At 34.1% G+C, this 144,179-nt stretch overlaps 1 pseudogene; it reads right to left on the minus strand.

The window, feature by feature from the left end:
* Positions 1 to 10,995: 10,995 nt before the first annotated feature.
* Positions 10,996 to 101,519, minus strand: LOC109677926 (tubby-related protein 3-like; annotated as a pseudogene).
* Between the last annotated feature and the right edge of the window lie 42,660 nt (positions 101,520 to 144,179).

Here is a 144,179-nt window from a genome sequence, read left to right on the forward strand (position 1 = left end):
ATATGAGGCAGAACATACAATTTTTGGTCTTCTTAGCCTGGCTAACGTCGCACAGAATGATGTTGCATTTTTAGATTTTTTGAGGAATATCTATTTTTTTAAAATTATTCATTTATTCACATGTACATACATTGTTTGGGTCATTTCTCCCCACGCCTCCCTCCCCCACACTCTTCCCTCTCCTGCCCTCAGTTCCAGGCAGGTCCTGTTCTTCCTTTATCACTAATTTTGCTGAAGAAAGGACACAAGCCTAATAAGAAAGACAAAGCATTTTTGCTAGTTGAGTTGCTAGCATTGCTTTCATGTACATATGTGTTATGACCCATGTTAGTTCATGTCTAACTGATCTTTACACTGGTTACTGATCCCCTTCTCATGATAACCTCTGTGAATTTAAGGTTTCTGTATTAGCTCCTCTGGAGAGGGGACATGAAATGCTTTCATATTTTGGGTTTTCTACCTATTCCTATATCTCCCGTATGTGCTCTCCCCTTGTCATGTGATCCAAGTCCAACCACATGGCTGCATTTGCCCTAGATCTAAAGTCCACATGTGAGGGAGAACATATGATTTTTGGTCTTCTGAGCCTGGCTGACCTCACTCAGAATGATGTTCTCTAGTTCCATCCATTTACCTGCAAATGATAAGACTTCATTTTTCTTCATGACTAAAATTCCATTGTGTGAGGAATATCTATTCTGATTTTGATAGTAGCTTCACAAATTTACATTTCCACCAACAGTGCATAAGGATTACTTTTCCCTGAATACTTACCAGTTTTTATTATTTGTCTTCTTGATGATAATCATTATGAATGGGGGGAAATGGATTCTAAATTCAGTGTTGATTTACATTTCCTTTATGGCTAACATTGCTGAGTAATTTCTTCAGGTATTTAATGGATGTTTGTATTTCTCATATTAAGAGCTATGTGTTGAAATCATTTTCACAATTATTAACTAGAATATTTACCTTAAAATCTTTGCTTTTTTAAAACTAATTATATAGTTTGAACATTAGTCCATTTTCAGATACATATCTAGCAAATATTTTCTCCTGTTCTGCAGGAGTCTCTTCATACTGGTGATTGTTTGCTGCATAAAAGCTTTTTAACATTTATCTCAGTTTTTCTTTTGTCTGTTCTGGTATCAAACCACAATCCTCTTGATCTCTGTCTCTTGAGCTAGGATTATAGATGTGAGCCACCAGCACTTGGCTGGACAGCTATATGAAAGACAACATGTATGCATATGTTTTAAAAAGTTCTTGCCATTTTCTTTTAGTGCTCCCAATGTTGCATATCTCACATTAAAATATTTGATTGATTTAGGATTAATTTTTCATAATGGAAGAAACAATCCAGTTTCAGACTGCTATGTATAGATGTCCAGTTTTCCCAGCACCTTGTGTTCAAGAGGCTGTTTTTTCTCCAATGTACATTTTTGCATCTTCATCATATTGCTGTAGATTCTTAGAATTATGTATGGAATCTCTGTTCTACTTCATCAGTTTTCAAATGTGTTTTTGTGTCTGAACCATGTTGTGTTTTGCTACTAAAGTTCTGTATTATGATTGGATGTGAAGTACTATACCTTCAGAACTGCTCTTGTTATCTGTGATCGAGTTGGCTATGCAGTGTCTGAATATATAAGTATAAGGTGCTTTTAACTGAAGTTTAATGATCTTTCTGTGAGGTTTGTCAATTGAATTTTGATGAGAATTATACTAGTTCTGTAGATCATTTTCACAATATGTAGTTTTCCATTCCATGAACATGGGAGTTCCTTTCATCTTATCTCTTTCAACTTCTTTTACCATAGTTATATAGCTTTCATAGAGACATTTTATATACTTGATTTGATTTTCTCTGGATAATTTTGAGCTTATTGTGAATGGCATTGTTTTACTGATTTCTTGCTCAATGTATTTGTTTTCCATATTTAGGGACAATATTTATTTTTATGCTTGTTTTGTATCCTGTCTCTTTGCTATGTTTATTAGACCTAATAATATCACATTGGATTCTTTGGGGTTTATTAAATAAATGATCAGATTGTCTGAACATAAAGGTAGCTTGATTTCTTCTTTTCTTATTTTATCCTTTTTATTGCAGTGGCTATGAAGCCCAGCTCTACACAAAATAATAGTGGTGATTGTGGAAAACTTTGTGTCCTTTCTGATTTTAGAGGAATTGTTTTGAATTTTTCCTCATTTAGGAGAATATTGGTTATGGGTTTGTTAAATTGAGCCTTTTTTATACTTAAGTTATGTTTCTTCTATGCCTAGATTCTTCACTGTTTCTATTGTGAAAGGATATTGAATTTTGTCCAAGATATGTTCAGTATCTATTGTGCAGATCGTATGATTTTTGTCCCTAGTTTTACTTATGTGCCATAAAGGTTTATTGATTTGCATGTGTTTCATAGTTCTTTTCAAATGTGGAATGAAACTAAGTTAATCATATTGTATGATGTTTGAAACATGTTTTTGAATTTTCTATAACAGGATTATATTGTTTTATCTTTACTTATTAACAAAATTAGTAGTTTATTTTTTGTTGTACCCTTGTCTTATATTGGTATCAGGGTAATACTGGCTTTATGTAATGTGTTGGGAAGCATTAAACATTATGAAATATTTTAAGGATCATTTTGTTAGGTTTTATTTAAAGAGTTAGTAGAATGAATTCAGCAAAGAATCAATCCAGTCCCAGAATGTTCTTTAATGAGAGACTTTATGGCTGCTTTATATAGAACTGCTCAAGATTTTGTATCCTTTTGTTATAATTTTGATAAATGATATATGCCTATAAATTTATCCATTTCTTTGAGATTTTTCAAATTCATAAGAATGTAAAATTTCAGAATATTCTGTAATTATCCTGTGGGTTACACTGGTATATGTTTTGATATTTCCACTTTCATCTTAATTTTATGAATTTATTTTCACTGTCTCTTTCCTTTTTTTCCTTCACTTCATCAACTTCTCTCCCAATAATTTTTTCCAACGAATGGATTTTGTAGTGGGATGATTCTTGTTTTTCTAAGAGCTTAAGTTGCACAATTAGGTTAATTTTTAATGTCTGCACTCATAATATCCTGCCCTCTTAGAACTGCCTCTGCTACATGCTAATGTTTAAATTAATTTGTTTTGCATTTTATTTGATTTTATATTTTTAAATCTCCTCCATGATTTTTTCAATTCACAACTGAAAATTCAAAAATGCATTGTTTAATCTTCAGGTATTCGCACATTTCTGCAGTTTCACTGGCTATTAATTTCTAATTTTATTTAATTATGATACATACATTCCAGAGAATTAGTTTGATGTTTTATCTTTATGCTACTTTATGGACTGTATGTAATCTACTTTAGAGTAGTTTCATAGGCATGAAAAGAATGGTCATGCCATGGATGTTTGGTGGTAAATTTTACAGATTTCTGTAAAATTGATTTCTGTTATGTCTCTTCAGTCTATGGTACAGTTTAATTTTGAGACTTTTTTGTGACTTCTTGTCTGAATATCTACTTATTGTAAGAATGGGACATGGAAGTACTTACTATTATGGTATCTCTATCTACTAGAACTTTTATGTAAAATAGTGTTTGTTTTACAAAATCAGGAACGTTGACTTCTCTTATATACAAATTTATATTTTTTATACCTTTCATTTTTTATGTGTAACTTTTGTAATTCTTGTGACTAATTGGATTTGTAGTCTCCATTATCCTCCCTCATTCCTGGAAGAGTTTCAACATGTCTCATTTTTTCATTTTCATACATAAATACAGAATATTTCCACTACTTTCAGCTTCCTTCACTCTGTCTTTATAACTTCCCCATCTCCAATTGTTACCAACTGCCAAATAGGACCTATTTTGCCTATTATTCTTTGCTTTTAAAAAATTGCAGCAAACTGAATTCAACAGGATATTAAAAAGATCAGACACATCAGCATATCAAAATGATCAAGTTGGTTATATTCCAGAGATGCAAGAATGGTCTAACATATGGAAATCATTAAATGTAATACACACAATATTAACAGAAGCAAAGAAAAAGGCAACATTATCATATCAACAGATGCAGAAAAAAATCAATAAAATTCAATTTTTCTTCATGACAAAATCTCTGATGAAACTATGAGTAGAAGGAATGTACCTCAACATAATAAAAAATATATATGACAAGCCAATAGCCAACAACATACTAAATTGGGAAAACTGAAACAATTTCCTCTAAAGTCAGGAAATATACAAGGGTGTCCATTCTCTCTACTCTTCATCATAGTCTTGGAATTCTTAGCCAGAGAAGTAAGACAGGAAGGAGAAATAAATGGAATATAAAATACACTGGAAGTAGTCAAACTATCACTACTTGCAGGACATGATCTCATACTGAAAAAACCCACAAAAATTTCCTAAACATCATAAACAGATTCAGCAAAGTAGTAGGGTACAAAATCAATTCACAAAAATCGCTAGCTTTTCTATACACAAACGATGAGCAGATTGAAAAAGAATGTAAGAAAATAATTCCATTTAATATCCTCAAAAGTAAAATATCTAGCAATAAACATAGAAAGGGATGTGAAGGACCTTTACAAGGAAAACTATAAACCATTGTAGAAAGAAAATGATGAAGACTACTGAAGATGGAAAAATCTCTCTTTCTCATGGATTGGGTGAATAATAGTGTCAATGACTATATTACCAAAAGCAATCTACATGTTCAATGAAATTGCCATCAAAATTCTAAGGATATTCATCACAGAGATTGAAAAAAATCAATCCTAAAGTTCATCTGGATGCACAAAAGACAATGGATAGCCAAGGCAATACTGAGCAAAGAGAGCAATGTTGGAGGTATCCCAATTTCTGACTTCAAACTACACTACAGAACCATAGCAATGGAAACAGCATGCTATGGGCACAAAAAATAGATATGAAAATAAGTGGAAGAGAATGAAAGAACCAGATAGGAATCTATAGAGCTATGCCAACTTGATTTTTGACATAGGTGCCAAAAACACATGATGGAGAAATGACAGAATATTCAACAAATGCTGCTGGGAAAATGGATATCTGCCTTCAGAAGACTGAAAATATATATCCATTTCTGTCACCCTGTGAAATTATCAACTCAAATTTTATGAAGGACCTTAATATAGGATCTGCAACTGAAACTAGTGCAGAAATAGCAGGAAATACACTGGAAATAATAGGCATAAACATAGACTCCCTCAGTAGAACTCAAGTGGCTCAGCAACTAAGTAAAAGGATTGACCAATGGGAATACATGAAATTAAAAAGCTTCTGCACAGCATGTGCAAAAGAAATAGTTTCTAAATTGAATAGGCTGCCCAAGGAATGAGAGAAAATCTTTGCCAGCAAAAATCTGACAAGGGTTTGATAGCCAAATTGCACAGGTAGCTCAAAAAATCTAAGCTCCTCAAAATCTAAGACCCAGTGAAGAAATGGAGAAATGAACTGAACAGAGCTTTTTCACAGGAAGAAGTCTAAATGGCTAAGAAAACATATGAAAAAATGCTGAACATCCCTGGCCATAAAAGAAATTCAAATCCAAATCACATTAAGATTCCATTTCACTATTGTTAAAATGACTACCAACAAGAACACAAACAACAAATTTTGGCAAGAACATGGAGAGAAAGGAACCCTCATACAATGTTTGTAGGAATGTAAATTAGTACATTCACTATGGAAAAACTGTATGGAGTCTCCTTAAAAGTCTAAAAATAGAACTACTGTATGTTCCAACAATTCCATTTCCAGGGACACACCCAAAAATGTGACTCAGGTTACAGCAAAGGCACCTGCACATGTATGTGTACTGCAACATTATTCATAATAGCTAAGCTTTGGAAACAGCCAAGATGCCCCACTATGGATGAATAAATCAAGAAAATGTGCATTTGCATACAATGGAATTTTATTCAGCCACAAAGAAGAATGAAATTTTGTCATTTTCAGATAAACGGATGGATCTAGAGAGCATCATTTTAAGTAAAGTTAACCAGGTGCAGAAAGCCAAGCACTGCATGCTTTCTGGGATATGTGGAATATAGACCTAACACAAATATAGCAATACCATGAAAACAGGTCATGAAAGGCAGTCACAATCGAGATGGGGAGGGTAAAATAAGGAAGTTAAAAGTGAATATGGTTGATGTACTCTCTATAAAGTAGTCAATATGTACTTTTTAAACTGGTTAAAACTACCATAAGAAAGGAACTAAGGTAGAAAGAAGAGGAATGGAAGAGATGAAACAAATCAGGCTATCATACATATAACCATGGAAGCACCACAAGAAAACTCTCTGTGTCATTTTTTCTTCTTTTATTATACAAAATAAGGAAGAAGGTAGAACAGGTCCTCCCTGGAGGGGCTGGTACCAGTGGGAGGGGGAGAAGGTGTGGAGATGGTGAAGGAGGGTGAATATGGTACAGATACTGTGTACACATGTATGTGAATGGAAAAATTACATTTTGAAATTATTTTAGGAATGGAGGTAAGGAAGGATGATGGAATATGATAGAGGGGGTGAATTGAAGAATGAAACCCAAAACATGAAACATTTGGTGTCTCCACTCCAGAGGAACTACTACAGAAACTTTAAAGTGACAGAGGTCGACATGAGAAAGGGATCAGGAACCAGTGTAAAGATCAGTTAGCGATGAATCACATCTCTGGGTTGTAACACATTTGTACATGAAACAATGCTAGGAATCTCTCTGTATTTCTGTCCTTATCTCAACTAGCAAAACCGCTATGTCTCTCTTATTATTGCTTAGATCTTCTCTTCAGTGGAACTGGAGAAAAGCGGAAAACAGGTTCTGCCTGGAAGCAAGGAGGAAGCAGGATAGAGGGTGAGGGCAGGGAACAGGGTGTAGAAATGACCCAAACAATATATGCACATGTGACTAAATGAATAATTAAAAAAAATGACATATCAGATAAATTGTAAGAAATTTTTTAAATGTGACAATGTACCCCCACCCTGCACGATAATAAAAATTGGTGAGAAAAAAGAGAGTTCTACAGGAAATTTTCTTGTAACATTACCATGCATATATGTATTACAATTTGAATTGATACATGGCCTTTATTTGGAGGTGTATTTTTGAATTCCTGTGAGGTTTGTTGTTGTTTTTATTACTGCTTGATTTGAGTACTATTTGATCCTTTCTTTCTTCCTTATTTATCTTGAGAATTTACTGTTTACTGAGTAGAACATATTTGATTCTTTCTTAATTCCTGTGTGTTCAGCAATTCATATCATGAAATTTATATTTGCCTGAGCATGTATTTTATAACTTTTTCTTTCTCATATGTGTGTAAGCTACTTTTAAATATGTTCTGTAATACTGGCTTAGTAATCATAAATGTTTTTATACTAAAATAATGGTTTTGCAAGATGTTTATTTTTTGCTGGCTTTAAAATATTATTTTGCTGGATATAGTAATCTTGGCTAAAAGTTATTTGCTTGTAGAATTTGAAATATATCATTCCACAATTTCTTGATTTTTAATGTTTTTGCTAATAGGTCGGTTGTGAATGTCTTTGTTAATAAGTTGATATTTACTATTTTGTAGCTTTCAACATCTTTTCCTTATCTTGTAATCCTGGCATTTTACTCTCAAGTCACATGGTGAAATTCTTTTCTGGCTATGTTCATTAAGGTTCTAACAACCTCATATGTTTAGTTGTCCATGTAATTTCTGTAGATTGGAGTTCTCTGATATAGTGCCAGTGAATATGTTTTCTATACCTTTATATTTAAAAAAAATCAGTTTCTATCCTTCAAACGCTTAAGTTTAGTCTTTGATTGTGTCCCAAAAGTCTTGAAAGTTGTAGTTTTGCTTGCTTAGTATTTTTCATTTATTTTCTCTCAGTGTAATATTTTCTTGAACTTACCTTAAAATTCTGATATTCTGTTTTCTGCTTGATCTTGTGTATTGTTCATGCTATATACTGTGTTTCTATGTTAATGTTTGAATCTCATTTACATTTCATGTTGGTGCTTTTCATATTCTCAATTTCCTCCTGATTTTTCACTCATCTTTCTGTCTTTGTCATCTACGTCATTGATTGACTTTGTACTTCACGCAGATGTTTTTTACAATACTTTAGGTTACTTAATAATTTTTAAAGTTACACTTTTTTATTTCTCTGTCAGACACTGCAACTATCAAGATTTTTGGATTTCCTTATTGATTGGTTATAAGCTTTTGGAAGAGTTATAGTGCCATTCTTATTCACATTGGAATAAAATTCTGGATTTCAATGGATTCATGTTTATAAGGAAATCTCTTTCTCTAGGTAATGAGGGAAAATGTCCTTTGTTCAAGTGCTTGATGTCAAAAAGATTATTGTAACTTCCATCTTTGGGAAATGCAGGTAAATGAAGTAGAGTTACTGGTATATAGTAACACCTATTTTTCTTTGGGTTGTTCCAAAAAACAATAGTTGAATCAATTTTCCCTCCAGTTAAAATATTCTAGTGATACAAATAATAACCAGCACATTTTCATTTACTCTTGCAATCTACTGTGTTTATAATCTTATTTAATTAAATGTTCATTTCCTTTATTATGAATTTTACTGACTTCTAACAGAAAATGGACCATTTATAGTCCTCTTTTGTGAAATGAATTTTTACAGTTTTAACAATGACCTTCCCTTTGTTCTACTTAATTGTAGTATCTTAGTAAATTATAGAGTGAAAATTTCTTTATTACATGTGTGGATTGTTTTAGTTTCATTTCTAATGTATTTTTGCTGAACACTACCACTTATAGTAATATAATTGAGCTTGTCAATATCTTGTTGGATGCTTTCATCTCAAAAGGTCTTTTATCATATATATATCTATATTGAGATATAAAGATGTATACTCTTTTATTTATGTAGCATACAAAATGTATAAATAAAATTTATGCAAAACCAATCACCTGCACACTCAAGCAGGTGATTGAGGTGAATGTACATGGAACTGGGGTCTCCAGCTCTAAGCTGGAGAGAGCAAGAGGAAGCATATTAGAGCCTGTTGTCCTGCTGTGGGCCTGACCCCAACACTGTGATACCCACAAATGGAGATAAGTGGACATGCTCTGGATCATTAGTATGTCAGGACATTGCAATAGGGGTGTGACAGGTGTCAGGGTAATTTTATAAATGAGGCACTTGATAGGAAGGAAGCCTGAAGTGGAAAGTCATGTCAAAACAAACAAGTAGGACCTGCAGATGGGGCCCAGCAGGGGTTCCAACTCCCACTGTCCTTCTGTGAGTCACATGGCTTTGATATGGCATGAGGAGAAACAGGAAGTGAGGAGGAAGGGCTAGTACCTTGGAGCAGCAGCTTGGGACCTAGACTGTGGAGGTATTCTCAAGATGGGATGAGAAAGGAACCAATGAAGAGTTGTCAACTGCTGGAAGGCCTCAGCAGGAATCTCAGCACCCATATGCCAGTGGATGTTGGACAAAGGGCCCCACATGGCCCAAGAAGTTCTTCAGAGCGAGGTCTGTGAGCTGCTTCTCACCAAGCCCTCTTGTGCCTTTCCTGCCGTGACATAGACACTTTCTGTGCATTAGGTTCCCTGGCCTACCCTGCAGCAAGTGTGTGTGACCTCCATGCTAGTGGCACCATAATAACAGTGTGGTAGTCTTCCTTCAGCTGTGAAAGCAGCTATCAAATGCCCCTCAGTCCTCTGAAGAGTGAATTTTTTCAGCCAAAACTTAAATGAAGACAATTAGAGAAAATTCCAGTATTGTTAACAGATTTGGCCACAGCCACTTCAACTGAGATTGGTACCCCTGACCTGCTCTGTGGGATGACAAGGAAGGGAGACTGGTGTCAGAGACTTCTCAGCCCACACTAACCAGCCAGCTTGTAAAAGCAAATGTCACACTCCCTCAGATGAGGAAGCCCAAGTCCAGGTTTGTTCCTAGTGTATGGGTCAAGTGCAGGCACTGCCCTCTCCCAGAATGATGTCACCTGTGGGGAGTCCAGGTGAATAGACTTTTTTTCTCTGCCCTAATAGTAGATGACACTGCAGAACCATCATCACCACAAGGAGGTAAAGCTATGCCACAGTGCTACAGTTTGAGTGCCTCTTAATCCACAGGGCTTCTGTGTCTGTCCTCACTCATGATTTCACAAGCTCAGGTCCACTCTGGAAGAAGCTCAAGCCCACAGATTATACAGACATACTTGAAGCAAGGGCAGCAGACCAGAGCTCACATGTCAAGTCTAGCCTGCTGCCTTTTTGTCAACAAAGTTTTATGGAACTCAGCCACATTCCTGTGTGAAAGGGTTATGGCTGCTTTTGTGCTACCAAAGCAGATGTGAGTAGAGTGAGAGAGACTATGAGGCCATTGGTGGAAAATGTTTTCAGGCTCCTGTCCTGAATACTAAATGCAATTTTTGAGACAATCCCTCTATGACCTCTCTGAAAAGGTCTTCAAAAAAAGTGACTGAAGTATTTAATCATAGAATCTGATTCTGCTGCACATTTCCTAACACAGGAAATCACACACACACACACACACACACACACACACACACACACACACACACCTTCTGCAGTGCTGGGATTGCATTCAGGACCTCAGGCATGCTAGGCCTGCAGTCTCACCATGGAGCACCTCCCCATCCCATGGAAACTTCACTCCTGAGGCAGTGTCTGTTGGGCAGTGACCTCATAAGTCCTGGATGTGCCCTGGATGATAGCCAATCTGTGCTTTCAACAGTCTCTCTTCCATGCTGAGCCATGATCACTGACCAGGTCTCTGAAGCCCAGAGAAAATGTGTGTGTATGCATATGTGTGTGATACAAAAACAGATGCACATGCACATGGGACACCCACTTGGTGTTTGGTTATTCCAAAAGGGGCAAACTGTTGTTCTCCACATCCTGGGGCAGGGTGAGGAAGGCAGTGAAAAGTCCTAGATCTGCTGGCTGTCCATAGTTCACATAACAAACTTACTGTTGAAGCTTGAAAGCCTGATGGCAAAGGCCTGAAGTGCACACAGCGTATTGTTGTTGTAGTCCAGTGTGAAGATGTCCTCTGCCACACATCCAAATTCCATGACTATGTAATCAGGGTCAATCCCGTGGACTATCAGAAAGTTCTTCACAGATGCCTGAGTGGCCCGACCATGGAAGTTGTGTTAGGATTGAATGTTTTAGTTCCACATGGGGGTCTTGAGCAGTTCAAACAAGTTCTCCATGGTTTTGTTTTACCATTGTGAAAGCAAACTCTCTGGTCATTCCTTGGCTGTAATAGGATCCATTCATGATTCAGATTCATCCATGAAATAATCACAGCTTCCTAGGACCTTTAAATCCAAACCCATTTGTTTCATAACAAATGGCTGATAGCTTCTGCTGGGTGTGGGCCTTTTCTACCTGGCCCTGGGTTGTGACTGAGCTGAAACCATGGTCATACACTGTGAACTTGGTCCCCATGAGGTTTGATCTAAGTTTGTCAATGTAGCAGTCCTCTTTTTGAGATAAATCTGTTGGGTCAGTGGAGATAAGATAATTTGATGTTTTGCTCTTTTTACACGTTCTACCTGAAAGAAGAAATATCTTCTGGTTCTTGTATTTTTCCAAGTGCATATAGTAGGTGGGGAAGAGACACTAATCCATTCCTTTCTTGTCCCTGGTTACTCAAAACTTTAAGGTGATCGATTGAGGGGGGTGCTATATGCAAAGTCCTTTAAGTTTTCCACTTCTCCCAGCTGGTTGTTCACTTGTTAGGCTATTGTACTAAAAGCTCCTGTATCTGTGGTTAATTTCTAGATGGATGCAGAATTGGGTCTCTGTTTCTGAATACAGTGATTGCAAAATTATTTTTCTCTGTCTTCCTCACCATTGGTCTTCTTGTCAAAGGTCAAGCTACAAGAGATACCATGCTTTTGGAGAATTTCTTGAAGGTCCAGCTTGGAAGCAGTGTACAGAGCACTTTCCTCATCCACATTTCCTTCAGTGTGCTCTTCCATAGCAGAGGGGCCCACTGAGAGAACATGCAGTTTGGTTTCCAAACAGTGAGTATCTGGTTTCAAGAAGGCAGCTAGACCATCAGTGCCTGGAAGGATGCTAACTTGGTCCTTATTGTCCATCTCAGACTCCTCCTGCCTTCTCTTAGGTCTTGGAAAAGGGTACCACCACAGAATTGAGCTTCCTAAATACACAATATGGAGGATGACATTGGTATATGGGGTCTGAGGATCCACCAGAAGCCTGTGCTCCTAGATACCTCTTGGCTTCAGACACCAGAGCCTGAAGTGCTTTGGCTGGACTATGAGGGGCTCTAGGCACTTCTTTCACTGCTTCTTCTCCAGAAGTACCCTCTGATTGTACAATTTAAGTTTGAAGCTTCATGGTCGCATCTTCAAAGCCACTGTCTCTATGGGATTTGAGGCAATAGTGTGAAGACTCCATGCCAGCCACCAGGTCCAGATAATCAGATGCCACTGCTAGGGTGGCACCTCTGGCTGGCAGCCCAGCCACTCAAAAGGTCTTTCTGAAGTAACCTAAACTTACTTTATATTTATAGTCTATATAGACTATACAGAAGACTGTATAGTTGTTCCTTGTTTACTTGGCTCTTAAAACCACCTGGAGTTGTTGGGTTTTATTTTTTGCTTTTTTCTATGATAATAAGTCAATACATTTTAATTACCAGTTAAGGAATTAATGCATTTATTCACTGTAATTGCAGTTCTACAGGAAGCAAATAGTTCATTGATCCATTTGTTTGCTTGTGATTTCAAGGTTATGACAAAGAGATCTAATGTGTTTCTCTGTGTACCATTGAATACTATCTAATGATTGTATCATGAGTAAGCTAAAATAAATGTCATAAATAAACAAGCTCTAAATTTTTATTGTAGCATCAAAATTACATTGTATCTCAGATTAATTGCTTCTTTCAAAATTAGCAAAAATACTTTTCATTAAATGCAAAATATTACTCTCATGGTATACACATTTCCTTCTAAAGTTGGAAATGGTTGGTACTGCAATTTTACTTAATAACATGTCTTTCTATATCATTATAAAAGTGTAATTGATATTTGCATATTGACCATTTACACAGAAGCCTTTTAAATACTCACAAATTATAGAAAAGGTTTTGCACATTTCATAATATTTTCTACATGTGTAAGCCCTTCATCTGTGAATTCAAATTGTAGTGGTTAGTCTTAATTGTCTACTTAGTTGATTTGTAGAATCCTAGGAGATTATTAAAGTATATTTCTGGTTGTATTTGTAAGTGTGTTTCCAGGAATAATTGGCACATGGGACAGAAAATGAGGAGGTAACACCTAACCTGCATGTGATTTGCAACTTCCAATTTTGTAGATTTCCATGTGAAATGAGGAAAACCATCCATCTCAAGAAAACACCATTCTTCCTGAACAGGTGTGTCTATTGTGGGTATCATAAACTATATGCTTCAGACTCCCAGCTATTCAGCCTTTTAATGTGGCCTCACATAAGTGATTTTCTGCAGAGATTCCAGGACTTCATCCTCAGACTGGAGTTGCAATATTGGTATCACTTCTCAGGCATCCAGCTTTGTTGTCTAAGGAATTATTGGGTTTTCTGTCTCTTTAGGATACATACAGCAGTCCTTTGGATATGTGGCTTCAATTACTATAAGAGAATTTAATAAATCCTAATTTTTCTGTTCCTCTATAGAACCTACAGCTAAGACATATTTAGGGCTGAAATTGATTCTAGTGAAATTTAATTATAAGGAAAAATTAACTCAAATGCCTTTAGGGGTTTCTGTAGTTGGCTTTCTAATTTGATTAGAATTACCTTTCCTAAAGAATATCCTTATTGTGGTATACTGAACAATGATAATCTTTGATATGAACAAAATGAATACCTTTAAAGATCCTAAATCACCACATGTGAGAGAGAAGGGATGTATTGAGTCTACATAGACCCTTTGAACATTTCTGGAAAGCCAAGAATATAATAAACATAACCAATATCAGATGATTGCTTCTTACATCTCTGGAAAAAGAAATTACATATATGAATGAACTAATAAATTCAATTACCCAGTCTCAGGAGTGTATAAATAACCTAAAGTCTTGATTGTGTGCCCTGAAAAAGATTCTCCTTTGGCAATAAGTCTGAAGCTGCCTAAAACCAAGCATAGTTATGGAGTGAAAAATTATGCAGATTAACTCTTTGCCTTAGGTGGTGTCTAAAATTAAGGTGAAGTCACTCTTTTGAAGAGAATGAGGTCCTATGAATTGGTATGGATACATGTGGGATGATTCTGATGAGTCAAGGTACAATGAATGTATAAATTATAATCTGTCCAGAGGATTGTGTGTGTTTGTGTATCTGATTCTGTTAGTATTTGAAAAAATATTTATAATTAAGTATAATAATTTTAAACTTTACTCTTATGGCCTGAAATATGAAAATGAAAGATTAGTAAAGATCCTTCTTTTTAGTTTGAACAGGTAGAATGAAGCCAGTCTGTAAGTGTAAGCTCTATTCTTCTTGAAAAAAGTGTCTATTAAGGCTCTCATAACTCATAAAAATCAGACTACACATTTTTCAGCCTTCCATTCTGGATGAACTCCAGCAACTGTTCAGGGACTTTCCAAACTTTGAGCCTCAGCCTGGAGCTTCACCATTTCTTCCCTGTAGTTGAATGATTTTCGTATATTGTTTTAAACTTCTTTATTTTACTGATGAGTTTCTTTTGTTGTGATGTTTTCTTTATTTTAGCCCAGGAATGGATGTAGGATTAAAATTTTTCAATCATTGCAAAAAGGAAATAATAGATTTGAAAAAAGTCATGAAGATTAGGCACTAGCAGCTAAAAACAGTGTTGGGGAAATTTTCAAAAGGTCAGAAAATTTGCAGATATATAAATGGGCATGATTGGAACAGTTTGAATGGTCAAAAATATCAATCATCTCTAAAGTGATAAATAGATTCAATGCAATCACAAGAAATTCCAAAAGGTATTATAAGAAGGTATAATATAAAAGGAAATTCGATGGATAAAGAAGAGGTGAAATGATTTTTAAAAGGAAAAGAAATGTGAGAGAGAATCTTTGATACCTAACTTCAACACTTATGATAAAGCTACAATAACCAATGAAGTGTGGTATTGATGCCAATACACATCAATAAACCAATGATATCACACATTATTGATTTTTAGAAGAGGTTCAATCATACTTGAGAGTAAAAAGGATAGGTTTATTCAGCAAATTATATTAGAAAAACTGAATATTCACAGGCAAAAAAAATGTTTCTATACTTCTTGCCATAAACAAAAATGAAGTCATCCCCCATGGTACAAGGGATGCCACTTGGGTTTGGAACGAATGGGTTCAGTTGGACCATCAACTCTCCAGGGGCTTGGAAAGGTATACCTGTTACCCACTTTTTCCAATTTATTTCTCCTCCATAAATAACCTAAAAATAAAAGTAAATTCAAATGCATTTAAATGTAATTATTAAATAGACAAATCCAAAATGTAAAAATATTATAGAAAACAGGGAGAATATTTTGGTGATCATATATTAGGTGAAGATTTCCAAGTTTAGGCACAATAATTTTGATTCATAAAAAGATCAATAAATAATTTTGATTTATTCAACATGTGAAACTTCAGCTTTTCATTTTCATATTAACTGGATTCACTTACTTTATAAAATAGTGAATTTCACTACAGTATTTTCATGATTACATACAATACACTTCAATCAAACTTAGAATACATAGGGGTCTATGTTCCCCTCTCCCTTCTTCCTGACTCTAGAAATAGCAAATATTACACTTTGTACACTCTTATTTGTTTTTGACATATGAGAGAAAACACATATTTGTCTTTCTGAGTCTAGCTTATTTTGCTTAATCTAATGATTGCAGTTCCTTTCATTTTTCTGCAAATGACATAATTTCAGTCTTCCTAGGGATGAATAATATTTCATTGTGTAAGTGCACCATAATTTCATCATCCATTTACCTATTCTTGTGCATATATTTAAGCCTTCCCTCCATTATTGGGACAATTTCAACAAGGTTTATTTTTCTATTTTCATATATGGATATAAAATACATCTAACATATGCATGCTAAATATCCTTTTCTTGTGCCAACCCCTCTCACTGATACCCAAACCCAGAAAAGATTTATTTTTCTCTCCTGCCCTTTGTAGTTCTTTTAAAAAATTATTCATTTATTCACATGTGCATACATTTCTGAGTCATTTCTCCCCATGGCTCCCCTCCCCCACCTTCCTGTCCTCAGTTCCAGGCAGGTCCTGTTCTGCCTTTATTACTAATTTTGTTGAAGAAAAGACAAGCCTAATAAGGAAGACAAAGCATTTTTGCTAGAAGAGTTAAGGAGAGCTATACAGAAATATTCCTAGCATTGCTTTCGTGTACACATGTGTTATAACCCATGTTAATTCATCTCTAAGTAATCTTTAAACTGGTTACTGATCCCCTTCTCATGATAACCTCTGTCACTTTAAGGTTTCTGTATTATCTCCTCCGGAATGGGAACATCAAATGTTTTGATGTTTTGGGTTTTCTACCTATTCTTATATCTCCCTTATGTGCCTTCCCTTGTCATTTGACCAAAGTCCAACCACATTGCTGCATTTGTCCTAGATCTAAATTCTGCATGTGAGGAAGAACATATGATATTTGGTTTTATGAGCCTGGCTGACCTCACTCAGAATGATGCAATCCAGTTCCATCCATTTACCTGCAAATGATAAGATATCATTCTTCTTCATGGCTGAGTAAAATTCCATTGTGTATAAAATCACATTTTCTTAATCCATTTATCAGTAATGGGGCAACATGGCTATTTCCATAATTTGGCTATTGTGAATACTGCTGCAATAAACATGGGTGTGGAGGTGCCTCTGGAGTAACCTCTGTTGCATTCTTTTGGCTATATCCTTAAGAGTGGGATTGCTGGCTCCTATGGCAGATCTATATTTAGATTTTAAACAAGCCTCCAAATTTTTTTCCAGAGTGCTTGCACCAACTTGCATTCCCACCAGCTGTGTACCAGGGTTCCTTTTTTCCCACATCTTCACCAACACATATTGTTGGTGGTGTTTTTGATGATGGCTATTCTAGCAGGGGTAAGGTGGAACCTTAGTGTGGTATTGATTTACATTTCCTTCATGTCTAGAGATGCTGAGCATTTTTTCATGTACTTTTTAGACATTTGAATTTTTTCTTTTGAGAAAGTTCTGTTTAGTTCAGTGGCTCATTTCTTAATTGGTTAATTGATTTTAGGAGAGTTTAGTTTCTTAAGTTCCCTGTATATTCTGATTATCAGTCCCTTGTCTGATGTATAGCTGGCAAATATTTTCTCCCGCTCTGTGAGTGGTCTCTTCAGTTTAGAGACCATTTCTTTTATTGTGCAGAAACTTTTTAATTTTATGAAGTCCCATTTGTCCATCCTTTCTGTTAGTTGCTGGGCTGCTGAGGTTCTATTGAGGAAGTCTTTGCCTATACTTGTTAGTTCCAGAGAGTTTTCTGCTTCTTCCTGTACAAACTTCAGAGTTTTGGGTGTGATATTTAGGTCCTTGATCCAATTTGAGATAATACAATAACAGGGTGATTGACATTGATCTGGTTTCTGTTTCTTGCAGATGGGTAACCACTTATCCCAGCAACATTTGTTGATGAGGCTGTCTTTTCTCCATTGTATATTATTGGCACCTTTGTCAAAAAGTAGGGTGGGTATAGTTGTGTCACTTCATATCCAGGTCCTATATTCTGTTCCACTGGCCTTCATGTCTGTTATTTTCCCAGTACCATGCTATTTTTATTGCTATTGATTTGTAATATAGTTTGAAGTCAGGTATTGTGATACCTCTAGCATTGCTCTTTTTGCTGAGAATTGCCTTGTCTATTCGCAGTCTCTTGTGCTTCCAAATGAACTTTAGGGTAGATTTTTCAATCTGTGTGATGAATGTCATTAGGATTTTAATGGGAATTGCAGTAAACATGTAGATTGCTTTTGGTAGTATAGCCATTTTTACTATGTTGATTCTACCAATGCAAGATCATGGGAGATCTTGCCATCTTCTGTAATCTTCCTTGATCTCTTTCTTCAGGAGTTTGTAATTCTCCTTGTAGAGGTCATTTACATCCTTTGTCAAATTTACTCCTAGGTATTTGGTTTTATTTTCAGGCTATTGTGAATGGAATTTTTTCCATGTATTCCTTCTCAGTTTTTTCATTGTTGGTGTATAGAACAGCTAATGATTTTTGTAAGTTGATTTGTACCCTGCCATCTTTCTGTAGCTGGTAATGGTGTCTAAGAGTCTTTGGGTAGTGTTTTGTGGGTCTTTCATATATAGGATCATATCATCTCCAATAAAGATATTTTGACAGTTTCTTTACCTATTTGTATTCCTTCTATTTCTTCTTCTTGCCTAATTGCTCTGAATAGAAATTCCAGTTCTATGTTGAATATGAATGGAGATAGTGGGCACCCTTGTCTCATTCCTGATTTTAGGGGGAATGGTTTCAGTTTTTCACCATTAAGTATGATGTTGGCAACTGGTTTGTCATATGTAGCCTTTACAATGTTGAGGTACATTTTTCTATTCCTAATTTTCTTAGAACTTTTATCATGTAATGGTGTTGGATATTGTCGAAGGCTTTTTCTTCATATATTGAGATGATCAAGTGGTTTTTGTCTTTGTTTCTATTAATGTGTGTTGGAGCAGGCAGTGGGACCATGCCTGTGTGAGTTGGTATCTGGCCTTGTGAGAAAGCTCTAAGGAACTGAGGCAAAGATCACAGAACCAAACATCCAGAAAAACAATGATCAAGATTCCCCAGATAGCTTTGTGTCCTTCAGATGTAAATAAGAAAGGTTATGCTGACCATGTGCTTCTTCTGCTTCTCTGTTCCCATTTTAAAGGGGACATAACAAAGAGTTAATTTTAACTGTGCTTCCCTGTACTAATGTAACCTTGCCATGTAATACTTGGCATTCTTTTTCTGACCAAATGCTCTCTGTGAAAAAGGAGTTTATAAAAATCAGAAGTAATGTTCATTAAAGTGACTATTGAGCACACACTTGGTCATCAACTAATTTTTTCTGGCTCTGGTCACTGAGGTCCAGGACAAGAAATGGCATACAAATGTGCTATATTACATTTATTGATTCACGTATGTTGAAGCACCCCTGCATCCCTGGGATGAAGCCAACCTGGTCATGTGGAATGATCTTTATGATGGGTTGTTGGATTCTGTATGCCATTATTTTATTAAGTATATTTCCATGGACATTCTTTAAGGAAATTGGCCTTTTCTCCTTTTTGGAGGTGTCTTTGTCTAGTTTTGGGATTAGAGTAATATTTGCTTCCTAAAATGAGTTAGTGTTACTTCCCTTTCTATTTCATGGAACCGTTTAAGGAGGGTTGGTATCAATTCTTCTATGAATGTCTGATAGAATTCAGCAGTGAATCCATCAGGTCCTGGACTTTTCTTTTGGGGGAGGCTCTTCATTGCTGCTTCAATTTCTTTTTGTGTTAAAGATCTATTCAGATGATTAATATCTTCTTGGTTCAGTTTTGGGTACTTGTAAGTTTCTAGAAATTTGTCCATTTCTTCACGATTTTCAAATTTATTAGAGTACATGCTCTCAGAGTAGTCTCTGATGATTTCCTGGATTTCCATGGTGTTTGTTGTTATCCCCACTTTTGTATTTCTGAATTTACTGATTTGGGTTTTTCCTCTCCTCATTTTAGTCAGGTTTGCCAGGGGTCTGTCAATCTTATTTATTGTTTCAAAGAACCAGCTTTTTTGTTACATTGATTCTATGTATGCTTTTTTTGTTTGTTTGTTTCTATTTCATTGATTTCTGCCCTTATTTTAATTTTTTCTTTCCTTCTGCTTTTTTTGGGATTTGCTTTTTCTTGCTTTTCTAGGGGTTTGAGCTGTAGTATTAGGTCATTGATTTGAGATCTTTCTGTCCTTTTAATATATGCACTCATGGCTGTACACTTTCCTCTCAGGACTGCCTTTGCTGTGTCCCATAGGTTCTGTTACATCTTGTTTTCAGTTTCATTAACTTCCTGGAATCTTTTAATGTCCTGTTTTATTTCATCAATGACCCATTGATCATTGAGCAATGTGTTGTTCATCTTAAAATTGTTTGCATGTTTTTTACTAATGTTTTTGTTGTTGATTTCTGGTTTTAATACATTATGGTCACATAGAATGCATGGGATAATTTTATCTCCTTATATTTGCTGAGGCTTGCTTTATGCACTAAGATATGATCAATTTTGGAGAAGGTTCCATGGGCTGCTGAGAAGAATATATATTGTGCAGAAGTTGGATGAAATAATCTGTAGACATCAACTAAATCCATTTAATCTATGGTGCAATTTAGTTCTAGGATTTCTTTATTAATTTTTGTTTGGGTAACCTATCTGTTGGTGATAAGGGAGTTTTAAGGTCTCCCACTATGAATGTGTTGGAGTTCATATATGTTTTAGGTCCTTCAGAGTATGTTTGATAAAACTGGGTGCATTGACATTGGGTGCATATAGGTTGATAATTGTTATTTCCTTTTTGTGTATTTCCCCTTTTATTAGAATGGAGTGTTCTTCTTTATCTCATTTGATCAGTATTGGTTTGAAGTCTACTTTGTTCGAGATATATATTGCTATTCTTGTCTGTTTTCAGTGACCATTGGCTTGGTAAATCTTCTTCCACCCTTTTACTCTCAGCCATTACTTATTTCTCTCAGTAAGGTTGGTCACCTGTAGGCAGCAGATTGTTGGATCTTCCTTTTTAATCCAGTTTTCCAAATGGTGTCTTTTGATGGGGGAACTTAGTCCATTAACATTCAATGTTAGCATTGATAATTATGTGTTGATCACTGTCATGTAATTATCTTTGATGATTAAGGGTTTGATTGTGTATGGCTGAATCAATGTTACTTTTAACTTTCTTGCCTTTTCTTATCCTGTGGTTTGGTATTGCCTGCCCTTTCATGGTTTTGTTTGCTTTCATTTTCTGAGTGCAGAAATCCTTGGAGAATCTTTTGTAATGGCAGCTTGGTGGTCATATATTGTTTGAGTGTCTGCTTATCATGGAAGACTTTTATTGTTTCATCTCTTTTGAATGATAGTTTTGCTGTGTAGAGTATCCTAAGTTTGAAGTTATTTTCATTCAGTACTTGGAAAACCTCACTTCATGCTCTTCTTTTTTTTATTGTTTCTGTTGAGAAGTCTGCTGTGATTTTGATGGGTGTACCTTTGTATGTTATTTCTCTCTTAAAACCTTCAATACACCTTCTCTAGTCTCTTTACTTGTTGTTTTGATGATAATATGTCATGGGGTGGTTCTATTTTGGTCAGGTCTGTTCTGTATTCTGGAGGCTTCCTTTCCCTGAATGGACATAGTTTTCTATCAATTTCAGAAATTTTCTCTTATTATTTTGTTGAATATATTACCCATTCCTTTTGCTTGCCCCTTTTCTTCTTCTTCAATGCCTATGATTATCAGGTTTGTTTTTTTAATGGAGTCAATGAGTTCTTTCATTTTCTTTTCACAGGTCTTGAGTTGTTTAACTAATAGTTCTTCAGTTTCTCCTTTAATTCCCTTTCATCTTCAAGTTCTGAGATTCTGTCTTCTGTTTGTTCTATTCTGATGGAGTGGCTTTCCATTTTGTTTTGCATTTCTGTTTGATTATTTTTTCTGAGGTTTTCCATATCATGAGTTACTTCCTCTACAATATTGTCAAATTTTACCCTTAATTCATTTATCTCTATATTTATTGTGATCTCAGTTGCAGTTGGGTGTTTATTTAGGACTTTTATGATTTCATTTATTTGTTTCTGTGTTTTCTCATATTCTTTGTTTTTGTTCTCTTGGAATTTCTTGAGTGGCTCCTGTAAGTTTTGGTTGACCATGTCTAGTAACATCTCTATGAAATTCTTGTTAATTACTTGTAGGATTTCTTCTTTCAGGTTGTTCTTGTGGTCTTCATTGGGTTCCTTGGTGTAGATTATCTTTGTTTTGTTGGAGTCTTGATCTGGGTATCTGTTTTCTTCATTTCACTCTAAATCCTGTAGTACTTTATTTTTAGTGGGAGAATGATTTCCATCTCTTTTTCTTCTTCCCATATTTCCACTAGGTACTGTTTCTGTCCCTGGACTGTGTGTAATTTACTATTAGGTGGGTTACAATATTGATACTAACAAAACCAAGAGAGAAGGATAAAAAAGAGAAAGAGAAGGAAAGATGAAAGGAAGAGAGAAGAGAGGGAAAAAAATGAGAGAGGAGATGGTTGATCAAACAGCAAACCAGGCAGCCAAACTTTTAAAGAAGGATGAAAGAAGAAAAAATATCACCAGTTCTGGAATAGTAGAATTGCAGTCTTAGTTATTCTGATGTTACTCCTTTAGCAACCAGTCTTGTCTGTGTGTGTCTCTTAGGCAGGTTTGGAGCCTTCTAGTGGTGGCCTGAGCAGTAGCCTGATGGAGCAGTTATCTGGAAAGCCTGTAGAGCTGTGGCCTGGCTCTGCCTGAGGGGAAGGGATTCTGGTGGAGTGGGGATCTGGCAGTGCCTGAGGGGTGGGGATCCCAGTGGGGCATGGCTCTGATCATTCCACACAGAGATGGGATCTGGCAGGGTCTGAGTGGTTGGGAACCCAAGGGGCATTGACCCCAGTAGAGTGTGGAATTTGTGTGGGGCTGAGGCCCAGCAAGGCCCTAGGGATAGGGAGCCCAGTGGTGCATTGATCTGGCTTGGTGCTGTGGCCCGGCACAGCCCAAGGTGCAGAGAGCCCAGCGGAGCTGAGCAAGAGCTCTGTGGGCCTATGGGGTCGGTACTTGGCAGGCCAGCTGTTCTTTTATTAGATATGAGCATGGAAAGCCTTCCATGATCTAAGGGTTTAGAGTGCTGTATTTTGGCTCTTCCTAGTGCTTTACCTCAGCCAAATGTATCTGCAGCATGTCAGCAAGGTCCCTGGTTCAAGAGTTCATGAGGTCTGCTGCTCTGTCCTAGTCGCCATCTTGGATCTGCCTTTGTAGTTTTAAATTAAGTGTATATTGAGAGTCCAGGAAGCTCACACTTTTCCTTCAGGTCTGTATATATCATGCTTTTATCAAAGTAACCCCCTCCCACTGTTAATTACTCATTCTCTTTCATCATGCTCCCCTTGTATTCAACAGATTACTATAAAGTGAGTTATATTATACTCATATATAGATGGATTATTTCAATGTTTTTCATTCTTTAACACTTTCTCTCCCACCTCCTGTAGTATCCTGTCACACTCACTACTACAATTTTGTTTTCTCTGTTACCATATATGTATATATATGACTATATATGTATATATATATATGTGTTACTTATGTATTATATATATATATATATATACAGCTTATACGTATAGCTTCCACATATGAACACATGCAACCTTTGATTTTTGAGCTTGTCTTATTATGCTTCCCATGCAGTTCTCCAGATCCATTCATTTACCTGCAAACAATATTATTTCATTCTTTTTATGGCTGAATAAACCTCCATTTTGTATACATACCACATTTTGTTAATACATTCATAAGTTTGGTTCATCTGGGCTGCTTCTAAAATTTGACTATTATAAGTAGTGCCACAAAAAACGTGAGTGTGTAAGTTGCCTTATCATATTTTGGAGTACATTTTTTCAGATATATGCCTAGGAGTGGTATTGGTATATCATGTGTTAGTTCTATTTTTAGTTTTTTGAGGGACCTACATATTGCTTTCCACAGAGGTTGCACTAATTTACATTCCCACAACCAGAAGAGAAGTGTTCTTTTTCTCAGGCATCCTTGCTGTCATTTGTTTTTTTGTGTGTTATTGGCAACAGCCATTTTTGTTTGAGATGAGGTGAAATCTCAATGTAGTTTGGCTTTATATTTCCATTGTAGTAAAGAAGTTGGCCATTTTTTGACATGTCCATTGGTCATTTGTACTTATTCTTTTGAGAATTGTCTGTTTAGTTCATTTAATCAGTGTGTTGTTGATTCTTTGAGAGGTTTGTGTTTTGAACTTCTAGTATATTCCGGTTATTAATCGCCTATCAGATGTACAGCTGACAAAGATTTTCTTCCATTATGTAGCCTGTTTTTTCAGTTTAGTAATTGTTTCCTTTGCTGTGCAGAAATTTCAGTTTCATGTAGTATCATTTGTCAATATTTTGTCTTAATTGCTGAGCTATTTGAATTCTTTTCATAAAGCTATTACACATGCCTATGTGGTTCAATGTGTTCCCTACTTTTTCCTGAATTACTTTCACTGATTCTGATCTTACATTAAGATCTTTAACCCATTTTGAATTGATGCTAGTACAAGGTGATCGTGACCTAGTTTCAGTATTCTACAGGTGGAAATCCTGTTTTCCCTGGACCATTTGTTGAAGATACTGCCTTTTCTCCAGTTTATATTTTGCCCATCTTTGTTGAAAATCAGATGGCTATAGTTGCATAGGTTTGTTTCAGGGTCTTCTATTCTATAGGTCTTCTGGTCTTTTTTTGCCACTGCCATGCTTCTTTTATTACTATAGCTCTGTGGTATTGTTTGCAGACTGGTATTGTGTTACCTCCAGCACTGCTCTTTTGGATCAGCATTGCTTTGGCTATTCAAGGTCTCTTGTGCTTCCAAATGAACTTTAAGATTGATATTCTTCTATCTTTGTGAGGAATTTCCTTATGATTTTGATAAGGATTGCATTGATCATATAGATTGATGTCAGGACTGAAGATATTTTTCACAATATTGACTTTGCCAATCCATGAACATGAGATGTCCTTCCATCTTCTGATGTCTTCATTCATGACTTGTTTTCACTTTATAGGTTGATTGCTTCCTTTGTTAAATTTATTCCTAGGTATTTTATATTTTTTGAACCTATTGTAAATGGTATTTGTTTCCTATATGTTTCTCAGACTATTCATTATTGTATATAATAATGCTATTGATTTTACATTGATTTATAGTTAGAGGAAAGCACTTTATGGTCCAATATTATTTACTCAAAAGAACCAGTGAAAGAAGGGTAAATATTGCTAATTCAATTTTTATAGGAAAATTACTCCAAACTCAAGGAGATTCATGATCATTCCTAAAGTTGCACTAATATCACATGCTCAAAGTGCTCAGATGGACATAGCCTAGAATATCAAAAATCACCAAAGAGTGATAGCAATTTAGGATCAAAATAAGGATTCAGTGATTCAAGTGCAAAGTATATTTAGAGGAGAGCTATAAAGTTTGAATAAAAGACAAGAAATCAAAATTTATGTAGAGTATGAAGGAGTACTGAAATGGAATACTTACCAATGCATTTGAAAAGAAGTAAACAGTTTCTGTGCTAAAGATTAAAAGCTTCCTTCCACAAGTTTGAGTAACTGTGAAAGAGAAATGGCAATACGGAAATATCCAGTCAAATACTCAGAAGGCAAAAGTCTACTTAAAATCCAATCACTAAAAATTATCACAGAAATAAATGTAAATTATCAGATGGGCATATCCTTATTCTTAATCATAGTGCTCAAGAAGGTGACCAGGACATGTAAGAATTTCAGTTACTCCTAGAACTTTTGAATTAATAAAACAAGTTTTTTTCTTTTCTAGATTGGTATTGATTTTGAATTTATCCATGTCTTACATAAGCTACATAGAGTCTATGTTGTTTATGGCACCTATATTTTCTGACATTTTTATATGTATTTTGTTATTCATAAATATATGTAATAGATTTTTTTCAATGGCCAGAATATATTAGATTTGTAGGAACAGAGATCATTCACAGAGAAATTTCAAGAGTCCTGGTGGATGTTCTAGGACACTAAACAATACCCTAAGAACTGAGAGAAATGAACATACAAGTTGTCAGTTTTTTCAGTTATAAATTATCATGTATTGAAACATAAAATATCAGTGATGAAGCAATAATTTATTGAAAATTGTGAATGAGAATACTTACATAAAATGTGAAAAATGAATTCAAAACCACAGAAATAAAGCAGAAGACAGGTATCATAAAAATTATCCTACACTTAGGAGAAAAATCAGGAAGGAAGTTTATATATAAAACCTTAAATTTTGCCTTAAAATTTATTATAAGCCAGAACGAATTCTATGCCAAATAAATCTAGAAAGTATACAAACATTATTACATTACAATGGTCAATCGTTGGTATAATTTCATGTGGCTTCCAAACACTGTGTACAGTAAGGTTTCCAGAAAAATAATTACTATGAACTTTCTGACTTCTCACTAAGAAATTCAACATGACCACAGGATACTTGTTTAAGAATAAGATTCTAAGTAAGTCTTCACAAAGTAGAACATGTAATTTAAATTGTAATATATGTACAAAATCCATTCCATGGTTTAGAAAAGTTTTATTGAGATTGAACAGAGAACATAGAAAAAAAATTGAAGTAAAGAAAAAATAACATTAAATTTTTATGTAGGATGTAAATGAAAAAATTGACACTTGCAGTTCTAGGGAAAAAATTCAGCCACTTAATTAATCAAGGTGCTACAAATTATATGCACTTTATTTTATCTTTGACTTTTTGCAATGTGTAGAAAAACTCTCAGGAAATCACAGAAAATAGAAGAAGATCCTGACCTCAGAATTAAAAGGCCTAAAAGAAACATTGCATTTGCAAGTGACAGAATGTGCAAAGAAAATGAGAAGAAACGTGTTCAAAGATATTTATTAAAATTTAAAGAAAAAGTTACAAACAAAATAGTCACTCACATATATTTATAAAATACACTGATATAAGTTCTATAGTGATACTTTTATAGAAAGCACATCAACTATACTCACCTTCTTAGCTTCCTTCATTTAGCCTCCTTCTTCCATTCATTATTGCCCCTTAACCCAATTTTAATATTTTTGCACTTGTATTGTGATTATCTTTCACATATAAAAGAAATAATACACTTTTTTTCTTTATGAACAAGGCTTATTTCACTTAACATTATGTCCTTCAACTACATCCATTCATGTTCAAACTAAGTGGTTTCATTCTTCCTAATGAATACAACACCTCCACACACACAAGCATTTTCTTAATTCATATATATAATCTTCTTAATTCATTCCTCAATTTTAGAGCATTTTGGCTGTTACTATAGCTTGGCTATTGTGAATATTGCTGCAATAAAGATCAGTGTGGAAGAGTCTTTGCTGTATTCTGACTTACATTCCTTTGGGTATATCCCTAGGGTGGTATTGGAGCAGCATATGGGAGTCCTATTTTTAGTTTCTTGAGGCAACTCCCTATTGTTTTCCATAGTGATTGTACTATCTTACATTCCCACCAACAGTGTATGAGGGTTCTTTTTCCTCACATCCTTGCAAACACTTGTTGTTTGTGTTCTTGATGATAGCCAGTTTAACATGAGTCAGGTGGAATCTTTTACATTTCCTTTATGACTGGAATTCTGAGCATTTCTTCATGTGTTATTTGGCCGCTTGGGACTTGTTTCATTGAAAAAGTTCTGCTTAGCTAATTTGGTCATTTCTTCATTGAGTAGCAGATTTTGGGGAGAGATTTTTTTATGAGCTTCCTGTATATTCTAGTTATTAATGCCTTGCCAGATGTATAGTTGGGAAGAAAGACTATATAATTTTATACCTGTTGGAATCAGCATAAGAAGGGGACTAAGGCAGAAATGAGAAAAACAGAATGTGTGAACCAATTCAGGTAATAATACATATACATAGGGAAATGTCAGAATGAAACGACCTGTATAGCTATCTTAAGCACTCATAAATGCATTTTTTTTCAAAAAAAGCACAAGAAGGTAAAACAAGTCTTATCTGGGGGTTGGTATCAGTGGGAGGCAGGACAGTATAAGAAAAGGGTGCTGGAGGTTTAATATAGGGAAACATTATGTACTCAAATAAGAAATGGAAAAATTAGATGTATTGAAACACTTCCAGGAATGGGGATAGGAAGACATAAAGGAGAATGATGGAGGGTGAATTCAACTATTGTATGTTGTAAAACACTTTTCTAAATCTCACAATGTACACCCATTAATATAATAATATGGTAATAAAAATAAATATAAAATGTTTGACTTGTAAGCAAATCATTTGTATGATATTGTTAAAAATGAAATAATTTTACTAATGAATTATAGGAAGAAAATATAACCATCAAGCACTGAGGAAAGGGAGCCATTATGAAGAGATACATGAAAAGTGAAATATATTGGTATAGAAATGTTAATAAATTACTACTTTTGAAGAAGATAGTGGAAAGAAAGCAACTATTCAGCAAAAAAAGAAAAAAAATCTATTACTCATAATTTCTACAAAAGACAGAAGAATATAGAAGGTGAAAACAAAATAGCCACTGCCACATGCTTGAACAATTATTAAAGGAAATGGCAATGCCTAAGAATAATATACTCAAATTTGCATAAAAAAACCCTATGAGCATCTTCAAAGCCCAAAACTGGGTGGAAATGTGAATTAACAAGATGTTATAAACTGAATTGTCTTGACAGTGAATGTAAAGGAGAGAAGGAGACCTTGGAAACAGGATCTCAGTGAATTTTCAAGGAAATCCCCTGAGTTTTTGAACAGATGCTCAAAGAATCATAATTGTTCTAGCATATGACCCTGAATTTTCACCATGTTTCTGATAGAAATGTACTGAAAAAAGTTAAAGAAACAAATGCTTTCAGATATTAAGTGAGAAATCATGATGTGGTCAAAGATGTAATGATTTTGCAATTTAACTAAAGCTTAGAGAAACACTTTGTTTGTAATCCAAAAATAAATATCATAGCTCTTATTCATCTTGTTAAGCTACATAATGGCTAAAAGGCAAAGCAACACTTTTTGTGTGATCACTATCACTTTATAATGTATTTGAGCCCAAGAATTTTATATTCATAAACATTTATGTTGTTCTAGAAAATTATCATGCTACTTCCTAAGTGAATAATTTGAATCAAACACTATTTTATTTGAATATAACTGACTTTTATGTTTTTGTGCTAATTTCTTTTTTCCACAAGTATGATTTTATCAAAACTTTTATAATTATACACACATTTTTAAAATATGAAATTTCATCTTCCAAATTTAAGTGATATGTGTTAATATCTAACCTATTTTAGGAAAGAATTATTGTGTTGATACCAAAATATAAATTATGTTCTGGATATTTTAGAATAGCTTGAACATATTGCATTTTTATAGTGTGTTTGTCTAAGGATAAAACTGCAGGCTGTTTCTAACCTACAATAAATGAATAAGTTTTCATTTCATTTCATGAATTCCAGATAATTAAGAAAGATGTGGAGACAATAAACATAACTCTAAACTGTACTTTACCTGTATATTCATTAGCAAACCAAGTAAATTTTATAAAGGTTTGTAATAAATGCTGCTACATAGTATATATATTATCACTATCATTCTTTATTTCACTAAAGGGATAAAGGAACAAATTAGTAAAACAAAAATGTCATGCCGTATTATACATCCATATCAACAAATTGTCTCTAATATCTTTTGAAGTGATACAAAATTTTATAGTATTCAGTTTCTATTTTGTTTGAGGTATTTTGTGGATATGTGCCATAGGATTGCTCTTCCTTTAAAATATTCATAAAAATCAATAACTTGAATGGAGCAAGAGTATATTGAGGAATTTACATAAGAATATAGGAGAAAATCACTACAGAATCAAATACAAGAAAGGGAAAATATCAGAAGACTTAGTGATAAAAATTATACTCCATACATCAGAAGAACTATGATGAAAGTTTATATCAAATCCAGATGTTTGCTTCTGTAATTTTAAAAAGTAAGAGTCAATGCAAAATGACCTATAAATCTAGGAAGTTTGAACAGAATGTTCAATCTTAGAAGAATCTTAGAAGAGGTTACATATTGGCATGGTTTCGTGTAACTGCATATGAATATCACTAGCGCATCTTAAAATTTACAGGATCTTCTGACATGACAATGAATAAGAACATTAGGATGGTCACATCTTATCTGCCTCAAGAAATCACCAGTGTATCTATGCAATGTACATATAGTACAAGATGTGACTCAAAAATAAACTCCTCATAATACCTTTTTATAGAGGAAAATATATGGAGAATAAAAAGTAAATAAGTGAAATTTGGGAAGTCAAAAAATAATAAAATATACATGGGAGACAAAATTTTAAAATTTACAATTGCATATTTAGAGAAGAAAAAAATTCAGTCAAATTAATTAACACTACAACACACACATAATAAATTACAAGATGAAGATGTTGCAACATAGATATTCTCTATGGCAACTTTGACAAAGAAAACTTAAACCCAGCAACAATCCAGTAAAGAGGAGAAACAATTTTATTGAGAGTGTAAGGAACTCAAAGAACTCACAATAAAAACTCCTAACAAGTTGAGAACATGATCCAAGTATAGGAATGGGCCAGACCTAGTATAGTAAATTTTTACATTAGTGAAAAAAATGTACCAAGAAATCAAATAAATAATGCTTTCAAACATTAAGTTATAAATTATTCTGTGGTAAATGATGTAAAGAAATCAATAATTTGATGGAACAGTAGTCTATTGAGAAGTATGCACGACAGTACTGTTGTATGAACTATTATGTAAACAAGTCCAAAAACTGTCCAGAGACAGACAAAAATTTTTCTCTTCACATATCAGAATAATCTTGAAGAATGTTTATCTCTAAATCTAAGTGTTTTCCACTAGAAATGTCAATTAGTTCATCAAGGATGAACTCAAAATATCATAGTACTCTAGAATATGTAACAAAACTATACTCCATAGAAGTAAAAACTATTACAGAGATTTTTAGCTGGCTACTGAACACTATGTTCATGAAGTTTATCAGGACAACACTGATTTTCATGGATGTTTGTGACATCACAATGGAGAGAAAATCAAGTAGGCCACAAGATAACTGTGCCAGGAAATTTCACTCTAAGTAAATTTTTCCACAAAAGGATATATACATTTAAAACCAAAGTCCTTCCCTAAACAAATTTCTCTATTTACAAAAGAATATATATATATAGTGATTAAGCAGAGAAGAAAATAAAATACGTGCAGTGGCAAAAATAAAACATTGTAACATTTCTATACATGCTTATGATGTGCCTTAGTTAGATTTGCTCCACCAAATCTTCCCTTTTTTTCCATTCACCTACTTAAAACAATTACAACAAGTTTTATTGTTTTATTTCATATAAATATATAAATTACATTAGAAATATTTTGTTTAAGGAAAGTAAGATATTACTCAATTCAAAGCATATATACTAGAAGGAAAATTGCATATGAGCAACTGGAATTAAATGAGCCATAGGCTCTGCATTCTAAATGAATGCATATTCATATTACATGTTTGAATAATTATTTAAATTATGTTCCATACCTAAGGATACTACAATTAAATTTTCATAAGAGAAAGATTTAATTAAAATCCATTCAGCATAACCAATGTAAAAACTGAGTGCAGAGATAAATAATTGGGTTTTTACAACCTGGTTTTTATCAATAGTGTGCATGTGGGTGGTTGGGATATTATACTAATTGAGAAATTCAGACAATTTACCAAGAAATCTCCAAAGAATTTGAGGACATGTCCCAACTGGAAGATTTGTCATAGCCCAAGATATTAAATCTTTACCCAAAGGCTAACACAAATGTACTGATAAATTCAAAGGAAAACAGTTGTCATATATTAAGCATTGAATTTTTCTATGATAAAAGAAGTGAAACGATCACTAATTTGAATGGATTGATAACATATTGAGAAATGTGCATGACAGCACTGAAATAACAAAAATTCCAAAATACAGAAAATGTTATAATAAAAGTCAAGTATCTTTAATTACTCTAAATATAACAGACTAAACATGAAGAAATTTTATTTGTGTGTCAAAATGTACCCTCTGAGACTCTCAACATTCTATGATCAATATAAATTGTAACTGAAATCTATAAGGTATAAAAATGTGATTGTGGAAATGGTAAATTATTATAGTGATTTCACTTAACTCTTAAATACTGTACATTAATTCTACCAGGACAAAATATAATTTAGAGGAAATTTCTTACATCTCAATGTCAAAGAAAATCATGATGCTCTTATGTTACCTGCACCACAAATAGTCCGTCAAAGAAAATATGTACATAAGTGATACATAATATGAAAAGAAATGACTCAAAGTACATTCTACTCTTTAGGCAAATGTGTTAAGATCAAAGAAGGAGAAACAGGAAGTATCTAAAAATAACATCATCCACACGTCAATCTTTCAATTATATGTAATGTATATTAGATTAACTATTGCATTTTAGGAAAAAAGTAATCTGTTGGTATAAATTAATCAATACTGTCATGTAGACAAAAAGTCATGCTGCAAACTATTTACTCCATTGTACCTATCTTAAAAAAGGGGAAAAAATTAAAAACTGGTAGCAGCACTCAAAGAAAAAACATTTCTTAGGATCCAAATTTAATGTTAAATTGGCCTTCAACCCTGTGTAAACAAAGGATACCAGAGAAGCTGTAAAAATGGTAGTATCTTCAGACCTAATGATGAAAATCTAAAAAAAGGAGTCTACCATTCCCATAAGCCAGATGGGATCTAAACCAAGATATTAACCATATTCATACAAATAATTTTAATCTCAAATAAAAACAGTAAGAATATGGTCACTTAGATAAGACAGTAGAAAATACATTAATATGACCATGGCAATAAATGAGTAATTTTGGAGAAGTCATAATGGGAAGGAAACTACTCATAACCATTTGGGGAAAAGGGACAATCACTGATGTATTCTTGAAATGATGGCATCAATTAAACTCAATGTGAGAAATCAACAACAAAAACAGCAGTAAACAATATGCAAATAATTAGAAGCTGAACAATACATTGCTGAATGATCAATGGGTCATTGATAAAATAAAAGAGGAAATTAAAACATGCATGGAAGTTAATGAAAATGAAAACACAAGCTATCCGAACCTGTGTGACACAGCAAAGGCAGGCCTAAGAGGAAAGTATATAGCCATGAGTTCATATATTAAAAGGACAGAAATATCTCAAAACAATGATCTAATACTCAGCTCAAACTACTAGAAAAAGAACAAGCAAATCTCAAAACAAGCAGAAGGAAAGAAATAATTAAAATAATGGCTGAAATCAATGAAATAGAAACAAACAGAAACATACAAAGAATCAAAGAAACAAAAAGCTGATTCTTTGAAAAGAAATGGAGGCAAATCAGCACTTCCATAAAATTGTCACACCAGTTAGGTTTGAAAACTTGTAATAGAAGTTTGTGCTTACAGAAAGTTATAATACAAATCAGAGAAACATTAAATAGAATAGAAATCAGATATTTTCTAAAATATCTTTTTGTTATTCTGCTCAAAACTTATTTCTGCATGAATGTTTAGAAAACTCTCATATTTGATCTCTGCTTAGCATGACCTGTTTTTCATAATATTGCATGCATTTGTATTAACTCTGTATTCCACAGATGAGAGAAAACATATGGCTTTTGGCCTTCTGAATCTAGCTAACTTCACTCAAGATGATGTTCTCCAGTTCTGTCCATTTACCTGCCAATGGGAAAAATTTCATTCTTCTTTGTGGCTCAAAAAAATTCCAGTGTATGTAAAAATCACATGAAAAACAAAATCAAAACTCCTCAAAAGATCCAAGATAGCAACTAGATAGAGGAAGTTGACAGCATGAGCTCTGTAAAGCAAAAATCTTGTTGAGATGCTGGAGACACACCTGGCCTGAAAAACCACCAAAAGAAGAACAACTCTGACACCCTGAACCCCCAGCCTACACAGAGCTTCTGCATGCCACCTTACACAGAGAAACCAGGAGGGCTCCTGCACCTCCAGACACCAGTTCATAACATTTTTGGGAGACACAGACCAACAGGTGAGCAAATAAGTGGCACAGGACATCCCCACAGCCACACTTGGGATAAACCAGCATAGCCCCCTGGACAGTCTGACCCATGCCCTTGGGGAAAAAACTGAACAATAAGCAAGGAACTGAAAAGGACATGTAGCAAAGGGGGCAGGATGCATTGAGAATGCTGGAGAAGTGGGGAGGGGCAGTCTCCCTAGCCAACGTTAAATAAACAAAGCCTTCTAGAGAAGGTGGGTGTGATGGCTCCCCCAAGCGAACTTTACTGAATAATGCCTGCAACAGTAGCTGACATGCAGCACTCTTCACTGGAGAAGAGGGAAGGGGCAGTCACACTCATGAGCTTTAAATAAACAAAACTTGCTGCAGTAGGTGGGTGTGAAAACTCTCCCAGCAAATTTTAAATACATAAAGCCAGCAACAGCAGCCTGCAGGAAGTAGGTGGCAGATGAACCACAGCCTGAAACAGGCTGATAGTTGACCCAACCACCTGGCAAGACAATGACACTGCTAATGCTTAAATACCAACACCAGGACTGGATGTTGAAAGAGCAATACCAGAACTACTAAGACTGAAACATCATTGTTTCTGGACCTGAAATTTTAATTTTTTATAGTTTTATATATCTTTTCTATTTTTTAAATTATTTTTTCTTTTTTCATTATTAATATTAATTTTTCCCTCTGGTGAGACAAAAACAAAGCTAGTACTCAAATACCAACCAGGACTGGCTACTGAACAATTAACACCAGAGTTATTAAGACTGGAATTTTTATTGAAAAAGATTTTTTTTTCTTATTCCCTCTTCTTTTTTCTTTTTCTCTTTTTCTCTAAATACTTGCTTAGTTTACTGTTGATGAGTACAGTCATCAAGAGTAAACACTCATTAATTTCTTCAGCTCTCTATTTTTTCTTTTCTTTCTTTTTCTTCTTACTCTTCCATTGTAGTTATCATTAACTTTACTATTACAAGGTAGATTATACTAAATTATACACAGTCCAGGGACAGTAATAGCACCAAGTAGAATGAAGGGAAGAAGGAAAAAGGATGGAAATCATTTTTCCCCCAATAACAAGTTAGTACAGAAACCAGAGGGAATTGAAGAAAACTGATACTCAGATTCAGACTCCAGCGAAACAAAGAAAAACTATACCGAGGAACCCAGGAAAGCCCATAAGAACATTCTGAAAGAAGAAATCCTGCAAGTAATCAATGAGAATTTCACAGAGATGATCCTGGATATGGTCAACCACATTGTACAGGAGACACTGAAGAAATTCCAAGACAACAAAAATAAATATTACAAGCCCTGAATAAACACCAAAGTTAAAAAAAGAATACCATAAATTGACAATACTAAAGAGGAAGTGACCCATGATATGGAAAACTTCAGAAAAAAGGAACAAAAGAGAAATGCAAAACAAAATGGAAGGCCACACAAGCAGACTAGAACAAGCAGAAGACAGAATCTCAGAACTCAAAAATGAAATTTTAATTAAGGAAAAACTGAAGAACTACTAGTCAGAAAACTCAAGACCTGTGAAAGGAATATGCAAGAATGCACCAACTCAATCAAAGACTAAACATGAGAATCATGGGCATTGAAGAAGGAGAAGAGGTGGAAACAAAAGAATTTTGTAACATATTCAACAAAATAAATACAGAAAATAACCCAAATCTAGAGAAAACAATGGCAATCAAGTACAGAAAGCCTCCAGAACACCAAAAAGACTTGACCAAAATAGAACCACCCCATGACATATCATCATTAAAACATCAAGCACAGAGTATTGAGAAAGAATATTGAAGGCTGTAAGAGAAGAAAAAAGAAATAACACACAAAAGTAAACCCATCAAAATCACAGCAGATTTCTCAAAGGATACCTTCAAAGCAAGAAGAGCATGGAGTGAGGTGTTCCAGGCACTGAATGAAAATAACTTCAACCCTGGGATGCTCTACTCAGAAAAACTATCATTCAAAATAGATGGAACAATAAAAGTCTTCCATGATAAGCACAACTACAACAATATATGACCACAAAGCCACAACTACAAAAGATTCTTCAAGAAATTCTGCAAAGTGAAAGCAAACAAAATTATGAAAGGGCAGGCAGTACCAAAGCACAGGAGAAGAAAAGGCAAGAAAGTAGAGAGTAACATCGATTTAGCTGCACACAATCAAAACCTAAAACAACTAAGACAATTAAATGACAGGAACCACAACATACCTATATTAATACTGAATATTAACAGACTTAATTACCCCATCAAAAGACACCTTTTGACAAACTGGATTAAAAAGGAAGATCCAATAATTTGTTGCTTACATGAGACCCATTTCATCAACAGGAACAAGCTTAGGCTTAGGGTGAAAGGCTGGAAGAAGATTTATCAAGCCAATGGTCCCCCAAAACAGTCAGAAGTAGAAAAACTTACCTCATACAATATAGACTTCAAATCTATATTGATCAAACGAGATAAAGAAGGACATTCCATACTAATAAAAGAGAAAATACACCAAAAGTAAATAACAATTATCAACCTATACACACCCAATATCAATGTACCCAGTTTAATCAAACATATTCTGAAGGTCTTAAAATCATATATAAACTCCATCACAGTGCTAGTGGGAGACTTTAATAACCTCCTATCACCAATAGGTAGGTCAATCAAACAAAAAATTAATAAAAAAATCCTAGATCTAAATCATACCATAGATCAAATGGACTTAGCTGCTGTCTACAGAATACTTCATCCAACTTCTACACAATATATATTCTTCTCAGCAGCCAATGGAACCTTCTCCAAAGTTGATCATATCCTAGGGCACAAAGCAAGCCTAAGCAAATATAAGAAAATAGAAATAATACCATGCATTCTATCTGATCACAATGCATTAAAACTAGAACTCATCAAAAATAATAGCAAAAAATATGAAATATGCTAACAGTTGGAAACTGAACAACACATTGCCCAGTGATCAATGGGTCATTCATGAAATAAAAGAGGAAATTAAAAGGTTCCTGGAAGTTAATGAAAATGAAAACACCACTTCTGGAACCTGTGGGACACAGCAAAGGAAATCCTGAGAGGAAAGTTTATAGCCATGAGTGCATATAGTAAAAGGACAGAAATATCTCAAATCAGTGATGTAATGCTACATCTCAAACTCCAGAAAACAAGAACAAGCAAACCCCAAAACAAACAGAAGGAGAGAAATAATAAAAATAAGAGCTGAAATCAATGAAATAAAAACAAAACAAAAACATACAAAGAATTAATGAAATGAAATGTTGGTTGCTTGAAAAAATAAACAAGATTGACAGACCTCTGACAAACCTGACTAAAATGAAGGGAGAAAAAATCCAGATCAGTAAAATCAGAAACGCAAAATGGGAGATAACCAAAAACACCACAGAAATCCAGGAAATCATCAGAGACTACTTTGAGAATCTATATCCCAATAAATTTTAAAATCTTGGAGAAATGGACAGATTTCTAGATACTTATGATCATCCAAAATTGAACCAAGAGGGCATTAATCACATGAATAGATGCATAGCACACAATGAAATTGAAACAGCAATAAAGTGTCTCCCAACAAATAAAAGTCCAGAACCTGATAGATTCACTGCTGAATTCTATCAGATGTTTAAAGAAGAACTAATAACAAGTCTCCTCAAACTGTTCCATGAAATAGAAAGGGAAGGAAAACTGCCTAACTCATTTTATGAAACCAGTATCACACTCATCCCTAAACCAGGCAAAGTCACCTCCAAAAAGGAGAACTATATGCCAATCTCTTTAATGAATATTGATGCAAAAATGCACAATAAAATAATGGCAAACTGAACTCAACAATAAATCAGGAAGGTCATTCACCATAACCAAGTCGGCTTCATCCTAGGAATGCAGGGGTGGTTCAACATAAGCAAATCAATAAATGTAATACAGCACATTAATAGAAGCAGACAAAAATAACTTAATCATCTCAATAGACACAGAGAAGCCTTCATCATTATCCAACACCATTTCATATTAAAAGCTCCAAGAAAACTAGGAATAGAAATACTTGAACATTATAAAAGTTGTATATGACAAATCTACAGCCAACATCATACTCAATGGCGAAAAACTGAAACAATTTCCCCTAAAAAAAGGAATGAGACAAGGGTGCTCATTATCCTCATTCCTATTCAACATTGTACTGGAATATCTAACCAGAGTACTTAGTCAAGAAGAAGTAATAAACAGAATGCAAATAGGTAAAGAAAATGTCAAAATATCCCTATTTGCAGACAATATGTTCCTATACCTTAAAAACCCAAAAACCTCTACTCAAAAACTCCTAGACAGCATCAACAGCTACAGCAAGGTGGCAGGACACAAAATCAATATACAAAACTCATTAGCTTTTCTATACACTAATAATGGACAAACTGAGAAAGAATATATGAAAACAATTCTATTTATAATAGCCTCAAAAACATCAGATACCTACAAGTAAACTTAACAAAGTATGTGAACGACCTCAACAAGGAGAACTATAAACCCTGAGGAAAGAGATTGAGGAAGAGTACAGAAGGTGGAGAGATCAACCATGCTCATGGATTGGTAGAATCAATATAGTAAAAATGGTTATACTACCCAAAGCAATCTACATGTTTAATGCAATTCCCATCAAAATCCCAATGACTTTCATCACAGAGATTGAAAAATCTAACCTAAAATTCATTTGGAAACACAAGGGACTGTGAATAGCCAAGGCCATACTCAGCAAATTAACAATGCTGGAGGTATCACAATACCTGATTTCAAACTATATTACAAAGCAAGAACAAGAAATACAGCATGGTACTGGGAAAATAACAGACATGAAGAACAGTGAAACAGAATAGAGAAACTGGATATGAATCCAAACAACTCTATCCAACTTATTTTTGAAAAGATGCTGAAAATATACAATGGAGAAAAGACAGCCTCTTCAATAAATTTGTTGGGATAAGTGGCCAGCTGTCTGCAAAAAACTGAAACTAGGTCCATGTTTATCACCCTGTACTAGTATCAACTCAAAATGGATCATGTACCTTAATTTCAGACCCCAAGCTCTAAAGTTGGTACAGGAAAGGGTAGGAAACACCTTGGAAGTAATAGATCTAGGCAATCACTTCCTCAATAGAACCCCAGCAGCTCAGCAACAGAGAGAAAGTATAGAAAAATGGGACTTCATGAAACTGAAAGCTTCTGCACAACAAAAAAAATGGTTTCTAAACTTGAGAGGCCACCCACAGAGTGATAGAAAATACTTGCTATCTACATATCAGACAAAGGACTGATAACCAGAATATATAGGGAACTTAAGAAACTAAACTCTCCCCAAGTTAATAAACAAATAAAGAAATGGGCAAGTGAACTAAACAGAATTTCTCAGAAGAAATTCAAATGGCCAAAAAACACATGAAAAAATGCTCACCATCTCTAGCTATAAATGAAATGCAAATCAAAACCACATTAAGATTCCACCTCACTCCGCTTAGAATACCCATCATCAAAAACACTAAAAACACAACAGGTTTTGGTGAGGATGTGGGAAAAAGGAACCTTCATACGCTGCTGGTAGGAATGCAAACTAGTGCAACCACTCTGGAAAAAATATTTAGAGGCTTCTTAAAAATCGAAAGATAGACCTGCCATTGATCTAGCAATCCCACTCCTGGGGATATATACAAAGGAATGTGACACAGGTTACTCCAGAGTCATTTGCACACCTGTGTTTATTGCAGCACTATTCACAATAGCCAAATTATGGAAACAGCCAAGATTCCCCACTACTGACAAATGGATTAAGAAAATGTGTATTTATAAACAATGGAATTCTACTTAGCCATGAAGAAGAATGAAATCTTATCATTCACAAGTAAATGAATGGAACTGGAGAATATCATAGCCTGGCTCAGCAGACTGATAATCGTACATTTTCCTTCATGTGTGGACTTTAGATCAAGGGACAATACAGCAAGGTGATTGGATCTTGGTTACATGATAAGGAGAGAGCACAAAAGGTAGGTATGGGGATAGGTAAGAAACCCAAAAAACATGACAGTATGTGATGTCTTCAAGGCAAAGGAACTAATGCAGAAACTTTAAAGTGACCAAGGCCAATAAAAGAAGGAAATCAAGAACTAGAGAAAAGGTCAGTTTGAGAAGAGTCAACTTAGAATGTAAAGCATACACACATGGAGCTATAGGAATCCCTCTGTATAGCTATCCTTAACTCAACTAGTAAAAACTCTTTGTCTTCCTTTTTATGCTTATATCTTCTCTTCAAGAAAATTAGAGATAAGGGCAGAACCCTTTCTGCCTGGAAGTGATAGGTAGGGAGAGAGAGGGTGGGAGCATGGGTGAAAGGGAGGGCGTGGGGGGGAGGTGTGATAAAGGGCACAAATATTGTATGCACATATGAATAAGTGAAAAAAAATTTCAAAAAATAGAAAAAGAACAGCCATGTGATAAAGCAATTTCCCTACCAGGAATATACCCAAAGTAATTTAAGTCAGGTTTCAATCAGGTTACCTGTACACCATTGCTTATTGCTACATTATTCATACTAGCTAAGCTATGGAAACAGCCATGATGCCCCCTCTACTGATGAAATGAATTAAGTTAATTTTTTGCAAAAATCAATAGAACTACCTGTCTTCACTGTATTTCTTTTTAGATAATCATAATGCACTACACATCAGTCACTTAAAATTGGAAAATGTTAAATATTTAGCACTATAATATATATTAAGGAAAGTAAATTCCTTGGTTTAGCCTCCTCAACTCCCCTGCCAAGTACTTTTATTGATGTTAAATGTCATTTATGAAGTAAATTTCTCAAGAATACTTGAGCTATTTCTCAAGTATAATCTGTGAAACCCTGTTTTTCAAAATTAGTATAGATAACATAACTAACATTAAAATATTAATCAAAAATACAGTTAATCAAACCCAGGGCATACTATCTTTCTAACACTAAATTAAATCCCAGGTTATAAATGTTTTTATGTCAAGTGTATCAAGGAAATAATATTAATCATATTCTTTTTTGAATGATTTTTGAGCAGGTATAAAGACACAAATTGCTCAGTTTCGTTATGTGATAAGTTTTTAAAGTTGTTTCAGTATTAATTACTTTCTTAGGTGGAGCCAAATACCTGTAGGAGATAACCTTCTTCCACTGAAAATTTAAGTAGCACTATCTTAAATGAGAGCTTTATATACCCATTTGGTGCCCCTTCTTTTATGACTGATATTGGCAATTTATTCCTTTTTCTTTAATAATCTTTTAATAGATTAGAAGTTTATCAATTTCATTAATGTCACATAAAGTTCATTATTTTATAGATTACTAATTTTATTTCTTTTTAATTGAAATGATTACTGGTATTCAGTGTTTCATTTCTCTTTTTTAGGGATCTTCATTTTCAAGATAATTTATATATTAGTAAATATTAATTGCCAAAAGGTTTTTCATTATTATATACATATAATATATTTTGACCAAAATCAGCACTTTATCTCCCATCTTTTCAACATTTTAAAGGGTTTCAGAATTCTGTCTTTATATGTACATGAAAAGTATTTTGATCATATAACCCTATGTTTTTCCTGCTGCTACCTTCTTCTGGTTTCCTTCATACATTCCCCCTTTTTCATTCATGTTATTTTTTAAGTTTAGATTTCACATGTAGAGAAGACATGTGACATTTATCTTTCTATGTCTGACTTATTTCACTTAATAATATTTTCTTTCCTTTGTTCATACATATGCCTATAAATGTTACAGCAAGATCATATAGCATTTTGATTTTCAGCTTCTTGGGGGAAATTCTAAGCTGATTTTCTTTTTTTACGCATTGTTTTTATCATTTTTACATTTACTTACATGTGTATACATTGTTTCTGCCACCTCCCCACTACTCCGGCTCCCCAACACCCATTTTCAGGCACAACCTTTTCAGCTTTTTTGTTCTCTGAATTTGTTGAAGAGAAAACATAGGAGATAATAAGAAAGACATAGGATTTTTGCTAGTTTAAGATAAAGAGAGCTGTATAGAGAGATTCCTAGCATTGCTCCCATGCATTTGTGTATTGCAACCCACATTTAGTGACTAATTTACATTCCCACTAAAAGAATGTTAATTTTCCTTTTCCATCATATCCTCACAAGCATTTGTTGATGTTCATTTTCTTAGAGATAGCCATTCTGATTTGGGTGATTTTTCAAATTCAGTATCCTTTTAAATTTCATTTTCTAGCTTTTTTAAAATTTTCTTTCTGGGTATTAAAACTTTCTGGACGTTAAACCTTTCCTCATGTATTTTTTTGGCATTTGTAATTCTTCATTAAAGAGACATCTATTCAATTTTTCATTCATTGATTTGGTTTTTTATTCTTTAGTGTTTAATTGTTTGAATGTTTTGTATTCTGGATGTTAATCCTTTGCCCATTCAATAGTTAACAAAATTTGTCTCTGATTCTATGGGTCACTACTATATTCTGGCAATTATTTCCTGTAGTTCACAGAAGTATTTTAATGTGATGCAATTCAACTTGTCAATTCTTGTTTATATTCTGAGCAATTGGTTTGCTATTAAGAAAAGTCCTTGGCTTCACCTATATCTTACCTGCCTTCATTATATTTTCACCAAGTCCTTTCAAAGTTGTCATAACGTAGCATCTAAAAAAACTGTAGGAAAAAAATAACTAAATAGAAATGGTATATTATTAAAACATTTTCAGCTGGATGCTAAGCATTGTGTAAATTAATGTTAACCAGGCAAGATATTAGAGAATTTTAATGAGGTACGTCACATCATAGTGAATAAGCATAGCTAGGTGGCTACAGGTTAACTATGCTAGGAATTGTGAATGTATCAAAGTAATAACTTAAAAATGGATAGGCAATTAAAATGAAATTCCTTCTTAAGATACATACCATTATTTATGGAAAATGCATAAAGAGTAGAGAAAAATGAAGCTGTTGAGAGGGCACAAAAATCACATTAAATATATATGTGATGTAAAATTTAAAAGTTGATGATCACACTTGTAGGTAAAATAAAATGAACTCAAATCACATAAATTAATAAAAATAGCAACATGTACAAAAGCCCCACAGAATAAAACCAGAATGAACACACTAACCTTCACAATGAGGGAAATATTGAAACCCATTACAAACCCAGAAATGGAAAAAAACATATTTTCCACAATGCATGCAAGAAAATATCAGAAATCTCAAGGGAAGTCCATAAAGAATTTGGAGACGCATTCCAACAAGGATGGGAGTGGCCTAGAACATTAAATTGTCACTCTACTACTTATAGATAGGTACAGACAAAATCAAAGAAACAAATGCTTAAAAATAATGAATAACTTATCATACAAGAGAAAGGTAAAAATCATTAATTTGGGTGTCTCATGTCACAAGAAATGGAAAATTTAGTCATTTGGGTGTTACTGAGACATGTGCATGACAATGGTAAAATGATAAGTATTACACAAATCGATTGCAAAAGCAAGGAAAAAAACACTAGATACACATTGAAAAATTTCCAACCACATAGCAGATTATTAATGAAAGAAGTTATATCTAAAACCAGATTATGATCCTAGAACTTTTTGAAGGACATGATCAACTCAAAATGACATATAAAACTTGAAATTATAACAAGAAGTATTCAAAGTACAAAGAGGCATTATCACTCCTGGTTTGTAAACACTGTTTACATGAAGAATGCCAGGACAACATAGAATTTTGAAGAACTCCTGATATTAAAATGACAAAGAAAATCAAGTTGAATATATGTTATCTGTGTAAGAATCCCCAATATATAAATATATATGTATATATGTATGCATATGTATATACATATATATGTATAAATATATACATATATGTATGTCTATATATATATACATATATATATATACAATATTCCCTTATATATATATACTATTTAGGTAAAAGATAGTAAGATCAAACAGGGATAAATGAAAATTTTAGAGGAAAAAACCTAATACATATGTATGTATGAGATAAAATTGAACAGTTTTTCATTATATTTTCAAAGTAAAAATACAGCAACATATTTAATCAGTACTGCAACATATATGATAAACAGTTCAAAACAAGTATTCCAAACCACAAAGCAAAATAATTTTAAAACCAGTACCAAATCTGAAAGGAAAAAAAAATTAGATTCCCTGACATCATGCCAGTTCAACCAAAACTCAGTTGAATTTCAGAGCTGTGTAAATAAAGATGGTCAGAAAATATCCTGGGGATACATTCAGATATCAGGATGACCAGGTTGCCAAAGGAAGGCCATATTTCTATGTGAGTGTATAGAATGAGAACAATGTATAACAAATGTATATAGACTCCATCATCAAATATAGAAAGGAAACAGAGACTCAACTGTTATAGTAGAGAACATGCTGTTATGAGAATGGTAAGAAATCACTAATTTCAAAGAACACTGGAAGAAAAGTTTCTTACCAGTAAAGGGTGGGAGAGAAGTGAATAACATTACATTCTGGAAAAGAAGGAAAAAATTTGTATTGTCACGAAGAAAAACAATATCACATGCATAATGCATACCCACAAAAGATATCAGTGGCTACATATATTATATTTAAATTTTCAGAAGAGAAGAATTTACTTAAAATCCAAACTGCATATAAAAGGATAAAAAATTGTGTGGAAATTATTCATAAGGTTGTCATAAAATGTCATAATATGCACACGAATGGGACCAGAACATAGATTTTCAGGAACTTGAAGAACAGAAAATAATCTCCTACAAAGTGAAGAATATGATCCAAGGAAAAGGAATGGCCTGGGACATTTTATTTTCACTCAATTTCTAATATAAATGCACATAAAAAAGAAAATGCTTTCAAATATGTGGTTATAAATTACCCTATGGTGAAAGAGTACAAAAATAAGAAAAGTGGGTAGAGCAATATTGTATTGAGAAGTGTATTTGAGCATGCACATAGTAATAAACTTTACATAATTACTGTACATATACTAGAATATTCATAACTAGCATTATATCTAAGTTCAGGTGTATGCTCCCGGAACTTTCAGACATCCAGTATTAAGACAAAAAGTCCTAGAAACTTTGAAAATGTAATAAAAAATATTTTGTGTAGGAAATAAGTTATTGGAGTAATTTTTGCTGGCTGATAAACACTGTGTGCATGAAGTTAACCAGGAAAATGTAGAAAACTGAGGAAGATTCTGAATTACACTGACAAAAATATCAAGGTTGCCATGGGATATCAGTACAAAGTAACCAATATGTATACAAAATCTTACACAAAAGGAGTTTTAAAATTAAAAGTAAACATCTTTTCAAAATCTGTTCCACACTTGAAAGTGGTAAGTGAATACATCTGATTATGTGTATAATTTTTCTTTGACATTTCTTCTAGTGCATGGAATACAATATATAAATGTAGCATGGCATTTTTCATGTTGAAGAACCAATTTTTAGTGGTTATTATATCAACACTCATGCACACTTCTCAATATGTTTTTGCTCCAATCACTTCACTGATTTGTACATTCTTATCATATTGTTTTATAAGTTAATATCTGAAAGCATTCCTTCTTTGATTTATGTGTGCATTTAAATAAGCACTTGGATGAAAATATATTATCATCAAACTTGCTTATCCTGATGCTTAGAATATGTCCTCATCTTCTTAGCTTATTTCTTTGTGAATCATATAAATTACACAATTCTAATATATCCTGATCAACTTCATATGTATTGTGAATAGAACATAGGCTGTGGGAACCTTTTAATTTGCCATTCTCCACAATGTTTATGCCCTTATAGAAGGTAATTTGTTTTTTACCAAATCATTCTTCTGTGGAAATTTAAATATTTTGAATTTAAACATGTTTCTTTTTCTTGAATAATTATTCATGCACATGCCCATGGATTTTAAATTTATGCCTTCAAAAATATTTTCTTTCTTCTCTATAATCCTGTGATAATCATCCCTTTTCCTATAGGTACTGAAAAGTACTTTTCCTTCATTATGACTTCTTTGAAATTAGCCATTTGTATCATATTCATATCAAAATAGTTACTACTGTAATATCTGAGTGACTATTTTCTTTCAATGTGAGGGGAGGGTGATAGTGAGAGAGGGACAGTAAGTAGAGAGGATAAAGGAGGGTGAATGTGGACAATGTATGTTTTACAAATATATGAATATGGAACATTGAAACCTGAAACCGTGAAATCATTTTATGAAGGGGAATGAGGGAAGAAGCTGGTAATGGAGGGGAATGAATTAAACCAGGTACAATATATGTACTTATGAAAATATTATAAAGAAACCCCTTGCATAATGCTTATGCAAATAATAATGTTTTGTCAAAAAGTAAATGAGTTTGAAAGGAGAATTACTGGGGAAAGAGAGAGGTTGATCAAAGTACATTTGTATGCATGAATGAAAAATTCATAATGAAATAAATTTAAAATAAATCACAAATGCCATGTTTTCTTTCATAAGGGGGTGACGCACAAAATACAAATATAAGCAATATTATAAATAATGATGTGGTAATTATAGGAGATGGAGGGTAAAAGGAAGTTAAGAAGGCGAGTATCATTGATGTACATTCTATACAAGAATGAATATAGAAAGGAAAGTTCAAGATAGTGGATAGTTGAAGGTCTCTGGTATCAAAGTCTAAGATTATAGAGGAATACTTCAGATTCAAGGTAACAAGGATTAGGTAACATGGCTTTTTTGCTAACTAAGATATCACCAATATATAGTGTACACATAAAATAAGATGATTGAAATTCGTTTTTATATCCCATCACAACCCTAGAATCCCAGGTGCTGTGGACCAGCAGCTGCTGGTTACCTGCTGGAAAGCCATTTCTCCTTTTTTGGCCTCTTTTATCCTCTCTTGCTCAAACACAACACAGTGAACTGTATAATAAGTTCTGAAAGTTTCTGGGACATTCTGGATCCACCATAACGCATGGACAAAGAACCTTGGCCTCCTGTCTGCCTGAGCAATCCAGGAGCTGATTGCATTCCTCCTAGTGTAACTGCCACCCTGACAGGTGAGTGTGACACATCATTTGTTCTTGAGGGAACCACCTAATCCAGTGTAGCACATGGGCAGCATGAATCACACCCAGACAAAACTGGTGGGTATAAACAGGCAGAAAATTTCACCTCTGCATTCTGGATGTGGGGCAGAAAGTTGAGCTGACTCAGCCTATGTGGGGGCGGGGTGGCTAAGCTGCATTCTGGTGAAAACTACAGCACCATATTCATCCATCTTGGAGAAAATGGTAGTGAGCGGAAACTGAAAGACTTCCAAGAGAAAAATTAGTTGAATAAAATCCCTCTTCTACCTCACAGACTTGCCCTGCAGCCTGTGGACAAGGGACTGCTCACATACCAGCTCTGCTTCAGAGAATCTGCTACATCAGATGGCCCATCCACCACAGGAAGCCTGGGCTCAAACACTCTGAGCTGATTTCCCCAAACTATCTGATAAGGAAGTGTGACATCCATGGACACACAGTCCAGAATACCAACATTAAGAAGGGGCAGAGATGCAAAGTCAAAGAGTTAACCCATGAGTAGAAATCATAGGAAAGAGCCTAGAGCTCTTACTGAACTGAGAGTGAACACATTCACAGATTCTTCTCCCAAACAAGGAAGAACTTTGGGGATAAATACACACTAATATATATATATATATGATTTAGTACTTTCGATCTTTAAATTTTATTTAATTATTTTGAATTAATTAAAAAATTTGTTGATACCTATGTCCTTCCTCCATTCTGTCAAACTATTAATGTGCATAACCCTCTTCTGTTCCACTTTCCTTTCCCTCCCCTTAATTTTTCTTCTTTTCTGTTTTTACTCTTCTCTTCATCTTCTTCTTAAGTTTCTCTCACCATTCCCCCATTCTTCACACTGTCCCTACCTTCTCCACACTCACCACTCACCAAATAGTAAAACAACATTACACATTACTCCCATCATTCCTATCCTCTGCAATCCCTGCCAATAGTACTTCCTCCATAATGACTGAACTATGCCTTACATACATTGGTGTCTTATTACCCTGAAGCCTCCAAACCTCATACCTCATCACTCCGTCACCCAATCTCCCTTCACTGCCATCAATTCTACCACCATCTTTTTAATTATATGACCATCTGACTTAATTGACCATAAAAAGAGGCAGGAGTATCAATACTTATATCAGATAAAAAATATTTCAAACATTATTAGTCAGAAGAGAAAATTAAGATCACTAAATACTAATAAAAGGAACATTACATCAAGAGGAAACAATAATTGTTAACTTATGTGAGCCCAATGTTGATTCATCCCAATTCACTAGACATATTCTGAACATAAAACACAGATAGACCAAACACAGTTGTGGAAGTGAAGTTCAGTTCTCTGTCAACAACAGATAGGTCAACAATACAAAAAATTAACAAAGGTAATCTAAAGTTGAATAAATGCATAGATCAAATGGACCTGACAGACGTCTGCAGAGTATTCAATCCTGCAACAATACTAAACACATTATTCTTATTCTCAGCAGCCCATGGAACTTTCTTCAAACTAGAATATATTTACAGTCACAACTAGTAATAACAAATATAAGAAAATTGAAAAAATAACCTTTCATACTGTCTGACCACAATGCAATAAAACTACAACTCAACAAACAATAGAAACAGCAGAGAATACTAAAAAACCTAGAGAATGAAAAACACCTTGCTTGATAATCAATGGATCATGAAAGAAATAAGGGTGGAAATAAAAAATTTCCTGGAATTTAACAAGAATGAATGCACAGCATATTTGAACCTATGGGACACAGCAATAGCAGTCCTATGGGGGAATGTTTATAGTTATGGGTACAGATATTAAAAGCACAGAAGGATTTCAAACTCCTAGAAAAACATCTCGAACTCCTAGAAAAACAAGAGTAAGCTAAAACCAAAAGTAGCAGAGGGAGAAAAATAATAAAAAGAAAGTCTGAAATTAATGAAATAGAGACAAAAAATTTTACAAAGAACCAATTAAACAAAAAGCTAGTTCTTTAAGAAGACAAATAAGATTGACCAACCCCTGACAAGTCAGATTAATATGATGAGGAAAAGACTCAAATTAATAAAATTGGAAATGAAAAAGGGGAGTTAAATTGAATTTTTTTAAATAAAAAGGAAATCCAGGGAATTACTAGGTACTACACTGAAAACCTATATTCAAATAAATTGGAACATCTAGAAGGAATGGACAATTTCTAAACAAATATGACCATCCAACATTGCTCAACATATCTATAATGAGCAATGAAATTGAAGCAGCAATATAGATTCTCTCATAAGAGAAAATAAAGGATATGATAGATTCACTGCTGAGTCCTATCAGATCTTATTTCTTCCCTTTTATAATATGATAATTTTTTTTCTTTTTTCCTGTATTTATCTTGATATGGGTACATTGTGGCATTTTCAAAGGTCCAGTGTATCAAATATATCATATTGAATTCATCTCTCCACCACTCTCAGACCAGATTAATTTAGCGAATTTTATAAAAGAGAGTCACAATTTAGATACATAAATTGAAGAATATATTCAGATATTAGGGAAAATACATTGTGAATACAGAGACAAATAAATAATTTAGAAAGAACAATAACACACTGCTGTGTATATGTGGGACACTGTTGGAAGAAAAGACCATTCAAATTATAATAAGTAAGAGAATGAAATAATTTCAGAAGATATATATTAAACAATTACCTCAAGCAACAATGAAACATAATGAAGAAAGGATGCCAAAACCTAGATATACTAGAACTTTTGATATTCAAGGAAAGGTTACCATCACAATTTAGAAAATTCATAAAACTTGTTACCTGGAAAGAATGAGTTACAGAATTGGCATATACTGGAGCTTTCATGAAGGTTACCCTGACAATAGAAATGTGACAGTTTCTGAAATCACAATGTAAAGGCCAATCAAGAAGGATACATATTTGCAGAGATGGGGTGAGTCTATTCTAGGATATAAAGATTAAGTGAAACTATGAAGTAATAAAGAGAAGCAAAGCCACAACCGAGAAGACATTCTAATTTAGCAAACAAAATATATTTTGAGAAGGAAATTTATAAATGAATAGAAGAGAAAATAAAGAGGAAAAATGTATGCGTGACATTGCTGAAAAACATACCAATACAATTACCCTGAAAATGTTCCAGCAGATATAAATTAAATGTTATCCCACCAAATATTAGAATAATGCCAAAGTAAAAAAAAGACTGCAAGGAAATTCTAATGAAATTGTATAATTCATGAATAAACATAAAATTGTATAAAAAGCAATATGTGTAGAGAATATCTTGCTTATGAAGAGTAAATTATCAGCAGTTCTAAGTTGGCTCTTAAACACAGTGTAGTTTAAGTTTACAAATAAAATATAAGATTGTGATGCAGTTTCTGAGCTCAAAATGAAACATCAGCCAAACTGGGAGCATATTTGTAGTGCTAAGTTAGGACTAGAGTAGAATATCAATTATTCACACAATGATATACACAAGTTTAAAAATAAAATCAACCAAAAATACATTTTTGTTACAGTAAGTTATATGCTGTGATTATAAAATAAATATCTTGTAAGAAATAAAAATTAACCATAGTATATGAAAGACTGATAAAAATAAATCATTAAAATTACATTGAAAAGTTGAAAATTTCAAAATCTCAAACTATTACTCCATCATATACCAATATGACCAAATTGAATGATGCATGTAGTAAGAAATACTGTACAAGAACTTTTAAAGCAAAGGCTGAATTTTAGATCCTACAAAACTAGAGAATAAGAAATATGTGTATCATTTTTCAGTACTGTGGTTTTAACTCAAGGTCTACAACTTGAGCCACTCCACCAGACCTTTTTCTGTGATGGGTTTTTTTCTAGATAAAGTCTCATGACCTATTTGCCCTCATTGGCTTCAAACCATGATCCTCTTGTTCTCTGCCTCCTGAGTAACTAAGTTAACAAGTGTGAGCCACTTGCAATCAGCAAGAAACATATATAATCTTGAAAAGATAAAAAGCCACGCAAGCCTAATCTGGCTGTTAAGCAGTGTGAAGATAAATGTTACCAAGAAAATGTATAATTTTCAGGAAGATTCTGAACTGACAATGAAAAAGCCTATTAAATTAGACACATGTTTCTTGTGTGGAAACTAGTTTACATGATCATCTTAAAGGTTTTCAATAGTATTAGATATCATTGTAAATAATGAAACAAGCAAAACATGATATACTGCCACTATAGTACAAAATATAATTAAAAGAAGAAAAATGAATGCTTTGTAAAGAGATATAATACAGTAAAATGTATTTAGGAGACCACTGTTGAAAAATAGATCAGCACAAATGAAGTATAAAATGACTATTAGATTCAGGTATTAGTCAATTTAACTTTTAAAAGGAAAGGATGATTTTAAAATCAGATAAAGCACAAAAACACTAAAGGATAACATTTGGAAAGTGTGAATTATGGGATAATGCTATCCTGGCTCTTAAATACTATGTACACAATTCGAAGATATTTTCAGATATAAAAATGAGAAATCAGCCAATGATGACCACATCGTATAATTGATAGACTGAGCTCCTTTTTGATACTACAGGTATATAAATGACAAAATATAACTTAAAATACACAATATAGAAAAATGATTTTCAGAAATATACTAAAAACATACCAATATACTGATGCTTGGAATAAATACTCTGTTTATGATACTTCTTTATGGGTTCACAATGTTCCTCAGATTAACATGTATTCTGTTCTTTTGCATACTTTTCAGTGTATTATCACTCAATCTTTGTGAATTTTCTTTTTCTTTAATCATATTATAATTTATAATTCAATATTTGAAATTCCTTTTTTTCTTTAAAATGGTCTGCACAATTTTAGCTTCACTTGGAGAAACATGTAAGGCCCTATTCAGGTTCCATCCTGATGCTTGGAACTTAAGTAAAATTTCTTAGGAAATTTTCCTGTGAGTTCCTCAGATTCCTCAGATTGTAATATTTCTTGGTCATATTCAGTGAAATGTGCTTAGAATAGAGCTTAGGAAAACCTGATAATTCATCTTACCCACTTATATTTTGCTTTGTATATGTTGATTATTAACCAAATTATTCTCATGACAATTTGTGTGGTATATTTACCTATTGGCATCTTGCTTAATAATCATGTAAGAAGTGCATCTTTTGTTTAGGTCCTCTGAAGATTTTCCTTTCTTCCTAAAATGTCATTGTTTTGGTCCCATTTCCAAAAATACAGTATCTAAATGTAGGTATAGAATCCTGGAACATTCAATACTCCAATATCAAGCCCCAAAGCTTCAGAAATCTAGAAAATATATCCATAAATATGTTACATGGAATGATAACTAAAGTTATTTCTGCTGATAAACACTGTATACATGAAGGTAACTGGGAGAACAAAATATTGTGCAAATCCCTCTGTTATCACCATATCAAAGAAAAGCAAGTTACCTCCAGTGTACCTGTAAGAGAAATCATAAATATAAGAAAGAAATCATAAATATAAGATTTATAGAAATTAATGTGGAATTTAAAAAACAACTACATCTTAAAATATATTCCACTTTTAAGAAAATTATTGAATAGAGGGAGAAGAAAATGAGTGCTTTGGGGGTAAAATAAGATATATGTGGCACAATGTCTTAAAATGATAATTTTAGGGTAAAATAGAATCACAGTAGTTAATTGAAACAAGATGTGAAAAACGTTCTCCAACGTAATCACTGCACAACCTACTCAAGCTCTATTATAATTCTCATTAGGAAGAAAATAATTAAAAGCCAGTTAAAATCCAGAAAAGGAAAATTGTATTTCCCAAGGGAGCACGAAAAATCATCTAGTATTGATTTGATGTCCATCTCTGCATATAAATATTAAAACTTCAAATATGCAGGAAGTATCATATCATGGAGTAAAAAAACCTGGAAAATGGGCTACAGTTACAAATAAGGCGCAAACTGGGAAATAAAATGTTCAAACATTAGATATCCATTTAAAAACATCCATGAAAGTACAGGGAAAAATGAATAATTCAAAATAAAAAGTATAGAAAAGTACTCTTCAGATAATGGATGAAAAGAATCTGTTGCCATGACATGCTGGCAAAGAAAGTAAAAGAATTCAGAAGGCTTAATCCAATTAACCAACCAACAAACAAACCAATGCCTGAATATTTATTAAATAGTACATGAATATATGTATATACTACTCAAATTTTACAAAAGAATGATTTCAGAAATACAATAAGCATCTCTAAAACAAAAGCAGAGTGAAAAATGTGAATTATCTTATCATGTCATTTTAACCTGACTTATAAACATGACCACAGCATATGAGAATTTGAGGAACTTGGACGTGTCACAGATATCTCCTTAGAATTTAATTTGTGTTCCATGAATCATGGTAATACTTTTTAATTGTTAATGCTTATTTCAGCTTTTATTTTTGATTCTTCAATGTAATTCATATCTTGTTACATACCAACAAGATGTTCTACTGCATTTCTGAATGTTATTGTTGTATTTTTTAAGCTGACATTTTATAACTATACATCTCTAATATACAGAATAAGCTCACTTTGTCAATGAAAACATGTGGCCTTCTTGGAATAATTTTTCATTTTTATTTCTGAACTTCTTTCAAAATTCTAAATTTTTCAATTCCTATTCACGTACATTACAGTATTTAACATATTGCATAGGCCTGCCTTATAACTCACTCTTTTGCACGTATTGCACTTCATAGAATTGTTTGGAAATTTTTCTGCATTTAAATTCATTTTTGACATTAGAAAATTATATTAAGTAATATCTATGTATCTGTATCACTTTTATGAATACTGTGATATGCACTACAGTGTTTACTATATGTGATTCCCTCAATTTTCACCTGTCAATGCTCCAGTTGAAATGGTCCTTTTCACAAGTTTTTCATTAATACTTTTCATTATGATTTTTCTATTTGCAAATTATTCTTTATTTCCTTGAGTTAAAATATATTTTGTGTTATAGTATCTGCATTTCCTGTTTTGCTTGTGCATGCATTCAAAATTGCATCAACTGCTAGTATAATCATTTAATACAATTGTCTAGTCTGGGCTCATGTGAGCACCAACAACATGTTGTTTTAGTTGGATTTTTCATTTTAAGCTAAGTGTCTTCCTGAAAATTACATATTTTCCAGGTAAATTTCCCCTACATGTTATTAAAAGTCAAATTAGGGGTTTTTGTCTACTCCTCTTTTAAAGTAATATATTTTTTCCTATGGCTTAGTGGGATTTTAAATTCACCTTCCATTCTGCTATATATTGGGGTTTATTTGATTCTCAGTAATTTCTTGCTTCTTTTTTGAAATGATTCATTTGTCATACTTTCATGTAAGTTTGTGTCTTCCTGTAGTCTTTTAAAAACACTATTTGTTTTAAGTTTTTGAAATTAAATGCTTAGTATTATTTTTGTTCCTTTATTATTGTTAGAGGTGCATCGTGGCATTTAGAAAGGATATTACAGTGTATCAAATATATCATACTTAATTTCACCCCCACTACTCTCCTTTGTGCTGCCTTCCCTCATTCCTGGAATTTCTTCAACAGGTGTTATGTTTCCAATTATGTACATGTGTACACATTTTTGCATCACATTCAGCCTCCTAACTCTTTCCCCACCATTTCCCCCTTCTTACTGGTACCACTCCCCCAGGCAAGACCTGTTCCACCCTCCTATTCTCCAATGCTGTAGAAGAAAAAAGAGAAAAGATAAAATGAAAACCATGATATTTTTGTTTTTTGGAGATACAGGTAGCTACACAATGAGTTTCCTTGTGATAATTCCAAGTATAGATGTATTGCAACCCCAATTTATTTAGCTCCTCTTATTTTCTTTATTCAAATTGTTCATTTCTTATACACAATATATGACATACTATATTTTGAATGCCTTTTTGTTTAACTTTTTCTTTAGAGTTATATAAATCTTTCAATTTATCCATAAATTTTAGAAGTTTCATTATATCTATGCATTCTTTTTGTATATATTTTTCACTTTTACTTGCTCCTCTAAATATTTTATTTCTAAGCCTTCTCAAAACTTCTTTAACATCTGTATGTCATTATTTTGTTAGTGGATTTGCTTTTGTTTACAAATTATTATTATCCTCTCAGTCTTTAAAACCTCTAATAGGCCACACTGACACTGGAAACATGCCCAAGTTTATTGAATTTTTCATTGTGAGATCAGAAAGCCTGAAGATTCTGCTCTGCAAGAAAGCTTCTTGTATGCTCAGCAATATCTAGTGTATGGCAATCTCATAATTCAGCCTTTTGGACAATGCTATTTTTCTCAAGACTGCTATAGAAAACTAACTTCCTTAACTTTCAAAAGTCTGAGAGGAATGTAAATCAGGGACTGTGATGGGGAGATGGAACAAGTGAGGTATAGATTTGAGAAAGGATACCATTCAGGGGTTGAAAAAAGTACTGTAAATGAATGCATGTAATGAAAGAAAGTATATTAAAATTTTTGAAGGGAAGGTGATGAAAGTTAAGAAGGGGCATGATTTTGACCAAATCATATTATATGGATGTATGTAAATATCACAATAATTCCATATCCATTTGGTAATTTTAATGTGTTGATAAAAAAAGAAACAAGATATATCATAAGCAAGAGAAAAAAGGAAAAATGTAACAATAGATAGCAATAATCTTTATGACAGAAAAATAGGAAATAATATTCAAACAAATCACAAACTTTTAAAAATCAAAACTTTAGCCTGATTAATTGAAAGTGAAGAAGTAAATTACGAATATTGTCTTAAGAGAGTGGACATTAAATAAACACTTCTTTCACAGAAAAGATATCAAAGGAGTCTTTTTAATTGTCATTTTATAGTCAATTATTACTTAAAGAGTGTTCAAGATGCTTTTGGTTGCAACATGAAAAACTAGTCATTCATTTAATAAACCTAAAAAAGTAAAAATTAAAAAATTAAACAGGTTGTTTGGGCCTCCAAAAGCATCCAAGAAAAGGATATAGTGAATCTTCTGCTTTAGTTGATATGAAACCGCACTATTAATTTGCCACTTCTGCATAACATAGTTTTGCTAAACTTTATAGATTTCTATGGCATTTAGATTTGATCTTCACAACTTTTTATATCTGTCTTTTCTTTTTCAATTTTTGGAATTGACAGCATAATGCTTACTTTTTCAACATTATCATGCAATCTATTCAATATATATCTGCTCCATCCAAATTAATGATTACCTCTTTCATTATAATATGATTTGTAAGTTAATACCTGAAAGTGCTCTTTAGTTTGATTTTTTTCCATATATTTTAAGCAATGTTTCACTAAAATGATGTTGGCCAGCCCAATATAATATTTGAGTCATACCTCAAAATATTAGAAATCTTTTGAGTTCTCCAAGTTCATCAGATTTGAATAGATTTTTGTCCTCTTCATATGCAAGGGGAGAACAAGTCTTGCTTATTATCTCTTCCCACCAAGCTTTTACATTGGTTATGTTGATTTTATTTTAAAAAATGTTTCATATGTGAAAATGTGTGTATCATATTGAGTTATTAGCATCTTTCTGTAATAATTTCTAAGCCATATCAGTGTGTTTTGTCTTTTACATTTCAATTATTTTCATTTTTTAAAACATTAATTACTTCTTTATTAATGAAATATACAATTCAAAAGAGACACCACTGTCAGAATTTCTGTTAAAACTGCCTAAAGTAGAACTGTGAAAACAAGAATTTTTATCTTATCAAAGAGCAACCTTTGAGTTGCAATTTTAACTTCATGTTAAGTGTGGACCATGGTTGATAGAATGTTCAAAATGGTTCCTTTTAAAGCCATTATTGACAATTATTCATTCTATTGTGTCTTCTTGCAAGTTAATAATTTCTCAACATTTTCATATTGATGCATTTTGTACTCTAACATCAACATGCTTATATTTCTTTTGAATTTTTATGAATTTTAGTCTATCTCTATGAACATTTTTATGTTTGTCTAGGGTCATTCTGGAAAATAGAACTGTTGATCTTGTTTGGTGTTTTCAACCTGAGGTTTGAAAATTTCATCACACTTTAAGTTTTCCAGGTAGCCATTATATTCTCAGATCTGGTTTTGAACACTACCAAGGAAAGAATGATTTATCTTTTCTGGATTTGTGCTGGATTTATATTTGATCTTTGTTACTGAATGTTATAGTAGTCTGCCTTTGGTATCCTTGCTTTGTTATATTTATTAGGTATTTGGCAATATTGATTAACATAATGTAATTGAATTTTTTTCCTCAAAATGTGTTATTAGTTTTTCGAAACAAAATAGTATCTTACATGTGTAGTAAATTTACACATTTGCCACTTTGAAATTTTTATTTTCTTCTCTTTAATATTAATATACTCTCCATGAATAGTGGAATGTATTTTGAAAACTACTTTTTTCTATCTTTATATTTCCAATTGTGTACATGTTTGCAAAAATTGATTTGCATTTCCTGACATAAGTAACCTGTAGCTGATTTGATATTCTTTGTCATTGTGATGTTAGAAATTTTCTTCAATTACTTTGTTACCATGGTAACCATAATACAATAGCATTTAAGAGTCAGTTGAGATCAGGCTAATAATTTATAATTGCCATGAAATTTTTTTTGTTGTTTCATTTTTTGGATTCTTATGCCATTCCAGGCTTATTGTAACTTTAAAATTTCCCATCATCATGCATGAAGACTTAGACATAATCTTTCCTTTAGGCTATGGAGAAGATAATTTTAATATGTCTTCCAATAATTTATCATATTTTCATACTCAAAATTTAATAGTTATTTCAGTACTCCCATGAAGAATTCCAATTTTCTTATACCTCCAACCACATTACTATTTATTTTATACTTTTAACAAAGGACAATTTATAACTTAGTGTCTAAAAGAATTGTTTTCCATTTTATATGTACATTTCGATAAGTACAGAATTTTCACTTTCTTTAACTCTTCTGAAAAGATTTCTGAATCCACACTCCTGATTTTTACCAAAAAATAATTGCTAACTTAGTGTCTGAATGAATTTTCCTTTGATTTTTTTGTACACATGTATCAGCACTTGGGTAGCAATTTAATGTCTTAGGCTAGACCCATCCTGATGCTTGCAACAATTCTTCAACTTCGTAGGAGGTCCCTGGGAGTTCTGAAAATGCCTCAGATTCAAAGGCAGGTTCCCACATCCTGAAAATTTACTTGCCTTTGGGACATCTATCAGATGTTACAAGCCCTATTCTGGTAAATATTTAAGTATATCAAGGCATTTGTACATTTCCTTAATAGCAAATTCACAATAGTGTCAGCTAGATTTTTGTTGATGCTTTCTGAATTTTCTTATTCTTTTCTAGTATATAGTGATAACAGTCACTTGCCTCTTTAATGAAGTTACTGAAGTGGAATTGTCTTTCCATCATGAATAATTTGACATTCATCATTTCTTACCATTTATATGAAAATAATTTTTTTAGAAATAAAATTTGACATTCAAATAAAATTTTGTAGAGAGCTAAAGTGACAATCCAAAAATGTCATCCACTTGGAGACCATATAAAATAAAATGATTTCTACTCTGGAAATCATTATATTTATAATAACAAGTAGAAAATGTACATTTATATGTTTACATACTTTTTTTAATAGTCTATTTAACCTCTACCTTATTGACCACATTTTCTGCTTTCTCACACTTTACTTTCCTTTTTCCTTAATTTAAAACTTTTTATTTTCTACTGTAATATCCGAGAGTCTGTTTTCTTTGTATGTTTTTCCATAAATTTAAATCTCTCTCTTTCTCTCTTTCTCTCTCTCTGTCTTTCTCTGAATGTGTTTCTGTTTGGTTATCTCCTGTCACATTAAAATATGATTTCAATTTGTGGACATTTTATCCTGAGGTCTGAAGCTACCTTTATAGTCTTACTTTGCTGACAGTCTTTGAATACTCAGGGCTGAAAGCCTGAAGCAAGCATTTTCTCACTATCTAACTGTGTATAACTGGAGGCAGCAGGAGATGCAGAAAGAGCACAGGGTAGACAAATACAAAGTTGAGACCCAGTGTTCCAGGCACTCGGATGCAGATGCACAGCAGTCTCATTGCTTCTTTTCCCTATTTTTCTCTTCATTTCCTCCACTTTTCTCTATCTTTATTCTTTAAGGCCTTACTCCTTTACAGTTCTTTAAAACCTTCCTTCTAAAGTCTTTGTTCTTTCTGTTTTTTAAAACCTCACTTCCAAAGTGTTCTTTTCTGTTCTTTAAAGTCTCTTTCCTTGGATTTGCACTACCCTATGCTTTTTTTAGCTTTTCTTCAGCATTATCTCTCTTAAAGTCTTTGCCCCCAGACTTGCACTGTCCCATGCTTTCTCTTTAGCTTTCTTTGAATCTAAGCCCCCAGACTTGTTAGCAATTCACCTTTAGCAATTCTTTTCCCTTCAGCAATCCTCCCTTCTGCAGTTCATTTCCCTCCCCGCAGCAATCTCCCAACAGCAATTTCCCTTCAGCCAATAACCCCCCATCAAAAATCTCCCTTCATCCAAAAATCCTCCCACATCCAAAAGCCTCACATCCTACAGATTATTTGACATAAACATATTAGGAAAAGCAGCTGCTCTGCATCTTACTCTAGACTTATTCTGTGACTGGTGCTTGCCAAACTCAGCCTACAGAACATTGAGTAAAACTATGCTAATATTCTCAAAGGTTTCTTCTACTCCACTCCCCATATAAGCTAATTTTTGTGTGATCATGCAAAGTGTCTTTCTGCTTCTCTGTTGGTAGGGGATTTAAATTTTCCTGTCTGATGAGAGTTCAAGTAGAGTCTCTGTAGGTTTTAAACCCTTATATTTTTATTGGTGGTCAATATTTGTGGTTTATTTTAGGTATGTTTACTATTGCATAATCTATGTGACTGGATATTTTTCCTTTTATTTCAAAAAAGTAATGGCTTAGATTTTCAATTTTTGTCACTTATACAGTGAATATTATCTTTTTGACAACCCACAAATTTTGTGTTTTCTCATCAATCTGAATATGTTTTCCAAAAACAGTGGATACATTTTAAGAAAGATTTTCCTTCCATATTTACTCTTTCCACTGAGTATATATTTGCTAAGGATTGTTTGTGAGTCCTCACACAAGGAACATATTGTCAGTTTCATATTCTTTGTCATTGGGTATGAGAAACTTAAATTCTGTATTGACCTCATAATCTTCATATAATTAGAGTTTATCAGCAAGATGAAGCCAATTGTTGAATTAGCTGTTTCCTAGTAATACTTTTCCTTACACTTTCTAATTTTCTAACAAATTTTATTTTGTCATAGACTGTTGAAATTTCAGAGCTATGTTGGACCCAGTGAAAGCCACAAGAGTAGGTGAACATTTTACAGAGTGTCCATGACACACTCCATCCTTTGCACTATTGCTTTGTGTGTTATAAAACATATCCTGGATAACACTTTGCAGACAGAGAAAGAGCCCAGCAGACTAGAGGAGAGAAGAGAAATATTGTTGAAGATGATCTGGAACAAAATATAACCCTTGGTATCCTGTCCAGAAAAAACTGTAGGAGTGGGAAAGTTATGACATAACTGTAAATATTAACTCTGAAAATTATTTAGCTTCGTTCTCCAGTCAACAGACATGTAGTGACTGAATGACTTTTTTTAAACAAAATGACCTTATTATTTGTTGCCCAAATGCACTTTAGTGTCAGTGACAAACATAAGCTTAAATCTAAAGGATGGAAAATAATGTTCTAAGCATGTGATGCTGAAAAGCAAGCAAGTGGCCTATACTCATATCTGAAAAATCAGATTAAAAACTAAAAATTAAAGTTAATTTATTATTATGAAAATAAGTCAGTTTACATAAAGGTAATTTTATATTGATAAAGGAACACATTGAGAAGTGATAACAGTTGTGAATAGATGCAGATTGAATGTTGATACACTCAATTTAATAAAAAATACTGAACCAAAAAGCACCAGTAGACCTAAAACAAATTAATCTGTGTTATTTGTGACATCATTATTTTGTTATTTTTTTATGTTGAATATTGATCCATTTTTTTCTCTTTTTTAACTTAAGTATGCAATAGTCAGTTCTTTAATTTCATTTTGCATATTAGTTAATGCTACTTGAAAAAACCATTTTTAATAAATCTCAATATAATTTTCCTCAACAGTGCAAAGTATTTACAGAGTTTCTTTTTCAACTGCATTTGCTTTGACATAAATATTTACTTAAATAGATTTGTTATTCCTGGCCAAAGTTATCTGGCACCAACTTGATTTTCTTTGATATCATGATGACTTAAACCATTAGAACTATATTCTAGAAAAGTTGGAGGAAGTTAGGACTGCCAAAGAAAATCACATCACTATTTTTTCTGAATAAGTATGAAAGCATGATGCAAATACCTGGATATACTCAAATTTTCAGAAGAAATGCATGTGAATACTGTTAAATAGTCACCTTTTCTTCAGAGTGGAAAAGTATACATGAATGCTCTTATTTGAAAAAATATTTGAAGATGTTAAATTAACCTGATAAATAGGTTCATACATTATTTAAAATATCATTGAATTATTGTTTGAGTAGATTAGTAAAACTTTTAGTTTTACTTATTTATTGTTGAGCTGGGTGTGGGTACATTGTGGTGTTTACAAAAGTTCTTACAATATATCAAATATAACATACTTGAATTCACTCTCTACACCATTGCTAGCCCTTTTCCCCTTAATTTGGAATAGTGTCAACAGTTTTCCATTTACTTACATGTGTACACTGTATTTGCATGTTATATACCCTCCCACATACTTTCCCCATCTCCTTTTCTTAAGAATTAAGATTTTATAATATACATAGGCTTTATTGTAATTTTTATAAGCTAGGAAAAAGTAAATCCAATAACAATCCATCATTGAAAACAGTGTAAGATCAGAATAAACTAAATTGTTCTTCATTCTTTTGTACTCAAACATTATTAGGAAAAAGTAGAATATGCAAGAATGTTACACAATATGGTAAAATATTAAGGCAGAAAATCATATTTCCACTTTCCCCAAGAGCCTATTCTTAGCTATAAACCATGCTCATAGAAATTACATAGTAAAACATAGATATGACATGAGTATTTAATATTAAGGTAGAAAAAAAAGAAAATATATTGGTTAGATTGTGCTAAGAAATAACTAATTTTAAAACTGAGGTAACAAAAGCAAAAGTAATTTTTAGTGACATTGGGAACAGATATTTCCATCTGTATTCTAGAAATAAGGAAAAATTTTAGTAGGATAAATTTTTAAAAACTCCATGTCCCTGTATTAATATATTATAAAAGAATGACTGCAAAACTTAGATTTAATATATTCAAATTTTCATGAATAAATCATACAATTAAAATCAAATCAGCATCTTCAAATGCCAAAAGTGAGTGGAATGGACAAATTGTGAGGTTATCATAAAGTGATTTCCATTATAAGTACACATGTAAATGACCTGGATATATTAGAATTGGAAAAATTTAAGGAACTCACAAGTAAATTGGCTCAAGAAGGTGATGACATTTTATGTACATTGAGATGAGCCAGTCATTATACATTAAATAATCATTTTAATGTTCATAGATGTAAACAGAAAAATCAAAGAAATATGCATTCTAATACAAAACAATAAATTATGATGTGACAAAAGAATTAAGAAAACAGTAATTTGGTGTTGAAAAAATATGTTCGGGCATGTACATTAAAGAACTGAAAACAAAAACATTACCAATTCCACAGACCAAACAATATCAGAAGACAAATATTTACAAGTTACTCATCATACACCTGGGTAATATTGAACAAAGTACACACCTAAATTCAGATGTAATCCCTGGGAATTTTAAGAAACCTGTATCACCTTAAGTCACCTTAAAGTCCTAGAAAAACAATAACAGAGTATGCACTACGTATGCTAAAATGGTAAACTATTATAATAGTTTCATCTGCATACGAAGAACTGAATAAATAAAGGTTATCACAACACAAAATTTTGAGAAAATTTCCATCTACACAATGATAAATATAATTAATATTGCCTCAAATTAACCATGCAGAGAATGGACAAAATGAGTAAAATTTGCATAAATGAAGATATGAATTCTGACTCCAGAAAACATATATAAGTAATTAGAAAACATATATATGATAATCAACAGAGAAGAAAATAAATGTTTGAAATGGCCAAATAGAAATATTAAATATAAATGTGAGATAAAATATAAAATTGTTCACTACATTTTAGAGATATAAAATAAAAAATAGTCACATAATCTAATTCAAGTTTCAATATAAGCAAAGAAATAAGCAAAACACAAAAGATGCCACAAACAAAATAGATTATATTTTGCCTATAATAGGAAAGGAAAAATTTAAAACCTGTACAAACCCAGTAAATGAAAAACAATATTTTCTTGAAAGGTTGCAAGATGAGACTAAAATTAGTTAACTTTCACATATATACAACAAGTATGGAAGATATAAAATGTAAAAAAAATGTCATTGCATTTTCATGGAAATAATATAAAAACAACTTGATTCACGTGAATGAGGAAATACTGCAATGTAAACCAAAAATATACAAAGAGTGATGACACTACCTAAATAGGGCCTATGTAACTTTCAATGTAAAGGAAAGGAAAACCTATCCATAGCTTAGATAGTGTAGGATAAACTGTAAAAACTGAAGAATTTTAACAAAAATATGTGGAAATGGTAAAGTATTGGAGTGGTTTCCTCTGCCTGCTTAACAAGGTGAACATGAAGACTGCCAACTAATGTACAATTTTCAGGAAGTTTCTGATTTGATGACAAATATAATCAAGGTTAGAAAAGGATATCTGTGCCATGACTATCAAATAAAAGTAAAGATTTACAATATAATAAGTACATTTAAAAGGACATGCCTCTAAATACAATCCAATGTTTTTGAAATACATAGTTAGATTAAACAGAAAGTTAAATAAAAATTTGAAATGGCAAATATGTTTGGGGATATGTGAGATAAAATTTAAAGAAATGAACATTGCATTTTAATAGAAATAAAATAAAGTACTCACATCACATATGTAACTCAATATCACAAAAAACCAAAAAAAAAAGATCAAAGGACAAAGATGAAACTAACAGCAGAGTGTTTTATAGAAAAGGGAAAATAATTATAGTTAGTTCCAATATGGGGAAGGAGAAAACATTTTCCTAAGTCATGTGAAATCAGATTCAACTAAACTGATTTTCAACCCTGTTTATATAAATGCTATTAGTGTAACTTGCATTGCACCTAAAATGCAGAAAAAATAAATCCACAATCCTATGTATCAGGGTGGGAAAGGAAATGGCATTAAACCTTGTTCGTAGAGGTACATAGAAATTCATAGAAAAACGTGGAAAAATTACTCAGATATTACAGTAGAAATTACATTGGTATTAGAATGTTAAATAATGACTACTTGCAGAGAAAACACAATGAAAATCACTTATCTGTGACAAAGGTATAGGGATCACTATCACATCTAAAAGACAAAGAAAATACTTAAATGAATAAATTAAAAACTCAAAGTAACATGCCTGAAAAATCAGTGAAGAAATATATGTAATCTTAGATATAAAATACTAAAATATTTGCAGTAAAATGATTTTGTTAAAAACCAATCACCATCTCTAAAGACATAAATTGAGTGTAGAAAAGAACTACCAGTTTGTCATAACCTGACTAAATCACAGTAGAAGTGAAGGTGACCAAGACATATTTATATCTTAGAAACTCAGAAAACCCCTAAAATAACCCACATGAAGCTTAGGGGGTGTTTGAATCAAGAGGATGAGGTGGTCCTAGCAAATTAAATACTCACAGAAGTGCTAAATTCATTTAAAAATGAATTCAAAGACTAAAATCATTTTAAATATTAACCTATATATTATTCTGTAACTTGCACATAGAAATAATGTGTTAAGAGAACTGTGCATGAGAATGATTAAAAAAACTTACCAAATCAATTCCAAAGGAAAGAAAATCTACCAGAAGTTTGATATTTATAAATTCCACTTCACATATAATAATCATGAAGAAAAGTTGTATCTACATGCAGATTTATGCCGTGACAATATTCGAGTCCAGTATCAACTCAAAATATTAGATAATTCTAGAAAATGTAACACAAAATACATTAAAAAGAAACAATAAATCACTGAAATGGTTTCAAAAAGCTACTAAACACTGCACATTAAATTCACCAGAACAACATAGAATATTTGGAATGGATATGATGTTGCAAAGGCAAGAACATCTAGGCATCTCCTGTTTGCCTATTCCAGTAACTACCAATTTTCAAAATACCACACTTGACAATGGATAGTTCATTTGGATAAAAAATTAACAGAGAAACTTCGGAAGTAAGTGATACTATCAACAGACAGGTACAGAATATTCTTGAAAAATGCTTAATATACATCTTTCTCAACAGCCTCTGAAACTTTTTATAAAATACATAACAATACAGGCAACAGAAGAAAATAGAAATAACTTTTTGTATTTTCAAAGATCATAAATTATTCAAGTTAGAAATCAACTGTAAAAAAAAAAAACTACAGAAAATATCCAGCACAACATAGATGGAAAATGACTCTGCTGAAATATAAGTGGATCAACAAAGAATTAAGGGGGAAAGAATAAAAAAGTTTTCAGAAACAAGTGAAAATTAAAACAGATTACCAGATTCTTTGTGCTAAAATGACAATACTAAGAAACTTTGTAACTAGCAGAACATTAAAAAAACCTGAGTGATCACTAATACTCTAATGATGCAACTCAAATTCTCAATACCACAAAAGCAAACCAAATCAATAAACAGCAGATGGGAGGAAAATAATAAAGTGATCAGGGCAGACATTAATGGACTGGAGACAAACAATATCATACAATGCAAAGAATCAGTGAAACAAAAAGTAGTTTCCTTGAAAATATAAAAATATTGATAAAACATGTAGCAAAACTAATCAAATGAAAAAGAAGACACAAAGTAATGAAATCAGAGATTTAAAAATGAAATATTAAAAATAACAATGATGTTCCATAGAAAATATGGGAATACTTTGATAATTTGTATTCAAATACACCATAAAGTGTATAAATTTCTACAGGTATATTAGATACATAAATTGACCTATGATATAAACTACCAAAACAGGTCTCTAACAATTAATCAGATTGAAATAGTAATGAGAAGTGTTCCAACAAAGAAATGCTGGGAAATGGATGCATTACTTCAGATTTCTCTCAGTCTTATAAGGAAGAACTACCACCACTGATCCTAAAACTATTCCATAAAATAGAAAGAGAAGATACACTACCAAACTCATTCTATGAAGTCTGCATTACACTTATACAAAACCTGATAATAACATATCATAAACAAATAATTAGAGCCCAATTTCATTGATTAATTTAGGCATCAATTTTGTGGTAAAATACTTGCAAAAAAATTCAAGAATATATTAGAAAGATTAGGATTTTTATCCTGGGTATCTGTGAATAGTCCAACCTACACAAATCAATAAATATAATACAGCACATAAACACAATGAAAGACAAATATCAAATGATTTTCTTAATGAATGCAGAAAAAAAACTCTGAAATATTCCAATATCCCTTCATTATAATTTCTCAGAGGAAACTTGGAATTGAAGGAATATACATCAGTATATTGAATACTAATTATAACAAGAGTCAACCCAAAATTGCTCTCAATGGAAAAATATCTGAATTCATTTCCTCTAAGGCCATGAAAAACACAAAGGTGTATACTCTCCCCAATATTAATCAGCATACTGCTTGAAATTCTATACAGAGCAACAAAGCTCAATAAATAAATAAAAGATAACAGACAGGAAAGTATGAAGTCAAATTACCACTATTTGAGATGATCTTATTCTCAAAAGTACTTAAAATATCCCCCAATAATTTTAGATCTAAAAACCTTTTTAGAAAAGTGTTAAGATAGTAACTGAACATTTTCAAGTCAAGGGAAAAGTTTTGGCCCAATTCCTAGAGCACTTGCCTACCAAATGTCAAGCTGTATTATCAAACAGCAGTACTGCCAAAAAATTAAATAAAAACAAGTTTAAGTAATGAAGTGAAATCTATAAAATATTGAAGAAAAAGATGAGGAAGATAGAGTTTTGAAAATCTTCCAGTGTTCATGCATGTATAGAATTAATATTTTGATAATGACTAAACTACCAAAGGCAATCTTAATGTTCATTGAGATTTTCATTAAATTTTTACTGTCATTTTCTATTCTTTCTTTCTTTTCTTGTCATGCTCAATTCCTCCAATATCATTTTCACAGAAACAGAAAAACAAGTACTAAAATTTATATGGGATCATAACAAAGATAACATGATACTGGAACAAAAATAAACATATAGGCAAATGGAATTGAAGACTCAGAAATGAACCCAAACTGTTACAGTCATCTGACATGAATGTTTGTTTTTGAACAAAGGTTCCAAAAGCATATATAGGATCAAAGACAGACTCTTCAACAAATGGAGCTGGGAAAATTTAATATTGCATATAGAAGACTAAAACTAGAACCCTATCTCCCACAATCTGTATAAACAACAATTCAAAGTGGATCGAAAATTTTAATGTAAGGCCTAACATTTTGAAACTACATGAAGAAAGCATAGGGAAAATACTTCAATTGGCTGACATAGAAAACAACTTTCTGAGTACAAGTCCAACAGACTGAGGAATTTCACAAATGGGAGTACATCCAATAAAAATGCATGTACATATCAAAGAAAAGAGTGACCAGAAGGAAGAAAACATACACAGAATGAGGCAAAACCTTAACAAAATTTCATCAGTGGATTAATACAGATAATAGAGAGAGTTCATAAAATGAAAAAGAGCAAATAATCCAATTAATAAAAGAACAAATGTATTGAACAGAATATTCTGATGGTGAACATAACCCTGCAGATATTCAGTATGCTTAACCATTGAGAAAATGCAAATGAAAATGTCACTGAAATTCCATCTTACCACAGTCAGAATGGCTATCAAGCAAACGCATAACAACTAATGATGGCAAGGGTGAAGGTCAGTAAAGAATTCTTAAATAGTGTTAGGAGTGGAATTTAATGCAGCCACTTTCTTTTTCTGTAAAGAACTCTTTACAGAGTTTCTTCAACAAAAGTAAAAGTCAAACAACCATGTGACCTTGTTATATCAAACTTATGTATGCATATGCAGTAGTGAAAGTCAACATTCAGTACAGTTACCACCACATTCATATTAATAGTAATACCAATCACAATAATCAATGTAATCAATGCATCTAGATTTAACAAAAAACAATGAATGGATAGAAAAATGTTGCATATGGATGGAATTGAAAATCATGTACTGGTCAAGACAGCAAAAGTTCAAAAGGACAATTATTGCATATTTTATTTTTAAGTAGGATCTAGACCTAGCCTGATAATAATTAATAATAATAATAATAACAATATTGTAAAATAGTAAATGGTTTATGTGAGGAACAATGGGAGAAAAAAAGGAAGATTTGCTATGGGCTGAATATGATCGAAGTATATTGTACATGAATGAAAATAACATAAAATACTCTATGTTTAATTATACTTTTTATTACTTTTCTACATCCTTTGCATTGACTAAGCAAGAACATATATAATGTTTAGATATATTCAACCTTTTATGATTATTCTGTTCCATGGGGTTATTATTAAATTTAGTTGTCTGGTATTTGGGGGGGGATTTAGAATCAATTTGTAATGAATATCTTCACCACTTTTATACATAGCCCACCATATTAATGATTTTGCCTCTTTTGTCACATAATAATGTAAAACTTAATATCTGAGTAGAATAAATTCTACTTAGAATTTATCTTTACATTTAAATCAGCACTTGGGTAAATTTAATGTTTTTCGTCATATACATAATGAGGCTTGGATCACATACTCTACTTCTTTTGAGATTCACCTTTGCATACACTGATATCTTCAAAATCTAATCTGTACATTCCTCTGTACTGTGATTACAAGCCAGATTATGGCATCATTACTCCTATTCATTTAGTTTTTGTTTTGGGAGATGGTGATTAGTTTTTACCCAGATTCTCTGAATGTGAAAATATGAATATATTATATGTAAGTAATAGTTTCCTTTATTAATAAATATGCACACATATGGCAATGAGATTTTTGTTATGAATTTTTAAATTCCTTCCTTCTTTTAAAGAATTTACTGGTAATGGTTTAATTTGTCCTGTCAATGTTAATATGTTTTGTTATCATTTAGTTTTCTTCAAGTTAATTTCTTCTAGTTTCATATCATAGTATTTTATACTGCAATATTGCAGTTACTTTTTTGATAAATTCATCTACCTACATGAAAATGCTTTATATCCCCATCTTGACTTGCCCTGGAATGTGGAAATGTGTCCCACATTATTTGGAATGCTACTGAGATCTAAACTTTTATATATATGTTATATTTTTCTGTCAATTTATGTACACAGAATTGAAAGCAAGCTAAGTTAAGTAGGGTTAGGAACAATTTTAGGGAATTTTTTGTTTCCAACATAGGTTCTGGTGTTAAATTTAGCCTTTATGCTGAAAGTTAAATTTTAGTTTTTGTAATATGTGACATTTTTATTTTATAATTTAATTGCATAAGTTGTGGTATTGATTAATTTCTATGATTTCAGTGTTTTCTTTTTTCCTTAAAAATGCCATGGTCTGTTTTTAAATTTAATCTTACATAGACTTAAAGTCATCTTTTTAAAAATTCAATAATATAATTTTCAGAGATAGGTCCAGTGTCTTAAATTTATAATTCTAGTTATTCAGGAAGGCAGATTACAGATTAGGAGGATCATGGTTACAGATCAGTACAGGCAAATAGTGTGCAAGATACCATCACAACCACTGGCTGGGTGTGGTGGTGTGTGCATGTCATCACAGTGACACTCATAAGCATAAACAATATCATTGTCCAGGCCAGCCCTGGCATACAAGCAAGACCTTATGTCAAAAATAAGCAGCAAAAAGTGGCTGGAAGGGTGACTCACGGGCACCTACTTAGGAAGCATAATGTCCTGAGTTTAACTGCAAGTATGTTGAAAATAATTTTCTTCTGTGTTTAATATTATCATTTTTCCTGTTGTGAAATGTATTTTGAGATGGAGTTTCCTTGTAGTTTTATAATTACCTTTGTATAAACTTTAGAAGTACTGGCCATACTGGAACAAGAAACTGAGGCCACATTGATTGTCTCTGCCTTTGTAACAACTGGAGTGTCCTCAAAATTCCATACTTTTCAGATGATGTGTATAACCACTGCATTCAGCAGCTACTTGAAAATAATCCAGTAATTTTGCTTATCCCTACGTAATACACTTAACATATAGTAGTCACTCAATGTTTGATATATACAATATGTATTTTTTCACTTTTAATGTTCCCACAGCATTTTTAATTGATCCTGGACTCCAGAAAATATAAATTACCCCTATCTTACCTTTACATAGAGTCTAGTAGTAAACTTACAAAAACAAACTTAAGGTACAACTTTCCAAAATGAATTAAGTTGCCAATTTCATAAAAGTCTTAATTTGACTTCATAAGAATTGGGAAGCTAAAAACAAGCTGTTATCCCTTACTTATTAGAGACTTCAAATTAGGAATATAGTAGTCTCTTCAAATGAATTGAAATGAACAGACATTGGCATGTAGTTTATTTATGTGGGCTTTTTAGATTTTAAAAAAGCCTCTCTTCCAAATAGAGTTCATAATAAATAACCATTAGATGATAAGATATTTCCATACCTTACCACTACCAGAAAAATATAAAAGATTGCTATTAATCTGTCAAAAGTAAATAGGTCAATTTTTATTAATAGAACTCATAGGTACTATAGTAAAATCAAAAGTTACAGTATTATATAAACTTTCAAGCAGAAAATGATGTGAACAATTAGTGGAATTTGTAGGCAAAAGGAAATTGTTATTAGTTTTACTTTGTTAACCATTAACATTTAAAAGGATATTTTACTCTTATAAGAATACCTTAAGAAATAAAACTGTATTTTGCTTTTAATGATGGACTTCACACTATTAATAAAGAATATATGTTGATATGAAATAAGTTAATAAAATAGAAATTCGTAGAAAAATATAGGTAAGTAACACTCAGTACATATCCAGAGAATTTGAGATAAAATGACAATAGTAAGAATGACTCATTTCAAAGAAGACATAACAGTAAGAAAGTAATTATCAGGAACTGGGTAAAATTGACTATATGGACAAGAGTTTTGAAAGGAAGTGACACATGTTAGAATGCATAAAGAAAAACCTCATTATCACATATCTGAGTGATTATTAAGAAATATGCCATAACTACATGTAATATACTCATTTATCCACAAAAAATGAGGTAATTAAAAGCCAATCAACATTTTATAGCAAAACATAAGTAGAGACAATAAAATTTCGGCTGTCATAACCATGCTTGCTAATCTGAAAATAACCAAGAAATAGTAATATTTCAGGAAATTGGGGAACTCATAAGGAAATCTCTAAAGTTGAGGACATTTTGCAGGCTTTGATATAATCTCAATTTTCACCTAAGCTGTGATAGAAAAGTACAGGCAAAATGAAAAAAAATGCCTTCAGATATTAAGTTATAAAATTTGTAAAATAATTAGTAATTTGCATGGAGAAATGTGCATGAGACTGGTGAAGTAATAATCATTAAAGACAGATTGCCAATACAGATAATCTTTAAGAAGAAGCATATTGAAATTACCATCCACAAATGAGCATATACATGACTGAAAAGTATATCAAAATTTATATGTGCCCAATATATTTTAATTGTCCAGAATTAAGTCTGAACACCATAGAAATATAAAATGAGTGATGAATAATATATTACATTGGAATGGTAAGCTGTTGGAGTGGTTTTTCTTGTCTGTTAAAGAATGTGTATATGACAATTCCCAAAAGATCATTGCACTATAAGAAATTTTATGATGTCACAATGAGAAAGAATTTCAAAGTGCTCACAGATTACCTACAACAGAAATGATAAATTTAGCCAAGTAAGGATTTTCATAAAAGGACATTTAAATTTGAAACTTCTCATGCTACACTCCAATATTTAGGGAAAATATGTAGATAACAAAAATGAAATTAAAAAATAAATATATTTTTATAAGTATATATATAAATATATGTTCATATATGTGACACAAAAATATGCACAAGTGTATATATGAGATAAAAGGGAAAACTTCATAATTACATTTTTAGGAAGAAAGAAAATAATCTAATCATATAAGTTAATAAAAAGTACAACAAAATCACAAAAATTTGAAAAAAACTATGAGAAAACACAAATTTAAAAATCACCCTCCACGTGACAGAATAATCATGAATAAATGTATGTAAATACAAATTTATGCTACTTAATATTTCAAAAGTGCAAGATAATCACAAAGTTCAACAGAAATTTTGAAAAGGAATCCAAAAATTATTTGGAGAAAAACTGTTGAAGCTGTTTTGTCTGGCTCTTAAGCACTGTGTACCTGATAGGTAAACAGGACAAAAGAGAACTCAGAAATTTTCTGGTATCACAATGACAACTTTTTAAAATTGATAGCAACTAGGTTAAAGTGACAAAGAGAAATATTGAACTTAACATAAAAGACAAAAATATTCATGTAGAAAGCAATCATACTATTTGGAAATAATCTATTGGAATTTCCAAGTTGTAAATAAGGTAAATTCTAAAAAAATCATGAAACATGGAAAAAAGTAAGGTAAAGGTGAAAATAAGACTAATCTGTCAATAAACCTTACACATATGAAACTGAGCAAAATCTTAAAAATTTAAGGGATATTCTTACATCACAAGGAGAAAGACATCCAAGATAGCCAATTACCACAATGAGCCTATACTAGGATACTAATCATTAATACAAATCATAAAGTTATGCATACTCATATCTGGATATAAAATATACTGTGATAAAAAAGACTAAAACTATTTTGGAAGGATCATTTTTAGAGTGACACATACTTATGACTAACTGCTTTAAGTAAATAAAGTTTGACTTAATTAAACAAGGAAAAATACCAGAAGACACTAAACAAATATTCCACCACATACCAGAATGATTATAAAAGAAAGATGCCAATCCGTTTATAATCTCTTGATCTATATCTACTAACTTAACATAAATTCCATAAATATTCAGAAGAGGGAAACTTTCTTACCTAGAATTTATAGAATTACAAAACCTGCCTATTCAACATTGACCTTATGAGGATTAACAGGAAAATGCAGAATTTTGTTGAAGTTGACCACCACAATGAAAACTGCAAAGATGGATACATATTTCCCAGATCAGATTAGCCTAGAAAAGGTAATAAAAATTTCCCCATATTAGACATGTGAAATTGGAGATATTCATATATATATGTGTGTGTGTGTATAGAGATATATACAATATAATGAAATACATATATATAGAGAAATATATTTACATAATGAAAAATATATTGGAAACACAGAAATAAACAATGAATAATTTGGAGAGAATAATAGAATGTCTTGTATACATGGAGTATTACAATTGAAATGAAAAATAAAGGAGATAATTCCAAAATATATTGATTGAGTAGCTACCTCGCTACATCACAGAAAATGTATAAAGAAAACTGTAATTTCCAGATATAGTCTATTGGAATTAGAAAAAGTCACAGAAATGTCTTCACAAAAACAATATAGAAAAAGTTAAGAAATGTATTACCTGGAAAGGCTGAATTATAAGATACACTGGCTTGATCTTCCTGTTTCTGCATGAAAGTTGCCCTGACAACAGAATTTTAATAGTTTCTGACCTCACGATGCCAAAGCCAGCCAGGATGTCATTGGTTCCCATACCAATAAGGGGCTTGTCAGAGATGTAAAGATTAAGGGACTGATATTAATTTGTAAAAAAAGCACACATGCAAAATTAGAGTTAGAAGAGGGTTTAGAAATAAATAGTGTACAAGGTGAAATAGTTTCAGGAGGGGCCTAGACCAGGATAGTATAGACTTTCAAAAGTGGATATAAACTGAAAGATAAAATGACATTTAGATATTATACTTTTATTTAAAAATGAATAATTTTGAAGAACAATAAAAGTTAACCAGGAACTGGAAACACTGGTTTTCATAGGAACCCCAGTCAAGATAATTGCTTCTCTGGATAGATGTTTCTCTTCATCTGTCATGACCAATGTGAGCACATTCAAGCAGATGTGGGTCACCTCAAGGAGTATGGTTTATCTCTGGTTCAGAAAAAATACTTCTATAAAGCCCTGAACACAGGGCATAGCACAAAATGGCAGAAGACAGTGGTACTGAAAGGAGGTAATATTGCTTCTTTGGCTTCAGGAGAATGTCAATAAAAGTGTATTCCCACTTCAGAAGTCACTTACATTTAGTTGAACATTGTAACAGCTAGTGTAAAGGTATTTACTTAGATTCTTTTTTATGTACAACTTTGAGTATTTCTTGGTCATAATGTAACTATTTTTGCAACATTTTGATGACTACTAAAATGCTTCCCTACCAGCCTCATCATTTACATTTCCATAAACTATGTACACATATATTTGATCCAAATTCCTACCACCCTTGTTAATTTGGGGTGTGATAGATATTTTAAATACCAAAATGTGTCATCTCAATGTGTTTAAGAATTACATTTCCCTGATAGTCAATGGTTTTTTGATATTAATATTTTCTTTAGGGAAAGTATTTACTCACTCCTTGTCTTATTTTTTAATTGGACCATGCTTTGAATACGAAGGTGTATTAAACTGCTATAATATATGTGAGAGCTTTGTTCCTTTTTGGTTGTTTTGCTACTTTCTTTTTTGATATTATTACGAAATGAAGTATTTAGTGTTAATAAATTTAAAATATCCAGTTTTCATGTGTATCCATGCTTTTGGTATCATATTTAAGTAATCACTGAAAATTGTTAATAATGACAATTTATCAGGGCTTTCTTACAAGAGTATATGAATTCAGATTTTAAACATGTTTTTGATCCATTTTGATTAATTTATATGTATATATGTGATATAGTTGTCCAGCTTCATTTTTTTTTGTATCTTAATATCCAGTATTTTAGACACCATTTCTTTTTTTTTTCTTTTATTATTCATATGTGCATACAAGGCTTGGTTCATTTCTCCCCGCTGCCCCCACCCCCTCCCTTACCACCCACTCCGCCCCCACCCTCTCCCCCCCCCAATACCCAGAAGAAACTATTTTGCCCTTATTTCTAATTTTGTTGTAGAGAGAGTATAAGCAATAATAGGAAGGAACAAGGGTTTTTCCTGGTTGAGATAAGGATAACTATACAGGGCATTGACTCACATTGATTTCCTGTGCGTGGTTGTTACCTTCTAGGTTAATTCTTCTTGAACTAACCTTCTCTCTAGTAACTGTTCCCCTTTTCCTATTGGCCTCAGTTGCTTTTAAGGTATCTGATTTAGTTTCTCTGCTTTGAGGGCAACAAATGCTAGCTAATTTTTTAGGTGTCTTACCTATCCTCACCCCTCCCTTGTGTGCTCTCGCTTTTATCATGTGCTCATAGTCCAATCCCCTTGTTGTGTTTACCCTTGATTTAATGTCCACATATGAGGGAGAACATACGATTTTTGGTCTTTTGGGCCAGGCTAACCTCACTCACAATGATATTCTTCAATTCCATCCATTTACTAGCGAATGATAACATTTCATTCTTCTTCATGCCTGCATAGAATTCCATTGTGTATAGATACCACATTTTCTTAATCCATTCGTCACTGGTGGGGCACCTTGGCTGTTTCCATAACTTGGCTATTGTGAATAGTGCCATAATAAACATGGGTGTGCAGGTGCCTCTGGAGTAACAGTTTTTTGGGTATATCCCCAAGAGTGGTATTGCTGGATCAAATGGTAGATCAATGTCTAGCTTTTTAAGTAGCCTCCAAATATTTGTCCAGAGTGGTTGTACTAGTCTACATTCCCATCAACAGTGTAAGAGGGTTCCTTTTCCCCCACATCCTCGCCAACACCTGTTGTTGGTGGTGTTGCTGATGATGGCTATTCTAACAGGGGTGAGGTGGAATCTTACCGTGGTTTTAATTTGCATTTCCTTTATTGCTAGAGATGGTGAGCATTTTTTCATGTGTTTTCTGGCCATTTGAATTTCTTCTTTTGAGAAAGTTCTGTTTAGTTCACTTGCCCATTTATTTATTGGTTCATTAGTTTTGGCAGAATTTAGTTTTTTAAGTTCCCTATATATTCTGGTTATCAGTCCTTTGTCTGATGTATAGTTGGCAAATATTTTCTCCCACTCTGTGGGTGTTCTCTTCAGTTTAGAGACCATTTCTTTTGATGAACAGAAGCTTTTTAGCTTTATGAGGTCCCATTTATCTATGCTATCTCTTAGTTGCTGTGCTGCTGGGATTTCATTGAGAAAGTTCTTACCTATACCTACTAACTCCAGAGTATTTCCTACTCTTTCCTGTATCAACTTAAGAGTTTGGGGTCTGATATTAAGATCCTTGACCCATTTTGAGTTAATCTTGGTATAGGGTAATATACATGGATCTAGTTTCAGTTTTTTGCAGACTGCTAACCAGTTTTCCCAACAGTTTTTGTTGAAGAGGCTGCTATTTCTCCATCTTATATTTTTAGCTCCTTTGTCAAAGATAAGTTGGTTATAGTTGTGTGGCTTCATATCTGGGTCCTCTATTCTGTTCCACTGGTCTTCATGTCTGTTCTTGTGCCAGTACCATGCTGTTTTTATTGTTATTGCTTTGTAATATAGTTTGAAGTCAGGTATTGTGATACCTCCTGCAGTGTTCTTTTGACTGAGTATTGCCTTGGCTATTTGTGGCCTCTTGTGTTTCCATATAAATTTAACAGTAGATTTTTCAATCTCTTTAATGAATGTCATTGGAATTTTGATGGGAATTGCATTAAACATGTAGATTACTTTTGGGAGTATCGACATTTTTACTATGTTGATTCTACCAATCCATGAGCATGGGAGATCTCTCCACTTTCTATAGTCTTCCTCAATCTCTTTCTTCAGAAGTGTATAGTTTTCCTTGTAGAGGTCTTTCATATCTTTTGTTAGGTTTACACCTAGGTATTTGATTTTTTTGAAGCTATTGTAAATGGAATTATTTTCATACATTCATTTTCTGTTTGCTCATTGTTCGTGTATAGAAATGATAATGATTTTTCTATGTTGATTTTATATCCTGGTACCTTGCTATAGCTATTGATGATGTCTAGAAGCTTCTGAGTAGATTTTTTGGGTCTTTAAGGTATAGGATCATGTCGTCTGGAAATAGGGATATTTTGACAGTTTCTTTACGTATTTGTATTCCTTTTGTTCCTTCTTCTTGCCTAATTGCACTGGCTAGGAATTCCAGTACTATGTTGAATAGGAGTGGAGATAGTGGGCATTCTTGTCTGTTTCCTGATTTTAGAGGGAATGGTTTCAGTTTTTCTCCATTAAGTATAATGCTGGCTGTAGGTTTGTCATATATAGCTTTTTTAATGTTGAGGAACTTTCCTTCTATTCCTAGTTTTCTTAGAGCTTTTATCATGAAATGATGTTGGATCTTATCAAAGACTTTTTCTGCATCTATTGAGATGATCAAGTGGTTTTTGTCTTTGCTTCTGTTAATGTGGTTTATTACATTTATTGATTTTCGTATGTTGAACCACCCCTGCATCCCTGGGATGAAGCCTACTTGGTCGTGGTGAATAATCTTTTTGATGTGTTGCTGAATTTGGTTTGCCATTATTTTGTTGAAGATTTTTGCATCAATGTTCATTAAGTAGACACCATTTCTTAAAACCTCTTCTTTCACTATTCCATTGTTCCACTTGTCTGATTTTATGCTAAAACCAGGCAGTATTTGTTATTCTCACTCCATAGTGTAATGTGAAGTCAAGAATTGTGACAATTTTACCATTGCTCTTTTTGCTAAGACAGATTCAGGTATTCTTGGTATTTTGTGCTTCCATATAACTTGAATGTTTTTTCCTCTATTTGTGTGAAGAAAGTCAGAAGATGTTTGATGTGCTTTGATATCAACTTGTAGGTTTCCTTTGGTAGTGCAGACATTCTCAAATTATTAAAGGTGATGATCCATGAACAATGGAATGCTCATATCATCTAGTTTCTTCTTCAATTTCTTCCTTCAATTTATTGCATTTTTATTGTAGAGGTCTTTGACCTCCATGGTTAGGTTTTTTCCTAGGTATTTTATTTTATGGTAGGTTATAGTGATTGGGAGGCTTTTCTGAGTCTCTTCTCAACATGTTCAGTGTTAATGTATAAATAACTACTCATTTTATATCAACTTTATGCTGCAGCTACTTTACTGTGTATATGAAGGTTAGTAAAATAATCTGGAATTTTAAGGAAGTTTCTGTCATCAAAATTAGAAACATAATCAATAAGGCCACAGATTCACTGTGCTAATTTAGTGAAGATTTACACAATTGATAGATACTAAGTTTAGGGATAACAGGTTCAAAACACTTAGTAAGAAAGCATAATTTTTGATAAAATATATAAGAAACTAAAATTCTGGAAATTGTGATAAGACAATATAGTAGTTCTTAAGTGACATAGCACTGGTCAAAAAGATAAGAAAGAAGGCAATGTGACAGACCAAACACACTGGCCATATTGCAATGTCTCCAATACCTCAAGTTAACCCTCAGTTTGTAGCTAAAAAGAAGATGGACAATTTTGAAAGACATAGGATGACAATGCTAAATGGAAAGGCAGTTGATATCCCTGATAAATAACTGAATAATAAAAGAAACAAAGGGAAATCTCCTTGACTGAGAAGGAGACTATGATTTTCCTAGAACCAGAACAAACTGGACACCATGGAAGTGAGAAAACTATGTTGAGCAGTTCTTAACTGGCTTCATCCCTGCACAAATCATGTAATTGTTGTGGGGAGGATGAGAGTGTCTCCAAAAATAACATTAAGTATATTTATGAGATAAAAATTTAAAATTCACCATGATATTTTTAGGAAAAATCATTCTCACATCAATAAAACAATAATACAACCACTCAAAAATACTCAAAATAATCATGTCTCAGATAAAATTAATTGTTTTGGAACTTTTATAAAATGGGAAAACTTTTAAATCCAGTGTAAATGCAGAAAATAAAAAATTATTGTCCCTTTATTGGTCAAAATATTCAAGTCTAAATCTCAACATAGTACACTTGTATTTTGACATTCTCCAGGATATTTTAAAAATTTAATTTCTGTATTGGCAATTCAGAAACTCATAAAATAAATGAAGTTTCAGAACTCATGATGAAATGTACAAAATGAGAGAACCACATTTCCAATATCAAGGATGTCTAGTTTGAGACATAGAACAAATTCATAGTTATGAAAAGAAAATAAAACAGAAGAACAAAGAAATACACCATGGATTTTATTCAAGGAAAAAGAAGAATGAAATGTTGTTATTTGCCAGTAAATGGATGGACGTGGTGAAGATAATTTTAATGAAGTTAGCCAGGCTCAGAAGACCAAAAATCACATGTTCTCCCTCACATGGGGATTGCAGACCTAAAACAATTGCACTAGTATTATTGGACAGAGGTCACAAACTGAGGAGAACACACACAGGAGGAATAGGGAAATGGAAGCAAATCTAAAACTTAAATATAGTTGAAGTGCTCATTGTAGAAGAGTGAATATAGTAATCTTCAGAGGTTACTATGGGAAGTGGACAAGGAAGTAATGAAGAGGTCTGGTAGAGATGAACCAGTGTGTGTTGCAATACACAAGTGCATTGAAGCAATGCTAGGAATCTCTCTGTACAGCTATCTTTATCTCAAACTAGCAAAAACACTGTCTTTCTCATTATCTTTTATGTTTTCTCTCCAACAAAATTGGAGAACAAGAAGGCAGAACCCTGGAAGCGAGGTTGGTGGGTGGGGGAGAGGTGGTTCAAACAATGCATACACATGTGAGTAAATGTAGACATGATAAAATTACATAAAAAATACAGAGTAGAAGATGAAGTTGATAAAAGTTTTGAGAGCTAAAATAATAATGATACAAGTGACATAACAGTGAAAAATCGAACATTGTGTTTGTTGGGAAAAATTAGACTCACAGATTTTTTTATTTCCTTCATTCATATGTGCAACTAGTCATAGGGTCATTACTCCCCCCTTCCCCCCTGTACCCTCCCTGCACCCCAGCCCTCACTCATCCTCCACCCACTCACTTCTAAGCAGAAAATGTTTTGCCTTTATCTCTGATTTTGTTAAAGAGAGAGAGAGTATAAACATTAATAAGGAGGACCAGGGGTTTTTGCTAGGTGAGGTAAGGATAGCTATATAAGGAGATTCCTGGTATTGTTTCAATGTTCATATGTGTTGTTTTCTAAATGGATTCTTCTGGAACCAAACTTTTCTCTAGTTCCTAGTCCTCTTCTCTCCTATTGGCCTCTGTTGCTTTAAAGTTTATGCATTAGTCCAATACCTTTGTTGTGTTTGCCCTTGATCTAACGTCTGTATGTGAGGGAGAACATATGATTTTTGGTCTTCAGGGCCTTGATAACCTTGCTCAGAATGATGTTCTCCTGTTCCATCCATTTGTTTGCTAATGATAAGATTTCATTCTTCTTCATGGCTGTGAAAGTTCCATTGTATATAAATACCACATTTTCTTAATCCATTCGTCAGTAGTGGGGCATCTTGGTTGTTTCCATAACTTGGCTATTGTGAATAGTGCTGCAATAAACATGGGTGTACATGTACCTCTGGATAATCTGTGTCCCATTCCTTTGGGTATATCCCCAAGAGTGGTATTGCTGGATCAAATGGCAGGTCTAGGTTTACATTTTTAAGAAGCCTACAAATTTTTTCCAGAATGGTTGTACTAGTTTACATTCCCACCAGCAGTATATAAGGGATCCTTTTTCTCCACATCCTCACCAACACCTGTTGTTGGTGGTGTTACTAATGATGGCTATTCTAGCAGGGGTGAGGTGGAATCTTAGTGTAGTTTTGATTTGCATTTCCTTCATGACTAGAGATGTTGAGCATTTTTTCATGTGTTTTTTGGCCATTTGAAATTCTTCTTTTGAGAAAGTTCTGTTTAGTTCAGTTGCCCATTTCTTTATAGGTTCATTAATTTTATGAGAGTTTAGTTTTTTTTTGTTCCTGGTATATTCTGTTTATCAGTCCTTTGTCGGATGTGTAGCTGGCAAATATTTTCTCCCACCCTGTAGGTGGGCTCTTCAGTTTGGAGACCATTTCTTTTGTTGTGCAGAAGCTTTTTAGTTTTATAAGGTCCCATTTCTATGCTTTCTTTTAGTTGATGAGCTGCTGGGGTGCCATTGAGGAAATCCTTGCCTATACCTATTACTTCCAAAGTATTTCCTACTATTGCCTGTATCAAGTTTAGAGTTTGGGGTCTGATATTAAGGTCTCTGATCCATTTTGAATTAATACTAGTACAGGGTGGTAAACTTAGATCTAATTTCAGCTTTTTGCAGACTGCTAACCAGTTTTCCTAAAAATTTTGTTGAAAAGGCTGTCTTTTCTTCATTGTATATTTTTAGCACCTTTGTCAAAAATAAGTTGAGTGTAGTTGTGTGAATTCATATTTGGTCCTCTATTCTGTTCCACTGGTCTTCATGTCTGTTTTTGTGCCAGTACCATGCTGTTTTCATTGCTATTGCTTTCTAGTTTGAAGTTGGATATTGTGATAACTCCCACATTGTTCTTTTTGATGAGTATTGCCTTGGCTATTCGTGGTCTCTTGTGTTTCCAAATGAATTTTAGGGTAGATTTTTCAATCTCTTTGATGAATGTCATTGGGATTTTGATGAAATTACATTAAACATGTAGATTGCTTTGGTAGTATAGCTATTTTTAGTGTGTTGATTCTACCTATCCATGAACATAGGAGATCTCGCCACCTTCTATACTCTTCCTCAATCTCATATTTCAGGGGTTTATAGTTTTCCTTGTAGAGGTCATTTACATCTTTTGTTAAGTTTATTCCTTGGTACTTGATTATTTTGAAGCTATTGTAAATGGAATTGTTTCCATATATTCTTTCCCATTTTTTCATTATTAGTGTATAGAAAAGCTAAAGATTTTTGTAAGTTGATTTTGTATCCTGCCACCTTGCTATAGCTGTTGATGGTGTCTAGGAGTTTTTGGGTAGATTTTTTGGGTCTTTAAGGTACAGAAACATATTGTCTGCAAATAGCGATATTTTGACAGTTTTTTACCTGTTTCTATTCCTTTTATTTCTTCTTCTTGCTTTATTGCTCGGGTTAGGAATTCCAGTACATGTTGAATAGGACTTGGGATAGTGGAAATCCTTGTCTCTTTCCTGATTTTAGAGGGAATGATTTCAGTTTTTCCCATTAAGTATAATATTGGCTATAGTTTTGTCATATATCGCTTTTATAATGTTGAGGTACATTCCTTCTATTCCTACTTTTCTTAGAGCTGTTATCATGAAATGGTGTTGGATCTTACCAAAATCTTTTTCTGCATCTATTAAGATGATCAAGATTTTTTTGTCTTTGCTTCTGTTAATGTGCTATATTACATTTATTGATTTTCATATGTTGAACCAACCCTGCATTCCTGGGATGAAACCAACTTGGTCACGGTGAATGACCTTTTTGATATGTTGTTGAATTCTGCTTGCCATTATTTTATTGAATATTTTTGCATAAATGTTCATTAAGGAGATTGGCCTCGAGTTCTCCTTTTTGGTGGTTTCTTTGCCTGGTTTTGTGATGCACGTAATGCTGGCTTCATAAAAAGTATTAGACAGTTTTCCTTCCCTTTCTATTTCATGGAACACCTTAAGGAGGGTTGGTATTAGTTCTTTAAATGTCTGACAGAATTCAGCGGAACATCTGTCAGGTCCTGAACTTTTCTCTTTTGCGAGACTGTTTATTGCTGCTTCAATTTCATTTTGAGTTAATGATCTATTCAGGTGATTAATGTCCTCTTAATTCAGTTTTGGATGATTGTAAATATCTAGAAATATATCCATTTCTTCAAGATTTTCATATTTATTAGGATATAGGTTCTTGAAGTAGTCTCTGATGATTTCCTGGACTTCCATGGAGACTCACACTTCTTAATACAACATGTACAAAAAAACCCACAACACAAAAATAGCACACCTACTTGAGCTATTGTGTTATTTCTGTAAGGAACACAAATAATTTAAACCTATAAAAATTCTTAAATGTGAAACAGTATTTTCCCAGCATGGTGTGAAATCATCTCTGTATGCAGAAAGTCTGTCTAGAATCTTAGAATATACATTAAGGACCATATTTCAGAATAAAAAGTTTGGAAAAATGTCACTGTTACAAATGAGAGAATAGTCCAAGACTGGGTTATAAAATGTTCAAAATTAAAAATTCATTAAAAGCAGAGAAAGAAAATATATTGGTATAAGAATGGTAAGGAATGAATAATTCAAAAAACACGAGGTAGAAAAGTACTTATCATAGAATGTCAGAAAACAGACCATTGCCATGGCATTCTAGAAAAGAAAGAAAAAATTCAGAAGGCCGAAGCCAGCAAAAAGGGAAAGCCCACAGTCTGGATATTTATTAAATAAGATAGCAACATTTACACATAATAATCAAATTTTTGTAGCAGGTAGATTTGGGTAAAATGCAATAAGCATCTTTAAAACAGAAACAGAATGGAAAAGGTGAAGTATCATATCAACCTAAGCTGGCTTCTAAGCCCATTTCACCTGAAGATGACCAGAGAATATTAGAATTTTATTAACTTGGAGCCTTCAAATTGAAATCTCACAAGAAATTGAGTACCTGTTCCAAACATGATATTAAGCCTAGAATAAAACATGAGAATTTCTGCCAAGTGCTATTAGAAATGTCTAGACAAAACTGAAATAAAATATTTTCAGATACTGTTATATATTACCTTACATTTAAAGAGAATATACAATGCTATAAGGATGGAGGGAAAGTATATTGAGAAGTGTGCATGAGAATAGAACATATTAGAATTTGAGCAACTTGAAAAAGTCATAGATACTTCCCTGAAAATTGAGTTCATGTTCTAATCAGAATCATGTTTTGTTTATCATTCTCCCATGCTCACTTTGATTTCTATTATTGCTTTTTCCACATAATTCATTTCTTGTTTCTTAATGAAACTTTAAATCTGAATCTCATTTTGTCTATTTTGGGGTCATATCCAAAATTTCATTGCCCTTACTGGTATCTTGAAATTTCTCCCATGTTTTCCAGTAGTTTCATAGTATCAACTTGTACATCAGCTCTTTAATCTATTTTGAGTTGATTTATGAACATGGTGAGAAACAGATGTCATATTTCAGTCTTCTGAATGTGGACATCTAGTTTTCCCAGCAGTGTTTATTGAAGAGGCTGTCTTTGCACCAATGTGTACTTGTAGTGGATTTGTTGAAACTCAGTTGGATGTAGATGGGTGTTTATTTCTCAGGACTCTGTTTTGTTCCACAGGTCTGTGTATCTGTTTTTCTGCCAGCACTGTGCTTTATTTTTGTTGTGATGGCTCTGATGTATGTCTTGAAATCAGTCAGTATGATGCCACTAAGTTTGTTATTTTATGTTTGCTTTGATTATTTGGGGTCTTTTGTGCTTCTATATCAATTGCAGAATTATTTTTTCAAGGTTTGTAAACTATATCATGGTATTTACATGGAGACTGCATTAAATGTATAATTTGCTTCAGGTATTATGGACACTATCACAATATTAATTCTTCCAATCTATGAACCTAAGAGGTCTTACCAATATTTTTATGTCTTCCTCAATTTCTTTCATCAGTGTTTTGCCATTTTCACTGTATAAATTTGTGAATTTCTTGGATAAATTTATCACTATGGATTTTAGTAACTTTTGTGAATTAAATAGCTTGCATGATTTCTTTTGTAGTCACGCATAATTGCTGTATAAAAATGGTACTGGTTTTTTTGTGTTGGTTTTGTAGCCTGAAACTTTCTGAGTTCATTTGTAAGTTAATATAGATGTTGGATGGAGTCTGTAGGCTTTTGCATATGAAGTGTTATATCATTTGTAAACAGGGAAATTTTTATTTACTCTCTACTTATTTGAATATGCTTTAATGCTTTCCCTTGCCAAATAGCTTTTGCTTAATCTTTCAGTACTATATTGAATAAGAGTGATGAGAGTGGAAAATCCGGCCTTGTTCCAGGTCTTAGAGGAAATGCCTTCAGTTTGTCTTCATTTGGAATGGTATGTGCTGTGGGTATTTTACATTCAGCCTTCATTATCTTCATGTATTATCCTTCTTAGGTAATTTCTCTTTCAGGGTTTTATGATATAGGGACGTTGAATTTTACCAAATGCTTCTCCTGAATCCACTGAGATTATCATACAAAAAAAATAGTCTTCATTTTGTTGTTATATTATATTTTCTGATTTGTACATGTTGAATCATGCTTTCACACTGAGATAAATACTACTTGACCATGGTGGATGATCTTCGTGATGTGTGATTTGATTTGATTTGCTAATCTTTCATTGAGAATTTTTAAATCCATGTTTATCAAGAATATTGAATCATAGTTTTCTTATTTTTGTTGTTCTTATGTCCTTATCTGCTTTTGGTATGAGGATAATAATGGCCTCCAGTAATTAATTTGGAAATGTTCCTTCATTTCAATTTTTTGAACAACTTGAGAAGAATTGTCATAAATACTTCTATACACATTTGATAGAAATCAGCAGTGAAGGCATTTAGTCCTGGAGAGAAGTGTTTTGTTTGCAATTTTTTATGTACTCAGAGTCTCAGTTTCCTTCCTGAATTTATCATCTCTATTGCTCACTTCTCTTCCAGGACTAGGATTGACCTTGTTACTTTATTCATCTGTTTGTTTGAATCCTCTTCAAGATCATTGATCATTTTTAACCTAGATTGTGAGTTAATTGGCATTTCAACCATTTCAGTATATTTTGGATTTGGTTATTATGGACATACAGGCTTTCTTAAGGAATCAAATTGCCTTGCTTTTCCATGATTATTGTATTTCTACATTGTCATTTGCACATCTGGGTTGATGGATATTTCTTTAAATTTATTTATTTATATTTTATGGGGTTTTCTCAGTGTGCAGCCTTCTGTTGAGGTTATAATCTTAGAGTTATGATTCCTATTATTATTCAGAGAAGAGAAATCAATCAGCAGTTAAAAAAACAATCTGAAAATAAACCAATATTTAAATGTAGTAAAAAAAACAGTTGGAAATATCAACAACACCTGCCTCAAGAGGGAGAAAGAAAGAAATTTTGATCTTCTCAGATTATGTAGGAGATAAAAAATTATTAAAGCTAAAGGTATTAATAATTAATGAAATAGTGGTAGGGAAAGGAAAAAGAGAAGAAGCAGGATAGCAATAGAAGACAAGTATATGGGAATAAGTTATAGGAAGTAATAGTGAGAAAAAAACATAAGAAAATAAGTACAGAGATGGATAAAACAGACAAAATTGAAAGAAAGAAACAAACATGTCAACATTTCTTCCTTGCTAAGGAGGGCAATGGACTTTTCTCCTCAGGCTTGTCACTTGGAATGGGGTGGTGCTGTTTTCACCTCTGAATTTCAAAAACCTAAGATCAGAAGGGCTGTTGGGAGACTGTGCTCTGTTCTATCTTTCTCAGAGGTGAAATCCCATCTGTGTTTTGCCACATGCGTGCTCACTGATGTGAAGAGTGCAGGACACAACTCCAAACTGCTCCTAAGATCTCCAGGCTGGATTTCTCCTCCCTGGAGGGGCAGTATGGGTTCAGCATGGGAAATTCCTGAAATGTCTCAATGATCCTCTGAGAGGGCACAAAGCAGTCAAGCCAAGCAGAATGCACTGATATGCAAGGCACAGGACTCTGGCTGATTCTATATCCCTTGGCCTCACATTTGTCTGTCCTAGAACTAACTCCTCTCATTTCACACAGGTCTGCTCTCTCCCCTCTTACTGTCTCCCCTGATGATTAACACTTGATGTACACTCTGTAGTGCAGGTCACAATAGCCACCTAAGTAGAACTTAATCTGTGAATCTTAGTGTGTACTGCAGCTAGTTTTCTGGGTCCACACTGATTCTATGGGCCATTGTTCACTTAGCTGGTGAAGAGTGGAGCCATTTGGAGTTTGGAGATCAAAACATGAAGGGTGTTCTGGTCTCCTTGGGTAGGAGTAAAACTGGAATTTTTGACTCAGTCCCAAACTCCTGGCATTCCACATGCCATGTCTGGCCACTCACCCCTATGTGTTAATGGAAATGCCAGGGGCAGAGACAAAATCAACACTTCAGACTGTCTTTGGTCATGTCTGGTATAAAGACATGAGCTTTAGCTTTAAATAGACAAAGAATCAGGACAGGGATCAAAAGTATACATAATTAAACAGTACCAGTCAAAGGTGTGTTACAGGAATTAAGTGGGACCTGGTTGATCAGTATTTCAGTCCCTGTTCTTCGAGGGTTCTGGAGAAGTTATCAGCTTCTTCCCTTGAAGTGGAGGGAGGGGGGATTAAGGAAATGGTAGAGGGGATTATTTCAATTGTGATATATTTGATACATTGTAAGAACCTTCATAAATGCCACAATGTACCTCCCAACCCAGCACAACAATGAAATAAAATTTTAAAAAGTTACCTGAATCTCATTGAAAAGAACTTTCATAATTTCCTTGATTATAAAACATATTCACTATCAAGTATTCCACATTACTAGAAAAGGGCTTTGCACACATTAGATCAACAGCTGAATCTTAGCTAAACAACAATTAATTTTGATGAGTACATAAAATAGCATGCTTCAAAATGGTAACTGATAATCCCAACTGCTTTAGAAATCTACCATATCCAAGTACCTTACAGTTAAGAAATACAAGGCAATGATAGAGAGCCAGGGCCCTAAAACACATAAATGAATGTAATTCTGATTGTAACAGGTGTACAATCTAATCACCTAGTGAAAAAGTATGAAATTTCACCATTTGTTTTTGGGAAAAGGTCCTGAATATTTATGAATATTAAGTATTTTTGTATTTCTTAATAATGCATTCAATATACTTTTAAACATTTAATCTGATGTTTTGTTTTTGTCTTTCTTTAACTTACACCCGATAATTTAGTTTTAACTTTGAGCTTGGAAATCCTATGCATCAGAAAAATGTCGGTAATCAGATATTGCAATTTAGTGTCAATTGTTAGATAAAATAAACATAAACTGAAAACTGAGCATAATAATGGAAATTTTCTCAGCTAAATTTCTGAGATGGGCTATGGTATTGGCAAATAAAAATGCTGGAGTCCTTATCTAAGTGTTGAATGAACTTTTTCAAATTATATTTAATTATACAATTACATGACATAAGTTCAGCGTATATTTGAACTTCCTAATTTATTGAAAGTTACTGAAGAATGTTAATATTGTTTTCAAAGTCAACTATGTGGAAGTTTACTGTTCCCTGATATCCTTAGGTTTAAATGTTTCTGTCTAGTAGTCCATAATCAAGAAATTATTGTAGCACCCCAAGCCTCAGAGCCCATTTTCAGGACTGAAAGTTCTTTTGAGGATGAAATGTGAAAATGTTGATCACATCTACAATATACGAGAACTTTTGCTATTTGTGTCATAAAGACATTGACATTTTTAAAAGTCTAATTTATGATTTCATAATTGTTAAAGGGAATACTCAAATCAAATATAGTGGTTTATATTTATTTTTTAAAGTGTACTTACTTTAGGAGTCTTAACAACAACCATATTCTAATTATGAACAAAAATATTTAATTATCTTTAATTAAATAAAATGAAATTTTCAAATTTTCATGGTCAATTTATTCAATATGCTTTATTTTTTTTCCTGTTTTACAATATAACTTGGTGAATATTTTAAGCAGGAAATACATATATATATACATATATATATATGTATATATATATATATACACACACATACATATATGTATTTACTGTTTCTAACTTGTCTCTTCTGACCCTTTGCAATGCCTCCTACAGTCCTGCTGTTCAGTGGCTCCTGGGTTCTTACTTCCCTGATGACACAGATGTTCTGGGAAGACACTTTCCACGAACCCTGGGTCCTCACCCATTCCCAGCACCCTGTTGATATGATAACTCTGCACCTTATTTCTGTTATTTTGTTTAAGAAACATTTATTGTGCAATTACTAAGCATCTGACACCATTTGCATTTGAGATAATGGTTTTATGCTCAATGAACTAATCAAATCAAACTGAGAACTGATCCACAAAAGGAATGTGGAATGTTATCATTATAGCCTTTCTGGGCTCGGCAAGGCCCCTTGTGCCCTGGCTTGTGTCACCAGCCCAGGGAGATCTCCCAGACTGCCTTTCTTCCAAAAAGATTGATTTTCTCTCAACCTCCCAGTGCTGTTATCCATCTTCTTTCTTATGTGTCATTTTCCTCTACAGAAATACCTTTGAAAAGGGCTGTGTACATAGGCAGCCTGGATTCCTCCAATTCCATTCTCTGTTAATCCCAGTCCATTAGATCTGTCACCCACATCCTGTACCTCAGCTGGTGTTTTGCAGTCGTCAAGTATCCTCACATACGTACACACAGCAGCCAAGATTTTGGTCCTATATTTATTGATATGTCAGTAGAATTTGCTAAGTTGCTCATTCCTTGTATTTTGTAAAATAAAATAAAACCTTACATTTTTGTTCTGTATTTTACTCTTCTATTTTCTTATATCATTGCAAGAGTTTTAACCATATCTCTTGTTTGTTTCAGCTTATGTCTTCTACCTATTAAATTTGAAGTCCTGTAGTATAAATCATTTTGCTCTGTTCTCTATCTATCATCACTCCTTAAGTAAGCCCATCAAATCTGTTTGAAAGACTATCTAAACTCTAGTGACTTCAGGGTCAAATTCATTCACACACTTCACATGGCAACATGAGCTTGTGATATTCATCCCAATTATAATATACTCACAATTGTATTTCTGTTCTCCAGCCCATCTTAAATAATAACTACTCTCTGTATTGTTTTGTTGTTTAGTTTTAAAACTTCAGCCATTCCCTTGGTTCCACTTTAAGAATATATGCATAATTAAAATCATCACCACATCACACATTACCATAATAACTGGTTACACTACATTTAATGTGCTCCTATACAAGTAGAGTAATGGCTGAGCCTCTTGACAGTTGCTTCATACTAGTGAGCTGCAGTGATTTTTCTATTTTCTTTGTAAATTCAATATGATTAAAGAACATAAGAATCGCACAAATAGACTAATCTATGAAATGATATAATACTGGGTATTTTTGGCCAAACTGAGAAGAATATGGGAGACAGAATCCCTTTCTAAATATGTCTTAATTTGTAAATGACAAAAAAGAGAAATTGGCATATGATCAGGAAGGCAGTGTGAAGCAGCAGTTACAGTTCTCTAAAGGATAACTCTGCTCAGACATCATGAGTGACACATGAAAATGTGTTGAGAACCATGCCTTCTACTTGTTTTCCACATGGTCAGAGAGGAAATGGGGACCCTAGTTGATTCCATGAAGTTCTCTCTATTCTCTATCCAGCTCTTTTTCTGGACTGCTGGCTCTGAAACAGTGACCCTATTTCTATGAAAAATATGGAGGCAACAGGATTATAGCCCTTTCCATTGATTCTCCATGGTAATACCATAGAGCTGGCCATGCAAAGCTTGTCACAGAACCACCGAACTGAGGTATGTGCAGATGTTCATAGTGTTAATTCACACGGATGTGTCAAAGAACAGTTCAAACTCATGTATATTAAATTTCTAGTTTCCAGAAACATTTATTGTTTATTTTAAATGCATATCCTGAAGAGTCATCTTAAGTGTATTATTTAACAATTTATCACATTTAATATCTTTTCAGTGCAAATTACTTTTATGTTATTTTCCACTAGTTGTTTTATGTGCACCCCCCCCACCCACACACACACTCCAAAGCCAAATGTTTATATTCATTTTTAGTCAGCTTCTTGCTTTCTAGTAAACTTTCCCCTATTTTTCTTATGGCTGAAACATTGTTATTTCTCATAAAAGTATCTTTATTTCTTCTTTGAGAGTGTTTTTTTTTTTTTATATTCCAGGCTGACCTCAAACTTCTGAAGTTCCTGACTCACCTAAAGTCTATCTGGATTTAATTTTCAAAACATACTAAAATAATTCCACCAGATCATTTTCACAGCTCAGCAAAACAGAATTTGTTAGAACATGAACAATGCATAAATATCTGGACTAACAAGTGAGAATAGAAAAAATATTGCTTAAAACACCAATATCCTCACAATAACAAGTTCAAATTTGTCATTAAAACATATACCACAAATGTGACACTGAAATAAAATACGATTAAATATTGAAAGCTCAAAGAAGGAAAATCAAGCCATTTATATTCCTTCAGGAGAGATAGTATTTCAGGGGAAATTTATTTTATTGACCATAAAGGAAAATATTTTGTAAACACACCTTTGAACATTATGCCTCAAGCAAGAACAAAATGAGCTTCCCTTACACTGTTTCCTATAATAACCTAATGAAATAAACATTAAATGATCACCATTTCTCACACAGATCTAATACATTCATAAAGACAGAACACTCAATGTCCAATCATTTTTATCAGGTCATAGTTCTCATTATTATTACATTGTGAGTAACTCATAAACTTTGGGGAATACATTCAACCACACAACATGTTCAAATAATTTACTAGTATACTTCTGCATCCAACATCCTTCATTCCAACACAATTGTTTCCTCCTTTCTATCTTATGTTATAGTTACTTTGGTCATAATTCATATGATTGCCATGTAAAACATACTGCCTCTACAAATTAGAAGCTAAGATGAAGAAATAAAAAGAAGTTTTTTTTATGTTCATATAAATTACTTAAAGATATAAAAATTTTATGCAATCATTTGATGAAAAACTACTTAGTTCCCTTATATAAAAAGTATAATTCAAATTCAATCTAAAGATTGTTGAAATATGACAGTTTACCTATAATGAAACATATATTAACATGTTAGATCTACCTGCATGAATATTCCCCACATACACTGGAATGTTTCCATGATCTTCAGTATCTAGTCTAGCTTATAAAAGTGGGAATATACAATAGTGGGATGCACTTTTGATATTTCAGAGATGTAATATTCTGACTAGGTTAAAATTATAGATTGGAGTATACAGAGAAATTGCTATAAATATTTATCACCTAATAGTTAATAAATACTCATTGAATGAAATGCATAGTAAATAGTCTAGAAGACTAATTTAAACACTTTGCAGATACAATCTTTAGGTCCTTTGTTCCCTTGACTTGTGTACCCTGTCACTTTTAAACACTTCTAATGAAATAAAAATCCCATTTTGCTTCACAAATCATCATTCAGTGTTAATACTGAAGAGTATGTAATATTGTCATCATTTTGCTGTTTTTCTGATTCTTACTTTTTCCTTGTTCCTTTTTGGCTAATTTTCCTTAGTAGTGGGGTTTATTTTTTCTCACAATTTCTTGGCAGCATATACGTTCATGGGATGTAGATGTGAGGAATTCAGTGGGTTTTCTACAGTGCTGGTTTGGTGGTCATGAATTCCTTGTTTTTCTTTATTGTAAAAGACTTTTTTATTTCTCCTTTAATCAAGTTTTGCCAGATACACTAGCTTACATTGACAGTTGTTTTCTTTCAAGATTGGAAAGACATCATTCCTTGCCCTCCTTGCATTTGGAATTTCTGCCAAGAAATCTGTTAGTGTCATGAGTTTGCTGTTATATGTGACTTGTTGCTTCTCCTTTGCAGCTATGGATATTCTTTGTTCTGCATATTTTGTATTTTAACTGTAACATGTTTGCGGGAATGTTTCTTTTTGCTCCTGCCTGTTTTCTTTCTTAAAGACTTTAAGTGTATGCATCCATCCCTTTCTCAAGATTGGGAAGTTTTCTGCTATTATGTCACTAAATGAATTATCTATAACTATAGTTTGTATCTTCTCTTCTATTTGATGGTATCCTGGAGGGCTTCCATGATCCATTTATGTTTTCTGAGCACTTTTTGTTTGTTTTTAATCTGATTCCTCAAATTTATTTTGAATTTTGCTTACTCAGTATTTTCATCCTGCTCCACTTTATTAGTAAAACTTTACATTGAGATTTTTAGTTTGGATTCTGACTTAATCATTGATTATTCTTGTCTTTTTAAATTCATGGTTTGAGATTTAATCCTCTTTACTGTCACTTAAGACCTTTATTGTGCAACTGTTGGTTTTTGGAAGAGACATGTTGGTTTGTTTTTTCCATCGAATGGGTTTTTCATCTGAGGACAAGTTTTTTGTTTCAATCAGTGTCCATTTAGTTAATGGTTTCTCATATATTATTAAAGATTCTGTTGTGTTTGACTCATGGTATATTTTCTTAACTCTAGATTTGGGGTGGTGGTGTGGCTCAGTAGTCAAACATTCAACTTTATTTTTTAATATGTGGGGTGCCACACCCTACTCTACCTAGGGAGAGGAAGCTTAGCTGTTGGTAAATACAACTTTGAGATTATACTAATTCTTAAGGAAGAACAATTACTGCTTCTGTTCTTCAGTTGTGTAGGAGTAAAGATGAATGTATGTGATCTAGGAAGAGTCAAGGTCATAAGAGTACTAATGGGAAAGCAAAAAAGGTGTCACCTTAATGAATATTGTAGGTGTAAAATTTTTGTGGCAAAAAGGGGTGTTGTCTATGTTTAATACAAGGGTTAATGAGAAAGTACAGTGAGATAGGTTGAAGAGGTCTAGTTAATATTGTGTGAGGAAGAAAGGAGGAAGAGGAATGGGGAAAATTCAGCAGAGAGAAAAACAAACAGAAAACAAAACAACAAAAAAAGAACCTGGCAATCTGTGTACTAGCTAAAAGTATCGGTAATGAAGAAGGATTGGGTTAGGTAAACAGAAGAAAACGTGAGAGTAGTTCTACTTATAGAGAGGAAGAGTATATAAATAGGGACAGTTAATAGGAAATGAAAGTAGATGTGTCTAAAGATTGATGCTGAAAGGAAAAGGATGTCTGCTGCCTGTTCTTTCTTACTGGTATCTCTGACATTGTACAGTCTGGGTGCCCCTGGTCCTATGTAAGGTCTGTATACAAGATGTGGGTGGTTCTGGGATTCTGCAGTGTCTGTTTGTAGAGAGCAGCACTGGTGGAGCACATCACAGGAGATTCTTGGTGCAGCAGGGGGCCAGGCACAGTGGTCTGTCGCTTCTTGGCCAGCATCAGGCTGTGGGCATGGCTGGGGATTGTGCATCAGGTTGTGTTTTTCGGCATTGGGCTGGTGATTCTGGGTCTGTGGTCAGTGGATCCTCACTGCCCTGATTACCTTCTGCCTCTGGGGTGTTCATTCCTTGCACTGTTTAGTTGGAGTCTAGCTGTGCTTTCTTTATATCCTGTGTTATAGTTACTTTGGTCATAATTCCTATCACTGCCATGTAAAATGTACTGCCTATACAAATTAGAAGCTAAAAAGAAGAAATAAAAAGGTTTTTTTATGTCCATAGAAATTAGTTAAAGATATAAAAAATTGTATGCAATCATTTGATGAAAAACCACTTAGTCCCCTTATATAAAAAGTGTAATTCAAATTCAATGTAAATATTATTGAAATATGACAGTTTACCTAAAATGAAACATATATTCACATGCTAGCTGTACATGCATGAATATTCACCACATACACTGGAATGTTTACATGATCTTCAGTATCTAGTCTAGCTTATAAAAGTGGGAATATACAATAGTGGGGTGCACTCTTGATATTTCAGAGATGTAATATTCTGACTAGGTTGAAATTATATATTGAAGTATAGAAAAAAATTGCTATAAATATTTATCACCTAATAATAAATACTCATTGAGTGAAAAGCATAATAAATAGTCTAGAAGACTAATTTAAACAATCAGTGGTAATTTTTATAGATTTCAATAGCATTAATATTTCTATTACAATGAAAAATGCACCAATCTCTTGACAAACAGTTGTACAGTTCAATAATTATGAAATATCTCTGTGCTAATTAAGTGCAAATATTTTGTACTTCTCATGAATTTCAATACACTAACTTGAACTTGTTTTGGAAGTTGATACAACAAAACACACTGAAAGCTTTTGGTTAATATGGGGATTGAGAAAAGTTTAAGGGAGAGTAATAGAGGAGTTTAATCAAATTAAAATATAATGTATTCACAGTTGTAATGCCATGGTAAAACCCTACTAAAAATGAGCATACACTTAAAATATTAAGGTCAGTAATGTAAAATAGGTCCTGTTTGGCGTGGATACTAGTGATAATTGTGAGAGTTACTTGAGGAGGAAAGGCAGGTGAGTATGGTGCATGACTTTAATATGCTTGTATGAAAATAGAAGAATGAAATTATTTCAAATAGGAGGGGAGGGTAATGAGAGAGAATGATGGAGGGATGAATCTAAGCAACATACAATCTACTATATATGCAACTGTGACAATGTAAACCCCTTAAAAGCTAACATATACTAAAACATGTCAAAAAGTCAAATAAATCAACATAATAAAAAACACAGTTTTCAGTTTTATTCTGATGCTATTTAGAATTTAATGTTATAATGATATCTTTCCACTGATAACATATAACGTAGCAAATCTTTTGTGAGTAAGTTCTAAGGTTAAACAAAATTTATTGGTGTTAGAATTATGCTTCCCTGGGGTGGGGGTGAGGGACAATATTGCATTGGTGAAATCTTTATAGCCAAGTGGTAACTGCCCTGCAAAAGGAAGATCAGAGGATCCCAAAAGACACTGACTGCATCCCATAACTAGCAAGCAGCAAGGCCTATTTCAAATCCACAAATAGAGAAGCAATTAACCACAAGAAGAAAGGGAAGAATGACTTGAAGTTCAAACACATGATCCCCCACCCCTGAAGTTCCCATATGGCTCCTGGCTTCATTATTCATTGCTCTGCAGAAAGTCTTGCTTCCTAGCACACACAGGAACACAGAGTTTTATACTCCCCCTACTACAGGACCCACTATCTTCACCTTAAAATGTCAGGGAAACCAGTGCCCCTGATAAGCAGGACCTGTGAATCCCACTAGTCCAGAGGTAACAGAAGGCACAAGCCAGCAGGTTTGGTTCCCCCAGAAGCAGAGCCACTAAACTGTGTTTCCTGAAGCTTGTGTGGGAAATCAGTTCCTAGATCTCCCACTATCAGTAGGCTTGGTTTCTCCTGAGCCAGGTACAGCACCACTGAACTATGTTCCCAAAACCCATGCAGAAAATCAGGTTCCAGAACTTCCATGGCCTGCAGGCTTGGTTTCCCCTTGGATGAATGCTCTCCTTGGTTCTAAACACATGGAATATTCTGCTACTCTGCTGTCACACTGTCTTAGCAAAAAGAGTAAGATTTTTTTAGGTTGGCCTGTTTATTAAATTTTGGGACATAATGACATGGGTGTGTGGGCATTCTTGAAAGAAAGAATGGGCCTGCCAGATGTTCCCTTCAAGAAAGATGACCATTTTTCTGATAAGTGCTTTCCTTATAAATATCTTTGGGCCCACAGAAGTTTTTCCCCAGATGTTTTTCCCCCCAGTGTTTCTTCTTTAAGATATCCTTGCTCATTCACAAAGCGTGCTAATTAGTTGGGCAAGTAGGTAAGGCCAAAGGATGGGAGCTACTATTCTTCCTATATTCTTTTTCCTAGATATTGCAGCTTGTTGATTATGTGTGTAAGGCTTAAAGCAGACAAAACAGTGTGTTTGAGATTTTCAGTAAAGATAATTACTAACACAGTGTTTACCTTTGTGTTCTTTCTCCTCTTTCCCATGCCTCATTTTTCCTGATCTATATGCAATATTGTACTAGAAATTGTACCGAGAGAATTTAGGCAAGTGAGGAAAGTAAGGGCATACAATAGGAAAGGAAGAATTCAAATCTTCCCTATTTGTTAATAATATTCTGTACACAGAAAGTTCTATAGACTCCATTAAAAGACTCTTAGAACTGATAAATTAAGCAGTGGCTTCTTTATACATCAATAATGAACTATGATAATGATATCAGGCAAGCAAACTCATTTGCAATAACCACACAAATACACAAAAATAAAATACATGTGAGTAAAGCAAAACTAATGATATGAATAACTGCTACAGTGAAAACTATAGAACACAGGGAGCAAGGCAACTTAGTGACACCACAGACATTCTTCCTCTCAGGTGCACCTTACTGAACAGTAATCTTTGCATGGCATTCCCTACTGAACTGCAAGGAATCAACACCCCAGAGGCAGGAGGTAATCAGGGCAGTGAGGATCCACAGACTGCAGACCCAGAATCACCAGTCCAATGCCCACAAAACACAACCCATGAAGCCTGATGCACAATCCCCCACCATGCCCACAGACTGATGCTGGACAAGAAGCTACAGCCCACTGTGGCTTGCCTCTTGCTTCACCCAGATTCTCCTGTGATTTCCTCCACCAGTGCTGCTCTCTACACACAAAAACTTCAGAAGCTCAGAATGCCCCACACCTGGTATACAGACCCTACCTAGGACAAGGAGTGCCCAGACTGTTCTGTTGCAGAGAAACCAGTAAGAAAGAACAGGCAGCATATTTCCTTTTCCCTTCAGCATCAATCTTAAACCATATCTACTTTCACTTCCTATTAACCATCCCCATTTTTATGCTCTTCTTCTCTATAGGTAGAACTACTCTCACATTTTATTCTGTTTAAATAACCCAATCCTTCTTTGTTACTGATAGTTTTATCGGGTACACAGATTGCCAGGTTCTTTTTTTGTTGTTTTGTTTTGTGTTTGTTTGTCTCTCTGCTAAATTTTCCCCATTTCTCTTCATCCTTTCTACCTCACCCAATATTAACTAGACCTCTTCTACCTATCCCACTATACTTTCACATTAACCCTTCTATTAAACATAGACAACACCCCTTTCTGCCACATAAAATTATACTCCTACCATATTCATTAGGGTTACACCCCTTTTGTTTTCCCATTACTACTCTTATGACCTTGAATCTTCCTAGGTAACATACATTCATCTTTTCTCCTACACAACTGATGAGCAGAAGCAGTAACTGTTCTTCCTCAGGAATTGGTGCTATCTCAAAGCTGCATTTCCCAACAGCTAAGCTTGTCTCCCTGGGTAGAGTAGGTTGTGGCACCCCCACATCCCAAGAACTAAAGTTGAATGTTTCACTACTGAGCCACACTACCACCCCAAATCTAGAGATAAGAAAATACACCATGACTTAGCCACTACAGAGCCTTTAATAATATATGAGAAACCATTATCTAAATGGACACAGATTGAAACAAAATACTTGTCCTCAGATGAAAAATTTCCATGGAAACGAATATGTCTCCTCCAAAAACCAAGAATTGCACAATAAAGGTCCTTAGTGACAGTAAAGAGGATTAAATCTCAAGCCATGAATTTAAAAAGACAAGAATAATCAATGATTAGGTGGGAATGCAAACTAAAAACCTCAATGTAAAGTTTCACTAACACAGTGGAGCAGGATGAAAATACAGAGTAAGAAAACTTGAAACTAAAGTTGAGAAATCAGATTTGAAAAAATCAAAAATTACTCAGAAAACATAAATGGAACATGTAAGCCCTCCAGGACACCATTGAAAGACAGGTATTGAAGAGAAGATACAAACTATAGGCATAGATAATTCAGTCTGTGACATGATAGCAGAAAACTTCCCAATCTTGAGAAAGGAATGGATGCATACACTGAAAGTCTTTAAGACAGCAAATAGGTATGAGCAAAAAGAAACATTCCCCAAAACATGTTACAGTTAAAACATGAAATATACAGAACAAAGAACATCCATAGCTGCAAAGGAGAAAGAAGTCACATATAACAGTAAACTCATCAGATTTCTTGACACAAATTCTAAATGCAAGGAGGGCAAGGAATGATGTATTTCCAATCCTGAAAGAAAACAACTGTCAATGTAGGCTAGTGTATTTGGCAAAACTTGATTGAAGGAGAAATAAAAAAGTCTTTTACAATAAAGAAAATCAAAGAATTCATGACCACAAAACCAGCACTGTAGAAAACCCATTGAATTCCTCACACAGATGAAGATTGTAGGTGCTGCCAAGAAAACGCAAGAAAAAATAAACCCCACTAGTAAAGAAAATTAGCCAACAAGGAACAAGAGAAAAGTAAGAATCAGAAAAAGAGCAAAGTGATGACAATGCTACATACTCTTCAGTATTAACACTGAGTGGTTATTTGGGAAGCAAAATGGGATTTTTATTTCATTAGAAGTGTTTGAAATTGACAGGGTACACAAGTCAAGGGAAGGAAGCACCTAAAAGTTTGTGTCTGCAAATATTTGCCATACATGGAAATATTATTTAGTCTTAAAAAGGAAGGAAATTCTGACACAGGCTACAATGTGGATGAATCTTGAGAACACACTGTGTTCAGTGAAATAATCCAAACCTAGAACAAATACTGCATGAGCCCACTACATGTTTTCTCTAAGGTGCTCCAGTCCCTACAGATGGTAGAATGGGAGTTGTAGAACACTTAGAAAGGAGGGATCCTTGCTAAAACAGAGCTTTCATTTCACAAATGAAAAGATCCAGATCTCTTTCCCACACCATTGTGGCTGTGTTCAGTGTCTCAGGACTGTGCCTGGTGGAGATGGAAAATGTTATACTATGTATTTTTTACAATTTAAAATCAAGAAATGATGCTTAAAATACTAGAAATTATATTCTTCCCATCTATTGAAGCCTGTGAAGAAAAAAGTTGAGGTGTTCAATTTCAAAATATAGAGCAGGTGAAAATCCTTCAGCATTTTTCAAGAGGCTCAAGTGGAAAACTCAAGTCTTTGCCATGAATGACCTCCAGGAGCCATCTGAGCAATGCTTGACTGCAGCAGGACCACAACAGGCTCAGGCAAGACCAGTGTGCTTATGTGAGGTGGGTTCTCCAGCTAGAGCCTGCAGTCCTGTCCCCCAACCAAAGGATACCAAGCACAGTGACAAGGACAATACAGCTCAGAGATGAGGCCTCAGGTTGCTTCTCCAGATTCTCCCAGGTGTCTGGAAGTGGCTGAATGAGCACAGCCCCCTGGATGGTCTGAACAGGAGTTAAGCCACAGGCAACCTAGGAGACCTCTGCTCAAACATGGCAAGGAGACCCCTGAGATTCAGTGGACCATGCCCTCCACTGGGCAGAAACCACTTGTAATGCAGACTTGAGTGAATGCAAGAAGTGGTCTATTTGTCCCCTTTACCTCTGGATTTGGTGGTTCTATCTTCCCCATGGGCACATAGGTCCTTAACTGGTGCTCTATCCCTCTTTTCCCCTGTCCCCCTTTTCCCACTTCTAGTTCAGCTGGGAGCCTGTAGGAGGATCTTCAGGGAGGGGCTTTGCTACTTGGAATAACACCCCATGCAACAGCCTGACACCCTCTAACAGCCACCACTCAGAGACCTGCATCCACCCACCACTTCCTTTTGGCAAAGACAACATGGCTGTGCTGTTCTGTGAATTGAAGCCTCAGAAATGTTCTTGTTTGGTCTAGAGATGAAATCCAAGACCTCATGTGTACTAGAAAAGTGGTCCACCATTGACTCCATCCCCAATCCTGTTTGTTCATTTCTGAACAAACTTTATGTCGTTTTTCTTACTTTAATTAGTGGTGAACTTGCTCTCCAAACTTCTGATGATTGCAAAAATCTTACTCTGCAACTGCCATGCAGATTTTGGGAGGGCTGTAGCAGCTGTGAGATGTCCCCTGTGCTCCCCTGGGGCCAAGGGCAGGTATGTGGGCTGGCTCATGTGGTCACAGGGGTCTTACCTACAATTCCATCTTTGGTCTGGCACACCACTAGCTCTTTGCCTGAGGACATGACATTTACTGCTTCATGGCACCAATATTTCACTGAATTCATGGTCTCTGAGTGCTCGCTCAGTGGCTGGACACTCTGTGGGTGGAGGCCTTAGCCTGGGCCAGTCTGCAACCACTGGGTTCTTCAGATCCTTGGAAAGAAGAAAAATAGCTAAGTGCATAGTTCTTGGATGGTCCCCTTTTTGTCGCCAGGGAGGTCATTTGTATGAGAGGGGCTAGCGGTGACCCTTTGGATAGGGATATGGGAGGGTACATGCTATACCACAGAACTTAAGCTGTCCTGAGAGCTTTTTTAAAACTGCAATCCCAGGGCTCGTCCTGGAGCACAACACTGAATGTTAATGGCCTCAATTCCCTGATTAAATAACACAGCATGATAACTTGGATTAGAAAGCATTTATTGATTAAGAGAAATGCATCTCTCCAACAAAGATAAACATTGGCTTAGAGTGAAAAGGGTGAGAGGAGAGGAGGTAGATGATCTTCCAAGCAAATGGATGCCTAACGCAGGCAGGAGTAGTTATATTCATATCTGAGGAAGTGCACTGCAGACCAAACTTAATAGAGACAATGATGGTTCACTTCATATGAATACAGAGAGAATAATAATTCTTAACATATATGTGCCAAATGTTGGTGCACCCCAATTACATTGAAAACACTACCATACTTAAAAGCACAGCTAGACTCCTACTCAGTAGTGGGAGACTTCAATGCAAAATTGTCACGAATTGTTCAGGCAAACCAACAAACTTCTAAAAAGAACCACTAGAGTTAATGGACATGATAGACCAAATGGACTTAACTGACATCTACAGAGTATTTCATCCACTTACTCCACAATACATTCTTTTCATCAGCCCATGGAACTTTCTACAAAACACCAAATAAAAGGAACTTGAAAGAACTCCCTGTACTCAGTCAAATCATATGGAATAAAACTAGAATTCAGCAGAAAAAAAATACTGAAACACATGGACACTGAAAACACTGTTGAATAATCAGTGAGTCATTGAAGAACAGGGAGTTGGGGGGAGTCAAAAAGTCCCTAGAATGTAATGAAATGAGAAGATAACCACCAGAACCTTTGAGATACAGCCAACACAGTGCTAAGAGCAAAGTGTATAGCTTTGAGTAACTTTTTAAACAAAAAAAGTACAAGCCAAACCATAAAATAGCAGATGGAAGAAAATAAAAAGGAGACAAGAAATTAATGAAATATAGGATATTTTCTATAAAAAATTGATATAACAAAGTTAGTTCTTCAAAAATATAAATAAAATTGATAAATCCTTATCCAATCCGACTTGGAAGAGAAAAACACACAAATTGATAAATTTAGAGATGAAAAAGAGTACAAGAAAGAAATGCCAATGAAATGCAGAAGATTATGAGGAAATACTTTGAGAACCTGTATTAAGTTATTAAAAATTAAACGATTAAAATTCAATATTAAAATACAAAAATTTAGAATGGATAAATTCCTACATGTATTGGCCTACCAAAATTGAACCAAGAAGATAACCACCTAAATGTATCTATAACAACCAATGATATTAAAGCAGTAATAGTCTCTCAACAAAAACACAAGAACTGAGTTTTACCAGACATCTGAAAAAGAACACCAATACTCAAACTGGAAAGGGAAGGAGCACCACCAGGCTCTATGATTCCAGTATCACACCTGTTCCAATACCAGATAAGGACACAACACAAAATGAGAATTACAGACCAGCTCTTTAATGAATGTAGATGCAAAGTTCTCAATGAAATATCTACAAAATGAATCTGGCATGTAAAAAAGGGTCATACACCATGATAAAATTAATAAATGTAAAAGAAATCAATAAATATCATTTGGCATATAAACACATTTTCTAGATGTAGAAAATGTCTTTGGCAAAATAAGAATAAAATTTTGTAATAAAAGCTTCGAAGAAAGGAGGAATAGAAAGAATGTCTCTCAACATAGTAAAGGCCATAATGACAAACCTTTAGCCAACATCATACTAAATGTTACTGAAACCAATTCTTCTAAAGTCAGAAACAAGACAAGAGTATCCACTCTCACCACTCTCATTCAATATAGTATGGAATTGTCAGCCACAGCAATAAAACTGGAAAAATAGATGAAAGGAATTGAAATAGGGATAATTTGATGACTTCCCTATTTGCAGATGATATGATTTTATACATAAAAGACCCTAAAATTCCACCAACAGCCCCTCAGTGCTCATAAATGCTTTCAGTAAAGATGCAGGATACAAAGTCACAATACAAAAACCAGTAGTTTTCTATTTACCAACTTATCAACAGACTGACAAAAAATAAGGAAAAAAATCCCAATCACATTGGCCTTAAAAAATACTTAGGAATAAATTTGTGCAGGATATGAAAGACCTCTACAGTGAAAACTATGAATCACTAAAGAAAGAAATAGAAGGGCAGATCAGAAGATTGAAAGATCTTCTATGCTCATGGATCAGCAGGCTCAATATTTTCAAAATGCCTCTATGTACCAAAAGTAATCTACATGTTCAGTGCAATCCCAATTAAAATTTTACAGAGATAGAATATCATTCCTAAAGCTCATATAGAAACACAACAGACCTTGAAAAATCTAAGCAATCCTGAGCAAAAAAAGCAATGCTAGAGGTATCTCAACACCTGACTTCAAACTATAGTATTGAGTTATAGCAATAAAAACAAAAACAGACATGAAGACCAATGCAAGAGAAAGAGAATACCCAGAGAAAAAGCCCCACAGCTACAGCCACTGTATTTATGACAAAAATATTTTGACAAAGGTCCCCAAAGCATATGATGGAGAAAAGACAACTTTTTCAACAAACATTGGGGAAAACTGGATATTCATATTTGTAGAAGACAATCTAGAACTTTGTGTCTCACCCTGTACTAATATCAACTCAAAGTGGATCAAAAATTGTAATACAAGACTTAAAATTACTAATGCAAAGAATAGGAATAAACACTAACATCTGGGCCTAAGCAGTAACTGTCAGAATAGAACTTCCATAGCTCAGCAAATCAGAGAAAGGATAGACAAATGGGAATGCATCAAAGTAACAAGGCTCTGCACAGCAAAGGAAACAGAGTGAAGAGACAACCTACAGAATGGGAGAAAATCTCTGCCAGCTATACATCTGACAGGGGATTAATAACCAGAACATACAAGGGGCTCAAAAAACTAAATTCCCAAAGAATTAACAACCCAATGAATAAAAGGACAAATGAGTGTAGTGAACAATTTTCAATATAAGAGGTACAAATAGCCAACAGCTTATTCTTCCTTCCCCACTCAGCCCTCCAGTAGGGAAATGTCCAGGGCCTGTGGTCACAACCTTCCTGTGACACCCTAGAAAAATTCAGTAGTGACAAGACTCACCAGGGATGAGTTGCTGGAGAATGAAGCAGCTCTGGGACACATTCCAGGAGGGACAAACATAGTTATGTATTTCTGGTATTACACAGAGTCATCTGAGCTGCTCACTTCTCCTGCTATAGGCCGGGAGACAGCACAGACATGTGCACCCCAGGCAAAAGAAAAGAAAAAAATGGTGGTGTTGGCCCCAATAAGACCTTTCATAGATGCTGTATTCAAATGAGTGTTCCCAGAAGACTTGTTCTGATTGAATGAGAAGAGACCATTCAATCAGATTTGATTGGATCATTTTCAACTTTGATTGGATCATTTTCTCTGTATACCAATCAATCAGAATGCGAAATTGGGTGGTCCTCTACCAAATGTGCTTCCACTTGTAGCCTGTGTTTTCTTCTAGAGTACTTTTCATGGGTTTTGTTTGGTCTTTTTCCCCCTCTAAGCTGTCAGTCATCCCAATGCATATAAATGACTTCAGATGCTCACTATCCAATTGACAAGACATCATGTCTGCCTATGAAAGTGTGGTCCAGGTTTGATGTGCAGGTGATTTCTGTGATGAAGGGAGGGAGCCACCATGGGGTTGGGCCTACTCAGGAAATGCTTTGTGGAGTGTTAAAACTTCTTTTTCTGAGATATTTCTCCCATGATGCTTACTGACAGCCAGAAGCTGTCAGATTATGAATGGTTATCTCTGCTTGAGAGAGGAGAGGAGACTATACAAAGGAAATGCTGTGCATGACCTTGACCAACCAAGTCTCCAGGCACACTCCAAGTTCTCATAGTGAATTTCTGCCTTGGAATTTTGGGATTTACTGTCCTATTCACCTGGAGTATGAATATCCTAGATGATTAGTTGGATCTTTCTCTTTCAAGTCTCACCCTGGAAATATGTTACCTGAAAATCTCTTGTCTGAACATAAAAAAATCACTGTAACTAGAATGAAAGTTCCATGGATCACTGATAGTTTGATTTTTTTTTCTTTTTTGGCAATACAGCAGTTTTAACGTAGAGCTTTGCACTTGCTACGCAGGTGCTCTACAACTTGAGCCATGACCCCAGTCCCTTTAGATTTGTTATTATTATTATTATTATTGTTTTTTGTCCAGACTGGCCTGAACTGTGATCATCCTATTTTAGGCTTCCTTCTGTAGCTCAGATAACAGGCATGTGACACCACATCCAACTTTTTTCTGTTGAAATGGGATCTTGAAATTTTTTTTGCCTGGATTGGCCTGGAACCAACATTCTCCCAATCTCACCCTCACAAGTAGCTAGGATTGCTGGTGTGAGCCACAAGCACCCAACTTTGTGCTAAGTTTTTAATAAATAACTCAAGGTATGATGTTAAAGAATGAATGAACTTTGGGGAAATATTTATAAATAAATGAATGAAGAACTTCCCAGGAGAGAAGGCAAAAGTCAAAGCTTAGAAACAAGAAACAACTTGTCTGTAAGAAGAATGGAGCAAGATGGGTAGACATAGAGATGAAGTTAAGAAAGCAAGCCCTGGATGTTGAAAGATTTATCATTCTAAAGCGTTAGCACTCCATCCTTCTGGAAACTGACAGCGACAAGAAGACCATCACCAGGGCAGCTGTAACATCACATTTGTGTTTTGAAAAAGTCCTGTCTATGTTTCAACTTAACCTAGTTCAGAAACATACAAATGAATGGTATTTTTAATATAAGTTACACTACCAGTTGCTGGATTGAACAGTTGATTGATGAAGCAAGGGCTTCTTCTCCTTGTTATTAGCTATCAAAGTATAATTGCTGTGAAGAGACTTATCAGAAAAGTTCCAATGTGTAGAAAAGCATTACTTCTGAGAACATGTCAGTGGTCCTAAAACTTAAAAGCTTAAGACAACCTTCAATAGGTGAGCACATAAACAACTTGTAAATCTATAAAGTGTAATATTATTCAGAGATAAAAAGAATTATCAAGACACAGAAGACATGGAAGAATCTTAAATGCACAATGCTAAATAAAAGAAGCCACAGGGCTTCTTTTATTAGAGATTTTTGGGGTGTATCCCAGCACTCTGTGTAATATCTTTTATGCATGTATTCACTAAATACTCCTTATTGTAAAATTCACAAAAAATACACAAGTAAATGTTTTGTAATTTGCCACATGTCTAAATTACACCAACATAATAATAATAGAGTTCTTTTTGTGTGGCAGTACTCAGGTATAAACCCAGGGTCTCAAGTTTGCTAAGCAGACACTCTACCATGTGAGTCATGCCCCCAGCCCTTTTGGCTAGCCTGTGTCTCCCCCCAATAGCTGAGGTAACAGGCATGCACCAGCATAGCCAGCTTTTCTTTTGTTGTTGTTGTTGAGATAGGTTTCTCACTAAATTTTGCCCTGAATAGCATTGAACCATGATCTTCCTGAGTAGCTGGGATTGCAGGTGTGAGTCACTGAGCTCAGCACAAGAAAATTCTTTTGAAAAAACAAAATAACAGCACATTCACATATGTAATGTTAGAATAGAAAAATAATCACATTTTAAAAAGTGAAGAAATTACTAAATCATCAAATCTAAGGCCTTTATTTTCTGTGTCAAATACAATAATTCTTGTGGCTTTCGAAAAATCTTAATTGCACATATGTGCTGGCTGGCACAGTGAAAGAAGATACTGCTTTCAAACTCAATAAAATTTGATATGCATCCACATTATAAAAGAATAAATTGTTATAGAATCAGGGCAACTGTGTTCATACTGTAATTTGAAGTACACACTTTGAGTTTGACTCTCTCTTTCAGCTCTGAATGGCTTTTCATCCAATGATTGTTGGGTTCCGTGAGGACTGGGGTTTCTGTTAACTTCTCCACCCCTGGGACCTCACAGAACAACAAAGAACTGCACATTCACACAAACACTCCCTGGCTGGAGAGACTTGAATATGTACAGGATATTCACAAGCAGGTACAGAAGAAAAATGGGCTCATTTGGTTTTAAAACCCCCATCTTGGAACTCTCACAAAAATGACTGTAGTGTCTATGGCTCTATCTCACTCTCGTGATAAGTGTTCTAGATTCAGAGTAGGCAGGATTCTGGATGAGCTTTCCACCTCCCCAACATCCATTCATTTCTTGATACATCAATGAAAACAGGGTTGAAGGAAGTTTTCATTTCTTTGGGCAGTGTCTGCCAGCAAGATGAAAGGTTTACCACCTTTACTAAATTTATTACAGTCATCTAGCTTAATCTTGAGAAATGTATCTATGTGTTCACCATGAAGAAAGAGTCAAGCAATAACACATATACTGCAGGAAATGATGAGGTTAATGCACAGTGTTCACTGGAGTAACCATTATCTGTACCTGTATAATGAAAAAGAGTGATTGACTTTGGCAAAGTATTCCTGGCCCAACTTGTTCTTTGCAAATCCTCCTACATTGCGACAAGCACCTATAACTATGGATGCTGCCTTCAATACAAACTGCTGATTATTGAGTCAACAGACCACACTTAGATGGCCCAAAACCTTAATGCCTCTAGTGTAATATAATGGCATAAAAGTGTTTTAGACTTACCAGTGTGATAGAGGGTCCACCAACATGGTTCTGGCAGGCATTTGGGAATCTTCCTTAATATACCAAGTTGTAAGCCTGATCAATGTCTGGCATCTCAAGCATGGTGATTCAGTATTTAATTTAATTTAATTTATTTTGTAACCTTGCCCCCGGCTTATTAATATTCATGACACCTATACCAATAAATCTATTCAGTTAGTCAGTGACAGTCTCCTCTTTGATGTCTATGCCAATTGTTCTACATTGCCCCACATAGCCTCCTCCAGTTCATCTTCCATATTTGGAAAAATAAAATTAAAAAACATGGCATATTGAACTATTACCTTCTTTTATTTTTCTGGCTGTACTGGGGTTCAAACTCAGGGCCCCATGCTTGCTAGGCAGGCACTCTGGCTGCTTGAGCCACTCCACCTGCCCCAACTGTTACCTTCTAAACCTTTCCTTTCATTTATTTAAAAAGCAATAAAAAAGTTTCAGTTCTTATGAAAATGTAAGCCATTTACCCTTACAGCCACATCCTGTCACTCATGTTTCAAAGGCTATCATCAAAATTATCCATAAGTTAACATTCCTTTATTCTTAGATACCGTTTACATTTCAGGAACACTTACTTATTTTTCCTCAGACATTCTCTTGAGGAAATTTGAAAAGATACTGGAATCTGCCATAGCTGTGGCCAGGCACACCGATGAGGAATACATAGTTCTCCACATTAACTGATATTACCATGGCACACTTGTACAGGTCTCAGAAAAGTACAAGACACTAACAGGAAGTGTGCCCTTCACTTGTTAATTGGTAGACTTGGTAAGAAGAAGTCTTATGTTTTCTCTTGAGTATTTGACAGACTTTTCTATTGAAGCCATGTAGACCTAGATTTTTCTTTGGTGAAGTTTTAAGGTAAAAGTTCAATTTCTTTATTAGATACAGTGATGTTCTGACTTTTTCTTGTTGAATAAAATTAGATGGTTGTCTGTGTTGAGGTATTTGTACATTTCATCTAAAATGTCAAATCTACTTACATAACATTTTCATAACCATCTTTCATTATTGTTTAGCTTCTATCAGATCTGTTATTTTGATTCTTCTTTTATTCTGTATATACTAGTTTTCTTATATCTGATTTTCATGATCTGCTTAAGAGTTTATTAATATTATAGAACTTGAAAAGAACTACAGTTTGGTTTTATTTTTTTGCTTACTTTCTATTATTTCCACATTATTTATCTCTCAAATTTTCTTTTCTCTGCTTACTCATGTTTTTCTTTTCCAGTTTCTTTTTTTGTTGTTGTTTTCTTTTGTTTTTATTGAGACACGGTTTCACTAAGTAGCCCAGGCTAGCATCAAATTAATGGTCCTCCAGGCTCAGCTTCCTGAATGCTGGGATTACAGGTACAGATTTTTCTAGTTTCTTAAGGTGTAAGCTAAGATCCTTGGTTTGAAAACTTTTTTCCTTTTCTAATATAAGCATCTACTGCTAATGAATTTTTCTTTAAGTAACACATGAAGGAGGACTCACTAATTTTAGAGTGATTTGTTTTGTCACTTAGTCCAAAATATTTTCTACTTTTTAAAAATTGTCCTTGACCCATGGATTATTTTAAATTATTTAGTGTAAAATCCAAATATGTGAGAAATTGCCAGATATCTTTGTGTTATAGATTTATAATTTAAACCAATTATTGCTAAAAAAATCCACTGTAAGAATTGAACCATTTTATTTATTGAGATTGTTTCATGTCCTAGAATAGTGAAATATTTCATGTGCATGGCAAATAATATGTATTCTGTTATTGGGGTTGTGCTCTATAAATGTCAATTAAACCAAATTAATGAAGTCTCTAAGCTCATATTAAATGTCTATCTCCAAGTTACACCTTGAGGAATGAACAATTAAATCTCTACTACCATGGATCTTCACTTTTTATTGCAATTGCATCATTTTTTCTTAAAATGTTTTGAAGCTCTGTTATTAGTTTCATAAAAACCATCAGTGTGTTTGATTGAATGATCCTGTTATCATTGTGATGCATCTATATCCCGGCAACATTCTTTGCTCTTAAATCTGCTGTGTGTGAAATTAATATAGATAGACAGTACTCCAGTTTTCTTTTCATTTGTGTTAGGAGAATATATTTCTCATCCCTTTCCTTTTTATCTAACTGTGTCTTTACATTTAATGTGATTCTTGTGTAGGTAGAATATAGTTAAGTCTTTCCTTTTAATCCAATCTGAAAACCTCTGTTGTTTAAATTGGGATGTTTAGCACATTTACATTTAGTGTTCTGGTTAAAAGTCAGCCTGCAAATAGTTCACAAGACCCTATCTTGAAGATAACCACAGGAAAAAATATATAAAGCTGGTGGAGTGCCTCAAGGTGCAGTCCCTGAGTAAACCCCAGTACCATAAAAAAAAAAAAACCCTGACATAAACAAAATGTGTAAGTGTGTATAGTTGTACTAGACTGACTGAATGCTGATACCCAAAGGGCTGGAACTTAACTGCCACAGCAGCATTGCTTTATCAGGTTAAATGATATTTCAGTACTTTTTACTGGTTGATAAAGAGCTTCTACCATGAGCTGTGCATACTTTCTGCTGCTCTGTTCACCCTTTCCTCTTTTCCTGGACCATCTGTACCTCTCTGCTCTCTGAACATGTATCTCTTTTATTAGGACCACACTCTAGTTCTTTGCCACTCTCCTTCCTTCCTTTATTTTTGTTTATGCCATTCTGGAGGTTTAATAGATTGGATATTATCACAACTCATATCAATACCCATGACATTAAAGAGTGTGTGTGTGTGTGTGTGTGTGTGTGTGTGTGTATGTGTGTGTGTGTGGTGCTGGAGATCAAATCCAGGGGCTTGTGGATGCTCAACAGCTCTACCACTAACCTACATCCCTGGCTCAACATTCAGTGTTTTAAATGGCTTACAATTAGTCAATAGTATAACAGAAAATTTTGAATAATGCAAATTTAATGGTGAGAATAAAGTTTGACCAGGCACTGGTGGCTCACACCTGTAATCTTAACTACTTAGGAAGCAGAGATCAGGAGGACTGCAGTTCGAAACCAACTTGGGCAAGTAATTGGCCTATCTCAAAAAAACCCAACATGAAAAGGGGCTCATGGAGTGGGTCAAGTGGTAGAGCACCTGTCTAGCAAACATGGGGCCCTGAGTTCAAATCCTAGTACCACCAAAAAATATAGCTGGAATCATGTTATGACTTCATACTCTAGGGGCTTAGGTACAAAGAAGCAAAAGGAGAGGGACAACATCCATCCTCTGCTAAAGCCTGCAGGATAAGGGCGAAGGCTTTAACTGTGTGTTTTGAAAGATCTGTGAACTAAATGGCACTTGCATCTTTGGCAGCAGATGTGGAAAGCGGAAACAGATTGGGCAGCTTGGGGCTTGGAGGTTCCAGGTTGGAACAGCCCAGAGGTTACCCTGAAATCTGAACCTTTCCAAGTGGCTAGATTCTTGATGATCAATTGATTTGCATATCTAGTCAAAGTTTACATCCTTGGAATGTAAACTCAAAATATGAATCTATGGAACAGGTTAAACTCTACAACCAGCCCAAAGGAAAGCTGTTTTTTGTAATAGTTTTAATATAACTAGTTGAAACATAGACATACACACACTCAAACACTCGCTCACCCACACATACCCTCACATACATAACACACTCGTACACACACACACATACACACAATACATTCACACATACATTCACAAACACACACATGCACCCACATGTACAAACAATAAAAATAAATAAACAAATGACTGAGTAAATAAATACATAAACTCATAAATACCTAAATGAATAAACTAATGAATACATAAATGAGTGAAATATGTAACTACATACATAGATATATCCATGAATACATATATATATAAGTGAATAAATGAGTGAATGGAGAAATAAATACTTGAATACAAAAACGAATAACCATATAAATGATGGACTGAATGAAGAAATAAATTAGTACATAAGTCAATAAAAGAAGAAAACTTTAAAAATATGTAAATAGTTATATCAATAAATACATAGCTATATATAAATGAATGAATGAATTAATTAATGGTAAATAACTCAATACATAAACATATAAAAACATAAATGAATGAACAAATAAATACATAAATCCATAGATACAGAGGTATATCAATAAATACATAAATAGATCAGTGAATATACAAATGATTGAATAAATTCATCAATAAATAAATACATAAATGATGAAATGAACGATAAATTAATAAAAATATGAACAAATGAATAAACGTAAATAAAACAAAAGCTACATAGATACATGAATAGATAAATACACACTTGACTCTTGGGCCCTCAGGTAATGCGTCTATCAGTGGCTTCTTGGCCTCCAGCACCGCAGTGCTTGGCCGGGAGGCTCCACAGGGCGTCCTGGTTCACATTTGCCCCAAGCCACAGAGGCTTGAGAAGCATGTGCAGGCCGTGCTCTGGGAAGCGCAGCCGGGTCTCTGTACCAGGGGCTGCCTTCGGCGCTGGGAGGCGAGGGCGACCCGGAGCCAGACTCCTCTGCAGAGTCTGTGCGGCGGGCAGGGGCTGCAGCGAGCTCGTGTAGGCAGCAGGGCTCAGCCTGGCCTGGCACTCAATTGTGGTTCAGTAAGAGGCAGCACAGGGCTCCAGCAGGCCCCCGCGTCGGACCACGGCCCATGGCGGGGACCTCATCAGCTGTGGCAGGACTGGGAACCAGGATTGGCAGAAGGGGAGGTCAGGGAGAGCCACAGGGGGCCAGAGCAGCTTCCATGGCTGTGCACAGTGGGAAGGAGGGCTCTCCTGCCCGGCGGCCAACTGCAGCGATCCGCCTTCGATCTGGCCTCTCCGCAGCCTGTGCCCCTTGCCCTAGCCGCCCTGCATCCCAAACTGCTCCCCATGAGGCAGCGGTCCACTTTCACCCGCTCCAGATCTTCCTCTTCCTCCTGACTCCTGCAAGGCATGCCTCTGGCACCTGCACATCCAAAACACACCGCCGATTCGAGGACTTGGGAAACTCCCTTCCCCTTATCTATTACAGACTACAGCTGACAGCTGACAAGTGACAGTGGGGTCAGCAGGCCTCCCTCACCTGCCTTTCTCTCAAAGACAGATGGCACCGTGAGCGAGCGCCGCCTGATGTTGGTTGTGAACAAGTGCTAAGGTTACAAATTGCACTGGCCAGCTTGCTTCATCACCTGGTTTCTTCTGCCTTGCAGGCCTGAGGGAAGGAAGGAATATAGGGGAGCAAAACCGCCAGCAGGAAGCAGACGACGGGGAAGCTACTGTGCTAGGTGCTGGCCTTGTGAGCGGGAGGTCAGGCCTCATATCCTGAAGTTCACAAGAAAGGATTTTGTTTTCTTTTCTTTCTTCCAGCTGGACCCCGGAGCTCACCCAAGTTACCTAGTATGAAATTGATCTGCTAAAATAGAGCAAATATATGTAACTAGTAATGCTTGCAGTTTTAGATGTTCTTTTATAAAACAGTGCAAACTGACAAGTGCTTTTGCACTTTTAAATGAAATTCATTAATTATTTAAAATTATAATATTGTGCACATTTAATACTTTAAGAATAGAATATTCACTGTTTTACTATAATGTATGGCTTCTATTCACTGTGAGTCTAGAAGTCTTATTTTTATCTATTGTTAGTAATTATTCTTTTCAATTCTCTTTCACACTGTCCTGCTTTTAATGAAAATTCTTTCTAAAAAATCAATGCCTCTTACTTCTAATGAAATAAATTAATGGATTTTGACACTGCAAAAGTGAAATGTATTATTTAAAAATCTTTCAAAGTCTCACGTTAATAATGGGTTATATGATTAGCAGTGACCAGAGGAAAAAAGTTCAAGGAGATTTTCTAGGAAGTAAAGTGTGACATAGGAAAATGAATTCTACCATCTTTCAGCTCATGATTCCTCTAGATGAAAATAGGCTGAATTCTGACAAAATTAGAAATCATTGCACTAACTCTGTGGCACGGGTATTGTCTAGGCTTTATAGGTAAGGTTTCAGGATAATCAGGGGTCTCACAGTTCCTATTGCTCTTCACTTGACTTTGTTTTTTTATCAGAGTATTTATTGTGAGATGACATTGATGATCCTAACATATGGTTTTTTGTGTGTGACATGTTTTTTCCTTTTTCCTGTATTCTTGAGCTGGGTGGGGATACACTGCAACATTTACATAGGCTCTTACAATGTATCAAATATATCATGAACAAATTCATCTCCTCTACCATTCTTCACCCCACCTCCCCCAACTCCTAGTATTAATCGTTATCATATTTGCATGTACATATATGTGTACATATTTTTGCACTGTATTCACACTGCTACCCCTTTTCCATGACACCTCCTTCATTACTACTGATGCCAACCAAATCCTCCCCACACACAGAGGACAAGTTTCACCCTCCTGTTCTCTGAGTTTGTAAAATAAAATAAGAAAACAATTACATTTTTGGGGTTGAGATAAAGGTAGCTACACAGAGAGATGCTTTGTGATATTTTCATGTGCATATGTGTTATAGCTCCAGTACTTTCATCTTCTCTAATTTTCTTCATTCTACCTTAGTCCCTTTCTTATGGTGATTTCAGCCAGTTTAAGATTTCTATGTTTATTCTTATATAGAAAGTATGTCAAACATATTCAAGTTCTTAGTTTCCTTCTTCTACCCTACCCCTCCCATACTTGACCTTCCCTTAGTGTGACCAGAGTTTCATAATATTGCGGCATTTATAGTAGGTCTATAATCCACATGTGAGAGAGAACATGTGGCTTTTGGCCTTCTGAGTCTGGCTAACTTCACTGAAGGTGATGTTCTCCAGTTCCGTCCCCCTACCTGCGAATGACAAAATTTCCTTCTGTTTTCTGGCTCAGTAAAATTCTATTGTATATTAATACCACATTTTCTTAATGTATTCATCAGTAGTGGGGCATCTTGGGTGTTCTTGTAGCTTAGCAATTGTGAATAGTGCTGCAATAAATATGGGTGTTCAGGTGCCTTTGTTGTATGTTGATTCATATTCCTTTGGGTATGTCCCTAGGAGTGGTATTACTGTTTTTAGTATTTTAAGAAGCCTCCATACCATTTTCTATAGTGATTGAACTACCTTACATTTCTACCAGCAGTGAATGAGTGTTCCTTTTCCCCACATCCTTGCCAACACTTGTTTGTTTATGTTCTTCATGGTAGTCATTCCCAAAAGATGTGATGTGTAATCTTAATATCATTATAATGTTTTGAGTTGATGTTTGCATCTGACATTCTTGACTTCAATAGTTAGGTAAAGAACTTAATTATTTCTAAAGATCTTTGGACTTTAAACATTATGTAAGTATATGAAAATTTGAGAATATTAATTTTCAACTTTTGTTTTCCGGAAGGACCATCATATATGACCAAATTAGGGAGTTATTTAAAAGTAATTGATATCTCCCTCAATAAAATGAGCAACTCTATTTAAAATGAATATATAGGAGTGTATTTCCTTCGGTGGTTCAGTTGACAGAACAGTCATTTTTTTCCTTGATGATAACTAGAAATATAAAATAAAAACAGAAAACATTGAAAAAACCAGTAAAGCAAGTAAAATGTTTAAACCAGAGTGACTTATTTGATATAGGTATAATCTTCAAATGTATTTAACCCATTTTCATGGCCATAATATGCTCTTTATAATATTCATTTACATAAAAATAAATTATTCACAAACCAACTTTTTGTTTTTTATTTGTTTAAACAGCTATTATAATTTTGCCAAATATTATTATTAAATATGTTAGTACTCACATTTCAAATACTGACATACAACTTTATGTATGATGAATGGTTTATTTGTATCTAAACTTGAGTTTTGGTTTTTTTATAAATTAAAACTCTCCACTTTTAGTTATGTATAAAAATGTAGGCAGGAAGTTTTTATATTTAATTGAGTGACCATACAGTGAGAATAGTTACTACATTGATGGAGCCTTTGTGTTTTAAATACAATTCATAATGTGAAAATCCAGGCTTCCTTAATAAAGTCAAGACATAAAATTTTGACAATTATGGAGCACATTTTGTTTCATTGTCTGAATTTTTATTTTTATTGCATTTTTCTTTGATTTTTGTCACCAGCTTATTTCAGTTCCCCACATATTCCTCTCAGCTCCAACATAAAGCATTGATTCTGCTTCCTTATAAGCAATTTCCCATGGCAGCTTGGCAATTCTTTTTGATCTTCTCACTCCTTGACACTAAAATCCATGGTACCCAAGTGACAGTGAATGCTTACCTTACACCATATTTATCACCTTGCTGAGCCTGTCAAGATTTTCCCCTTTTTGGCCACCATTTCCTCCAGGCCTGTAGACTTCAGAGTTTGTGGACAGGAATTCGAATTTGAGTCTTTGGGGATACTAACAATGCAGGGTATTTCTGCTTTCATTTTTGTTTCCAGACCCAGGTGTTTTTCCTTTTCAGGAGACAAAATCCATTCTAATTCATTGTGCATAGTGCTCTTGGAAAATGGCTCAACATTCTCACAGAATATTACTGCCAAGCTGGGTCTTCAGCAGCACAATCATCATGTGATTTCAGTCCTCTAGAAAGATAGCTACCTTTTTGGAGAATCCTGTGTGGTAGGAGCAGTGGGTATCATGATCATAGGTCCAGTTCTATACTTCCTTCATTATGTAATGGGGTCTTGGTAAATGCTGTTAATAGCATGCATTTCATAAGGAAAAATGTAATATTGTTGACTGGAGCACAGCTGGAAGAAACCCAAATCCATACTCACAAGTAACATCTATTTCTAATTAGCATTAAATAGATTCACCACCAGATAACCAGTTGATCTTCCAGAAGGAGAGTTCTATATTGGAAGCATAAAATTGGCATCTCTTATTTACATATTGGCATTCATAAAAATCGTTTACATACTTACAACACCAGTGCTGAGGAGGCGAGATACAACTTGCTTAATGTAAACTGGTAGAGACATTTACTCTTCCTCCTCACTGCCTTTTTTTGTGGTGAATGATTAGTGATAATTATAAACATGTCATACAAAGGTGTCTGCAATCTGTGCACCATCTCAAATGCCTACCAAAATGCCACTAGATAAACCCATAATTTCTCTGATCATATAGTCTTTTTCCTTTAAATTAGTGATTAGCTAACCAGGCTATTTGACTCTGATCATAAACTAAGAATGGCACTCACTTTAGGTCATTCCTGTGTACAATCGTTGAATCTCTACCCATTGGGAAGATTTGGTACTTTTACAGAAGGTGGTGACTATGCAGTTTCCTTGTCAGCTGGCCCACCTGGAGAAAGAGCAACAATGTATATTTGAATGTAAATGGCAGTGACAGGTCAACTTTTTCTGTGATAATATTGCAGCTGTGTTCATTTTGCATTTAAAAATAAAACTTATTTTGCTCAAACTGCTTTTTTATTTGCTTTTTAAAACCCCAGTATATTTTATAAGATTCATATCATTTAACTGGAATGTAAATATATTTTTCAGAATCTCATAATTTTTACTTGAATATCCTAAAGGAGTTTGATTTCTTTCTGTCCCTCTATTACATTAAAATTATTCTAAGTAACATTTGTTTTAATCACTTTCTTCTTTTTTTATTTCCTTTATTCATATGTGTATACAATGATAGGGTCATTATGTCCTCCTTTCCCTCCTCGCCCCCTCTCTTTGCCCCCACCTCTCACTCATCCCCCACCACCTCGCTTCCAAGCAGAAAATGTTTTGCCCTTATCTCTGATTTTGATGAAGAGAGAGTGAAAGCATTAATAAAGAGGACCAGGGGTTTTTGATAGGTGAGGTAAGGATAGCTATATAAGGAAATTCCTAGTATTGCTTTCATGTACATATTTGTTATTTTCTAAATTGATTCTTCTGGAACCAAACTTTTCTCTAGTTCCTAGTCCTCTTCTCCTATTGGCCTCTGTTGCTTTAAAGTTTCTGCATTATTCCAATACCTTTTTTGTGTTTGCTTTTGATCTAAAGTCTGCATGTAAGGGAGAACATATGATTTTTGGCCTTCTGGGCATGGATAACCTCGCTTAGGATGATGTTCTCCAGTTCCATCCATTTGCTTGCGAATGATAAGATTTCATTGTTCTTCATGGCTGCATAAAATTCCATTGTGTATAAATACCACATTTTCTTAATCCATTGGACAGTAGTGGGGCATCGTGGCTGTTTCCATAACTTGGCTATTGTGAATAGTGCTGCAATAAACATGGATGTAAAAGTACCTCTGGAGGAGTCTGTGTCCCATTCCTTTGGATATATCCCCAAGAGTGGTATTGCTGGGTCAAATGGAAGGTCGATGTTTAGATTTTTAAGAAGCCTACAAATTTTTTTCCAGAATGGTTGTACTTGTTTGCATTCCCACCAGCATTGTGTAAGCTTTCTTTTTTCTTCACATCCTTGCCAACACCTGTTGTTGTTGGTGAGCTAAAGATGGCTATTCTAACACTGGTGAGGTGGAATCGTTTTGTAGTTTTGACTTGCATTTCCTTTATGGCTAGAAGTGGTGAGCATTTTTTCATGTGTCTTTGGCCATTGGAAGTTCTTCTTTTGATAAAGTTCTGTTAAGTTCACTTGCCCATTTCTTTATTGGTTCATTAATTTGGGAAGAGTTTAATTTTTTGTGTTCCCTGTATATTCTTATTATCAGTCCTTTGTCTGATGTGTATCTGGCAAATACTTTCTCCCACACTGTGGGTAGTCTCTTCAGTTTAGAGACCATTTCTTTTGTTGAGCAGAGGTTTTTACTTTTATAAGGTCTCATTTGCCTATGTTTTCTCTAAGTTGCTGAGCTGCTGGGGTTCCATTGAGGAAGTCATTGCCTATACCTATTACATCCAAAGTATTTTCTACTCTTACTGTATCAACTTTAGAGTTTGGGGTCTGATATTAAGGTCCTTGATCCATTTTGAATTAATATGAGTAAAGAGTGATAAACATAGATCTAATTTCAGTTTTTTTGCAGACTGCTAATCAGTTTTCCCAAAAGTTTTTGTTGAAGAGGCTGTCTTTTCTCCATCATATATTTTTAGCGCCTTTGTCAAAAATAAGTTGGGTACAGTTGTGTGGATTCATATCCAGGTCCTCTATTCTATTCCACTGGTCTTCACGTCTGTTTTTGTGCCAGTGTCATGCTGTTTTCATGGCTATAGCTTTGAAATATAGTTTGAAGTCGGGTATTGTGATACCTCCAGCGTTGTTCTTTTAATTGAGTATTGCCTTGTCTATTCGTGGTCTCTTGTGTTTCCAAATGAATTATAGGGTAGATTTTTCAGTCTCTGATGAATATCATTGGGATTTTGATGGGAACTGCCTTAAACATGTAGATTGCTTTGGTAGTATAGCCATTTTTACTATGTTGATTCTACATATCCATGAACATGGGAGATCTCTCCACCTTCTATAGTCCTTCTCAGTCTCTTTCTTCAGGGGTATATAATTTTCCTTGTAAAGGTCATTCACATTTTTTCTTAAGTTTATTCCTAGGTACTTGATTGTTTTTGAAGCTATTGTAAATGGAATTGTTTTCATATGTTCTTTCTCTTTTTGTTCATTATTAGTGTATAGAAAAGCTAATAATTTTTGTACTGTATCCTGCCACCTTGCTATAGCTGTTGATGATGCCTAGGAGCTTTTGGGTAGAGTTTTTTGGGTCTTTACGATATAGGATCATATTGTCTGCAGGAGGGATATTTTGACAGTTTCTTTATTTCTATTCCTTTTATTTCTTCTTCTGGCTTTATTGCTCTAGCTAGGAAATCCAGTATTATGTTGAATAGGAGTAAGGATAGTGGGCATCATTGTCTTGTTTCTGATTATAGAGGGAATGGTTTCAGATTTTCCCCATTAAATATAATGTTGTCTTTAGGTTTGTCGTATATAGCTTTTATAATGTTGAGGTACATTCCTTCTATTCCTAGTTTTCTTTGAGCTTTTATCATGAAAGAGTGTTGGATCTCATCAAAGGCTTTTTCAGCATCTATTGAGATGATCAAGTGTTTTTTTTGTCTTTGCTTCTGTTAATGTGCTGTATTACATTTATTGACTTGTGTATTTGAACCATGCCTGCATTCCTGGGATGAAGCCAACTTGTTCATGGTGAATGATCCTTTTGATGTGTTGTAGAATTTGGCTTGCCATTATTTTATTGAGTATTTTTGCATCAGTGTTCATTAAGGAGATTGGCCTCTAGTTCTCCTTTTTGGAGGTATCTTTGTATGATTTGGGGATGAGTGTAGTACTGGCTTCATAAATCGTATTAGGCAGTTTTTCTTCCCTTTCTATTTCATGGTACAGATTAAGGAGGGTTGATATTAGTTCTTCTTTAAGTGTCTGATAGAATTCAACAGGGAATCCGTCAGATCCTGGACTTTTCATTTTTGGGAGACTATTGCTGTTTCAATGTACTTTTGTGTTATAGGTCTATTCAGGTCATTAATGTCCTCTTGGTTCTGTTTTGGATGATTTTGAGTATCTAGAAATCTATCCATTTCTTCAAGATTTTCATATTTATTAGAATATAGGTTATTGAAGTAGTCTCTGACAATTTTCTGGGCTTCCATGTTGTTTTTTTTATTATCTCCCCTTTTGCATTCTTGATTTTACTGATTTGAATTTTTTCTCTCCTCATTTTAGTCATGTTTGCCATGGTTCTGTCAATCTTGTTTATTTTTTCAAAGAACCAACGTTTTGTTTCATTAATTCTTTCTGGGTTTTTTTGTTGCTATTTCATTGATTTCAGCTATTATTTTTATTATTTCTCTTCTTCTGTTTGTTTTGGGATTTGCTTTTTGTTGTTTTTCCAGGAGTTTGTGATGCAGCATTAGGTCACTGATTTGAGATCTTCTGTTTTTTCAAATATGCACTCACGACTATAAACTTTCCTCTCAGGACTGCCTTTGCTGTGTCCCATAGGTTCTGGTAGTTTTTGTTTTCATTTTCATTAACTACCAGGAATGTTTTAATTACCTGTTTTATTTCATTGATGATCCATTGGTCATTGAGCAATGTGTTGTTCAGTTTCCAGTTGCTGGCATACATTTTGGTATTAGTTTTGTTGTTGACTTCTAGTTTTAATGCTTTATGATCAGATAGAATGTATGTTATAATTTCTATTTTCTTACATTTGCTGAGGCTTCCTTTGGGCCCTAGGACATGATCAATTTTGGAAAAGGTTTCCATGGGCTGCTGAGAAGAATTTTTATTTTATAGAAGTTGGATGAAATGTTTTGTAGACATCAAGTATGGCCACTTCCTCTATGGTATGTTTTAGGTCTAGGATTTCTTTATTGAGTTTTTGTTTGGATGACCAATCTGTTGATGATGGGGGGTATTAAAGTCTCACACTACCACTGTGTTGGAGTCTATACATGCTTTTAAGTCCTTCAGAGTATGTTTGATGAAATTGGTTGCTTTGAAGTTGGGTGCATACACGTTGGTAATTATTATTTCCTTTTGGTGTATTTTCCCTTTTATTAATACGGAATGTCCTTCTTTGTCTCATTGTTCAGTGTAAGTTTGAAGTCTACTTTGTCTGAGAAAAGTATTGCTACTCCTGCCTGTTTTGGGGGCCCATTGGTTTGGTAAATCTTCCTCCAGCCTTTCACCCTAAGCCTATGCTTATTTCTGTCAATGAGATTGGTCTCCTGTAACAAATTGGTGGATCTTCCTTTTTAATGTAGTTTGTCAAATGGTGTCTTTTGTTGTTGGAATTATGTCCATTAATATTTAGTGTTAGTATTGATAGGTATGTGGTGATTCCTGTCATTTAATTGTCTCAGTTGTTTAAGGTTTTGAGTGTGTGCAGCTATATCAATGTTACTCTGTACTCCCATACCTGTTTTTCTCCTGTGGTTTGGTATTGCCGGTCCTTTCATGGTTATGCTGGTATTCACTTTCTGTGTGCAGAATCCCATGAAGAATCTTTTATAGAGTTAGCTTTGTGGTCGTATATTGTTTTAGTTTTTGCTTATCATGGAAGTCTTTTATGCTCCATCAATTTTGAGTGATAATTTTGCTGGGTAGAGTATCCTAGGGTTGAAGGTATTTTCATTCATTTTCTGTTAGACCTCACCCCATGCTATTTTTCTTTTTCATGCTTCTGTTTAGAAATCTGTTGTGATTTTGATGGGTTTATCTTTGTAAATTACTTGTTTTTTTCTCTCTTACATCCTTCAATATTCTTTCTCTATACTCTGTGCTTGTTTTAATGATAATATGTTGTGGGTTAGTTCTATTTTGGTCAGGTGTGTTTGGTGTCTTGGAGGCTTCCTGTACCTGAATGAGCATAGTTTTCTCTAGATTTGGAAATTTCCTGTTATTATTTTGTTAAATATATTACAAATTACTTCTGTTTGCATCTTCTCCTTCTTCAATGCCCATGATTCTCAGGTTTGGTCTTTTGATGGAGTTGTTGAATTGTTGCATGTTCTTTCACAGGTCTTGAGTTGTCTGACTAGTAGTTCTTCAGTTTTTCCTTTAATTACCATTTCATCCTCATGTTCAGAGATTCTGTCTCTGCTTGTTCTAATCTGCTGGATTGGCTTCTCATTTTGTTTTGCATTTCTGTTTTAGTTGTTTTCTGAGGTTTTCCATATCCTGGGTCACTTCCTCTTCAATATTGTGTATTTTCATCCTGAGTTAATTTATCTCTCTATTTATGGTGTTCATTGTTTCACTTTGGTGTTTATATAGTGCTTCTATAGTTTCTTTTATTTGTTTTTGTGCTTTCTCTAATTCTCTATCTTTGTTGTGTTGGTATTTCTTGATTATCTCCTGTACATTTTGGTTGACCCTAACCAGTATCATCTTTATAAAGTTCTCATTGATTACTTGCAGGATTTCTTCTTTCAGGTGTTCTTGTGGGCTTCATTGGATCCTTTGTCATAGTTTATCTTTTTGTTTCATTGATAACTGAAACTGGGCTTCTGTTTTGTTCATATCCCTCTGGTTCCTGTACTAAATTATTATTGGGGGATTATGGTTTCCATCTTTTTCCTTCTTCCCATCATTCCACTTGCTGTAGTTACTGTCCTTGTACTGTGTGCAATTTAGTATTGTCTAGCTAGTAATAGTAAAAATGATGGTATCTAGAGTGGAAGGGTAAGTGGAGAAAGAAGGCAAGAAGGTAAAGAAAAAAGAAAGGAGAAGGAAAAAAAGATACAGATCCAAAGAAATGGGGAAATATAGTGTACTAATCAGCAGTGAGCTAAACTGGCATGAAAGAGACAGAGAAAGAATAAAAAAAATCCCAAGTTCAAATGCAATAGAGTTTCAGCCTTAATAGTTCTGTTTCTGGTGTTACTTCTTTAGTATCCAGTCCTGGTTTTGGTGTTTGAGTAATAGTTCTGTCGTTGTCACATCAAGGGAAAAAATGATAATGATAATAAAAGGAAAAAAATTGTAAAAGAACATAAAACTATAAAAGAATAAAGTTTCAGGTACTGAAACCATGCCATTTCCATCCTAGTAGCTGTGGTGTTGTTCCTTCAGCATCTAGTCTTGGTGTTGGTGTTTAATCAGTATCCCTGTGGTTATCTCACCTGGTAATTGGATCTGGAGACAGCTTAGTGAACCTTTATCTGCTTTGTTTGTGGGTGCAGCTCACATGCCACCTACTGTCAGCCAGCTGCTGCTGCAGGCTTTATTTGTAACAATTCTCAGGGATGAGCCATCACACTCACTTAGTTCAGCTGACTTTGTTTTTTGACAGTTCTTGTGGATGCCTGCCTCTTTTCTTTTCTCCAGTGTAGGGCTCTATCAGCTTGTTGCAATTGCAGCCCTTGTTTATTTACAATTCACGTGGGCAAATGCACCCCCACTCTCTGGTGGAGTGTTCCTCACTTCAGTCTCTGTTGCAAGTCTTCCCTTCTTCAAGCATGCTGAGGATAGTTATGCCATACCTGCCTTCTTCTGCAGGCTTGTTTATTTACAGTTCACATGGGGAAGTGCCCCTCCCCCACTCTCTGGTGATCTGGGTCCCCTGCCCTCCTTGCTATGTGTCCATTTTTTCTATTGCTTGTTTATTATTCAGGTTTTTTTTGTTTCTTTTGTCAGTCTGTCCTGGGGGCTATGTTGATTTTCCCCAGGTGTGGCTGTAGAAGAAACACATGCCACTTATTTGCTCACCTGTGTGTCTGCCAAGCAGGTTAGGAGCTGGTGCCTGGTGGCACAAGAACCCTCCTTGTTTCTCCATATTGCATGATGTGGGGAGCTATGTGTGGGCTGGGGGTGTGGAGGTGTTGATAATCTTGATGTATAAGAAGTACATCAATCATATTCAACTTCTTAACCTCCTTCTTTTACCCTTGATCGTGCATTAGTGACCTCCCCATAGTGTAAACAGTTTTTCATAATATTGCTTTGTCCATTGTAATATTATCTGTTTGTCTCTAATTTCAACAATTTGTTTTTTTTTCTCTCTTTCTTTTGATTACATTGGGATAGATTTAGCAATATTATTTATTTTCTCAAAAAGACAACTCTTTGCTTTGTTCTTTTTCCTTTAGTCTCAATTTGGTTAATCTCCTCATTTTTTAATCTCTTTACTAACTTTGAGATTGGCTTGCTCTTTTTGAAATACCTCAAAATCTCTCTCTTTCTCTCTCTCTCTCTCTCTCTTTTTTTTTTTCACTCTTCTGCAGGAGTAACTCAGGTCTTGTGTCTGCTAGGGTAGGCAATATACCACTTGAGTCACATCTCAGTGCTTTTGGTTTTTCATAGCATTTTTTTTCAGATAGGGTCTTATGTTTTTTCTCTGAACAGCCTTAGACCATGATCATTCTACTTCCATTTCCCAAGTAGTTTGGATTACACAGCATGTGCTCTGAATTTTTACTGTCATCATTTATGCATAAAACCTTCACTCTATGAACTGTTTTCACTGAATCCCACACATTCTCTTTGCTGTGATTTAATTTTAATTTGATCCATTGATTTTTTCAACTTCTCCCCTGCTTTTTTCATTGCCCATTAATTGTTCAAAATGTAATGTTTAATCTTCATGTGTTCATATATTTTATGTAGTTTCACTCCTCTTGTTTTCTGCTTTTACTCGATATGATCTACTAAAACATAAAGTGTTATTTCAAACTTATTTACTTGTTTACACTTGCTTTATGTCCAAAATATGACATATTTTTAAGAGAATTCCAGGAGATTCTGAGAAAAAAATGTTCATTTTTCACCTCTTGGATAAAACATTCTGTGTATATTTCTTATATGCATTTAATGTATAGTTCATTTAATTTTGATATTTCCTCATTGATTATTTTATTGAATTACCTATCTATTGGTGAAATTGAGCTTTGACCTACAATTGTTGTGTTTGATCTGAATGAGAGTTTATGCACAGCAACATTTGCTTGATAAATTGAGATGCCATCCAGGCTCTGGTGGCTCATGTCTGTAATCTTAGGTAGTTGGAAGGCAGAAATCAAGAGGCTGGCAGTTTGAAGCCTGCTTGGCCAAAGAGATCACAAGATCCTGTCCTCAAAAAACCCAATACAAAATAGGTCCAGCAGAGTGTCTCAAGTCTGCGTTCAAATCTCAGCACCACCAAAAAAATTGAGCATGCAATGTTCAGTGTGCATGTGTTTATAATTGCTCCTTTTAAAATATTAAGTTTTTTCTGATAGCCGATTTGGAAATCTGCTTTTTCCTGTGTGAGTACTACTTGATTTGGGGCTCCATTTGTTTGGAATATACATTCCTATTCTTTCCCTTTCAGTATGTGTTTGGCTTTACCAAGGAGATGTGTTTCTCACTAGCAGAAAACAGTTGTGTCTTGTTTTTCTAATTCAATTTACTAGTCTGCATGCTTTAATTGTAGAAACGAAAAGCATGTAATAATTCCTGCGATTTTATTGTTTGTGCAATGCTTGATTCTTCCCTAATATTCATTGGCTTACCTACTCTTCTAGTGACATTGTTTTTCATACTCTCCTTGTTGTGTTTTTCTTCCTCTTTGGAGTGTAGGATTGTTTTAAGTATCTTCTGTAGTGCTGGATTTGTGAACATGAATTAATTTTATGAGTTTCATATTTAGTTTGGAAGGTCTATTTCTTCTTCAATTGGAGGGATAAATTAAGTAGGTAGAACAATCAACATTGACATTTATTTTGTTTCTGGAATTTTAAGGGCTTTGTTTCATGCCATTTTGGCTTTGAAAGTTTCTGTTATTCGATTGGTTTGCCTTCCCATGTAACTTGGCCTTTATCTTTTAATTTTCAATATGTTTTGTTCTGTAAATTTAGTGTTTAACTATAATATGATGTGGGGACATTTTCCAATTATGATCACAACTGCAAGAATCTTAGAGGCAAAGAGATCAAAGATAATATTTGTGAACTAAGTGGATGTTATCTAATAAGTAAAGGGATGAGGAAAATATGAAAAATAATCATGGAGAGTAATATTGGAAGAAAGAAAAAATTTGTAATAAGATGGCAACACAAATTGAAGTGTGGATAAAAAAAGAAGTTGTAGAGAACATAGAGCTAAAGATAAATTAATAAAAAAATTAACCAGCAAACAAACCAAATGAGAATAAAGTCTTTTAAAAGTGGTAAGATAAGAAAGAAGTAGTAAGCAACAAACAAAACCGATTTAACTGAAGAAAAATAATAAAAGTGGAAAGAAGAATTAGGAGATGGGACAAGAAAAGTAAAGTTTGGCATTAAAATCTAAGTGTGTATCTTCATGTCCAAAATCCCCGCACTCAGAGGAGTGAGGCAGGTGGACCTCAACCTGGAGACCAGACTGGAGCTTGTGGGGAGAAATCACCTTGAAAAATAAAATAAAGCAGGATAAAATAAGGCAAAAAATAAGGTATTAAAAGAAGACATGAGAGGGAAATATTTTAAAAAGGGAAGTTATTTGAAAAGAATAAAATTTTATGTGTAAATATATAAATCTAATGATTTGATTCATAAAGTCTCTGTATGTAAACAAACAAAAAATACCATAAAATCAGGAAAAAATAAAAATGATTTTTTAAATGAAAAAAGAATGTATTCCATTTCTCTAAGGATGTCAAAAGCATGGGCAGTGAAAGATTTCAGCTATGATTCCTGGCAAGCACTTTCTCTGACCACTTTGGCTATGTGCCACTTGGAGGGAGGAGATTGCAGTAGTCTTTGACTTTGTTTTTATTTGTGATGCTCACCTAGGATCCAAAGGCTATGGTTTGTGGGTAGAGTGGGATGCCATTACTTTGGTCTGCCCTGCTCCACAAGACCAGGTGAAATGGAACACAAGCTTTCCACCAGCTGGTCCTAGTATCCATTGCCAATAAATGTCTGGTCTTGTGTTGGGGAAGCCCTGTGGAAATGCAGTAATTTCCCCCAATATCAAACTCACATGCTCCACCCTCATGGTCTCCAACATTTTTAGCTTAGATTCTGCACATAATTTTTTCCAACAGCTTCTTCTCCTTCCTGAAGATTTCACAATTCCACACCTCCCTGTGATTCTGACTGTTTTCCCACACATGGAACTTTCCTTAAGTAGACCAGCTGTTCAGGGAAGAACTTGGTGTATCAGCAAATGATCCTTGTTATAACATCCTGAATACAAGACAATGTGGGAATATCTGTTTCCTAAAGTTTCATAATTAGATAGGAGTCTCTTAAAATGGATTCCTGCTCCTGAACTATGACCCAGGTCAGAAGGGAAACTTTCCCAGTACCAGTATGCTATGCAGACTATATGATCCCTGCTTAGTTAGACCATGATTCTGACCAGTACTGTGACCAGTGTTAATTGTTTGTTGAGTATTTCCTTCTTTCTTTTGTCCCAGTCCCTGACTTTTGCTGTTGTGCTTCTGTGAGCTCTAGATTTTGGAATTTTGTTTCTTTGCCTCCATCCTCTGATCCAAAGTCTTTGTTCATTTTGTTTTTGTTTGCTTTTACCTCTATTTCTGTTTCTGTTTTTGCTCTTTGTTGATATAAGATTAAATTTGTTTGCAACTAAAACTGCAGTGTGTGTTTTCTGAGGCTTTTTTTCTTTATTTCACCTCAGCCCCACCCTCCACTATAAATGTTCTTTCCATATGCACAGGTGTTCTTTCACTTTCCTCTGTTCCACTTTTCAAATTCTAATGGATCTTTTATATTTATTATGGTAAATTGTGACAGGCAATCACTGTGATGGTCCCAAATTCCCCTTCCTTGGTATTCTTGAAAGTTTGAAACCCTCTTTCTTTGAGTGTGAGATGGATTGAATCTTCTAATGAATATGGATGGTAGAAATGGTGGCACTTCACCTCTGAATTTAGGTTGTATAAATACTGTGGTTTACTTCTAAATTATTTTCTCTAGATGTCTTTTAGATTGCTTCATCTTGAGGAAGTCTTACCTTGTCTTGAGACAGAGAGACCCATGTGAATAAGCTTAGATGCATAAACAATTCCATATAAATTAATCTTCCCTCATAAACACTTTAAGAGGATGTTAGTCCCTGTTAATACCTAAACTGCAGCCTCACAATAACCCTGAGCCAGAGGATTCAGCTGAACCAATCCCAGATTCCTGAACCATGGAAATTGAGAGGGTACATATTTATATTTTTAAACTGTTCATTTGGAAGCAATTTGTATGTAGCTTTAGATAACTAATCCACAGAGATTGGCCGACTTTTCACCAAACCCATCACCTTGATACTAGTTAGGTAATATCCCTAAACTCTTTCCATTGCTATAATTTGGTCTGGCAAATGAAAAGTTGGCTTGTAAATTGTTCTGTATATCAAACCCTGGCTCTTAGATTTCAATTTGTCATATAGGTGTCAATACTGACAGCAACACTGGATGCCACATGTTGAAGAAGTCAAAGTTTCTGTCAAACTGGGCTACTGAACACCTGTTTGATTTTACTTGAGAAAGAATTAAGTGTATTATACAAATATTGGAGCAAATGGGATGGCAATGCAAATTTTGTAAGGGGCCTTCCATAAGTTATCTGCAGATTATGATCCTAAAAAATGGAGTTCCTACCCCAACAGAAATAGCTACCTTTCAATCACTTTACCACAGTCAGTGACTTATCTTCCTCTCAAAGAAAGGCATACTGAATCCCAGGCGGTCTCAGGTTCAGGAGGACAGGTCACAGAAGTTCTTCATTTGGAACTCAACCAGGCCATGTCTTATGCATCTCTATTTCATGTGCTCCAACGTTGTAACTTACAAAAAAACTTTAACCATAAATATATAGTGTTCCTGATTTCATGTAAATTAAAATCTTAGGTTGTCATGGTAACCCTTTAGAATTGTAAGCAGTTTGTTGGAATTTCAGGTTGCTGGCAGAAACTCTACCTCGCAGATGACTCCTGAAATGAGGGCTGTCCAATGGGGAATCATGCCTTTAGCCTGTGGATTCTGAACTCACTCCAGATGGTTATCATTACAACGGCTTTACAGTTGCTGCAACTTCAAAATATTGGTAAGCCTATGCACCATAAACCATACTCTATGAGCAAGAGACCCTAAGAGGGATGATATATAAGCTGAAAGTACTTAGATGACACCCAGTAAATTATTACTTATTAGAGACTCATGGTAAATCCACTGCAGCCTTTGAAGACAGAGACCACTGGTTCCATCCTGAGACTCAGACCGACTTTTGAAAGGACAGAAATACAGCAATTCCCAAGAAGTGCTATTTTCTAAATAGAAGTGGATTCCATCCCTACTTAGAGCCTTTGGCAACTCAAGCATACAGACAATGAATGATTACTGAGTGTGCAGCATTGGCTGGAATCAATAAAAATTTAAAATTAGAAAAACATATTAATTGGCCTAAAGTTAGAATAGTGAAATATGTTAATGACAAAAATGGTGTACAAAGTGTTATATAGATATATCTTCAGGAAAATTTCTGAATAAATGACAAGAAGGAAAAACTCTTAGAATAAATGATGTGAAATTTAACTAAGCCAATGTAATTTTTTAAAAATTATAATATTTCACTTTAAAAAGACACTTACAATAAATCAGTATAACAGGTAACTTATTACAACACAGTTAATCAAGCAAGCAAATAAAAAAATAGATTTCTATACCATTCTAATACAATGTTCAAAGGAGATATTTATTCCTTTTTTCATCTACATTGATATAGTTTTATCTTAGAGTTGTAGTATAGCAATAACTTTGGAATGCAATTATTGTCAAAAGTAGCAAAGAAAAGCAGAAAAACTCAAAATACAATGACTTCATTTCTCCTCCAGGAAGAAATATAAAAATTTTATTTTAATCATTACAAAAACATAAGCTCAGATTGACTATAAATGTATTCTGTCCACTTTTCTTCCAAAGAAAAATAGAATACTTGTCTCTAACAAGAATTCTCAGGTGTTTCTTGGGGTATGATTTACTGAGTGTTTAAAAGCTGGTTGTACACTATTTATCATCCATCACTCATGAAGTTCTTACAAATACAATTTGAGATTCACTATTCACTATTACAAAAGAAATGAAACCAAGCCACCAAATAATTCCCAGACACAATCTCTCTCCATTCACTCACTCCTGTACTCATTAAGCATGGAATAATAGTCACATAGAATGAAAACAATACTCTGGGCTATAAAGATTGTCATACTTTTTAAGTAACTCTTCACATTTGAATGTGCTTAATTTTTCTCAAGTTCCTATTCTATCAGCATCATTGAAACATTTTGTTATACTCAACATAATTTCATTATTGAAATTTCATATTTCATCAAATATTTGTTTCCTGTCAATGTGTAAACATTCAAAATACAAATTTTCCATCAAACAGATATGAAGGATTTTCACACAGATATTAATTATTACATTAATAATTTTCTTATATCTTCACATTCCAGATATTTAAAATCATTGTAGGAAATCCCTAATGTATGACATTTCAGTAATAAGTCAATGATAATTTCTAACAAACAATTTCAAATTTAAAACTATATTTACCCAAAGAAACTAGATGGAGAGTGTTAAAAAATAAGATGCCAGTCTATTTAAATATATATTATGTTTGAGCTACTGAGGAATGTGACACATTACACTCAAGACAAAATTATTTGAAATTTACTACAATTTCAAATAATGCTCATATGTCATATTATGTTTAGTAAATGCATAAAAATACTTTAAATGGAATCTAAGAATGCCATTGATTGTTGCACATCTTTGGTGTAACATTTAGGAATAGCATAATGAACTTATGTATGATATGTATATTCCCCATTGCATTATTTGTTTCTGTTTGTAAATTTTTAGAGCATCATTAAGTGCCAGATGTAAAGCAGTTCCTCAATATTCTAATAATGAAGTGACCAAAGAAAATACACATTATTGAACAATTTTATCAAGGTTGATGTTAAGTTATTGAATTTTAAATTCTATACATGACTTCAAAGTCTATCATTTAGTATTTATTACATATTTTAATATGTTCATGAGCATAAGATAATAATCTATTACTATTTTTTGCAAAATTCCTCACTTTCATTTTTCTTGAGCTACTAATAATACCATAATTTCACTAGTTTTCTACCTAGAAAATTTAGTTGGCAATGACTCTTCTGTAATTTACACATGTAAGGAGTAACCAAATACTGGTGTCCTGGCTTAATTATAACCCATTAAACAAGTCTTTTTCTAGCCACATGATAAAATATAATGCATATTTTCTCAAAGTTCTGGCCATATTTTCTGACTTGTCAATTTCTCCTGTAATCTTATTCCCTTCTTGGATAAGGGGATTACATGAGGAACTCATCATGTTTATGTGAGGGAGGAAAAAGAGGAGGATGAGGAGGAAGTGTATAAGAAGGAGAAAAAAACACTGTCTTCAAAGAATGGGTGAAAAAAACAATCTGGAGTTTTTGTTGTGTGTGTGTGTGTGTGTGTGCATTGTGTGGTGTGAGTGTGTGTGTTTGTAATTGTATTTGTGTGTTTGTGAGTGGTGCGTGTGTGAGTGTGTGTGGTGTGTGTATGTGTTCTGTGTGTGTGAGTAGGTATGTGTGGGTGGTGTCTGTGTGTGAGTGGTGTGTGTGTGGTGTGTATGTGTGTAGTGTATGAGTGTATTTGTGAGTATGTGTGAGTGTGAGTGTGTGTTTGTGAGTGTATTTGTGTGTGTGAGTGGAGTGTGTGTGTTGTGTGTGTGTGGTGTTTGTGTCTGTGCTGTGTGTGTTTGTGTGTGTGTTTGGAATTTTTGTGCTGTGTGTGTGACTGGTGTGTGTGTGGTGTTTGTGTGTGTGTTCCTGTGAGTGGTGTGTGTGTGAGTGTGAGTGTGTGTAGTGTTTGTGTTTGTGAGTGGGGGATTGTGTGTGGTGTGTGTGTGTGTGTGGCTGGAGTGTGAGTGTGGGTGTGTGTGGAGTGTGTGTGTTTGTGTGTGTTGTGTGTTTCTGGTTTGTGTATGCTTGTGTGTGCCATGTGTATTTGTGTGTGTGTGTGAAATGTTTGGTATGGGTGTGTGAGTGGTGTGTGTGTGGATTTTGTATGTGTGTTGTGTGTGTTTGTGTGTGTTGTTTCTGTAGTGTGTGTGTGTGGTGTGTGTGTGATTGTGTGTGTGGTGTGGATGGCCATGTGTGTTTTTGAATGTTTCTTGGTGAGTGTGTGTGTGAAGGGTTTGTGCATGAGTGTATTTGTGTGTGTGGTGTGTTTGTGGTGTGCGTGCGTGTAGTGTGTGTGTGAGAGTGATGTATGTGTTAGTGGTGTGTTTGTGTGGTGTGAGTCTGTGGTGTGTGTGTGCATGTGTGTGGTGTGTTTGTGTGTGTGCTTGTGTGCGTGTGTGGTGTGTGTGTGTGTTTTTGTAATGTGTGTGTGTGTTAGTGCTGTGAATCCAATCCAAGACTTTGGGCATGTTGGACTAGAGCTTCATCACTGAACTGCATTCCCTTCTGCAGAAATGGACTGCTCTGGGGGATAACTAATTAGAAAATGATGCTTTTTCTTTAGGGTTGATGTGGCTCCACCACAGGACTCAAGGCTTGACAAAAAACCCAAAAAGTGACCCTGTGCAGCCTGCATCCTCTGACCACACACTATGGTCATGGTTAATGTGGCCAGTTTCTGTCTCCAGTAACATTCCTGTGTGTGTGTGTGTGTGTGTGTGTGTGTGTGTGTGTGTGTGTGTGTGTGTATTCTGGATTACTAAAGTAGCCTCCTTTTAATCCAAGCTCCTGGGCTATCATTTGATTGCATAGATTTTCTTCCCTCCTTTCCTAAAAGGTTTTCATGGTCTGAGTGTTGTTAATTATGTAGCTCTTATTTAGTCTTACTGTACTCTGTTTGGTTTTTTCTTGTCTTATTTAATTTTTATTTGATTTTATTTATTTTATTTTAAACTTTATTACTTTTTATTATTGCTGACTCAGGGATTATTGTGACATTTTCAAAAGCTTTTACAAAATATATCATTTGAATTCATTCCCTCCATCATCCCCTTTTACTCAGCATCCCCACATTTCTGAAACAGTTTCACCAGTCCCATTTTTCCATTTACATGCATGAGTGTATAATATTTCCATTACATTTACCCTCCTATACATTCTCCTTAATGTATTCCCCTTTCTACTGGTAACAATCTTTGATAGAGGACCTTTTTTTCCCTCCTGGTTACCAATTTTGTAAAAAAAAGTCATTTTTGTTCATTTAAGAAAGCTATGCAGGCTATGTTATTGTGACATTTCCATGTATCTATGTGTTATAACCTGAATTGCTTCTTCCCCTCTATTTTGTCTTCTTTCTACCTGAGCACCCTTCTTATGGTGATTTCAACAGGGTTAAAAATTCTATATTCATTTATGTATAAGAAATATATAAACCATATTCACGTTCTTAGCATTCTTATTTTACCCTTTCCCTAAAGGGAGAGGATCACTCTCCATTTATTGACCTTCTCTTAGTTGTGTTCTATTTTTCATAATATTTCTTATATTTTTATTGGGTCTGTGTTCCAAATATGTGTCCTTTCGTTTTCTGAACCTGGCTAACTTCACTGAAAATGATGTTTTCCAGTTCCATACATTTACCTGTGAATAACAAAAGTTCTTTCTTCTTTGTGGCTGAGTAAAGTTCCATGGTATAAAATATCCACATCTTCTTAATTCATTTTTCAGTTGTGAGTCATCTTGGCTGTTTCCATAACTTGGCTACTATGAATAACGGTGCAATAAATATGGATGTGCAGGTGCCTTTATTGTAACCTGACTTACATTCCTTCAGGTATATATATAGAAGGGGTATTGAGGGATCATATGGCAATTCCATTAAAAGTGTTTTGAGGAGTTTAATGTGAGTTTCATGGTGGTTGTACTAATTTAGATTCTCACCTAGAGTGTAGGAAGGTTTCTCTTTCCCCACATTAGTACCAGCATTTGTTGTTGTTTGTGTTCTAATAGGAGTGATGTGGAGTCTTAATTTTTATTTTATTCACATTTCCTTTATGGTCAGGAACGTTGAGCATTTCTTCATGTGTTTTTTAGCCATTTGGACTTCTTCCAATTAAAAATCTATGTTCAGTTGTTTGTCCATTTCTTCATTAGGTCATCGAATCTTTGGGAATTGAGTTTTTGAGCATCCTGTGAATTCTGGATAATAATCCATTGTCAGATGTATAGCTGGCAAAGATTTTCTCCCATTCTGTAGGCTGCCTCTTCAATCTGGTGACCATTTCTTTTCTTGGGCAGAGACTTGTTTGGTACATTGAGTCCCATTTGTCAATCATTTGCTTTATTGCTCAGTCATTTGAATTCTGTTTAGGAAGTCATTGTCTTTTCCTATTAGATCCAGTTTATTTCCTGCTCTATACTGCACTAATTGTAAGTTGCAGGTTTTATATTAGGTCCTTAATCCACTTTGAGTTGACGTTTGTACAGGGTGAAAGACATAGATCTTGTTTCAGTTTTCTCCAGGCAGATAACCAGTTCTTCCATCAACATTCACTGAAGAGGCTGTCTTTCTTCCATTGCATGTTTGGGTGCCTTTGTCAAAAATCTGGTGGACATAGCTGCAAGGATTAGTACCTAGGTCTTCTATTCTGTTCCAATAGTCTTCAAATCTGTTTTTGCACAAGTACCATGTGGTTTTTATTGCTATTGCTCTGTAGTATAGTTTGAAGTAGGATATTGTGATACTTCAATCTTTGCTCTATGTGCTTAGTATTGCTTTGTCTATTCACAGTCTTTTGTGCTGACAAATGAACTGTAGGTTGGATTTTTCAATCTCTGTGACAAATGCTATTGGAATTTTGATAGGTGATTGCATTGAACATGCTTTTGGCAACATAGCATTTTCATAATACTTATTCTGCCTATCTGTGAGAATAGAAGATCTTTTCATGTCTGTAGGCTTTGATTTCTTTTTTCCATGATTTAGTTTCCATTGTAAAAATAGTTGTTCACTGCCATTGTTAAGTTTATTCCTCTATTTTGTTTTATTGAGGCTACTGGAGATAGAATTGTTTTTGGATATTCTTTTATAGTCTGTTCATTGTTGGTTTATACGAAGGCTACTGATTTTTACAAAGTGATTTTGTATCCTGCTACTTTGTTGAAGGTGTTTTTGATGTCTAGAAGTTTTTTGGTGAAGTTTTTCAGGCATAAGATCATGTTATCTGCATTGAAATTCTTTTATTTCTTCTTCCTGTTCTATTTATTTTATTATGAATTCCAAGAGTATGTTGAATAAACGTGAAGGCAGTGGACCTCCCCTCTCTTGTTCCTGACTGAAAAGGAAATGGTTTCAGGGTTCCCCATTTAGTATGATGTTGGCTAGAGTCTTCTCATATATAGTCTTTATCATTTTGAAGTGCAACCCTTCTAGTCCTAGTTTCATAATAGCTTTTATCATGAAAGAATATTAAATTTTGTTGAAGCCTTTTTCTGCGCCTATTGAGATGATCATGCAGTTTTTGTCTTTTCTTCTGTTAATATATGATATTTCATTTAATAATTTGCATATGTTGAACCATTCCTGCATCCCTGGGGTGAAACCAACTAGATCATGGTGTATAATCTATTTGATATGATTTGCCAGTATTTTACTGAGGATTTTCGCATCTAACTTCATTAAAGGGAATAGCCTGTAATTCTCTTTTTTAATTGTGTCTGCATCAGATTTTGGAATTAGTATAATACTAGCCTCATAGAATGAGTTTAGTAGAGTTCTTTCCCTTTCTATTTCATGAAAAAGATTGAGGAGAGTTCTTATTAGGTACTTTTAAAGGTCTGGTACTATTTAACCATGAATCCTTGAGGTCCTGTGCTCTTCATTGTAGGAATAATAATATCTTCTTGGATCAGTTTTGTTTGGTCACATATGTCTAGAAATTATATGTTTCAATGTATTATCGAACGATCCTCTGGATGTTGTTAGTATTTGTGGCTATGTCTCATTTTTCATCTTTGATTTTATTAATTGGTCTGTTTCCTCCTCTATTTTCTCAACTTGGCTAAAGGTTTGCTGATCTTAATCTTTTCAAAGAACCAACTTTTTATTTCATTGCTTCTTAGAATAGTTTTTTTGGTCTGAATCTCATTCAGCTCAGCTCTTATCATCATTATTTCTCCCTGACTGTTGGTTTTAGGTTTGGTTTGTTCTTGTATTTCTAGAAGACTCAGGTGTCTTATTAGTTTCTTTTTTTTAATTTGAGAAGTCTCTGGTTTTTTTATGTAGACCCTTATAGCCATAAACACTACCCTTATCATGGGTTTTGCTGTGCTCCACAAATACTGATAGGTTGTATTTTCATTTTCATTAGACTCTTAGAACTTTTTACTTTCTTTCCTTATTTCTTTGATCACTTGCCAGTCTTTCAGCAGTGTGCTGTTCAGTCTCCAGGTGTTTGAATAATTTCTGTAGTTTCTTTTGTTCTTCAGTACTAGTTGTTTTCTATTGTTATCTGTTGTGATATAGGGGGTTATTTCAATTTTCTCAAATTTTTGAAATTTCTTTTGTGTCCAAAAGTATGACCTATTTTAGAGAAATCACCATGAGCATCTGAAAATAATGTTTATTGCATAGTGTTTGTGTGAAATACACTTAGATGTCTATTATGTCGATTTAGTCTAGTATGTGGATTACTTCTAAGGTTTCTGTGTTCATTTTTTGCCTGAATACTCCATCTATTGGTGACAGTGGGTATATGTGTCTCTCCCTGTCACTGTGTTGGGGTCTATCTGTATTTTTAATTCATTTACTGTTTTTTTTAAAGTAGTTGAGTGCCCCTATGTTTGGTGCATTTATGTTAAGAATTGATATTTCCCCTTCATGATATTTTTCTTTAATTAATATGAAATGACCTTCATTGTCGCTTCTGATTTTATTCTGAAGCCTTTTTTGTCAGATATAAATACAGCTATTCCTGTCTATTTTGGGGGTCCATTTGTTTGGAAAACCTTTTTCCATCCTTTGAATCTAAGTCTTTTTGTTTTCTCTCAGTGAGATGTGTCTCTTGTAAGCAAGATGTAAACAAGATGTGTCTCCTTGTTTAACTCAAATTGCTATTCTTTTACTTTTGATTAGAGCATTGGGGCCATTAACATTCAATGTTAGTATTAACAATTGTGCATTGTTTTCAGTCATTTTTATTCCCCTGATGTTTACTGTTCCCCTAGTCCTTGTTTACTGCTCTGGTTGGTAAAAGGGTTTATTCTTTCTTGCATCTTTCTGTTTGACTATAAAATCTTCTTTTATTTTCTTCTGAGTGTAAGAGTCCTTTAATTACTTTCTGCAATGCTGGTTTGGTTGTCAAGAATTCTTGAACTTTTGCTTGTTGTGGAAGGTTTGTATTTCTCCTTCAATTAGAAAGGATGTTTTTGCTAGGATAGAGTAGTCTAAGTTGACAGTTGTTTTCTCTCAGGGCCTGAAATATATCTTTCCATGACTTTCTTACATTTAAAGTTTATGTTGAGAAATGTGCTGTTTTACTTATGTTGCTGGCTTTATCTGTGACCAGTCTTTTTTCTTATGCACCTTTCCATATGGTTTCTTTGTTCTGCATTGAATATTTTATTATGATATGTCTGGGGATATTTCTCTTTTGGTCCTCTCAGTTTGGTGTTATGAAATCCTCCGGAACTTGGATATCCCTCCTTTTCTCAAGCTTGGGTAAATTTTTAGCTATTATATTATTCAAGGTGTTATTGATGCTTTTAATTTGTAGATCTATTCCTTCTTCTATATCTATGATTCTTAGATTTGGTCTTTTGATGGTGTCCCAGACTTCTGCCATGTTCCATTCATATTTTAGCATATTTTCATGGCCTTTTACTATGTGATGTATTTTATTTTACCTTTTGTCCCTTGTACTTTATTTTCAACTTGCTCCACTCTGTTCACCAAGCTTTTGATTGAGCTTTTTTTGTGTGTGTGTGATATTGACTTGTTCATTTCAGATTGGTTATTAATCAGATTTGTTGATTTATCAACAAATAAACAAAATAAAGAGGAAATTTTTATTGATTTCCTCTTTCCTATCCTTCATGGTCTTCTTAATTTCATTCATATTTGTTTGAATTCTCTTTGTGCTCTTCCAGTTGTTTATTCATATCTTCTTTGAGCTCAGACACTAGTTTGTGTGTCTCATTTTTATCTCATTAATCATTCCTAATATTACTTTTTGTAATTCAATATTTGATATTTCTTACTTTTCACTATTGTTCAGTTCTTTAGTGGTAGAGTTGGCTTTTTGAGGGAGCTCTATTCCCTTGCTGCTGCTTCTTTACACATCTGGGGGTGTTTTGCTTCAGGTTTTGAATTCCCTGTGACTCTTCAGTTGGGGTTTTATGGAACATTGAATAGAACTGGGAAATGGTGGAGCTCTGGCATATTCTCTTGTCTCAAGATAAGGGGATAGTGGCTCAATAAAAATTACTTCATCTTCATAATCATTTTATTATCAAGATATTGAAATCTACTCCCTGTTCCCCATAGGTCAAGGAGGCTTAGCTACCAAAGCTGTCACAATAGTGAACTGCAGCCTTGAAATTACAATAATCCCTGACATAGATCAGTTACTACTACTGCTCTAGTGTGTTTGGGTTTTCTGGAACAAATATGAATCTTCATGCTACTGAAGACTAAAGATTATTAGTGTTGTGAAGGGAGACAGAGGGAAAGGTCTAGTGGTTAATATTAGGCAAAAAGCTTATGTGGTAACAGGAGATGCTGACCTAGCTAATATAAGGTGTTAATTAAGTAGCAGAGTAGGATGGATAAAAAAGTTCAGGAAGGTAAGAAAATAGGGGAGAATTGTGGGAGAATAGTGGAGAAAATTGAATAAAAAATATAAACACAGAACAGAAAAAAAGTGAATCCCTTTATGTATTGGAATTTTTGTTAGTTAAGGAGGATTGTGGGAGAATAGGCAAGGAACAAGGAGATGGAAAACTAGGGTATTGTTCTGGTGGTTGACTGGTAGAAAGTATAAATTAGGCAGAGTGGTAGAAAGGGAGGAGAAGGATGGTTTAGAATTACAAATTTACAGGTGGGTCATGGGGGTCTTGTAAGTGACTGTAGTGAGAGAGGAGAGAGAGTGAAAGGTCAATTAGAAGAAATTGAGGAGCAATAAGACAAAAACACCGTTGGAATGTACAGAAAAAAAGTAGCTGCAAGTAAACGAGTAAGAGGTTTACATCACAGTTTCAGCAGCAATAGGCATAAATTTTATGTAAAAATGCTAATTTTCTAATGCTGTTGCTCTTTCCCAGACCCTGTATCTGAGTCTTTTTGTCAATTAGATGGCAGGCCAAATTGGATCCCTCCCTCTGGGTTGGTGACTGGTGCTGAAGAAAGTGGGGTGTTTATAGATCTAGCATCTTAATGTTTGTACTGACAACTTGCCAGCCTCACACCATTCATACTTGTGATGTTTCAGTCTCTCAAGTTCCTCAGATCTTTCTATCTGAAGGTATGCACAAGCACAGGGCTTTGCCTCAATGTCATCAGTTGTGAAGGTCTCTAATGGGTTGGAGGGTCAGCTCACTGTTGGTAGCATGCCACACTGTGTTCCATTCCCTGTGACCTCTGTAGGCTGCTGCTGAGTCCCAGTAAATTTTCCCTGTTGGATAACTGTTCCCCATAGGCCTTCTGCTGGTGGTCACACAAGCTCAAGTGGGGATTTGGCAGGAAGCAGCGGGAGTTACACTGGCTCCAGGTTAAAATGGAGTCACACACACTCCAAGGAAGTTGACAGCTGGATCTAGTGAGGGCTTTTGTTCCTGCCTGGAGCACTGTGGCTACACTTCTGCTCATTGGGTCCCTTCAGCACTCCTCAGCAGATTTCCAGCTGGACACCTTTGTTGGTTGGGCACCAACCTTCAGCACATTGTACTTATTGTGAACATTGGGCTGGAGGAGCTGATGTTCTGCTCCAGTGCAAGAAGCACAAACCTCCAAAGGGTTTTCTGGTAATTCTGTTGCTTCACTGTATTTTGGGTGGGGCAGTGTTCTGCTTCTCACTACCTTTGGAGCCTGGTATGTGTCTTTTCACAGCCCTCAATTTCCAGTTCCTTCAATTTTGTGGAAGCACCAGAGTTCAGAACTGTCAGCAAACTGCCATCTTATCTCCCCCTTAGTATATTTTTAAATTAAAAATGTTTAGCATCTTTTCTTTCCCTATTCTCTCATCAGTTATATGACACCTTCTATCAAATTTCTTTTTAGCTTCCAGGCACATTCAGTTCAAATTTTATGTACACAAGGCCATTGACTTCACCAATTCTTTACATTTGACTCTGATGCTGTCCTAGTGCTGCTAGCTCCACTCTGTGACTCAAGTTTTCTTCTGTAGGAACTTAGTGGACTATGCTGTATGGAGTATGTTTCTTTAGCTTGAATGGACTTATTTTCTAACCCTTGAAACAAGTTTATAGAGCATGCCTTACAAAGACTATATATGTTTTCAACTACATTGTGTAACAATTTTACTAAGAAATGTTTCAGTGTTGTTATTTTTAATGTTTTCATTTCAACACTTTATATATATACATAACTCATTACACATCCAATAAACTAGGGTTTAAACAATATTTGTTCTTTTTTGTAGAAGTGAGATTCTAATTGATTCATTGCTTTCCAAAGACAAAGATGATGAAAATTGATTGGCTATGATTATATTTCTGAAAATCACTAAACAAACTTTTTTACAACTTTACATTTTATAAAATGTAAAGCTTCATTTGTGCTTTGAAATTCACAGAATTATTGTAAATGGATTTTAAATGTTTTGAATCTGGTCAATTTTTTTTTTACTTTTGAAAAATGTGCTATAATAACTCTAATGATAATGTCATGTATTTCCAAGGTAGTTTCCAGAGTTTACATTGAATATAGTTGTATACTGCAACTTTCCTGTCAGTAACAGAACTTTATATAAACATTTTTATAACCATGAACCATTTTAAGGATTTCAATATAATTCACATTATTTTATTATCATATGTCATATAATATGCATATAATTTCCAACATTCAATTTCTGAGATTGAAGTTTGGTTGTGATCATCTATCCAATTAACAGAAGGTGCACAATTTGAATATAGTGTGATTACTCCAAGTCCATCTTGCTTTCTGCAGTACTAAATTCTTTCTCTGATGCCTTAGCTTAAATGTCTTTGTCAGTACAATAGATTGCATGACTTACAAATGACAATATTTATTTTTCACAGTTCTGGGGGCTAGAAATCCAAGAAAAGAATCCAGCATATTTGAGTTCTGGTGAGGACCTTTTCCATTTTATTGACTATTACCCTCTCTGTAGCTCCTCACATCACTACAAAATACCAAAGTAGCCCTCTCTCTTATTTTGTCATTCATGATGGCTTCATGTCATGTCCTAATTACCTCCAAAGGCCTCTCTTCAATATACCCCTACATTTAGAATTAGTTTTAACATGTAAATTTTAGTGGACATAAACATTAAATTCATAATATTATTTCAGGCTATAAACAAAATGTAGATATTAAAATATTTTCCTTTGGTACTACAAACATATTTTCAAAATAGAAGACATTTTTTGATTCCATAGTCATTATCATTAAAGTCAAGAATTACAAATAGATTATTCTTCATAAAGTTTGACATATTTTTTTCATAATAGTGTAGTAACCTAGCAAGAAACTAGATACTGCTATCTTCTTGATGGTCCTAAGCATCATAATCATAATAGCATTTGTTCAACAACCTAACTTTTTAAAAAAAGATATAGAATATACGAGCAGAATAAGCTCCATTGACTTCAAAGTCTGCTTTATCAACAATTCGTAATTTCTTTCCAAAACCTACTAAAATAGCACAGATTTTGGCAAAGAGGTAACAATCCATTCAAAAGATAATGGGATGTAGCTTTAGAAGGAATTGCATAATGCTTTTAATCTAAGCATGGAGTGTAAATCCCATTTTTTGACATACACACCTGTATCATTATGCTTTCACTAAGCTTAAAAGCAATTATTACTTATAGTGACATAAACATTAGATTTAACATTAATGAAAAATGAGTTTTAAGGAAGATAAAGATTATTGTAGTTTGAATTCCGTGACCTAGTAATGTCATAAACTACCCAGCCACTTTTCCATGTTCTTTATCAGCTTTGTTAGATAGCTTTATCCTCATGCTACAAAATCTCAAGTATTAGTCATCACATTTGAAAATTATAAAGGAGAAAAGGAATCATGACTAGAGAATCTTCAACAGAATTTACCTTCTGCCTCATTTACTGATGCCCTTCACATTCCCATGAGAAGCTTAATCTCTGAATGGTTGACTGGCATCAGTGAGTTAGGGCTAGATAAATCAGCACACTTCTTGCATCTAGCGTCCTGTAAGGCCCATGGTCTCCATACAAAGGAGGGATATCATAAAAATATCCATCCCAATTTCAGGAAAGAAGGGAATTTTTAAAAGATGTTTGGAAGTCCACTCATTAGGTATTCTATAAAATCACTCAAAGACTATGCTGCTATTTACCACTATGTGAGAAGCAGCCCTCTAAGCAATTTGGATGATGGAGATAATAACTTCAGATGAAAAAAAGGAAGCTATTATGTCAACTAATAGTTTACATAAGGACATAAAATGGACCTCGAGCTCTAGGAAGTGATTTGGCCTAATAATAGAATTTTGGAGAAGCCATAGTTATGTAAGATTTCAGAGAAGGAGTTTGAGAAAACATATTGCAAATATAGGTTTAAGAATTTGAACATTTATGTAAAACAAAGTCAGTGAAGAATTCTGGGATGTAACTAACCACCACAGCAGAAACTGACCAACTTTGGAATTTCTTTTAGTTGGTATGAACTTGAAGGAATTGATGGAAAAAGCAGAATTAGAATGTACTGGCAACATTGTTAATATTTAACATAAATTTTCAACAAATATACTCTTATTTTATAATTTTAATTAAAATATGTGTGATCAATGCTACATTTGTTTTCATTAATTATGTGGTATAATGTAAAAAATGCTAGTTAATATCCTTCCACAGTGTGAAGATAATTTGATGGTAAATCCCAGTGTGGTTATTTCTGTACATATTGATTCCTTTTTGTAATGATTGTCATGTAATGCTTGTGTTTCTTTATATCAACAATCTAAAATTTATGATCATGATTCATTCACAGTGACAAAATGTTGTTATATATACATACACATATATTTGAAAAATGGAGACATTAGTTACAGAAAATCAATAG

The sequence above is a fragment of the Castor canadensis genome, chromosome 13, assembly GCF_047511655.1.
Source record: "Castor canadensis chromosome 13, mCasCan1.hap1v2, whole genome shotgun sequence".
NCBI lineage: Eukaryota > Metazoa > Chordata > Mammalia > Rodentia > Castoridae > Castor > Castor canadensis.